The sequence below is a fragment of the Salminus brasiliensis genome, chromosome 24 (genome assembly GCF_030463535.1).
Source record: "Salminus brasiliensis chromosome 24, fSalBra1.hap2, whole genome shotgun sequence".
Lineage (NCBI taxonomy): Eukaryota > Metazoa > Chordata > Actinopteri > Characiformes > Bryconidae > Salminus > Salminus brasiliensis.
Genome location: NC_132901.1, coordinates 2564498 through 2691848, shown reverse-complemented (window position 1 = coordinate 2691848; position 127351 = coordinate 2564498). Strand labels below are relative to the sequence as shown.

The 127351-nt window shown below is 44.9% G+C and overlaps 3 protein-coding genes across 12 annotated transcripts; 1 reads left to right on the top strand and 2 right to left on the bottom strand.

Moving 5' to 3' along the window:
• Positions 1-3260: 3260 nt before the first annotated feature.
• cyp4v2a (cytochrome P450, family 4, subfamily V, member 2a) lies at positions 3261-11953 on the bottom strand. The gene is made up of 11 exons (XM_072669982.1): positions 11761-11953; positions 11239-11351; positions 9339-9424; positions 8986-9176; positions 8561-8630; positions 7972-8098; positions 7046-7219; positions 6639-6741; positions 4976-5110; positions 3688-3867; positions 3261-3551 (listed from the first exon to the last, which is right to left on the bottom strand). Exons 1-11 carry the CDS (start codon positions 11951-11953, stop codon positions 3388-3390), a joined length of 1536 nt encoding a protein of 511 aa, XP_072526083.1. The 3' UTR covers positions 3261-3387.
• Positions 11954-14357: 2404 nt separating this feature from the next.
• Positions 14358-25018, bottom strand: tlr3 (toll-like receptor 3). The gene is made up of 4 exons (XM_072669847.1): positions 22571-25018; positions 19855-20049; positions 15492-17344; positions 14358-15247 (listed from the first exon to the last, which is right to left on the bottom strand). Exons 1-4 carry the CDS (start codon positions 23015-23017, stop codon positions 15019-15021), a joined length of 2724 nt encoding a protein of 907 aa, XP_072525948.1. The 5' UTR covers positions 23018-25018; the 3' UTR covers positions 14358-15018.
• A 17849-nt stretch (positions 25019-42867) lies between these two features.
• On the top strand, positions 42868-123991 carry sorbs2a (sorbin and SH3 domain containing 2a). Of its 10 annotated transcripts, none has more exons than XM_072670664.1 (26): positions 42870-43197; positions 43290-43353; positions 56712-56823; positions 76441-76496; positions 78616-78710; positions 80977-81003; positions 81106-81230; positions 83833-84216; positions 85210-85330; positions 87263-87438; positions 89596-89662; positions 89961-90011; positions 90639-90831; positions 90921-91035; positions 96949-97005; positions 102344-102390; positions 103965-104128; positions 104396-106045; positions 107856-107917; positions 109163-109260; positions 110736-110850; positions 111367-111495; positions 111946-112110; positions 118562-118599; positions 118679-118785; positions 120505-123991. In XM_072670664.1, the coding sequence occupies exons 3-26, from the start codon at positions 56818-56820 to the stop codon at positions 120564-120566; spliced, it is 4110 nt and encodes a 1369-aa protein (XP_072526765.1). In that variant the 5' UTR covers positions 42870-43197; positions 43290-43353; positions 56712-56817; the 3' UTR covers positions 120567-123991. The 10 variants fall into 10 exon arrangements, with proteins under 10 accessions (XP_072526762.1, XP_072526761.1, XP_072526763.1 ...); XM_072670667.1 differs by lacking the exon at positions 83833-84216 and adding an exon at positions 83372-83491; XM_072670661.1 differs by lacking the exons at positions 83833-84216; positions 96949-97005 and adding an exon at positions 82859-83491 and having other exon boundaries at positions 42868-43197; positions 43295-43353.
• Positions 123992-127351: the final 3360 nt, after the last annotated feature.

Below are 127351 nucleotides of genomic sequence, written 5' to 3'. Positions count from 1 at the left end.
TTTTTTTAATGCAGTAGCATTCAGCTACTTTGCTAAGTTGCACCCACTGCTGACCCTGCTGACCGAGCCTAATGCCAGGCCAGGCGTGGGATAGAGGGGTACACGCCCCTCCCCAGCATTAAGCTGTGGAGCTGTGTTTGAGGAGTTGGGGATGATGATGATAAGGTGGGGCGGTGGCAGTGATCATCATCAACCAACATCCTGCCCATGCTAACTAACGCTCGCTCTTGTCGGTGAATGCAATCAAATCCTCGCAGCAATGTTCTGCTCCAAAATCTATTAGCTAGCCTAACTTCTTCCCTGGACAGCAGAGATGAACTGTTTTAATACCCTTCATTTCAGAAAAAACAATGAATGGGGCAAGCGTCCCAATACTTTTGTCCAGACTGTGCATATCTTTACTAGTGTGCTTTGTCTACGGTCTATGGTAGCCGCATTGGCCGGCCTGCTGATTACAGAGGTAGGGGCCTGTTTGTGTAGCCAAACCCACTCAGAGCCCACCTAGAACCCACGAGCCCACCTAGAACCCTTGTGCTCCACCCATCGGCTGCTAATGTCAGATACCTTGTGGTCTTGTGGAATGTTTTGGCGGCGCAAGGAGGGCCTACTCGAGATTAGGCAGGTGGTTCTAATGTTATGGCCAATTTGCAACAAAAAGACCCTCTCCCGGTCACTACACAACTGGCCGTAGTAAGTGTGCTGACCGTAGCGGGTTGGCCTGGCATTCATACTTCCAGGCGTTTCATTGAGGAAGTTCCCAACTGCTTATGAACGAAGTGGCACCAGTGAGGCTCGCCGATGCCCTCCTGTGGCCGGAAGCGCTCACTGCACCCTGTCGGACTCCCTCCCAGCTCCCTCCCAGAGCACCTCATTAGCATTAGCAAGCACGGTCAAATGTTTGTGGACACCCTTTCTAATGAACGCCTTATTCAGGTCACCCGTTGCTGACACAGATGTGCAAATGCACACAAACACAGAGGTCCTGCCAATAGAATAGGTCTCTCTGGTGTGGGCTAGAGGGGTATAAAGCCCCCCCAGCATTGAGTTGAGCTGTGTTCTCTGGTTCTCTGGTCATTGTGGGTCCCCCAGATTGCCCAGTCAACGCTCCCAGGGAAGCTCATGGGTGGAAGGTGGGCTCGGTGGGTTTTTGTGCATGTGTTGTAACTGGGACCCAGTTGGGCTTCTGAATTGGGTCCCGTGGTTACAGGCCACACTAATCTGCAGTGTACAACCCTGATGGAGCCTATGTGTTCTCACTCTGGAGAACCAGATGGGTGGTCTTGCTTTCCTCGTGGCTACCAATTTGTCAGCCGTAATTGGTAACGGTGGCGGATCCAGAGCCTCGGTCAAAGAAGATCAGGGGGAGGGCGCAGGAGGAGAGGTTCTAATTAACAGTGGCCCCTAGTGGGGGTTGAGGGGTTTGGGTTGAGGCGGCATGGCTTTGATCTCTACAGCTTAAAGCGAGAAACTAGCCCAAAATCCCAGGTTTCCCCATTTCCTCAAACGTGGTCAACCAGCCGAGCTCCTTTAGTTTTACGCTGGAGCTAATGCTACGTCTCATTTGAACTGGGATGCTGGATTTTTTGAGCTTCACATAAGAAAATCCCACTGGAAATCCTTCACAAGTGGGATTTCCTACTCGGAAAGTCGTAAAGCCTCACCAACCCAGTGCTTAAAATCCAAGATGGCCGCCCACCGTACAGCAACAGTAGCAGCAGCAGCAGTCTGGATGCGCGAAATACCGCGTAATCCATTGTTATCAACTGGTATCGCTAACAATGCTAACCTGGGACAATGCTAAGAATGCTCAGCGGCCTAATGCACTGCCTCTATAGTATGAATCCCGAGCCGTGCCGCTTTGCCATCAGCAGCCGGAGTCGGAGAGAGCACAACTGGCCGCACTCCGTCCCCTCATCACTTTTTGCATGTAAAAAAAAAAGGGACAATGCTAACAATGCTAGCCTGAGACATAAAAAGTGGGACATGTGAAGAAAAGAAGGAAGTGGAGGACAGAATAGGGAAAGAGCAGAGACGGGGGAAGAGTAGGGTCTGAAGCGAGGACACGGTCATTAGAGAAGAGGAAGAATGAGGGGTGGACGGCGCAAGTGAGCGATTCTGGTGAGAGAGCGAGAGTCAGGCAGAGACAGTGACGGAGGGAGAGAGAGGGAGGAGGAGGAGGAGGAGGAAGAGAACAGATGCCTGAAGTGAAGAGAAAGTCATTAAAAGTGGACTTGGTTTGCTGTGTCACGTTGGCTCCAGAAATAGCCTCCACGTGCCGCCACATGTCTCGTCATTAAGCACGAAGGGGGGGGGGGGGGGGGTGGGTGGCGGGAGATGGACCACCTCCACTTTCTGGGAACGACGAGACAGTCTCTCCACTTCGGTGACACACGGCAAACTATCATGTCTAATCCGACCGGCTCAATCCGGATTTGATCTGCTGAGAAAGTTGGTTCTGCACGTGATAACCTGCCCATGTGGGTTCCACCAACACATCCATGTGGATGCCCACCAGGATGGGTTCTCTATGGATAGGACCCATGTGAGATTAGGGTGGGCTGTAATGATGGGGCCTTTTCCACCCATGTGAGCACCACGAGGGTTCTAGGTTCCATCGTAGAAAACCCTTGATTTCAGAAGATACAATGAATGAGCAGGCGTCCCAATACTTTTGTCCATACAGTGCATACTCCCTTGAGTGGTCTGTATGAAAAATTCTCTGTTCCCACAGATCTTTCCCAGGGTTCCCAGGGTTCCACGTTCTTTTGGGTCTTTCTATGAATCATCACACCTCAATATGATACCCTAGTGGAACCTATGGAAGCTTGATCGTACTGGTCAACCTGACTAACTTTACCTAACTAGTCAACCAGTATGACCAGCTTGACCATCAGCCCCACCAGATCAGCATGGGGTGTTTTCACCTGACCATAGAGGACCTTGTAAAGGTTCTAGATCAGGATTAAGCCTAGTCCACGCCTAACCTTCTGCTCTCGGAGTAGTCCAGGACTAGGCTTCAGTATGGCTACTACAGGCTAATCTAATCTACCCAATCAGTGTGGCCTCTTCAATGTCCATTCAGCCTATTTGGCCACACCCATTTTTTGGCCACACCCATGGTTTGTGGTCTTATCATATTGGAAGTAAAGGCGGTCTGAAGTAGGCTACTGCTGTGGACACTGCTCAGAAGCTAGCTAGCTCTGCTAACATTATTTAGAGCTAGCTCTTCAACATAAACACAAAAGGATCACAACACAAAGTTTGATAAGACAAAGATGTCCCCCCTCCTCCATTGTTTAATGGACAATAAGTGGACAGTAGATGTTTGGTGTACGTTCTCCTGAGCCCTAGTTAACGCTGCTGTGTGTGTGTGTGTGTGTTAGCATGTTAGCGCTTTCTCCTCTGTAGAGTGATCCAGATGCCCTGCTCGGGTCTGAGGACCAGCTCTCCCACAGGCATCAGCTCCTCTCTCCTCTGGCATGCCTCCACATTAAAGTAGCGCAGGACGGAGGCCAGGATCACCTTCTCCTCCATCACAGCGAATCGCTGACCTGAACACATGTGGATGAAACGACAGGAGAAATGAAAGAGGGTGTTTGACAGCAGTGGCTCTACGAGACCAAGAGTCACCAGGCATGATCAGATACATCTGGGGTAAGTGGACGACTGCGTGTGTTCATGTCTGACCGATGCAGTTGCGCAGTCCAGCAGAGAAGGGGATGTAGCAGTAGGGGTGTCTGCCCACACTGTTCTCAGGCAGGAAGCGCTCAGGGCGAAACTCCTCGGGGTCTGGGAAGTAGCGGGGGTCGCGGTGCATGGCATACGGCATTATGATGACGTTAGTGCCTTTAGGCACTTTATAGCCACCTAAACACACACACACACACACACACACACACACGTGAAGCAGTATGTCTTTGCAGTATTCACCAGCAAAATTCTATATACATCTATATTATATGACTATTAATTATTCATTACATTTTTTATAATAAGATTAATACTCATAATACAGTTATAATAAAATAAAAAACATGATACAAGTCATTTTAAAAATTCAACTTTCTAATATCATACTTAATGTATATATGATTGAAATTAACATTCAAATTAATTTCTAGTGTAATTTTTTTTTACATTTGTTTTATCTAAATGTAAGTGTTAATATTTAAATATTTAAATATATTCCATTTTATATCAACATTAAAATTAAAATTAAAGTAATAAACTAAATGTAATTATAATTTTTAAAAACCACCATGTGGAATAAATGTCTAGGATTGTTATGAAATATGTAATACTCAAAGTCAAGTTAGAAACTAAACAAAATAAATAAATAAATGCTAAACAAACTTGGATATATAAATAATGATTGTAATGAGTTTTGTTTGTTAAACATATTAAAAGAAATATAATTCAGTGACTACGTTTTGTCTAGTTTAAATGTTATAATATTGAGCAACTACTATGTTATTATGTAAATAGTAATTATTTGCTTCCTACTTTGCATTATTCAGTTATTATTGTACTGTTACCTACTGTTAGATCCTGTAACTACTATAAATTATTCAGTAACTGTTAGAACTTTGAGTAACTACTATAAATGTAATCAGTATATACACTATAGAATACATATTCATAGTACTATAAATAAATGCACATATAAATGTACACAAATGTACACTGTTATCCTAAAAGTAACATCCAGAGTGTAAGTGGTGATTACGTCTTGTAGTAAATAACTAGACAAGACTGTAAATAATAATATATATAATAGTTTTAGTGCATTTCTTTATATTAAATAAATAAAATAAATACAAAAAACATCTTTTTGTGTAGTTTATGAAATTTTAATACACATTGTGTGAGTTAAATGCGGTACTGCCATTAAAGTAACTCATTGGTATAGAAATGAATATGACACGTGATTTAATACGTTCCTATATATCGTCCCACTGATATGAAGTTTCCTCACCGATGTTTGTGTCTTCACAGATGCTCCGGGCGAAGAACGGAACCGAGGGGAAGAGCCGGAGAGCCTCTTTAATCACACACTCCAGATAGCGCAGCTTCTTCAGATCCTCTGTGTTAATGGGCCTCTCTGACTCTCCTACAACAGGTATGTACTTTTAATTATCCAATAACTACAATAACTTATATTTAACTTATGAACTATTATTATATAACTTATTCACTACTGGACATTATTTATCATTACTGTAGAGCCTTCCAGATAAATATTAGTCAGTAATTACTACATTGTATGAAGTAACTACTATGATTTATGAAAGCAGTTGCTATACATTAATCAACACGTATTCAATTGTTCAGCAACTACTATGCAATTTGTAAAACTACTATTACTATTACATAAGTACTATTAAAATATTTCAATAGTAATATGAATTGACTTACAATAAATTCCTTACTGTTATATAGCTGTTATACATTTCAATAATACTGTAAATTATTCATCACAGTAATTATTAGAAATAATATATTATTTAGTAGCTGTAAATCCTACAACATATTCAGTGAATAGTGTAAATTATTTAGTAAATACTATAAATTATTCAGGATATATTAGCAATTATTATATAATTATATAATTGAGTAACTATTAAATAATTTACCATAACAGTATTAATTACTTCAAATATTCTAATATTTGTTTAATACAAATAATGAATAATATTTATAATATAATCTAATTTATTAATATTAATTGAATAAAAATCAAATATTATAAAATAGTCAGGATATATTATATAGTTACTTATTTACAATTATTTAGTCATTTATTCAGTAACTGTTAGTATTATTAGTAATAGTAATATTGAGTAATTTTCAACAAAACAAATCAACTATTATAAAATAGTCAGGATATATTATATAGTAATTATTCTTTACAATTATTTAGTAGCTTATAGTATTAATAACTACAAAAAAACAACTACAAATTATTGGATAACTTTAGGCTTAAAGAATTCAGTGCGTACTATAAATTATTCAGGAAATACCAACAGTTGTGCAGTAAATACTGTACAATATTCAGGAAAATATGATCAAATATTCAGTAACTGTTAATATTATTAGTAATAGTAATATTGAGTAATTTTGAGTAATTACCACATGTTATTCTATAAATAGCTTTAATAATTTAGTAAATACTATAAATAACTGCTTACATATTATACATTATACAGTAACTGTAATAACAGTAACTACTATAAGAGTAACTACTATAAATAAATCCGTAGATAATATATAATTCAGTGATTACTATATTATATTCAATAAACACTGTTTATTGAACACAACAGTTTATTTAGTAAATACTATAAAATATTCAGAAAATAATCATTTAGTAACTTATAATATTAAGTACTAATCTCTTAAAGTATTCTTCAGCAAGTACTATAAAATTGTTCAGTTATTACTAAATTATTCACTAAATACTATAAAATATTCAGGGTAAGCTATATTCAGCAACTGTTATAACACTGAGTACTCACTGTAAATAATTTAGTAAATAGTATGAATTATTCAGTAAGTACTATCAGTTACCCTGGGACGGGTAGATATGTGCCGAGACTAAATCTGGTTCTAGATCAGCTCTGGTCGGGAGGTTTGCTCACCGAAAACCTCAAACAGCTCCTGCTGAACTTTCCTCTGAGCTTCTGGGTGGGAGCCCAGCAGGTGAATGGCCCAGTTCATAGCGGCGGCGGTTGTGTCGTGTCCCTGCCACAAGGGGGCAACACAAATCCACAGTATATTGACATACAGCATATCCACCTATTCAGCCTACAGTTTAGCTGTTAGCCCCACCCACTCAGTCATAGCCTGGACTGCTTTTTGAATGAGGCACTATATGGAGCAGCCATTCAGAAGAGAGCTAATTTGCATATCTCACTTTTAAAGGTACAATAACCTTACAAACAGGCCACACCCATTTTCCTTGTTATGCTACATTATGCCCATAACAGTCACGGTCATAAGTGTGTATAGCAGCAAGATGTTGACCCTAGGTCAGACGGACCCTGACCTCAAACATGAAGGTGTCCACTTCCTCCCGGATGTCCCGGTGGGTGAGTTTGTTCCCCTCCTCGTCCTGTGCCTTCAGCAGCATGTCCAGGAACGCCCGCCTCTTCCTCATGCCCTGATCCGATTCGCTGTCCGACTCAACGTAGGAGATGTACTCCGCCCGTTCGTAAATCACCTGAGTGGCCGTCCAACAAAATGACAGTCAATGACAACCATTGTAATGCTACACCCACATCCATGACCAGGCCACACCCACTTTCATAGCACCTATTTTAATTGTTGCGCAACACCTACTTCTCTGAAAAGGCTACGCCCACTTTCATTTGTTATGCTACACCCATTAACATGGATAGGTCATTGTTACTCTACACCCACCTCCATAAAAAGGCTACATCCACTTTTATTGTTATGCTACACCCACTTCAATGAATAGGCTGGGCCTGGTTTCATAGTTGCGCTACACCCAAGCTACACCCCTTTTCAATGACACGCCACTTCCACGGATTGGCTACACCTTTTTCCAATTGTTGCGTTATACCTACTTCCATGTAAACTTCCATAAATATGCTACACCCATGCTACATCTATTTCCCTTGTTACATTTCACCCACTTCCATGAATTAGCTACCTAGATTACCACTGTTATTCTACACCCACTCCCTTGCATAGGCTACACCCATTTCCACTGTTATACCACACCCACTTCCATGGATGAGCTACACCCATTTTCAGTGTTACAGCCACATCCACTACCACGGATCGACTGCATCCTTACTAGTGTATCCTTCTTCAATCTACTTTGAGTGTTATGCTACACCCACTTTCACCATTATGCCCCAACCCCCAACCCCCCTCCCCCATACTTCGGACACCAACACCACACCTGCACCACGCTTGTACCCGAGAGGCGGTCTCATCAACACCTACGCTTTCCGTGAAGGAGTGTAGGATCTTGAGGCTGCGGTTGTGCTCCCTGCCCTCCCCGAAGTAGTTGTACACGACGTCTGGCCAGTACCACGGCATCCGCTGGCGCCTGGTGATGATGTCACTCATCCTGGACCAATCAGAGACAGAGAGAATTTCACACTGGCACTGACACTGATAGCTCCACTACATGTTTCTGACCACAGGACCACTACTGTCCAGATGTTACACAGGGGTGGTGGACCATTCTCTGGGTTCTGACACACTGATGAAGGAGGTGTGTAGCTACGACGTAGGTACGAGGTAAGGGTTTCTAATAAAGTGGCCAGGGAACAGGTGGCTTATGAAGAGTTTGGTAATAGCCCTTGTACATTTCGTGGCCAGTGTAGGTTATGCAAGGACAGGGCTGGACAATGCTGCTTCCCAACACCCCTACACACACACACGAATACACATGCGAGCCCCCACTGCCCCACGTCTGCACAGATCGATATTGCAGACTCTGAAGCACTCAGACAAAAGTGTTGGGAACAATTATCCTCCCCCCCCAGCCCCCCACTGTCTGATCTCACTTTGCTGGCGGAACACGTACCGGTACACGCTCTGCACGTACTCCGAGTCGTAGTTGCTCTGGGCGTAGATTTTCTTCCCCATGGCAGTTTCTGGAACACACAGACAGTCAGAGCATCAAAAACGATGTAATGGCCAAAGCTCTAATGGGTCCTGGGGTCATTCCCTCTTTCCCCGGATCTCAGAGGTTCTCCGCAATTTAGACGACTAACCCACCCACCCACTCAATAGGACTCCACCCATCACTTTCAAAGCTCCAGACACTAGGTGCCCTATCTTCCACCCCGTCAACAGGTTATTTCCACACCTATTTCCATCTGCGTGGTTTAAACAGCAGCGCTGCTTGTGAATATATCTACACTGATGGGCGCGGTGGTCTCGAAATGAGGAGTGTTTGGGTCAATATCTGGAGTATTGAGCAGTGCTGTACTGGAAGCGGATACACACCGCAGATGATGTCCAGGGCGCAGAGGGTGATGTGGTTGAAGCAGTTGAAGGGTCCTTTGTCCACCTGCTTCTCCAGCTTCTCGATCAGCACCTCCGCCTGCTCGTTCATCACCTCCAGAAACTCCGTCAGGATGGAGAAATGAAAGGTGGGGGTGAGGAGCTTTCGCCGACGCCTCCATTTGTCACCGGTACTGAGAAAATAAGGGAGCTCGCGAGTTACTTTTATCAAGAATTAATATTATATTATTATTAATATCCAATCCAATCAAAGTTTATTGATCACATACACACAGTCACGGTACAACTAGCACTGTACAACTGTACAACAGTCACTAGTACCAGAATCCTAGTACCTGGTCAGCAGGCCAGTTCCCAGCCATGGGTGCAGGAATTTATAGGCATAAGCTTTATCCATATGAACCGGGTTGTTCAGAACCGTCTGGAAGAGAGGGAGAGTAGATTACACGGTACCTATATCCACCAATGAGTGGCGCTAGCTATGACTGATATATCATATGTTATCACTGGAGTGCCTGAGGTCATCGGTGGTGTGTGTTACGGTCATAAATGTTGCTTAAATGTTGCTGACACATACCGGTACATATTACATGCTTAATAATGACCTGCGCTTGAACTGTTTACACAACTAATGCAGGGTAAAGTTTAGAGGGTCATGTTCTGACATTGGACCTTGCTCTGTGATATCTTAACAGAGGGTTAAATATGATCAATACATTATGCAAGTAAGAGAGAGAGGGAAAAAAAAACACTGGCTTTCAATAATAAACAAATGTGAAGACTTAGAGGTGTAAATCTCTGACCATACTCTTTATTGTTGTATAAAAATTTTTTTTAAGTAACTTCTATTAGAAGTATATTGTTATTTTTAAGGGTTGTAATATAAGTATTTACTTTTATTTCTAGTTACAATGTAATTGGTTACTTTTGCGTAATAAGTAACAAGTTCGTTTTATTGGCAGTAACTTTAGTGTAAGAAGTTACTTTGATTGGTAGTATATTATTTTTAGTAGTATTGGAAGAAATTACTTTAACAATGAAATTAGTTATTTTTATAGAAGTACAGTACTTTTGCAGGTCACATTAAAGGGTAGTAACAAAAACTAATTGTTAAAACTTACTTTAACAATGTAATTAGTTACTTTTGTAATAACTTACATTAAAGAGTTGTATCAAGTTACTTTTATTGGTAGTAACTTTACTGTAGCAAGTATATTACATATTAGAATGTTGTAACAATTTTCACTGGTCATTTCAATCTAACAAGTTACTTCTATTGTTATTTTTAAGGGTTGTAATATTGTAATATTGTAATGTAAGAAGAAGTTACTTTTATTTCTAGTAACAATTTAATTAGTTACCTTTGTAAGTTAGTTTTAGCAGAAACTGTAAGTTACAAGCTACTTTTATTGGTAACATTATAATGGTGGCAACCAGTCACTTGTAATAGTAGTAATGTTGCAATCTTTCAAGTTACTTTTAATTGTAGATATGTTGTAATCTAGTAAGTTACTTATAAGGGGTGTATCACTTTAAAGTTCCTCAATGGCAACAACAACCTGTACCACTAATGTTATTTTTCTTGGCAGTGATATAATTAGTTTTATTTACTTTATTCATATTGTATTTCAAATAAAAACGTAATAATAAGTTGATAGAAATGTACTGGTAATAACTGCATGTATGATATAGGCAGTTCTGTACTGTTATTTATTTATTTTTATTTATTTTATATAGTTTGACTCTAGTTTAGTTTATACACTGAATACACAAATGTGATTGGAAAAACTGTTTACATAGCAATGCAATATAAACAAAACACAATACACCCAGAATATCTAGGAATTTTTAGATTTGTAAAGACGTCAAGAAGTACAACCCAAACAAACCCCAGCTAACATGTGCATGTGGTCCATGTGGGGCTGGTGTGAGTAGCCCAACCGGGAACTGGAGAGTTTTGTCCTTGGGTTCCATGTTGGCCTCAAAAAAGGATGCCCACCAGAGTCCCACTAGGGTCAGTGATGGGACCAGAAGGGGTTAAGTATATGGGCCCTATTTAGGTTGTACACTGCAAATGGGAACACCATGGGGAAACCCAACTGGGTCCCAAAACAAAGTATGTACAAACCCACTCACAGCCCAGGCCCACCTGGAAACCAATCAAGCCCACGTTCCACCTACGTAAGCCCCACACGTAAGCACGTTGGCTGGGAAGTAGTCTATACTTCAGCATACCTCAATAGTTTCTGCATGGTAGAGGATTAGGAACGGCACAGGCCCGATCCACACCTTCAGCAGAGGAGTGTTGCGAAACTCTCGGGCGTACCCGACCATCTGCCGGAAGAAATCTGCAAGGAAGATTTGAAAGCGTTATGATTCAGCTTCACGTATGGAACCAGATCATCTGACTGTAGTTATATAATGTCAATTTTTTTTTTTTTTATGGCAAGAAATGGCAGCCATGGCAATATACACTTCTACTGTTTCCAAGTGTTTACACCACGGGGAATCCAGGATGCTTAGTGCCGAAGCAACAGTTTATCAAAGCTCCTGATTCTTTTGGGTCTTACTGTCCAAACCCCAAGGCCAGCTGATAAGCCTTGACCGATACGAGACCTGTGGTGGCTTGGAGCTTTTGACACATAATTTCCATATAGCAGATTCACTCTTCTAAAACCAAAGGTGCCAACATGCAGTAAACACTGGCCACAAGCATGTAACACAGGCAAACCTGCTGGGTAACCCTCGGCCTCTTACCTCCTGCATTGGACTTCAACTGCAGCGCGTTCCCCAGGAACGGGTACGAGACTCCGATACCTGGGATCGGTTTCAGCTCCTTCCAGCTGTGCAGGTAGTGACTCAGCAGCTGGTAGGTCAGCCAGCTGAGCAGCAGGACACAGGCAGCTGCGCCCACAAAGCCCAGCGTGTAGGCACCCAAAACTACCCCCATCCTTCTGCAGCAATGCAGCAGAACCACAGTGGTGCTTTATTATGACCAAGAAGAATCCCACCTCCTGTGGCAGGATTGGGTCGTAATGTGCCCTCCCGCTGGGATTGGCAACAGCCGACTTCTTGCGCAAGAGGCTGGATAGTATTGGCTTATTTAATCTTTTCCCACGTGGGTCACAGTCCTGGAGACCTGGAGGCCCATGCTGTAGTGTTTTCCTCTGCCTAACACACCCAGCCCTCCTCGGGAAGAGCCGGTTAATGATCATCCGTGTTGGAAGCATGGAAAAGTCAAATATGCAGGGCAGCGGTTATGTAGGATTCTATTGGTCATTCCTAGAATAGGACTTTGGGATTCTATTGGCCATTCCTGCCACAGGACTTTGGGATTCTATTGGCCGTTCCTGCCACAGGAGTTGGGATTCTATTGGCCGTTCCTGCCGCAGGAGTTGGGATTCTATTGGCCGTTCCTGCCGCAGGAGTTGGGATTCTATTGGCCATTCCTGCCACAGGACTTTGGGATTCTATTGGCCCTTCCTAGAATAGGAGTTGGGATTCTATTGGCCATTCCTGCCACAGGACTTTGGGATTCTATTGGCCATTCCTAGAATAGGAGTTGGGATTCTATTGGCCATTCCTGCCAGAGGACTTTGGGATTCTATTGGCCATTCCTAGAATAGGAGTTGGGATTCTATTGGCCATTCCTAGAATAGGAGTTGGGATTCTATTGGCCATTCCTGCCGCAGGACTTTGGGATTCTATTGGCCATTCCTAGAATAGGAGTTGGGATTCTATTGGCCATTCCTAGAATAGGAGTTGGGATTCTATTGGCCATTCCTAGAATAGGAGTTGGGATTCTATTGGTCATTCCTAGAATAGGAGTTGGGATTCTATTGGCCATTCCTGCCGCAGGACTTTGGGATTCTATTGGCCGTTCCTGCCGCAGGAGTTGGAATTCTATTGGCCGTTCCTGCCGCAGGACTTTGGGATTCTATTGGCCGTTCCTGGAATAGGAGTTGGGATTCTATTGGCCATTCCCGTGTGTAGGATGCGAGGAATCAACTATTCTGTTCTAAATAAATGTCAATTGTTGCCAGTTGTTGCTTGGTGAACAACAAGTACCTGCATAGTAACTCTTCGGACAGTTCATGGAACTACTTCAGCAACAGGGTACTCTGTTCCTGATCAGCCATGCAATGAATGGCCTTTGAGTGGGAATATAGAGACAGGACTATACTTTTTTTAATACATTTATTTATATTTCAAGGTTATTTTAACACATTTTTAAAGAGAAAACCAGCAAAAAATGTCCTGGTCTTTGAGATCTGTACCGAGTATTTATTATATAAGGTCTAAATAATTATATAAGCGATGTTTTTTTAAGAACACTTAAGTACAGTAACGAAGTAAAATTACTCAAGTATCTTACCCTTAATTCTTGCTGAGGACCCTAATCCACGTACATCCAAGCATACAGACTAGTTTAGTAAAACAGAACTGGTTTAGGTTTACACTCGATCCCAAAAACCTTCAGTCTCCATTTTTGTTGTTTTTCCACTTTTTGAAATAATGGGAATCTGGTAGTTGGTCTTTCCATTGTATCAGAATGTCATCATGAACAGACCAATAGAAGTGCTCCAAAATTGAACTATAAATATATATATATATATATATATATATATATATATATAGAGAGAGAGAGAGAGAGATTTCTATCCATCTGTTTTTGTAAATATTTATTATTTCCGTCCTCACAGAGACGAAAACGCTTGCATGAGCATGCTAGCCCTTAATTAGGCAATGGGACTAGGCTATGGTACCAGGCTCTGGAGGTCCAGTTTCAAATTACACACTACTCCCTATGTAAGCCAGGAAATTATGGATTGCAAATCTAAACAGAGCATTATTTACTATTTATATATCTGTAATAGAACAGTATTTACATGAATTCATCTGTGGAAATCTGAAATCTAGCACTAGGAGCTTTGTGTAGTTCCCAATATAGGGAGTGAGGAGGTATTTGAGATGTGGTGTGACCAAAAACAGGACGGGAGGCCAAAACAATGTCAACAACCTGAGCTTTAAACCAAATCCAGATATGTGTAGCCTAAAGAGTCGATATGAATGAGTATTAACAATATATATATGTGTGTGTATTTTATGTACATTATAACAAACAGCTCAACTGTTATATAGTCATCCGTACACAAGAAGGCCACTAGATGGCAGTATATTACAACTAAACCAGTCTGGGAAATGGAAACGACTGACTGTGGCATGTGAGACGGCTGCTGCTGATATGCCCAGAGAACCAGCGAGAGTGTTTGAGCATCAGCACATGGAAGTGAAACCTGCTGCAGTAACTCGTACATGCTGCGACATTCAAGCGACATTCAAGCGACACTCCATCACTGTTAGACAATCAAATGCATTTTATTCGGCTTTCGAACGACCAGCATTAATCACACGCAGCCATAATATTCACACCATGGGGCCGTTTTCCTACCGGGCTGGCGCTAATTCTGCTTCGTGAAACCCCTCCCCTCCCTCCCAACTCACAATATGAGAAAAGGGCAAGTGTCTAGAATGCAAACGAGCTTTCACCCCCAAGGCCTTGGTGAAATGGAGAACTGGTCCATTGTGGTGGGTTTCCATAGTTACCTTCCTTAGTTGGACGCAGGACATGCACGCTTTAAGTTCTCCTACTGTACGAAGTTCGGTATCCGTGTCATCAGTGATATAAACCCAAACTGTGGCTGAAAATAATTTGAATATAAGCTCTGAAGCTGTCAAACAAAGGAGGTATCCAGGAGGACGATTCGATTGGCGGTGTAGATGATTCTAAAAGCTTAAAGCTAAAAGCTGTAGAACTTCATGGCGGTAACGTTGCTGTAGCATACTGTAAACATAGCATTCTTGATTGGGGTCATTGGGGACAAGGCAAGGATCCCCCTACACAGGGTGTCAGCCCATCGCAGGGTACTACACAATCACACACTCGGAAATCCGACTTTCCGAATTGCCCACTTCGACGTCGCGTTCTAGCGTTCACGTGCTATCTACCAGGCGTTAGTTGTCCCTGTTGCTGGAGTTTAACGCAAGCTGTAGCTTCTGGTGGAAAGCAGCAATGCGTTCCTTCTGCAGGGGCCAGTGGACGATGCAGCGGGACTTGAGCATGCCTTGGCGTATCAGGAGCGAGCGGCTCAGGCGGTAATCGTTGACGTCCTGCAGGAAAATCAGAACCAAGGAGTCTCGGCTGTCCTCCATTAGCTGGTAGAGTGCGTGGTGGGCTTTAAACCTAGAGAGAGTTTGACAAGTCGTGAACAAGGACAACAGAGCCGGGTCATCCAGGACAACAACATTACTGTGCTAGCTGGAAGGGTGCTTAAGTAATCTGCTAAAGGGAATGCCTGGTTTTGGGGAATCTACAAAGGAGGAAGTGGCTAATGGCTTGTGGTCAAAAGTGATTTGACGTCTTTCACTTCTGCTCTTTCGCTGTAATGGAAAATGTCAAGCGGCGACTGCGGTATTCTTAGACTTACCTTCTGCACCAGGGATCGTTCAGAAGTGCCTCTGTGACGACGAAAATGATTTTCCTAGACCTTCTGATGTTCTCAACAATGGACTCCAAAGTGGACTGGCCTGGCACTGCATCTCGGTCCTCCAAGAAAAAGTGAAAATGTTCCTCCTCCAAAGGGAGCAAGCTTCGTTCCACCCAGGCTTTGTCGTCAGGGGCGTGGATAACATAGGCGTCATGGTCGTACCTGTCCTCGGCCAGGCTTTCATATCTGGAGCCTTTCATACCGAGGGTACGATTCACTACGATGTTCCAGTAGAACTGAATCCTCCAGCCCTGGAAGTGCACCAGGAAAGCTATGGCCATCAGACCCAGGACTAGAGTGCTACTGAGAACGTGCAGGGCCTGGAAGAGAAGCAAGTCCTTACAGGAGTTCGCCTGAAAGTCCAGCACAGAGCGGTTGAAGTATGCTGTTGGAGTATTGCAGATGTAGCTGCCTGTATGCCCAGGGACGCTGGTGTTGGTGGTATTGAGCCACTCGGAGAACCACTGGATGCTTTCGCAGGTGCAGTCGAAGGGGTTGTGCTCCATGTGAAGCTCAGTCAGGTTGGACATCGGGACGCCGAACGTCTCCCGTGGCACGGACGTCAGAAGGTTCTTCTCCATCCGCAGGTAACGCAAGGACTGCAAGTCGTCAAATACGGAGTGGTGCAGGAAGTTCAAGAGGTTCCCGCTGAGGCTGAGCTCGCTCAACTGGAAAAGGCCTCGCAAGGCTGCGAGTGGAATCTCATCCAAGCCGTTATAATCCAACTCCAGAACGGAGAGGTTCCGGGTATCCTTCAAGAACAGCACCGGACCCCCAGGGTTAACGTCCTTCCACAACCTAGCCAGGTTGTTGTGCTGCATTCTCAGCACCCGGAGATGGCGCAGTCCCTCCAGCAAGCCGCTGTTGATGTTTGCAATGTTGTTATTGCTGAGATCCAGCACCGTGAGGTTGGTAAGGGGCCGGAACGGCGAGGGATCCAGGTCTAGAGTGCCGGTCAAGGCACGTCCTAGCGTTAGAACCCTCAAGGTGGGCACATGGATGAAGGATCTGGAGGTCAGGCTGATCTTCTGCTGGTTGGCGGACAAAAAAATTTCCCTCACGCTGTCGAGGCCCTGGAACTCTTCTCCCGTCAGCTCCTGGGAGATGAAATTGTACCTGAGCACCAGCGTGGTAAGGCTGCCAAGTCTTGCGAAAGCTCCAGGGTCAAGCCTGGTGATGGCCATTCTCGTAAGATTGAGCATCTGGAGGAGTGGAGAGTCTTGCAGGGAGGCGAACGTGGCGTTGCTGACGGTCTTCAGCCCCGTTTTGCTGCAACTCAAGTCCAGCGTCCTCAGACATTGAAGCCCAGCAAACATATTCTCAGTGACGTCCCTAAAGGAAGTGTCCCTCATGAAGAGATGTTCTAGCTTGACCAGTGGTTGAAAGGCGAAGTCGTCTATCAGAGGATAGGCTGCCGTCTTGCTTTTAACTAGTGCCTTTTGTAAGTGGAGTTCCCTCAAACTTGTCAGGCCCAAGAAGGTACCTTTGGTCAGGTGCTTTATGTTGTTGTTCTCTAAAGAGAGGGACTCCAGCATGGGAAGCCAGTGGAAGGTGCCCTCAGCGATTTTAGAGATTTTGTTGCTGGAGAGGTCCAGCATGGTGAGGTTAGTGTTGAGCAGGCCTTTGAAGGTGCCGTTCTTGAGCGTGGTTTGCTGAGTGTTGCGGAGGGAGAGGTTTCTTACAGCAGTGGCCGACAGTTCGTCACAGATGTTGGTGAGGAGGGTGTTGAGGTTGCAACCGTCCAACACCAGATCTCGGAGTCCAGGAATGGGCGTGAAGCTGCCACTTTCCACCTGGAAGAGTAAAATTTTAATGAGGAGAGAGATGAGTTGAGGGCTACGGCCGGCTGTGAGACTGTCACAGTGAAACTGTAGTGGGGAAAAAGAAGCGATGCTACCAACATGTCTATATAGCTTTGGACAAAAGTATTGGGACACCTGCTTATTTACTGTTTCTTCTGAAATCAAGGGGATTAGAAGTGTTTATCCTGCTTTTGATGGAGTAACCATCTCTACTGTCCAGGGAAGAAGGCTTCCTACTATCTTTCGGAGGAGCATTGCTGTGAGGATTTGATTGCATTCAGCAACACAAGAGCGTTAGTGAGGTCTGAATGTTGGATGATGATGATGATGATGATTACCACCCCACCTCATCATCCCCAATTCCAAAAGTATTGGATGGAGCACCACCCATCATTCCAGAGAACATAGCTCCACTGCTCAGTCCTGGAGGGGCTTTGTACCTGTACCTGTAGCCCACCGCTGGCCTGCCTGGCATTAGGCATACTTTATAGGTTCTGACATACTGTTGAGCTCATTCAGACTTTGTGTAGATTACACACAGATTCAGTGCCTAGGCAATCATGCAATAATATGGATGATAGCACGATAGCACTGCATCCTCCCATGCTCCATGTACTTGACCTTGTGGACCCCTAAGAGCCCAGTTAACCTCAGAGAAATCTCCCAAACCGTGGCGGCTGTAGCTTAGTGCTGAATTTAACTGTACTGTATATTTAACATTCTCTTTAACCGGGTCACCTGAGCTTCAGCTCTGTTTCTGGACAGAATCTAAGGCTGTGATCAACCTGTTTAGACTGCATCCATAAAGCTTGTGGTTTAGATCAAAGTCTGTGGTGTTCTGATAACTGAGAGTAGCCAGTTCCTCCTCAGCGTGGTGTCCTTATTCCCCATCTGGTGATATTGAGAAATCACCAGTTGCAAATCGTGCTATTTACATGAGCTGGAATGACTCCGCAGTAGGAGAGACATTATAAAGTGTAGTATATTAGAATATGAAAGTCTATAATATGAGGCATAAACACCAGACTCATTCTTAATATGACTGTGAAATGAGGCCTACCCGTTCAGCATCAGGTTCTAGGTACAATTGTGCACAAAGCACAAAGGGTTTACTAAGAATAGAGGCCAAACTTTTGAGGTCATTGTCATTGGTTACAGGTTTAGAGCTTTATTGCAATGGATTATTGGTTTTATAATATAAATACCTTTTAGTTAAATATCATTAAACAATAATAGTATGTTCAAACACACACACACACACACACACCTTTACGAGTAAAGGGTCAAATAAAATGAATCATTAACTATGTGTGACTAGCACTTTCTCTCTCTGCCCCTTTCTGAAGTTTACACAGTGTAACGAACACCATGTGTAATCCAGCAATGTATAAATGAATACAGCAGTTTATTAACCTAATTATTAGTGTTATGCATTACCAACATTTACTAGCTCAGGTACTAACAGGATAGGTGTTAGTATTAGGGGTCTGACCAGCCTATATACAGTTTGTTAGGACAATGCAAAACGTTCTGAATTGACCTTCTATTTAAAATCATAACTAAATTTTAACTAAATTTGAATATATTTTTTAACCCACAAACAAAGGTTAAATTATTTTTTATTGGGGAAAAAATTACTTAAAAAAAATATTTTAATATTTTTTTTTAGCCCACAAAATAACATTAAATTATTTAATTGGAAACAAAAAAAACAAACAATAAATTTAATAAATAATTTATTGGGGGTAAAAAAAAATCAGGACATTGCAAGACAATTGGAATTTTATTTTAAAAATTGTTATTTAATTTTTTTTTTTTTTTTTTTTTTATTTATTTAAGATCACTTTAGTACATGAATTAAAAAAATAAATATATATGAGAAAACTTATTTTAGTTATTGAGTATTTGTGCATGAATTCAAATCAATAATATTATTTGAACATCAAATTATTTACAATAAATATTCAGATACGTCAGCCTGGGAACTTACTTTAAACTTGGTATACTAGGATGTTACTCTGCTTCAGGGACCTGTATTCTAAATTTTATTACATAGAATACTTCCCAGAGATCCGCTTTCAACATTTGTGCAGTATTATGTACCAACTTTTTTTTTATTATATTATTATTTATTTATGATCTTTTTTTTGTCCTTTTTGTCCCTTAATTTGGTATTAACTCACCCGTTCGTAGCTCCACCGCACCAGCTAGCAGATGCCTGTGCTGGCCAACATCGCTTATGAGGGGAGAGAGAGCGCCATCTACCCACCTGGAGAAAGCACGGCCAACTGTGCTCTCTCAGACTCCGGCCGCTGATGGCAAGGCGGCATGGCTGAGGATTCCTTAGAGTGTTTACATGCTATTAAAATAATAATTTCTAGAGATAAGCCCTTTCATACCTCTTCTAGACACACACACACACAGCTGCAACAGCTGCCACAACCCTGTTCCTCATGCCCTCACAGATACTGTTTCGGTGAAGGGCGCAGCTGTGCTCTTACCTTCTTTAGAGACAGGGAGGAAAGCCCCAGCACGCGGAACGACGAGGAGCTGTTGAGGAAAGTGAAGTCGTCCGCCTTTAGAGTTGTGAACTCGTTCCCGGAGAGGATGAGGGTCACCAGGCCGAGCAGCTGAGGGTGGGAGCCCAGGCGAGCGGAGGTCAGCTTGTTACGGGACACGTCCAACCACGTCAAACTCTGGTCAAGAACAGAATCAAACAAAATAATAATAAATGAATGGCTACGCTTTAAATGTGTGGTTTACCACCCTGTTTACCACCCTGTTGTCTTACCTACGAGTAAAATATGCTGATTTTGCTTATGCAGAGGGCTTACAAAAAAAAAAAACAATTAGCCAATAACCAATAAACCAATTTACAACACCGGCGACAGCTCACAGAAGCCACATACGCTATATGGACAAAAGTATTGGGACACCTGCTCATTCATTGTTTCTTGCTTCTTGGGTTGGAGTAACTGTCTCTACTTTCCCGGGAAGAAGATTTCTACTAGATTTTGGAGGAGCTGTAAGGATTGCTGTGAGGATTTGATTGCACTCATCCACAAGAGCATTACTGAGGTCAGGATGTTGGCTGATCACCACCCCACCTCATCATCCCCGACTCTCCAAATCGTCCCAGAAGTATTGGTTGGGCACCACCATCAATTCATAGAACATGGAACGTTTTTCCACTGCTCCACTGCTCAATGCTGGGGGGCTTTAAGCCCCTCTAGGCCTCTACGCCTGACCTGGCATTAGGCAGTATGGTGCCAATAGGTACATGTGTAATTGCTCCAGAGAGTCCTACTCTATTGGCAGTACTTTTCTACATGAACTAGACAAGCTGTGCGTTTGTGCATTTGCACAGGGGTGCAACTTAAAAGTAGCTGAATGCATTCATCACAAGAGGTGTCCACAAACATTTGGACAGTGCGAGGAATAGTCTGGTTATGCTAGTAATCTGCCTATGACTGTCTGAACCAACGACTGTAGAAAACATGGATGCCAGAGACCAGAGGAGGAGCCAGACTCCTTCACCTACTCACTCGGTAGACCCATGCCCTTCTCCCAAACCAAGCAAACGTATCTCAGACCACCTTCATTGAGCTTCCAGTGCAGAAGCAAAGCGGATTCCCCCCCTAGATTCCAGTAAAACAGACAGTGATTTACAACAGTAAAAGTTCAGTGCAGTGGAATGGGCAGAAAGAGCGCCCTGCAGGTCCTGAAGACAACTAAGCTTGTCAATCACTTCGTCCCCAAGAGCAGTCCCGCCTTCTTACACTATAGCAGAGTCAGGGGTTTAAAAAACTGGGCCAATATTAGCAAGGGGAATTAGGAGACGCTGGAGATGGAACTAGGAGGTTTAGAGGAGGAAAATGAGATGATGGGGAAATGGGCATGATACCGCAACCAGCCAGCGGAGGCGCTAGACCTAGTACAGAGAGGAAAACAAGCTACAGGTTTTACCAGTTTTGACTGATTCCTAAACAAACGACCGTCTGCTGTCTTACTGATCTGCATAGATCTGAATCATCGGCCTGACTCGGCCTAACCGGTCTTTATTAATGCGATCAACTCGGCACCACCCTGTGACTCGTGATCCAGTAATGTAGGTCAAAAGTGTCTGTAGGAGCTACAAATAGAGAAGTGTGATGGTTTCAGTCGTTATACCAGGTGTGTGTGTGTGTGTGGGGGGGGGGGGGGGTATGTATATTATATAATGGGATCAAAGACTTATTACGACTTTACGACAAAGCAATATAAACATATTAAATACATACATCTGTGTATCCAAGGTAGTTAAGCTCTGCCCATTCAGACTGAAGTCATTAGTTTTCCAGCCCTGACTGTTTAAATAAGATGTAAACTTGGGCAACAAATTCCAACCTTGGTCCTGGCTGACCATCTTAACCGGTGCTATCCAACCTTGGTCCTGGCTGACCATCTAATCCAGTGCTTTCCTACCTTGGTCCTGGCTGACCATCTAAACCTGAGGTTTCCAGCCTTGGTCCTGGCTGACCATCTAAACCGGTGCTTTCCTACCTTGGTCCTGGCTGACCATCTAAACCGGTGCTATCCAACCTTGGTCCTGGCTGACCATCTAATCCAGTGCTTTCCTACCTTGGTCCTGGCTGACCATCTATACCGGTGCTATCCAACCTTGGTCCTGGCTGACCATCTAATCCAGTGCTTTCCTACCTTGGTCCTGGCTGACCATCTAAACCTGAGGTTTCCAGCCTTGGTCCTGGCTGACCATCTAAACCGGTGCTTTCCTACCTTGGTCCTGGCTGACCATCTAAACCTGAGGTTTCCAGCCTTGGTCCTGGCTGACCATCTAAACCGGTGCTTTCCTACCTTGGTCCTGGCTGACCATCTAAACCTGAGGTTTCCAGCCTTGGTCCTGGCTGACCATCTAAACCGGTGCTTTCCTACCTTGGTCCTGGCTGACCATCTAAACCAGAGGTTTCCAACCTTGGTCCTGACTCACCATTTAAACCAGAGGTTTCCAACCTTGATTTTGGCTGACCATCTAAACCAGAGGTTTCCAACCTTGGTGCTGGCTGACCATCTAAACCAGAGGTTTCCAACCTAGGACCTGGCTGACCATCTAAACCAGAGGTTTCCAACCTAGGACCTGGCTGACCATCTAAACCAGAGGTTTCCAACCTTGGTCCTGGCTGACCATCTAAACCAGTGCTTTTCTACCTTGGGACCTACCTTCACGCTAGAGAAAGGCTCATCGATGAGTCTGAGCCTGTTGTCCGAAAGGTCAAGGTGGGTCAGGCTCGAGCAGTTCGTCAGCTCGCTCATGCTCAGTTTCCGGACCTGGTTGCGCTGGACACTGAGGCGTTGCAGGCGTGGCAGAACATCACACAGCTCCTGTCCCAGCAACTGGATGGAGTTATAGCTGGCGTCCAGGTGCTCCAGACCCGGGTAGCGCCCCAGAGCCACGGGATCCAGAGCGTTCAGCCGATTATGGGACATGTCCAGGATGGTGATGTCGGGAGGCAGGTCCGAGGGTACATCGTTCAGCTTCAGGTGGCTGCAGTCCGCCCTGCCCCGCTCTACTGTGCAGGTGGTTTTGTGGGGGGACGTGTTGTCTGGATGTGGACAGATGGTTCCTAGAAAGAGGAGAAGTGAGAAGGCGGAGCGTCGCAGGGCCATGGTGCTACGTCAGCGACAGGTCAAGGTCAGGGTCAAGGTTCTTGAGAGAGTCCCTCCAATAAGACACTTCCTGGTCTATCGTGTTGTAAACGTTAGGTCCTCATTTGTATGCACATAGGATACTGTTCAGAAAGCACCTTACTCAAAAACAAACAAACAAAAAAGTAAACAAACAAACAAGCAACTGTAAGAGTTCAAAAAGGTCCCCAAAACAGTACCAGCAATTAATAATCTATTGCTTTTATTAATTAATGCTTCAATATTTTTATATTTTTAAATATTATACTGTTCTAAAAAGCACCTTACTAAATAACCAAACAAACAAACAAACAAACACAGTCCTTTAAATCCTTTATCTAGCAATAAACACTAATTTCTAATAAACGTCTATTTAGCTTTCAGTTAAGGTCTCAATATCATAATATGTTTACATTATATTGATCAACAAAGCACCTTACTAAACAAACAAACAAACAAACAAACAAAGCCCTTCAAAAATATATCAATCTAGCAATCAATACTCTTGCCCATTAATAACTGCTCTGCTTTCATTTGTTGTTCTTTTCTGTGACCATTACATTATTTAGTCATCTTAAACAAACAAACAAACAAACAAACAAAGGTGTCAAATGAATAATCTCACTAGCAAACTTTTCTAGTCATAGAAAATGTTACAGCATTATTCTGTTTGAAAAACTGTTTGATGTCCCAATTAATCAATCAATCAATCAATCAATCAAACAAACAAACAAACAAATGAGGTCAAAAAAACCTGTAGCAATTAGCAAATATCCTAGCTCTTTTGCCCTTGTTTGTTGTTCAGGTTTCAATCGCTGTATTGGAGATTATAACACTGTCCAGTAGAGTAAAATAAACAAAAACAAATAAGCAAACAAACAAACAAACAAACCCTTTCAAAGAATAATCTGTCTAGCAAACTTTTCTATTCATATAAAATCAAAAGTTAAAGATCGAATCTATTTTAACCGTATTATACTGTTAAAGCGTCCTAACCAATCAAACAAACAAACAAACAAACAAATTACCTTAAGTCAAAAACTCTTCAAACCCTGTATTAAGATTATATCACTGTCCAGTAGGGCAAATAAAAACAAACAAACAAACAAACAAACTGGTTAAAGTCAAGAAACCTTTAGAAAACATTTAGCAAATAAGCAAATATCCTAGCTTTTCCTCCTTCTTTGCTGATAAGGTTTAAAGCCCTAAATTGAGAGTATGTCACTGTTCAGAAGGGTAAATAACAACAAACAAACAAACAAACAAACAAATTAAAGTCAAGAATCCCTCAGGAAGCCTTTAGCAACTAGCTAATATCCTATCTATTTTGTCCTCATTTGTTGTTCAGGTTTTAAACCCTGTATTGAGATTACAACACTGTCCAGAAGAGTAAATAACAACAAACAAACAAACAAACAAACAAACTGGTTAAAGTCAAGAACCCTTCAGGAAACCCGCCAATCAAACCAGTAAAAAGAACAAACACACTGAAGCATCTGCACATTAACCCACTAATAATCCTCCTAAACTGAAGTAATATTTCACTTCATATTTCTCTTGTTTTTATGAGTTTTTATGATCACGCGCAGAAGCGGCGGTTGAGGCGAGGTCGAGGCGCGCGCTGCAGACGTAAACACGTCAAATAAAAGGTTACGTTTTCCGTTTTTAAGGCGCTCGCTCGAGCCCTCGCGACCAACATCGACAAACCGTGACAGAACTCGTAGTTTATTTCGAGCAAAAAGCCTCGAATAATCGTCGGGAAATCGCGACTCCTGCCTCTCCTGCGGTCGCGCGGTGCTCGCGTGACGTCACCCTCAACGGAGTCGCGCTGAATCCGCCGCGCGCTCTGGGCTCCGTCCAAGATCCCGCTTTTTTTTTTAGGAAGGGAAAAGAAGGAGGGGCCTGGAAAACCTCCGCGAGCGCAGGAGTCGCCTTAGGTGTGCAGGGCTGCAGCAGCGCGCGGGGTGCTTACAGGCATCCTCATCCTTGGTTTTGTGCGCGCGTGCGTGCGTGTGTGTGTGTGTGTGCGTGTGCGTGTGTGTGTGTGTGTGCGTGCGCGCGCGCAGGAAAATCTCAAACCGGTTTCGAGTTCCTTTTCCTTTTTGGCATTTCTCTGTTCCTCCTGGAGCAGGAAATACACTACATTTGACAAAAGTATTGGGACACCAGCTCATTCATTTCTTCTGAAATCAAGGCTATTGCATGGAGCACCACCACTGCTCCACTGCTCAGTGCTGGGGGGCTTTACACTACCCCCCCCCCCCCCCCCCCAGCAGCTCCGGATAGTCCTATTCTTTTGGCAGCCTGGAGCTAGGCAGCATTAGCATAAACATCACCGGTCTGTTTTCCTATTGGTTGAGACCTTGCATCTCATTATCTTCCTCTCTGAATGGGGTTTGACGCCAGTTCAACTGTGCAGCCCAACGTATCACAACACAGCAGCCAGCAGATGGCGCTATAGGACCTCCATAAAAGCCCAGAAAGCAGGACTGGACCCGGGTATCGCCTCAGATCTGACCACAGCTTCCCTTAAGGCCGTGAAATTGGGTTTATTGCCCTAATAAAAGCCACAGGGTAGTGACGTCACAAAAACCGATACATTCGCATATTAGCCTACAGCAGTTTAGCCCCGCCCACTCACACATTTTTTATTTATTTTTTTTTATATTTACAATATTTCTGGAAACTAAAACTCCAAAACAACCTTTTATTATTTTATTATATAATTTTTATTACGTTTTTGTGTCGTCACCCCCTCCTCCCCGAATGAGCAGGTGTCCCAATACTTTTGTCCAGCTAGTGTAGCCAACAGGTTCTACAGTTCTGTCCGTTAGATACTGTGGTTAGGCCTAAACCACAGAAGTTTCTAATACACACACATACACACACACACACACACACCTACACACACACACACACACCTTTCAAGGTCTTGTGTGCTGTCACCTAGCAACCTGCAGCAGGAAGTGAGAGAGGAATGGCACCTGGAGTTTGATGAGTCACTTTCAAACAGCTTGCGGTGGCTTTCACTCTCCGTCTGTGTGTGTGTGTGTGTGTGTAGGTGTGTGTGTGTGTAGGTGTGCGGGGTTGGCTGATGGGTGTTGTTGCTCTCAGCATTTCCTGTGATCTTTCTGAAGTGTTTGACGTCACCCGCGGGACGCTTGAGTTGAGTTACTCAGGCTTTGGACAAAAGTATTGGGACACCTGCTAGGTCATCGTTACCTCTGAAATCAAGGGTGATAAAAAGAGCTGATCCTGTCTCTACTGTCCAGGGAAGAAGGCTAGGCTTTCTACTAGATTATGGAGCAGAGCATTGCTGTGAGGATTTGATTGCACTGATCAGGGACATGAGCTGCGTTAGGGAGGTCAGGATGTCGGATGATGATGATGATGATGATGATGATGATGATCACCACCATCCCACCTCAGCATCCCCAACTCCTTACCCAACTCATCCCAGAAGTACAGGATGGAGCTCCACCACCATCCATCACTCCAGAGAGCACAGCTCTTCCACTGCTCCACAGCTCAATGCTGCTGGGGGGCTTCACACCCCCTCTAGCTCACGTCTGGCCTGGCCTAGGCTTTAGGACCCCTGCAGCTGCCACCTTCCACTGTAGTTATACACACTCTCACACACACTCTCACACACACTCTCACACACTCAGTTACACTCATTTGCATCGTACATCTTATCTCCTGCATCTCTGTGTGTGTGTGTGTGTGTGTGTGTGTGTGTGTGTGAAGCCCTTCCCGCTCTCCCAAGTGCTATTCATTGTTCTCTGGAAGTGGTGGCTATTTCCCCCCGTCACACACTGCCCACTCCCTTGTAACCCAGAGCCCCATTAGCAGGCCAGTGCAGCGTCCACACACACACACACACACACACACACACACACACACTCTGCAGGCCATTTATCACCCCGCCGTGCTGCGCGAGTGTAGGCTGTACGATAGCGCACACAGCGAGAGCCCAGTTTATGCCACAGGGCCATTACTGAGTCTCTATTAGCCGCATTAGCATAGAAATAAAGTGTGTGTGTGTGTGTGTGTGTGTATGGGTATGTGTGTATGGGTATGTGTGTGTGGTTATGACTAGGCATGTACGCTGTTTTGATGTCTGTAGCCTCAGTTCGTCCTTCACAAGTCATGCTAGCTCCTAGCTGAAGGTAGCCTGAACCGCACAACATTAATGCTAATTACCATTACAGCGCTAATCATGCTAATAACACTAGTGAGCACAGTTGAGAGGCTCCCAGTTAGCATGTCTCTTGCTATGCAGTATACTGGTCGGCAGTCTCCCAGTTAGCAGTTGCCCAGTTAGCATGTTTCTTGCCATAGCAGTATACTGGTTGGCAGTCTCCCAGTTAGCATGTCTCTTGCTACGCTGTATCCTTTTTAGCAGTATACTGGTCGTCAGTCTCCCAGTTAGCAGTCTCTTGTTGCACTGTCTCCTGATTAGCAGTATACTGGTCGGCAGTCTCCCAGTTAGCATGTCTCTCGCTACACTGTCTCCAGATTGGCAGTATACTGGTCGGCAGTCTCCCAGTTAGCATGTCTCTCGCTACACTGTCTCCAGATTGGCAGTATACTGGTCGGCAGTCTCCCAGTTAGCATGTCTCTCGCTACACTGTCTCCAGATTGGCAGTATACCGGTCGGCAGTCTCCCAGTTAGCAGTCTCTTGCTACGCTGTCTCCTGATTGGCAGTATACTGGTCGGCAGTCTCCCAGTTAGCAGTCTCTTGCTACGTTGTCTCCAGATTGGCAGTATACTGGTCGGCAGTCTCCCAGTTAGCAGTCTCTTGCTACGTTGTCTCCAGATTGGCAGTATACTGGTCAGCGGCCTCCCAGTTAGCAGTTGCCCAGTTAGCATGTTTCTTGCCATGGCAGTATACTGGTTGGCAGTCTCCCAGTTAGCAGTCTCTTGCTACGCTGTCTCCTGATTGGCAGTATACTGGTCGGCAGTCTCCCAGTTAGCAGTCTCTTGCTACACTGTCTCCAGATTGGCAGTATACTGGTCGGCAGTCTCCCAGTTAGCATGTCTCTTGCTACACTGTCTCCAGATTGGCAGTATACCGGTCGGCAGTCTCCCAGTTAGCAGTCTCTTGCTACGCTGTCTCCTGATTGGCAGTATACTGGTCGGCAGTCTCCCAGTTAGCAGTCTCTTGCTACGCTGTCTCCAGATTGGCAGTATACTGGTCGGCAGTCTCCCAGTTAGCATGTCTCTTGCTACGCTGTCTCCAGATTGGCAGTATACTGGTCGGCAGTCTCCCAGTTAGCATGTCTCTTGCTACGCTGTATCCTTTTTAGCAGTTTACTGGTCGGCAGTCTCCCAGTTAGCAGTCTCTTGCTACACTGTCTCCTTTTTAGCAGTATACTGGTCGGCAGTCTCCCAGTTAGCAGTCTCTTGCTACACTGTCTCCTTTTTAGCAGTATACTGGTCGGCAGTCTCCCAGTTAGCAGTCTCTTGCTACGCTGTCTCCTGATTGGCAGTATACTGGTCGGCAGTCTCCCAGTTAGCAGTCTCTTGCTACGTTGTCTCCAGATTGGCAGTATACTGGTCGGCAGTCTCCCAGTTAGCAGTCTCTTGCTACGTTGTCTCCAGATTGGCAGTATACTGGTCAGCGGCCTCCCAGTTAGCAGTTGCCCAGTTAGCATGTTTCTTGCCATGGCAGTATACTGGTTGGCAGTCTCCCAGTTAGCAGTCTCTTGCTACGCTGTCTCCTGATTGGCAGTATACTGGTCGGCAGTCTCCCAGTTAGCAGTCTCTTGCTACACTGTCTCCAGATTGGCAGTATACTGGTCGGCAGTCTCCCAGTTAGCATGTCTCTCGCTACACTGTCTCCAGATTGGCAGTATACCGGTCGGCAGTCTCCCAGTTAGCAGTCTCTTGCTACACTGTCTCCAGATTGGCAGTATACTGGTCGGCAGTCTCCCAGTTAGCATGTCTCTTGCTACACTGTCTCCAGATTGGCAGTATACCGGTCGGCAGTCTCCCAGTTAGCAGTCTCTTGCTACGCTGTCTCCTGATTGGCAGTATACTGGTCGGCAGTCTCCCAGTTAGCAGTCTCTTGCTACGCTGTCTCCAGATTGGCAGTATACCGGTCGGCAGTCTCCCAGTTAGCATGTCTCTTGCTACGCTGTCTCCAGATTGGCAGTATACTGGTCGGCAGTCTCCCAGTTAGCATGTCTCTTGCTACACTGTCTCCTGATTGGCAGTATACTGGTCGGCAGTCTCCCAGTTAGCAGTCTCTTGCTACGCTGTCTCCTTTTTAGCAGTATACTGGTCGGCAGTCTCCCAGTCTCCTGCACAGAACCGTGACCTTTTTTGAACAGGATGTCCAACATGCTTATATACACTATGTGGACAAAAGTATTGGGACACCTGCTCGTTCATTTCCAGCTTCAGAAATCAAGGCTATTAAAAAGAGCTGATCCTGCGTTTGTTGGAGTAACTGTCTCTACTGTCCAGGGGTGAAGGCCTACGACTAGATTTTGGAGGAACATTGCTGTGAGGATTTGATTGCATCCCAAAGTACTGAATGGAGCACCACCATCATTCTAGAGAACACAGCTCAATGCTGGGGGGCTTTATAAACCTCTAGCATGTCTGGCACTAAGTATGGTGCCAATAGGGTGTCCACAAACATTTTGGTATACAACCAGTCTCTCTCTCTCTCTCTCTCTCTCTCTCTCTGTTTACAGCTCACCCACCAGGAATTCCTCCATGTTTTGTTGTTCCAGTTCCAGTCTGGCATCTCCAGCGGTTTGCTGCGAAGCATTGTGTGGCAATCTGTCCAGTTTCGGCCCTCCGGTCAGCCATGTGAGAAAGAAAACAAAAACAGTCGCTGATCCAGTCGCTCTGAAAACATCTCCACCAGCATCTGTTTCCATTTCCTCCATCATCGGAACTGAAGTACTGGAGCGGCAGACGTAAGAAACAACAGACTACTATATGCGCTGGGTTGACAAAAGTATTGGGACACCTACACACAGATTCCACTTATGGAAGCTTTTATGACCTCATTTTCGAAACCCATAGCCATTAATATGGTTTGGAGCTCTGCAGTTATTAAGTCGGCAGAGCGTTGGAGACTTTTCGGCACTACGCTCTGCAACCTAAGGTGACCTAAGTGATGCTCATGGAGGCCTCACCTCACAACCGCTAATCAAATTAGTCTTGGCACAAAGGGGACTTCCTCAACATTAAGGCAGGTGGTTCTAATGTTATGGCTGATCGTTGTAAATACTATATGCTATATAACCCAAACACAAACCCCCAAACCTCTATATTAATGACCGTTTTTAAATAGGATGTCCAACAAGCTTATACACACTATTTGGACAAAAGTATTGGGACACCTGCTCGTCCATTGTTATAATGGCTATTAAAAAGAGTTGACTCTGCTTTTGTTGGAGTAACTGTCTCAACTGTCCAGGGAGGAAGGCTGTCTGCTAGATATTGGAGCAGCATTGCTGTGAGGATTTGATTGCATTCAGCGACAAGAGTGTGTGAGTGTTAGTGAGGTCAGGATGTTCAAACCAGAGCCAGAGCCAGTGGGTCTTGGAGGGGTTTTCAGTGTCTGGTGTCAGCAGAGAGAGAGCTGTAACTGCGTTAGGCTCTCTGAACACTGCGGGACGAGTGTACAGAATACTACCCTGGAGAGAGAGAGAGAGAGAGAGAGAGCGCGAGAGAGCGAGAGCAGAATACCAGCAGGCCCAAATTCAGATGGATGGAGGAATCAGCACTAGTCCCTAAGCAGCCTAAGGATACTGTAACATACAGTGTACGGGTGGGTGCATGCATGTGAATGTAGCCAAGGCCAAGCTACTGCACCGTATCGTCTGTATGTGTGTGTGTGTGTGTGTGTGTGTGTGTGTGTGTGTGTGCGTGCATAGGCACCAACTAAAGCAAAGGAGGGAAATGCTGATGCCATGGTAGCGATATGGGATGGACCCGGTACCCAGGCTGTGCTAATGCAGCGGTACAGATGTGGGAGAAGTGCTAATGCCATGGTAACGCTGTTGGACAAGCCCGGTGGCCGGGTCATGCGATTGCTATGGTAATGCTGTTGGACGGGGCCGGTAGCCGGGCAGTGCTAATGCCACAGTAGCAATGTTGGACAAGGGCGTGATCCATAGCAACACCATAGCAAACACCTTGGATACCAAAGGAACCACCTAGCAACCACTTAACAGCAACGCCATAGCAACCACCTAGTAACTACTTAGCAACACAATAGAAAGCACCCAGCGAGGAATACCAAGCAAAACCATAGCAAACACTGTGGATACCATTGCAACCAACTAGCAACGCCATAGCAACCACTTAGCAACCACCTAGTAACTACTTAGCAACACCATAGAAAGCACCCAGCAAGCACTACCAAGCAACACCATAGCAAACACTTTGGATACCATTGCAATCAACTAGCAACGCCATAGCAACCACCTAGCAACACCATACTAGCATTCTAACTAGCATTATTAATCGCTGGCCCCAAATGCAGTGAATCAGCCGAGACCTGGGTGGTATCTGATATTCACCTCTTTAGTTCAGAACAGGAGATGCTAGGCTAATATTGCTAACAAACACTGGACCTAGACTGTCACCAATCTCATCTTGGTAGAAATTCTCTTCAACCAATCAAATCAACCGAATCAGGCTGATTAAGTAAGTGTGCCATCAATCACCTGCTGAAAAGGCCATTACCATACAACCCAGCGGCCCAATGGATGTCACTGTATTAGGTATGGACTATAAAGCTGGGATTGTTAGAATTGCAGAGGTCGGGGTTGCGGATAAGTGTGTGTGTGTGTGTGTGTGTGTGTGAGAGAGAGAGAGAGAGAGAGAGAGAGAGAGAGAGAGAGAGAAAGACAGAGAAAACAATGGGTTTTTCCTCATCGGAGGCTGCAGGGGAGGCTGTATGCTGACTCAGCCCCACCCCAAATGCGCACACACACACACACACACACACTTACGAGTGCCCCCCCGGGTGATAGAGCATCAATACCGGAGTAAGATCAGCAGCAGCAGTAGTAGTGCCGGACCACCACACACACACACACACACACACACACACACGCACCAGAGCTGCAGCTTAAACACAACAAGCCACATGACCACAATATCAGGGATGGCAATATTAAAGGGGAAGTTCACCAAGCTGAAATGTCTGCAGAATGACACAGTGAAGGTGTGAACGAAGTGATTCGGAGAGGTTTGGTGTGAAACGCTTCGTTCTGGAGAAACCTACCCACAATTCAGAACTGTTCACAATGGTGGTGAAGGGAACCAGACGTCTGAAAGGTTTTAATGCCTCTCTAAAATGATCTGCCACTATTTTATCACAAGATTACACTCAGCAGGCAAGTGCAGGTTCACTGGTGGGTTGTCATGGCGACCAACTTTTTTTCTTTTTCCATTCACCGCCACTTCTAAAAAAAATCTATGTACGTTTGTCTACAATGAACCATTTCACACCGATGATTCAGTAACTTCTATGAAGGATTCAGTGTGTACTGTAAGAAATTCACTAACTACTGTAAATGATTCAGGATCTGCTGTAAAGAATTCAGTGACTGATATTTATGATTCAGTAACTGTTACATATGATTCAGTAACTGTTATAAAGGATTCAGTAACTCTTACAAAGGATTCAGTGTACACTAGAAGTGATTCAGTATCTGCTATAAATGATTTGGTATCTACTATTATGGTTCAGTAACTGCTACAGATGAGTCAGTAACTGCTATGAATGATTCATTAACTGCTATAAATGGTTCAGTAACTGCTAGAAATGATTCAGTAACTACTATAAATGATTCAATAACTGCTATGAATGATTCCATAACTGCTACAGATGATTCAGTAACTACTAATAATGATTCAGTAACTGCTGTGAATGATTCAGTAACTGCTACAGGTGATTCAGTAACTACTATAAATGAGTCAGGACTGCTATGAATGATTTAGTAACTGCTATAAATAATTCAGCATCCACTAGAAAGGGTTCAGTATCTACTAAAACGTATTTCAATAACTGCTATAAACGGTTCAGTAACTGCTATGAATGATTCAGTAACTGCTATAAATGATTCATTAACTACTATAAATGATTCAGTATCTGCTATAAATGATTCCGTATCTACTATAAATGATTCGGTAACTGCTATGAATAATTCAGCATCCACTAAAAAGTTTTTAAAAAGGATTCACTAACTGCTACAGATGATTCAGTAACTGCTACAGATGATTCAGTAACTACTACAAATGGGTCAGTAACTGCTATGAATGAATCAGCATCTACTAGAATGGAATCAGTAACAACTATAACAGATTCAGTAACTACTAGAAGTGATTCAGTAACTACTAGAAATGATTCATTAACTACTAGAAATGATTCAGTATCTACTAGAAAGGATTCAGCAATTGCTATGAATGGTTCAGTATGTACTAAAACTGATTCAGTAACTGCTAGAAATGATTCAGTAACTGTTATGAATGATTCAGTAACTGCTATAAATGATTCATTAACTACTATAAATGATTCAATAACTACTATAAATGATTCAGTAGCTGCTATAAATTCAGTTTTTAGAAAGGATTCACTAACTGCTACAGATGATTCAGTAACTACTACAAATGAGTCAGTAACTGCTCTGAATGAATTAGCATCTACTAGAATGGAATCAGTAACAAGTATAACAGATTCAGTAGCTACTAGAAATGATTCAGTAACTACTAGAAGTGATTCAGTAACTACTAGAAGCAATTCACTATTATTATAAAGTGTTCAGTAACTGCTCTAAATGATTCAGTATCTACTAGATATGTACTAAAATATGTACTATGTACTAAAACTAGGTATGTACTAAAACTGATTCAGTAACTGCTATGAATGATTCAGTATGTACTAAAACTGATTCAGTAACTGCTATGAATGATTCAGTATGTACTAAAACTGATTCAGTAACTGCTATGAATGACTCAGTAACGTATGTGGTTTGGAGAAATGGAAGGATGGGCTCACGTACAGGCCTTTAGGGTGTAAAGGGTTACTGCGTAATTAAACTGAACTATGAGTCGAGCAGAGCTTCTGAACTTCTCTCCCAACCCAGTAAATCCACACATCCATTTTTAGCATCTGTGTGATCTCACTGTAAGTACAGTCTGAGGGTGAAACGCAGAATTATAGCTGATGTAGACTTTCACCCAAAAGAGCAGGCAGCTTAGCTCTGTTCTATTTGTGTGAACACCATCACACACATTAACACACACACACACAACCACACACACACACACACAACCACACACACACACACAACCACACACACATTAATCCTCTGCAGATTTTCCTCCTGTGTTCTGCTTCAGGTTGGTAATAAAGTAATGGCTCAATTAATCTCCTGAATAGAAATCACAGTGTGGAGTGTGTTACAGGTCAGTGGTGTAACAGTGTGGAGTGTGTGTTAGGGGTCAGTGGTGTTACAGTGTGGAGTGTGTTACAGGTCAGTGGTGTAACAGTGTGGAGTGTGTGTTAGGGGTCAGTGGTGTTACAGTGTGGAGTGTGTTACAGGTCAGTGGTGTAACAGTGTGGAGTGTGTTACAGGTCAGTGGTGTAACAGTGTGGAGTGTGTGTTAGGGGTCAGTGGTGTTACAGTGTGGAGTGTGTTACAGGTCAGTGGTGTAACAGTGTGGAGTGTGTTACAGGTCAGTGGTGTAACAGTGTGGAGTGTGTGTTAGGGGTCAGTGGTGTAACAGTGTGGAGTGTGTGTTAGGGGTCAGTGGTGTAACAGTGTGGAGTGTGTTACAGGTCAGTGGTGTAACAGTGTGGAGTGTGTTGGGGTCAGTGGTGTAACAGTGTGGAGTGTGTTACGGGTCAGTGGTGTAACAGTGTGGAGTGTGTGTTAGGGGTCAGTGGTGTAACAGTGTGGTGTGTGTTACGGGTCAGTGGTGTAACAGTGTGGAGTGTGTTAGGGGTCAGTGGTATAACAGTGTGGAGTGTGTTACGGGTCAGTGGTGTAACAGTGTGGAGTGTGTTGGGGTCAGTGGTGTAACAGTGTGGTGTGTGTTACGGGTCAGTGGTGTAACAGTGTGGAGTCTTATACATGCCTCTCTCTCTCTCTCTCTCTCTCTCTCTCTCTCTCTTTCCCTTCACCTTCTATGGTAGCAGCTGTGTGGACTTCGAACGGCAGCAGCGTCCCGGGATCAATCGCACCACATGATCAGCAGCAGCCGAGCCCAGAGCGGGAGGGAGGCCTGAATGCTTCCTGCAGCCAGAACACAGAGGCCGGTGGGGGGGAGGCAGGAATGCAGCGAATTAACGCAGGAATGCCTTCCCACACATTCCAGGAGAAAAGGAGGAGGGGGGGGGGTGTTTTTCAGGAGTCGATTACGTAACTGCACAGGCTACCAGTGACTCGGACGGCGAGACTAAAGGTCATTAAAGGCAGGAGGAAAGCGTAGGGATTCATCTTTTAAAAAGATTATTTATTAATTTCTCGCATTTATTTGGTGTGTTTTGACTACATTTCCCACAATGCCATGTCCCACATCCCTTCGGCGTGCGGTTTCCCAAGCCGTCCTTTGCAGGTCGCAGGGGGGCGAATAGCAAGTCTTAGCTGTCTCTGTCTAAGCGCTGGCCCCCAGTACGACCTCCCTCTCCCCCCTATCAGTTAGCACGATGCTAAGCAGTGCGAGCGTCTGTTGGCTGCTGGCGTTCCACTGTGCTCTTCTGTCCATTCGGTGTCTGGTGCACTTTCAGTAGGCCTACAGTGGTGTTCCTCACGCTGGTACCGTCCACTGCAAATCAGAACATGATGGGTTCTCTGCTCTAGATCCCGCAGGTGCTGTCGAGCACTATTGTGGGCGAGGCATGGATAGAGCAGTCTGGTCCCGGTAGAGGATTTTCACTGCTGATTTACAGTAGCTGCGCTCCTCTGTCATTACGTAGGCTGTGGACCTCGACTATCTACTGATGGTAGGAGCCTGTCTGCAGTCTAGACTGTGTGTGTGTGTGTGTGTGTGTGTGTGTGTGTGTGTTTTGTCTGTAAAGTGCGTGGGAGAGAGGCAGATTGGTAAGTGCTACTGAGACTTGGCTCTGATATGAGGCTGCTATTGTGAAGAGGTGGGTTTGATGCTGTGAGTGAGGGTTGGCTGGGATGCTGTGTGTGTGTGTGTGTGTGTGTGTGTGTGTGTGTGTGTTTGACTATGACACATTCCTCAACATGAGGCAGGTGAGAACCTTTCAATTCTCATCCTTACATCTCTCTCTCTCTCTCTCTCTCTTTGTCTTAGTATCCCTCTCTCTTTCTGTACTCTACACCCTACCACCACTGACCCCTAACACACTCCACACTGTTAAACCACTGACCCCTAACACACTCCACACTGTTACACCACTGACCTGTAACACACTCCACACTGTTATAACACTGACCTGTAACACACTCCACACTGTTACACCACTGACCTGTAACACACTCCACACTGTTATAATACTGACCTGTAACACACTCCACACTGTTACACCACTGACCTGTAACACACTCCACACTGTTATAACACTGACCTGTAACACACTCCACACTGTTACACCACTGACCTGTAATACACTCCACACTGTTACACCACTGACCTGTAACACACTCCACACTGTTATAACACTGTACTGTAACACACTCCACACTGTTACACCACTGACCCCTAACACACTCCACAATGTTACACCACTGACCCCTAACACACTCCACACTGTTACACCACTGACCCCAACACACTCATCACTGTTACACCACTGACCCCTAACACACACGCCACATTGTTACACCACTGACCTGTAACACACTCCACACTGTTACACCACTGACCTGTAACACACTCCACACTGTTACACCACTGACCTGTAACACACACTTTACATTGTTACACCACTGACCCCAACACGCTCCTCACTGTTACACCACTGACCCCTAACACACACTCCACATTGTTACACCACTGACCTGTAACACACTTCACACACTGTTACACCACTGACCTGTTTTATTGTTACTGCTTCAGATTGAAGTGAACTGAGGGAAGGGAAAACAGAAAGAAGGCGCGAGAGTGGTGAAAGCAGACAGAGCGAGAGAGGAGGCCTGAGACCGATTTAGACATTTGAGGACGGACTTTCCGTAAAAAACAGTCTTCAGACTAAACACTGTAAACAGCCTCGCTGTGATAATATACAGTGTGGTCATGCTTGTGTGTATCATTGTTTCTTACATTAAAAAAAACTAAATGCAATCAAATTCTCACAGCAATGCTCCTAAATCAGGTAGAAAACCTTCTTCTCTGGACAGTAGAGACAGCCACTCCAACAAAAGCAGGATCAGCTCTTTTTAATAACCATGATTTCAGAAGAAACATCGAATGAGCAGGTGTCCCAATACTTTTGTCCAAACAGAATAGAATAAAATATGGCACAGGTAGCAAGAAAACTTAGCATACAAAGATGGGAAAGCTAGCTAGAAGATTCAGCACAGCATGAAAATGTAGCTAACAACAAAATATAGCAAAGCTACATCAAAAGAATATGTTAATGCTAGCTAGAAAATTCAACAAACCTAGCAAGCAAATGTTGCAAAGCTAGCATCAAAATGTAGCAATGGTAGCATCAGAATGTGACATAGCTAGCTTCAAAATGTAGCATACCTAGCAAGCAAAGGTAGCAAAGCAAGGAATTGAAAACATGTTAAAGCTACTTAGAAAATTCAGCAAAATTAGCAAGTAAATGTAGCATAGCTAGCAATCAAAGTCAGCAAAGCAAGCTAGAGAATTCAGCCAATCTAGCATCAATATGTAGCATAGCTAGCCAGCAAAGGCAACATAGCTTGGAATGAAATGTAACAAAGCTAGCAAGAAAACGTGTTAAAGCTAGTTAGAAAATTCAACAAACCTAGCAAGCAAAGGCAGCAAAGCTAGCAAGCAAAAGTAGCAAAGCTAGCATCAAAATGTAGCAATGGTAGCATCAGAATGTGACATAGCTAGCTTCAAAATCTAGCATACCTAGCAAGCAAAGCTAGCAAGCAAAAGTAGCAAAGCTAGCTTCAAAATGTAGCAATGGTAGCATCAGAATGTGACACAGCTAGCTTCAAAATGTAGCATACCTAGCAAGCAAAGGTAGCAAAGCTAGCATCAAAATGTAGCAATGGTAGCATCAGAATGTGACATAGCTAGCTTCAGAATGTAGCATACCTAGCAATCAAAGGTAGCAAAGCTAGAAATTGAAAACGTGTTAAAGCTAGTTAGAAAATTCAGCAAAATTAGCAAGTAAATGTAGCATAGCTAGCAAGCACTCCTGTTCCATATTGGGAAACTGAATCCGGCTTTATCCCTGTTTGGATCTGCACAGCTTTCGCCCTGACACAATAACAAAAGGTGGAAAATGAAATTGGTGACAGTCCAAATGCAGTGTTTGTTAGCAACATTAGCCTAGCATCGCCCATTGTGAACTAAAGAGGCACATGTCTGCTTGTTGCATCTGGCATTAGCGATAAACCATGTCAGTTACAACCAAACGTTCCCTGGATCGGGACTTCCTCAGTTTCCATAGCGCTAATTAGCCGGGTATTAGCTTCCGTTCCATGTTAGCCAAGTTAGCCTCTGATTGTCGCCCAAACTGTCACTTTAGGACGTTGACGGTTCTGTTATCCGCAGGCCTAAATCCGGACTCTGGCTGCAATGAGGAACGATCCCGCTCCGCTTATCTCACCGTCTGCTTTTTTGGGGGGATGCGGAATTGTGACCTCACTGTGGAATGGCCTGTCCGGAATGCTAGGTGGCTAATGCTAGCCAGACGGACACCGATAAGGTCTCTTTGCTTTGTTTGGAGCGCCGAGTGGAGCTTTCCAGAAGGCTTGCGAACGGTAGCCGGAGATAAGGGAGTTATTTTTTTCCATGTTGTGTGAGTGTGTGTGTGTGTGTGTGTGTGTGTGTGTGTGTGTGAGTGAGTGAGTGTGTGTGTGTGTGTGTGTGAGAGAGAGAGAGAGAAATAAGACAGATGGACAGGGGTCGGTTAGCTGTACGGTATTTTTAGGGGTCGTGTGTAAGATAATTAGAGACTTGCGAATGACTTCACCAGTACTGTGACCTGTGACATAGCTAAGAGTGTGTGTGTGTGTGTGTGTGTGTGTGTGTACAGTAGCAAACTGACCTATTAATGGGGATACTGGTCAAAGGTCTCAATCAAGCAGCACAACAATGGCACCTCACTACCACACTGTAACACCACTGACCTGTAACACACTACACACTGTTACACCACTGACCCCTAACACACACTCCACACTGTTACACCACTGACCCCTAACACACTCTCCACACTGTTACACCACTAACCCCTAACACGCACTCCACACTGTTACACCACTGACCCCTAACACACTCCACACTGTTACACCACTGACCCCTAACACGCACTCCACACTGTTACACCACTGACCCCTAACACACTCCACACTGTTACACCACTGACCCCTAACACACACTCCACACTGTTACACCACTGACCCCTAACACGCACTCCACACTGTTACACCACTGACCCCTAACACACTCTCCACACTGTTACACCACTGACCCCTAACACGCACTCCACACTGTTACACCACTGACCTGTAACACACTACACACTGTTACACCACTGACCTGTAACACACTACACACTGTTACACCACTGACCCCTAACACACTCTCCACACTGTTACACCACTGACCTGTAACACACTACACACTGTTACACCACTGACCCCTAACACACTCTCCACACTGTTACACCACTGACCCCTAACACGCACTCCACACTGTAACACCACTGACCTGTAACACACTCCACACTGTTACACCACTGACCCCTAACACGCACTCCACACTGTTACACCACTGACCTGTAACACACTCTCCACACTGTTACACCACTGACCCCTAACACGCACTCCACACTGTTACACCACTGACCTGTAACACAATCCAGACTGATATTTGCTGTTCTACTGTGTGGGTCTGTGTGTGTGTGTGGTGTGTGTGTGTGTGTGTGTGTGTGTGTGTAATGGGGGTGGGGGGTTATATCTAAAAGGTGTTGTGTTCTGTCGTGCTCTGCCCTCTCGAATCCAGGCTCATCACAGCTTTTGTAGAGGTTGTCCATCTTTGGAGGATGAAGGTTACCTCCTCTTCATCCTGCTCCTTCAGCTATCAGAGCCCAGCATACCAGACGTCCAGACCCCCCCACACGTGCGCTGTTCCACTGCAAAGGTCAGCAATCAGTGCTGGGGTTATATTTGGACATCTTTCATCTCTCCTATAGACGGAGGTGGGGCTGATCTGGAGAGGTGGGACGCCACTCCAGTAATGAACAGTGGACAGATCCGGATGGCTAACTGAGTTAGAACCTGGACGTACCTGGACATCTGCAGGCTCCGCCCACTCCGCCCAATGCTAGTTTGCAAGCTCTGCAGAATATTCATGAATATAAGGTTTTATGGGAATTTGCAGAATTTGCTTGTTTTAGCATTGCTAGCACTAATGCTATAAACTATTAGCATATTAGCATATTAGCATAAACGTGGGAGTTTGCTGTATGGTCAAGTCAGCAGTGTCTCTCATTGCTCTCTCATGAACTCAGCAGACCGTGCCGTCTCCTCTCTGCACAAAAACACTTTAAAATTTCATGAGGCAGGGACACCCCCGACTGCAGTTCCCACACACACACACACACACACACACACACACACACACACACACTATACTATGCAGTCAAATATTCCAGGCCCAGTTTTAGAGTGAATAGGAAAAGGAAACAGTACTAGTAGTACAGTGGTGTACAGTAGTAGTAGAACAGTAGTAGTAGTACAGTGGTGTACAGTAGTAATAGTACCGTAGTGTACAGTGGTATATAGTAGTAGTACAGTGGTGTACAGTAGTAATAGTACAGTAGTAGTACAGTAGTAGTAGTACAGTGGTATATAGTAGTAGTACAGTGGTGTACAGTGGTAATAGTACAGTAGTGTACAGTAGTAGTACAGTAGTAGTAGTACAGTGGTGTATAGTAGTAGTACAGTGGTGTACAGTAGTAATAGTACAGTAGTAGTACAGTAGTAGTAGTACAGTGGTGTATAGTAGTAGTACAGTGGTGTACAGTAGTAATAGTACAGTAGTGTACAGTAGTAGTACAGTAGTAGTAGTACAGTAGTGTACAGTGGTATATAGTAGTAGTACAGTGGTGTACAGTAGTAATAGTACAGTAGTGTACAGTAGTAGTACAGTAGTAGTAGTACAGTGGTATATAGTAGTAGTACAGTGGTGTACAGTAGTAATAGTACAGTAGTGTACAGTAGTAGTACAGTAGTAGTAGTACAGTGGTATATAGTAGTAATACAGTGGTGTACAGTAGTAGTACAGTAGTAGTAGTAGTAGTAGTACAGTAGTGTACAGTAGTAGTACATTGGTGTACAGTAGTAGTACAGTAGTGTACAGTAGAGTACAGTAGTAGTACATTGGTGTACAGTGGTAGTACAGTAGTGTACAGTAGTACAGTAGTAGTAGTACAGTAGAGTACAGTAGTAGTACATTGGTGTACAGTGGTAGTACAGTAGTGTACAGTAGTAGTAGTAGTACAGTAGTAGTAGTAGTAGTAGTACAGTAGTAGTAATACAGTAATGTACAGTAGTAGTAGTACAGTAGAGGTAGTACAGTATTAGTAATACAGTAATGTACAGTAGTAGTAGTACAGTAGAGATAGTACAGTGGTATACAGTAGTACAGTAGAGGTAGTACAGTAGTAGTAGTAGTACAGTAGTGTACAGTACAGTACTACAGTACTACAGATCTATAAGAAATCACCCGGCAACCACGTCACTGATGGTCTGGATTCCTCTGCAGTGTGTATTCTCTCTGTATTGAATCAGCAGCAGTGCAGAGGGATTGGCTGTGTGTTATGAGTGGGCTGATTGTAGCCGTCTGCTTTACACCTGCTGAGCTGCAGAGTAGTCTGCGAGTCTGCTGAGGCAGAGTGTGTGTACGGTGTGTGTACGGTGTGTGTACAGTGTGTGTACGGTGTGTGTACGGTGTGTGTACAGTGTGTGTACGGTGTGTGTACGGTGTGTGTACAGTGTGTGTACGGTGTGTGTACGGTGTGTGTAGTGCGACTGGTTCCATATGTGGGTCACCAGGCTACCGCTGAATAATGTATTGGGTGTTGATGCTTCTGGGTCGTTTTGTTGTTTTTGATGAGTGCTTGGGTAATATTTGGATCGTTTGTGGGTCATTATGTGATGACTTTTTGGATGGTGTTTCGGGTCATTTTTGGGCCATGATTCTTTGGTTAATATTAGATATCCTTTGTGAAGTTCAGGAGGTATTTATTGATTGATTATTTGGGTCAGAATCATTTTTTAGGTCATTTCTGATCATTTATTTATCATATATTTTTGATTGTCCTTTGGGGAAGCGTTGGTTCTGTTGTGGGTTTTGGGTCAGAATCCTTTTTAGTTCATTTTTGATATTTTATATTATACAATATAATTTATTTTTGATCATTTTGGGGTAATATTAGGATCAATATTAGGGTATTGGGGTCATATTTGATTGTTTTTGCCATGTTTTGTTTTTTTTTCACATTTTTGATGATTTACATGAAGAAGAGCTTCGTCTCCGCGTGCACGACCTTCCTCCTGCCCTCGTGACCGTGGACCCGTCCACTCCCGCGTTGCTATGGCTACTGCGAATGTCAGCCAGCGGCGCGAGAGCGCGCTGGACTTCAGCTCGCGCTGGACTAAAAAAGCTCGCGCGCATTCCTGGACCGGAGCCGTCACGCGTGCGTGTGACGCCATCGCTTTCCCCTTCTTCTTCTTCCTCCTCCTCTCGCGAGCGAGCGCGCGCTCCATCAGCATCTCAATCGCGCAAAAACAAACGGGGATCTCGCGCCTCCTCCTCCTCCTGCTGCTGCTGCTGCTCGCGCACGGTGACCGCAGCGCTGCATCGAGCGCGAGAGAGAGAGAGAGAGAGAGAGAGAGAGAGAGAGAGGGAGAGGGAGAGAGGGAGAGGTGTTGCTGCTCGCGCAGAGAGCGCGAGAGGGAAATAGCGAGAGCAGCTTTGTAGTCTGCGGCTCGGTCTCGCGCAGGTGAGCGCGGCCTTTCTGATTTCATTAGGCTGTTAGTATTATTTGTATTATTCAGTTTTTTATATATTAATCATTTCTGACGCCACCGGAAGATCAGGAAGATCACGCGAGCGGAGAGCAGCGCGAGAGAAAATCTGCTGGGCGCGCGCGCACACGGTAAGAGCTGGCCGGCAGCGCGAGCTGCTTTCAGTCCCGCTTCAGCTGGAAGGGCTGGAGTGCCGGAGCGAGCGAGCGCGCGCGAGCGAACAGGCTGGTTTATTAGTGTGTTAACGATGCCGTTTCCATGGCGATCATCGCTCGAGCGTTCACACTGTTAGCGGTTCTGATTCGAATTCAAAGCCGGAGCGCAGCTACAGTGAGGGGAGTTACTGTAGAAGTGCTGTGGAGTTGCACAGGAACGCTGTGGCTCACGGGCTGTTCCTGCACCAGCCTGATTGGTGGAGAACACCCACATGCATGCAGGCCGGGACGCTGCTGTAGCTCTGCTGCCCACTGGTCATTTATACTGACCAGAGAGGATTAAGAAGCGGAAACGCCTAGACAGATCCCCAACACACGCAGAGCCGAGTTAACATCGAGCCGGCGGAATAATACTGAATAATTAGCAGCTACAGTGTGGGGTATACAGTACTGAATAATTAGCAGCTACAGTGTTGAGTATACAGTACTGATTAAGTAGCAGCTACAGTGTGGGGTATACAGTACTGAATAATTAGCAGCTACTGTGTTGAGTATACAGTACTGAATAATTAACAGCTACAGTGTTGAGTATACAGTACTGAATAATTAGCAGCTACAGTGTGGGGTATACAGTACGGAATAATTAACAGCTACAGTGTTGAGTATACAGTACTGAATAATTAGCAGCTACAGTGTGGGGTATACAGTACGGAATAATTAGCAGCTACAGTGTTGAGTATACAGTACTGATTAAGTAGCAGCTACAGTGTTGGGTATACAGTACTGAATAATTAGCAGCTACAGTGTTGAGTATACAGTACTGAATAATTAGCAGCTACAGTGTGGGGTATACAGTACTGAATAATTAGCAGCTACAGTGTGGGGTATACAGTACTGAATAATTAGCAGCTACAGTGTTGAGTATACAGTACTGAATAATTAGCAGCTACAGTGTGGGGTATACAGTACTGAATAATTAACAGTTACAATGTGGGGTATACAGTACTGAATAATTAGCAGCTACAGTGTTGGGTATACAGTACTGAGTACTTAGCAGCTACAGTGTGGGGTATGCAGTACTGAATAATGAGCAGCTACAATGTGGGGTATACAGTACTCATTAAGTAGCAGCTACAGTGTGGGGTATACAGTACTGAATAATTAGCAGCTACAGTGTGGGGTATACAGTACTCATTAAGTAGCAGCTACAGTGTGGGGTATACAGTACTGATTAACTAGCAGCTACTGTGTTGAGTATACAGTACTGAATAATTAACAGCTACAGTGTTGAGTATACAGTACTGAATAATTAGCAGCTACAGTGTGGGGTATACAGTACTCATTAAGTAGCAGCTACAGTGTGGGGTATACAGTACTGATTAACTAGCAGCTACAGTGTGGGGTATACAGTACTGAATAATTAGCATCTACAGTGTGGGGTATACAGTACTGAATAATTAGCAGCTACAGTGTGGGGTATACAGTACTGATTAAGTAGCAGCTACAGTGTGGGGTATACAGTACTGATTAACTAGCAGCTACAGTGTTGAGTATACAGTACTGAATAATTAGCAGCTACAGTGTGGGGTATACAGTACTGAATAATTAGCAGCTACAGTGTAGGGTATACAGTACTGAATAATTAGCAGCTACAGTGTGGGGTATACAGTACTGAATAATTAACAGCTACAGTGTGGGGTATACAGTACTGAATAATTAGCAGCTACAGTGTGGGGTATACAGTACTGATTAACTAGCAGCTACAGTGTTGAGTATACAGTACTGAATAATTAACAGCTACAGTGTGGGGTATACAGTACTGAATAATTAGCAGCTACAGTGTGGGGTATACAGTACTGAATAATTAGCAGCTACAGTGTAGGGTATACAGTACTGAATAATTAGCAGCTACAGTGTGGGGTATACAGTACTGATTAACTAGCAGCTACAGTGTTGAGTATACAGTACTGAATAATTAACAGCTACAGTGTGGGGTATACAGTACTGAATAATTAGCAGCTACAGTGTTGGGTATACAGTACTGAATAATTAGCAGCTACAGTGTGGGGTATACAGTACTGAATAATTAGCAGCTACAGTGTGGGGTATACAGTACTGATTAACTAGCAGCTACAGTGTTGAGTATACAGTACTGAATAATTAATAGCTACAGTGTGGGGTATACAGTACTGAATAATTAGCAGCTACAGTGTGGGGTATACAGTACTGAATAATTAGCATCTACAGTGTTGGGTATACAGTACTGAATAATTAGCAGCTACAGTGTGGGGTATACAGTACTGATTAACTAGCAGCTACAGTGTTGAGTATACAGTACTGAATAATTAGCAGCTACAGTGTGGGGTATACAGTACTGATTAACTAGCAGCTACAGTGTTGAGTATACAGTACTGAATAATTAACAGCTACAGTGTGGGGTATACAGTACTGAATAATTAGCAGCTACAGTGTAGGGTATACAGTACTGAATAATTAGCAGCTACGGTGTGGGGTATACAGTACTGAATAATTAGCAGCTACAGTGTGGGGTATACAGTACTGAATAATTAACAGCTACAGTGTGGGGTATACAGTACTGAATAATTAGCAGCTACAGTGTGGGGTATACAGTACTGAATAATTAACAGCTACAGTGTGGGGTATACAGTACTGAATAATTAGCAGCTACGGTGTGGGGTATACAGTACTGAATAATTAGCAGCTACAGTGTGGGGTATACAGTACTGAATAATTAGCAGCTACAGTGTGGGGTATACAGTACTGAATAATTAACAGCTACAGTGTTGGGTATACAGTACTGAATAATTAGCAGCTAATTAAACTCCAGAGGTGTAATCTGAGAATGCAGAAGGTGTGTCAGTTCAGTACTGAATGCGTTAACCCAGCACTGCATGTGCTCATTCAGTACCGTGTAAATTCAGCACTGGGGATTTGGTGTACGGCGGTAACCCTGTTAGATCCTCTAATTAGAATCAGAGCATTGAGTGTTTTGGCAGCATTTTATGATGCGAAATCTGGCTGAGGCTTGTGCACATTCCAGTAATGCGGGTGATTACCGGAAACCCGAATGACCCCCCGAGTGTCCAGTGTGCCAAGATTGAGCCCAGCGGGTCAGCATATTAGCACGAATGGCTCATCTTCACCAAGGCATTAACGAAAGCGATGTGCACCTCCAGTGGAAACCCGATGGACACTGTCGCTATGCTATGCCATTTTACCGTGAGATTTTGGCACCGCTGCGACGGGGTCAAGGCACAAGGCCGAAAGGTCAAGTAGATCAACACACCAGTGCCAGTATCTCACAGTTCAGCACGACCTCAAATGTATTACTGCGATAACATGAGGGTGCTGCCAAGGACGTGGTAGAGAAGCTAACAGCTCTCACTGGCAAACATACCGGAAAAAAGTACACCATGCGTCCAAAAGTTTGTGGACACCCCTTCTAATGAACGCATTCAGCTACTTAAAGTTGCACCCATTGCCAGCGCCAGGCCAGGCGTGAGTTCATCCAACCTCCTGACCTCTAGGCACTGAATGCAGTCAAATCCTCACAGCAATGCTCCTCCAAAATCTAGTCGAAAGCCTTCCTCCCTGGACAGCAGAGACACCCCTTTTTTAATAGCCTTGATTTCAGAAGAAACAATAAAATGAGCAGGTGTCCCAATACTTTTGTCAATATAGTGTATGCCACTGCTCCCAGTGTTACCTTGACAAACTAGGGTTGGCACATCATGGCGATTTGTTTAAAGGCATGCCGCACCCTGCTACAAATTGTAACAGTGAACTGTTGATGGCGGCCAGGCTAAGGCTAGACAAAGCTAATGTGGAAAAGACGATGAGCATTAAAAAGGCCTCTACACTTGCATGGGCTTGATTAGCGAGGAATGCGTTCATCTTTTTTTTACCTTGGCCTGGTTTAGGATGCTTCTAGAAGCCACTGTCCACTGCCTGGTCTGTTGGACGCTGACTAGTTTGCGCTAATTGGAATGGACACATTAGCTAATGCCTCGTGAATTGTGTCAGTGTTGAAGGACGGGCTCCAGAGAGGCCCAGTCGCCTTAGCATAATGGCTACATCAGGTTCCGCTTCTGTCCGCCAAGAACAGAAAGCTGAGGCTGCAGTGGACATAGGCTCACCATATCTGGACACTGGACACATGTCTCATGAACATCCATTTATGCTGAGGGTCATCACACAGATAGCAGGGACAACAGGGTCCAGTCCTCCATGGCATCCTGGTTGGGGTCAGAGTGCCGTTTAAAAAAATTGTTTTTTTTTTTAGCTTGTTAGCTACATGGGCTAAAGTAGGCTACGTTAGCATAGCTAAAAAGACCAGTAGCCATCTCGAAGCCATGTCAATGATTATATGGTGCTAACAGTAAGCCATACAGTGGCAGAAACCTCACGTTTGGTACTGTTAGCTTCCTTACAAAGCTACGAAGCTAATGTCGCTAACTGAGGAGGAAAGTTTTGACCCCACCAGTCGCCACATTCTCGCCTCAAATCGCGTAGAGGTGTTAATTAGCTTACGTGCTTTCTAACCCTGCGTGATTCACTGCTATCTATAAACATGGGCTAAAGTAGGCTATGTTAGCATAGCTAAAAACAGCGGTAGCCATCTTGGAGCCATGGCCATGTTTATAGCTAACATATCTGAAGTATATCTTTATCCTTATTTGGTGCTAACAGTAAGCCATACAGTGCCAGAAACCTCACGTTTGGCGCCATTAGCTTCCTTACGAAGCTACGAAGCTAATGTCGCTAACTGATGAGGAAAGTTTAGACTCCACCAGTCGCCACACTCACGTTCGGCAATCGTCGATAGACTGGCTTATGTGCTTTCTAACCCTGCGTGACTCACTGCTATCTATAAGCATGGGCTAAAGTAGGCTACGTTAGCATAGCAAAAAAGACCAGTAGCCATCTCGAAGCCATGTCAATGATTATATGATGCTAACAGTAAGCCATACAGTGCCAGAAACCTCACGTTTGGCGCCGTTAGCTTCCTTACAAAGCTACGAAGCTAATGTCGCTAACTGAGGAGGAAAGTTTTGACCCCACCAGTCGCCACATTCTCGCCTCAAATCGCGTAGAGGTGTTCATTAGCTTACGTGCTTTCTAACCCTGCGTGACTCATGCTATCTATAAACATGGGCTAAAGTAGGCTACGTTAGCATAGCTAAAAACAGCGGTAGCCATAAACAAGTCCGTTAGATAGGAGTAAACATCTAATCTGAGGTAAACGTGTGGTGATTTGGGTGATTTAGGCAGTTAGCGTAGTGCTAAGTGAGCTACTTGCTAGCAGCGTTAGCCTCGCAAGCTCTTAAGTAAAGCAGCCCGCCAGTGCTTGTGGTTGATGGTTGAGGATGAAGTAATGGGAATGTGGTTTTCCTGGTAGCGCACACACACACACACACACACACACACACACACACACACATGCTAGCTTCCTTTTCCCTGAGATTGGACGGGAACGTGGTCCCAAATAGGACCCCTAATATTAATCATTAGCAGATTCAGACATGTTGCTCATCACTCATTTGCTTGATGATTTAAGGGTCCGGCAACACCTGCTACCCACCCGTTAGCATTTAGCTTAGTCTGTGTGTGTGTGTGTGTGTGTGTGTGTGTGTGTGTGTGTGGACAATAGGCTCTTTCTCTCTGCTGTGGTTCATGGCCATAGAAACAAACTGTGTAAATCTGTTATAGCTGTGTCATCACATCTTTGCGGGCATGCTGGAAGCCACTGTAAGTGTGTGTGTGTGTGTGTGTGTGTGTGAAAGCGCCTCGAATCAATGTCAGCTCGGCTCGAGTTATTTATTTAATTTTAATTTTTCATCTTTCATATTTAATGTGGACTTAATGGCTGCTTGACTGACCGCTTCTACCGTCTACTGAACTGAACTGACTGTCTGCCTGTGTGTGTGTGTGTGTGTGTGTGTGTGTGTGCTGACCAGAATGCGTAAAACCACAAAAACACACACACACACACACATGCCAAAGGATTAGACTCACAAATAACACAACAAACAAATGCAATAAATGGACAAAAGTATTTGGACACCTCGTGCTCGTCCATGGTTTCTTCCGAAATGAGGGGTATTAAAAAAAGAGAGAGAGTTGATCCTCCGTACTAGATCTCGGAGGAGCATTGCTGTGAGGATTTGATTGCAGTCATCTCACCCCCAAGTTATCCCAAAAGTATTGGATGGAGCACCACCCATCGTTCCGGAGAGCACAGTTCTTCCACTGCTCCACAGCTCAATGCTCGGGGGGGGCTTCTTTACGCCCCTCTACTAGCCCACGCCTGGCCTGGCGTTAGACGGCATTGGGGCTGTTAGGTTCCCGTTTGTTGCTCTGCTCCAGGGAGTCCAGATGTGTGCATTTGCACATCTGTGGCAGTAGTGGGTGCAGCTGAAAGGAGCTGAATGCATTCATTAGAAAGGGGTGTCTGCAAACTTTTGGACACATAGTGTAGATGTACATGAAGGAGTGGAGTAATTACTGACGGTAACTCAATAAAAAGGAAATTGTACAGTGATGACCATATTGTCTAACCCTGACACACACACACACACACACACACACACACACACACAAATAAATAAATACACACACAGTTTGATTTATGAGCTGAAATGCTAAACAAAGAATCCCTGGAAACCCACTGTCAGCTGTGTGTGCCTGAGTGTGTGATTGTGTGCATTGAACTCAATACCTAAAGCAAAGGTTGTGTGTGTGTGTGTGTGTGTATGTGTGTGTGTGTGTGTGGGTGGGTGTGTTTTGGCTATTGTCCCAGGTCAGAAAAGAGCTGGGCCTAGCGCTCTTAAATGGGCCAGAACAAACTGCAGATTCATTATATGCTAGCTAAGAGAAGGCAGGATACACACACACACACACACACACACACACACTTACTTAAATCTAGTAGTAGTTTAGTGTAATATTGCATTTTATCAGCATCTTACACCGACCAGAAGACACCATTAAAGACACACACACATGTTTGGTATATATGGTTATTATGATGAATTAACATCGTTAGGTCTGTTTAGTAGTCGTTTTTAATACACAGTTTTTAACGAAATTAAAGTGGATTAAGTAGTTATCTATAGTATCATGATTCAAAGTAGAATATCTGTAGTTATAATTACTTAGTTATTTACTTATTATTTAGTAATAAGTAAATATGCAGTTACGTAGTACTAGAAAATGTAGTACTCTGTATTATAGTAATTGAAAGTGTAGTAATCAATAGTAATCAATACTATAGTTATCAGAGATGTAGTCATCTATAGTATAGTAATCAATACTGTAGTATTTTAAAGTTGAATGGTCTATAGTACATTAGTCAATACTGTAGTATTGACTACTGTACTATACTATAGTACTAATTACTATACTACATTTAGTATAGTAATTAGTACTATAGTAATCAGTTGTATAGTAATTAGTGCTGTAGTAATTAATACTATAGTAATCTATAGTACACCAATCAGTACTATAATAATCTAAAGTACAGTAATCAGTATCAATCAATACAGTACTATAGTAATGAGTGGTGTAGTAATTAATACTATAAAAATCTATAGTACAGTAATCAGTGCTGTAGCACTTAATACTATAGTAATCAGTACTATAGTAGTCTAGTATAGTAATCAGTACTATAGTAATCAGTGCTGTAGCAATTAATGCTATAGTAATCTATAGTACACTAATCAGTACTATAATAATCTATAGTACAGTAATCAGTACTATAGTAATCTATAGTACACTAATCAGTACTATAATGATCTATAGTACAGTAATCAGTGCTGTAGCAGTTAATACTATAGTAATCAGTACTACAGTAATCTATAGTACAGTAATCAGTACTATAGTAATCTATAGTACACTAATCAGTACTATAATGATCTATAGTACAGTAATCAGTGCTGTAGCAGTTAATACTATAGTAATCAGTACTACAGTAATCTATAGTACAGTAATCAGTACTATAGTAATCTATAGTACACTAATCAGTACTATAATAATCTATAGTACAGTAATCAGTGCTGTAGCACTTAATACTATAGTAATCAGTACTATAGTAATCTATAGTATAGTAATCAGTGCTGTAGCACTTCATACTATAGTAATCAGTACTATAGTAATCTATAGTATAGTAATCAATCAGCAATCAGTAATTTAATCAGTGCTGTAGTAATTATAGTACAGTAATTAGTAATATGCTATTGGACATGTAGTGAGTCTTATATGCTCAGTCTACAAATGTATGCCTGTGTGTGTGTGTGTGTGTGTGTGTGTGTGTGTGTGTGTATGTGTGTGTGTTTATACACTGCTGTTGCTTTTAATAACCTGTCACTTACAACGCCAGGGACGTTTAGCTCATATTCACCCTTATAATGGATTGGGTGTTGAGGTCAGTCTGGAGTGACCATGTTGACACGTCCACCCCTGTGTATGTGTATATGTGGGTGTGTGTGTGTTTGTGTGGGTGTGTGTGTATGTAAAAATAGCCTTGAGGTACTTTAATGAGGGGATGCCTAAGCTGTTGTTAAGCCTTATTTGGTTAATTATTATTCCCTTTCAAGCCCACACAGACAGACAGGCAGACAGACACACAGACACACAGACACACAGACAGGCTGACAGACACACAGACAGACAGACACACAGACAGGCTGACAGACACACAGACAGACAGACACACAGACAGGCTGACAGACACACAGACAGACAGACAGACAGACACACAGACAGACACACAGACAGACAGACACAGACAGGCTGACAGACACACAGACAGACAGACACACAGACAGACACACAGACAGACAGACACACAGACAGGCTGACAGACATACAGACAGACAGACACACAGACAGACACACAGACAGACAGACACAGACAGGCTGACAGACACACAGACAGACACACAGACAGACAGACACACAGACAGGCTGACAGACACACAGACAGACAGACAGATGAGCGTGGTGTTGTGATGGACGTGAAGGCTGGCTCTGAAGGGTGTAAAAATACACAGCCTTGGTTTTAGAAGCTGTTATTCTAATATTTGATGATGGACGTGTTCAACAAGAGCTCTGAACCATTCCACAGTCAGTCAAACTGAACCATTTCCTAAAGAATCGCAGTCAGATTCAATTGAATCATGGTGAAATTTGAGATTTCATAATTTACTGAATTTGTTCCTAGTGAACTAACTGTGAGATTTCGTAATGTTTAAAAATAATTTTATAAAGAACTGACTCACATTGAATTGCATTCTAGTAAATTTGATTCATTCCAGGCACTGAATCACTTCACCGATTCAATTATTACATTTTAAATCATGAAATTGAATCATGGCACAATATGAGGCGGTATCATGTACAGAATTGCTTTTTTAATTAATTGAATCAGTGAAATTTGATTCATTTTAGACACTGAATCACTTCCAAAAAGTGAACTGAATTTGAAATCATGAAATTGAATCTTGGTAAAATGTGAGACGTCATCATGATACTGAATGAATTGAATCAAACTGAATCAATGAAAGCATAACGTGAAATTTCATAGTGTTTTCAAATAGTTTCCGAAAGAACTGAATATAATTTAACTGAATCCTATTCAAATTTGATTCATTCAGTTGAATTTAAGTGAATTTTAAATCATGAAATTGAATTATGGGAAAATGTGAGGCGTCATAATGAATTGAATCAAATTGAATCACTGGAAGCATAAAATGGGAAATTTCATAGTGTTTTTAAATGATTTTCTAAATAACTGAATCAAATTAAATTGACTCATCCTGAAATGTTGGTACTGAATCACTTTCAGAAATCAAACTGAATCGGTTGATCAAATGATGAGATTTGAAATTTCATAATGCGCTGGGATAAAATTTCAATTTCAGATTTCATGTTGAATTGAATCGTTTCTTAATGAATCATAAAAGAGTCAGATGGGATGATTTGCTGTATCAGGTGGACGGAACGCTCTCGCTGTCTTACATCATCGCTCTGTGTCACATCAGCCCTCAGCTTGTAGCGATAGCTCAGTCATCCGGCAGCAGTGATGGAGTCCAGCTCCTGACCTTTTCTAATCAGGCATGTTAAGAGCTAGTGTTCATACTGCAGGTCAGCGCTTCTCCAACCGGTCCTCTGGGAACTCCGATATGCAGTGGTCAGTACCCACCAAAAGACAGGGTCATGGGAGCTCAGGGTGCACTGGTGCTCATGGAGGCCCCACCTCACAACCTACATGACTTAAGGATACTACAGGAGGCCTTCAGAGGTCTTAGTGAGGTCAGGATGATGAGGACCCCAACTCATCCCACAAGTACTGAATGGAGCACCACCACCACCACCATCACGCCAGCGTTATCAAGACAGAATGAACCAAAAAGGTCTCCCAACCCAACTCTATACTATACTATACACTAAATTGACAAAAGTATTGGGACACCTGCTCTTTCTTCATTGCTTCTGCTGAAATCAAGGGTATTAAAAAGAGTCGATCCTGCTTTTATTGAAGCGACTGGCTCTACTGTCCAGGGAGGAAGGCTTTCTACTGAAATTCGGAGCATTGCTGTGAGGATTTGATTGCATTCAGCATCAAGAGTTAGCTCGGTGAGGAAGGTCAGGTCAGACGTTGGATGATCTCCTGCCTCACTGCCTCTCAATGACTTCTCTACAGGCACTAGACAAGCCGTTTATGCGTGTGTGTGCATTTGCACATCTCTGTACCTGAAATTATTCATTAGAAAGGGTGTCCACAAACTTTTGGACGTATAGTTTGTGAGCCTTATGCGTGTGAGATTTGACATTTCTCTTGTGAACATGAGATTACTGCGCCTATTTATAGCCCATACATGATGTTACATAATCCTATAGAGTGGCCTGCGGCTGCCAGAGCCATCTGTAGCTCCCTGAGTGACCATGGGGCGCGAGACAGTGGTCATGGCTCTGAGGCGGGTCATTATAGCTTCCACTGGCAGCTCACTTCAGCTCATTTAATTAGACCCCTCAGTGGACTCCGTTATTGACTCCTCTTTGAATCAGGACATTGAATCAATGTGAGGTGTCATAATGTACTGAACTGTTCTCTAATGAACTGAATCAAATTGAATCAATTAAAGGATAAAATGCGAAATTTCATAATGTTTAAAATAATTATAATTCTTAATATTAGTAAAGAACTGAATCCAATTGAATTGAATCATGGTGCAGTTCAAATCAAAAAAAGATTTGAATTAAATTTAATTGAATTTGGTCAAATGTGAGGTGTCATAAATTACTGAATTGTTTTCTAATGAATTGAATCAAACTGACTCAGTTGACAGATAACATTTGAAATTTCATAAAATAATTTAGTCCTAAAGAACTGAATCCAGTTTCATTTATTCATGTTGCAAATTGAATCATTTCAGGTACTGAATCACTTCTAAAAATATGTGAATCAAATTTAACTGAATTTGGAATTGAATTTGGGAGGTGTCATAAATTACTGAATTGTTTTCTAATGAATTGAATCAAGCAGAATCAGTTGACGGATAACATTTGAAATGTCATAAAATAATTTCCTAAAGAACTGATTCAAATTTATTTGAATTATGGTGAAATTTGAATTATTCCAGATCTTAAATCACTTCTAAAAAGAATTGTAATACAATAGAAATGAATTAGATTTTAAACCATGAAATTGATTCATGGTAAAATGTGAGATGTGAGGTCATAATGTACTGAATTGTTTTCTAAAAACAATTGAATAAAATAGAACTAATTGAAATTGAATTGAATCATTTCAGGTACTGAATCACTTCATTATGAACTGAATCAAAATGTATTGAATCATTGTGCAATTTGAATCATTTCAGGTACTGAATCATTTCCAAAAAAACTAATCAAAATTAATTGAATTTGAATTTTAAATCAGGAAATTGAATCATGGTGAAGTTGTCATAATGTACTGAGCCTTTTTAAATGAATTGAATCAAACTGAATCAACTGAAAGATAAAATTAAAAATGTCATGTTTTGAACGGCAATGAATCAAAGTGAACTGAATCATGCTTAAAGTTGGTACTGAATCACTTCCAGAAATCCAGTTGAATCAATTGAATAGTAACATTTGAGATTTCATAATTGGCTATAATAATTTCAGATTTTATGATGAACTGATTTGTTTCCTAATGAATCATAAAAGAATCAGTGCTCATGGCTCTGAGGCGGGTCATTGGAGCTTCCACTGGCTTATCTTCAGCCCGTTTAATTAGACCCCTCAGTGACCCCTCGTTATTGATTCCTCTGAAGGGACTGAGTGTGTGTTGCGCTGGCCGGCCTCATCAGTTCAGTCATGACCTCCTATTTTATCCAGTGAGAGTATGAAAGTATTTTAGTGTGTGTGTGTGTTGTTTTTACAGTAGCCAGTAGCTGATTTATAAGGACAGCTGCTGACTCCTGCTAAATACAGCCTATTACATCACAGAGAATGACAAGACTGGACACACACACTAGCGTAGCATAGGTCTCAAATGTGTGTGTGTGTGTGTGTGTGTGTACATGCACATTTACAAGAACACTGTGTCATCAGTAAAGGCTAAAAGCATGTACGGTGTCGCCACCCGTAACCGATTTTAGAACCGCTGAGTGCTGTAGCAGTGTAGATCGGATGCTAAAACGCTAATGCTAATAAATCAGACCGACAGGCCAAGTCTGTAGGTGAGACGCTAAGCTCTGCTGCTTGGGTTAGCCTTGTTAGCCTTGTTATTAGTGCCCTGACTGAAACAACGAAGTTCAAAACTCGGCATAGTAGAAGCTCCTGGGTGGTGTTGCTGTCTAAGCGCTAGGCCTTTGATTTGGGAGAGGCCACAACCAATCCGTGGCTGGGAGTCCCAGATAGCATGACTAGCCTCACTCTCTCACTTTCTCTCTCTCTCTCAGCATGTTGCTAGCCAAGGAAGGCGCCTTTTAGCTGATAAACAGAATTTAGCAGTTAGCATTCCTTAAAGGCGTACCTTAAAGGTGCTCCTCACTGCTTTGAGCCTGGGAATATTAATAGAGGGCGCTCTGTTAGAACACAGCGGTAAAAACAAAGGATCCGGAACCGGACCAGGCTTCAAATTAGCCGGTACCCGATCCATTGGAATAGCCCTGGATTTGTCCCAATCCCGATCCACCACGGGAATATTTGGCTACACTGGGCAGTGGGTAGGGGCCTTGCTTGGTAGGCCAACCTTTCAGACCTTTCTGAGCTTCTTGAAAGTGAACCTCTCTCTCTCTCTTTCTCTCTCTCTCTCTCTCTCTCAGGAAAGAGAATCTGGATCTGCACTCCCCGACGCCCCGCCTCCGAAAGATTGACAAACGTCCGGCTGATGTTCACCTGGCCTGAACAGAAGATTCCCAGAGAGATTTTATGACGGTAAAACTCCCGACGCCTTTTTTCCACTTCACATCGCTAACGTCGCTAACGTCGCTAATCATGCGGAAACTAGCACTCCTTGCTACTGATCAGCTTTACTCATATTTAATAAGTGATTCAGTGAAACTGCATTAAAAATGTTCGCTAATGTTTGCTGAGGTAATATCTCAAAATATTGACCTGATTTCTCAATAAATTTTATATATATCAAAAATAATGATCAGTTTCCTTAAAATATTAATGTAATTCTTCAAAATTATGACCTGATTTCTTAATATTTTTATATATTTCAAAGTGATGAACTTGTTTTCTCTACATTTTCATTTAATACATCAAAATAATGACCAGTGTTGATGTAATATTTCAAAATACTGACCAGCTTCCACTCTATTTAATAATAAACACTCTCTAAATAATGATAATAATTAATAATAAAGTTTTTAAGTGGTATGTAATATCTCAAAATATCAACCCTTATTTGCGTTTATGTTTATGTTTCTAATTTTTTTTCTCAAAATTCAGACTTTTTACTTTTTTTAATCTCTAAATAATGTCCTGTTTTATTTCATTTGCACTTCTCAGAAATATTACATAAACATTTGAGGAAAGAAACTTAAAGAAAATATAAATTACAAATGAAGTAAGGCGTGTAATTATGAAAGGATGTATTAACAACATTTGTTTTGAATAAATAAATAAATAAATAATCCACTGCTTATATTATTAAATATTCGGACAGAAACCTGTGTCAGCATCAGCTCGCTCTCTCTCTCTATCTGTCTCCATCTCTCTCTCTATCTGTCTCCATCTCTCTCTCTCTCTCTCTTCATCTCTCTCTCCATCTCTCTCTCTATCTCTCTCTCTATCTTTCTCTTTCTCTCTCTCTCTATCTCTCTCTCTCTATCTTCTCTCCCTCTCTCTCTCTCCCTCTTTCTATCCCTCTCTCTCTCTCTTCTTTATTTCTCTCTCTCTCTCTTCTCTTTCTATCCCTCTCTCTCTCTCTTCTTTATTTCTCTCTCTCTCTCTCTTCTCTTTCTATCCCTCTCTCTCTCTCTTCTTTATTTCTCTCTCTCTCTCTTCTCTTTCTATCTCTCTCTCTCTCTCTCCTCTTTATTTCTCTCTCTCTCCCTCTCTCTCTCTCCCTCTCTCTCTCTCTCTCTCCTCTTTATTTCTCTCTCTCTCCCTCTCTCTCTCTCCCTCTCTCTCTCTCTCTCCTCTTTATTTCTCCCTCTATTTCTCTCTCCTCTTTATTTCTCTCTCTATCTCTCTCTCCTCTTTCTCTCTCTCTCTCTCCCTCTCTCTCTCTCTCCATCTCTATCTCTCTCTTCTCTTTATTTCTCTCTCTCTCTCTCTCTCTCTCTCTCTCTCTCTCTCTCCTCTGAGGCCGTTGCAGAAACAGGGTCAGATAAACTGCAGGAATAGAGATTCAGCACTGGGGCCTGCAGAGCCTGCAGAGCACAGAGACCTCAGCCCAAACCCCACCAGAGCCTTTACCTGCAGAACTCCTGAACGCCCTCAGCTCCCCTTGAACCCCCCGAGCCTTATCACACACTCAGTGACACTCGGTGGCTGAGCTGCTCTCTGTGAGCTGTTCCTCCTAAACTCTTCCACTGTTCAATAATAACACCACTCACAGCTGATGGAGGAAGATCTAGGAGGGAAGGTCTAAATTTCTCCAGCTGACTTGTTGTTGTTGGTGCAGTGGTGTCTCCTATTACATACAGAACCACGCTGGAGCTCAGTGAGCTCTTCAGAACCTCCCGTTCTTTCACTGATGTGTGGAAGAAAGCATGATTTTATCAAGGACCTGGATTCACTGGGTAGGAGGAGGTGTGTCCATATACTTTTGTCAACGCTTTGTCATTTTTTTTTCAGTCACCCACCAAATGAATGGTCTGTATAACAGTTCCTCTCACTCGCTCACTCTCTCTATTTCTCTCTCGCCCAATCTCTCGCTTTGTGTGTGTGTGTGTGTGTGTGTGTTTACTGTCTCTCCTCTTCCTCATTCCTGCCTGTTTGTGTCCGTTTTGTTCGGGCTCGGGCACAAAAGGCCTGAAAGGGAACACTGGCACACACAGGGCTTCAGTTTCAATAGCCTGGAAGAATGTGAAACTGCCCCAACACACACACACACACACACACACTCACACACACACGCATGGTCAGTTTCTCACACATGCACACACGCAACCTTTGATTCACAAACACAAGCAGTGATGCATGCTCACACACACCCACACACACACACACAAAATCCTGAGAAGTTTAGAGCTACTGTCGGCGTTGTTGTGCTGTACACTGACTTTGCTAAGCAGCTATTACCAACTGTGACGAAGTCAATCAGTTGTGTTGCTTAGCAACCCCAGCCTTATCCACTGTGTGTCGACACCCCTTTTACTGTGGTGACATCACAGTGTTTACTTTCTGACAATAAAGAAGACTGCGGGTGGGTCAAGGTCCCAGCAGCCCTGGGTTTACTGGGCCTGAAGCACTATTACAGAATGCGGCCCAAAGTGGTCCGACTGTGGCCAGTGCAAACCTAAAGAACCCAAACAGGAGCCCGCATGGACGCTACACAGGCTAGCCCACATTGGGCCTGGACCACTATTACAGAATGTGGCCCAAAGTGGTCCGACTGTGGCCAGTGCAAACCTAAAGAACCCAAACAGAACCCTCATGGACGCTCCATAGGCTAGCCCACACTGGGCCTGGACCACTATTACAGAATGCGGCCCAAAGTGGTCCGACTGTGGCCAGTGCAAACCTAAAGAACCCAAACAGAAGCCACATAGACGCTACATGGGCTAGCCCACATTGGGCCTGGACCACTAATACAGAATGTGGCCCAAAGTGGTCCGACTGTGGCCAGTGCAAACCTAAAGAACCCAAACAGGAGCCCTCATGGACGCTACACAGGCTAGCCCACACTGGGCCTGGACCACTATTACAGAATGTGGCTCATAAATGAAATATGAATGGGTGGGGCTAAACTGCTGGTTTGTGATGTCATGAACATGTCACACCACACAGATATTACAGAACCTCTGTTTCTGGTTGCAGTGTTTTGCCGTATCTCTTTATGAAGTACTAGCGCCCCCTACAGGGAATAGCAGTGCGCCAGTGCAGGCATTTCCATCTCTTTGGACGAAAATAAATAAATAAACGGACGGAGGGAAATGTAGGCTGAGTAGAAGGTCTGACGGACGTCATGCCGTGTTTTGCGTTTGCCGCTTGATTGATGAGTGTGTTACCGACTGCTGCCTTTGAATGTCTGCTTTTCAGAAGGGGGGTTTGGTCGGATCCGAGAGTGAATGAGGGAGCTGTTCGTGGGCCAGGTTTTCCATGGAATGTGTGTGTGTGCCTGTCTGTCTGTCCCTGTGTGAGCGTGAGGGCTACGAGGGAACTCCAGGATTCAAATGAGCCAATTCAAAAGAGCCAAATTACTCCCAATTAGCGCCGCTCGCTAATGAATCTGTTTTAATGAGCTCTGATGAGTGTGTGTGTGAGTGTGTGTGTGAGCTTGAAATACTGGTCTTTGAAGGCAGAACTGGTCGGATTTGACCTCATCGTGGTTGGGATGTCACAACCCCAAAGAGGCCATGAGCTCATTTACATACATACACACACTGTGCCTTTAAGACGGATCTAGGGGTGTATGAAGCCCCCCAGCATTAAGCTGTGGAGCAGTGGAACTACTGTGTTCTCTGGAATGACGATGATGATGATGATGATGGAGCTCCATCCTGTACTTTTGGATGGGAAGACCTCACTAACTTCAGCTCTTGCTCTCGCAGAATGCAATCAAATCCTCACAGCAATGCTCTAGCAAAGTCTTCTTCCCTGGACAGTTACTCCACAATTGGTGTCCCAATACTTTTGTCCATATAGTGTACTGTAGTTCATGTGTATGGATAGCCATACAGTGTCAGAAACCACGTTAGCTAGTTAGCACGTTTATGCAGTTAGCACCATGCTAACTAGCGTACGTAAGCTTTCTAGCCTCTTGCTAGCTACATTAGCCTCGTAGCTAAAGGAGCAACCTTCAGAAATCGGACATGCTCACCAACAAATGCAACGCCCCCCCCCCCCCCCTCCTTCTCCTGGGAGAAGGAGTGTGGGACGTTCCGCAGACGATCATATTAGCTAAAATGCTAAAATGCTAAATGCAGTTTCTTAGTAAGGGGAAGGGATCAGGCTTTGTCGTGCTGAATGTGTCGTAAAGTTGGAGTGCTCTTAGGGCTCGTTATATTACCTAATCCTATTACCCACAATGCAATGTGATGACCAAGCGACATTCGTTTAATTGCCCTGCGGGGATCTGTGATGGGCAGACCACTGACCTCAGGTTTTATAGACCAAGGGAGTGACGCTGGACGCTGAGCAGATTTCTAATAACGGTAAGGTTGAGTCACGGGGTCCTGATGGACCTGGCCACTTTAACAGAAACACCAACCTTGTACTTGCACTCACGGACCAGCTGGGTAGGATGTTTCTAGGTGGTTGCCATGGTATCCCAGGAAAGTTGCTGTAGTGTTGCTAGGTGGTGTTGTGGTATTTTTTAGAGGGTTGCTAAGGTGTTGCCAGGTCAGTTCTATGGTGTTTGCTGGAGTGGTTGCTGAGGTTTTCCAGGTAGTTGTTATGGTAACTGCTATGGAGCAGCTGGTTGCTGTGGTACCTTGAGTGTCTTTGTAGTCATAATACTGTTATCTATGATACAGGTCCTATTACTACACAGTACTTCCACTCACTGGCCACTTTATTAGAAACACCCACCTTGTGCTACTTCCACTCACTGGCCACTTTATTAGAAACACCCACCTTGTGCTACTTCCACTCACTGGCCACTTTATTAGAAACACCCACCTTGTGCTACTTCCACTCACTGGCCACTTTATTAGAAACACCCACCTTGTGCTATTTCCACTCACTGGCCACTTTATTAGAAACCCCCACCTTGTGCTATTTCCACTCACTGGCCACTTTATCAGAAACACCCACCTTGTGCTACTTCCACTCACTGGCCACTTTATTAGAAACACCCACCTTGTGCTACTTCCCCTCACTGGCCACTTTATCAGAAACCCCCACCTTGTGCTATTTCCACTCACTGGCCACTTTATCAGAAACACCCACCTTGTGCTACTTCCACTCACTGGCCACTTTATTAGAAACACCCACCTTGTGCTACTTCCCCTCACTGGCCACTTTATTAGAAACCCCCACCTTGTGCTACTTCCCCTCACTGGCCACTTTATTAGAAACACCTACCTTGTGCTACTTCCACTCACTGGCCACTTTATCAGAAACCCCCACCTTGTGCTATTTCCACTCACTGGCCACTTTATTAGAAACCCCCACCTTGTGCTATTTCCACTCACTGGCCACTTTATCAGAAACACCCACCTTGTGCTACTTCCACTCACTGGCCACTTTATCAGAAACCCCCACCTTGTGCTATTTCCACTCACTGGCCACTTTATTAGAAACACCCCCCTTGTGCTACTTCCACTCACTGGAGGCGTTTCTGATGAAGTGGTCAGTGCGTTTAGTGCCAGTCTATTCTTATTGGCTCGTTATTCCATTAAGCTCAGCAGAATCAGCTGACCCCAGAGCAGCGGTTGACCGCTAAACTGTAAATCTGGCCATAATCCGGGATTTCATCTTTCATTAAGATCCCGTGTTTAGCGTCCGCTCCACGCCACAGCCCTTTTGTTTTGTTTGCTCGGGCCCGGCGGTGGTGTTGCCCGGGGACAGAAGTGCCTGGTTGCAGTTTACTAGAATGTCTGTGGTTAGCGTTGGCAACCAAGGCATAGAGCCGTGTCCAGGACCTCTGGGTAGCCTCAGTGCTCGCAGCATCGCCTCTGACTCTCGCCGAACCCCGGAGGCAGCTCCCTGGCTGATTGAGAAGTATGTGGTCGTGACAAATATGCCTCAAATATGTGGCATAAAAATATCCTGGCTCGGCTTCAGCTGCTACTTTCGGGAGGCGAAACAGATTCTGCCTTTTTTGGACGGGGCTCTCATTTGACACGGAGGGTCTCTGAGATTTGCTGCGTCTGGACTCGGATTTATTTTGGACCCGGTATTGAAATTCTGTCCTTCCCAAGTTTCCGAGCTTGTTTTGCAGTTCGGTCAGTGAAAGTCGAGGGACTGCAGGGTCTGCTTCCCGTTTATTTCGCTGGGAAAGCGATGGCTTGCAGGTCACCTGAACCCAACACAGTCCCTCCAAACTCAAACCACAGGAGCTCAACACAGTTTCCCTCCAACCCTAAAAACCTGAACCCAACACAGAAACTGACTATCCATACACACCTGAACCCGACACAGTCCCTGACTATCTCTAAAAATCTGAACCCAACACAGTCCCTGACTATCTCTAAAAATCTGAACCCAACACAGACCCTGACTATCTCTAAAAACCTGAACCCAACACAGACCCTGACTATCTCTAAAAACCTGAACCCAACACAGACCCTGACTATCTCTAAAAATCTGAACCCAACACAGACGCTGACTATCTCTAAAAACCTGAACCCAACACAGTCCCTGACTATCCATACACACCTGAACCCAACACAGTCCCTGACTATCTCTAAAAATCTGAACCCAACACAGACCCTGACTATCTCTAAAAACCTGAACCCAACACAGACCCTGACTATCTCTAAAAATCTGAACCCAACACAGACCCTGACTATCTCTAAAAACCTGAACCCAACACAGACCCTGACTATCCCTAAAAATCTGAACCCAACACAGACCCTGACTATCTCTAAAAACCTGAACCCAACACAGACCCTGACTATCTCTAAAAACCTGAACCCAACACAGACCCTGACTATCTCTAAAAATCTGAACCCAACACAGACCCTGACTATCTCTAAAAATCTGAACCCAACACAGACCCTGACTATCCCTAAAAACCTGAACCCAACACAGACCCTGACTATCCCTAAAAACCTGAACCCAACACAGAAACTGACTATCCATACACACCTGAACCCGACACAGTCCCTGACTATCTCTAAAAACCTGAACCCAACACAGACCCTGACTATCTCTAAAAACCTGAACCCAACACAGACCCTGACTATCTCTAAAAACCTGAACCCAACACAGACCCTGACTATCTCTAAAAACCTGAACCCAACACAGACCCTGACTATCTCTAAAAACCTGAACCCAACACAGACCCTGACTATCCCTAAACACCCGAACCCAACACAGACCCTGACTATTCCTAAAAACCTGAACCCAACACAGTCCCTGACTATCCCTAAAAACCTGAACCCAACACAGACCCTGACTATCCCTAAACACCCGAACCCAACACAGACCCTGACTATCTCTAAAAACCTGAACCCAACACAGACCCTGACTATCCCTAAACACCCGAACCCAACACAGACCCTGACTATCTCTAAAAACCTGAACCCAACACAGACCCTGACTATCTCTAAAAACCTGAACCCAACACAGACCCTGACTATCTCTAAAAACCTGAACCCAACACAGACCCTGACTATCTCTAAAAATCTGAACCCAACACAGACCCTGACTATCTCTAAAAACCTGAACCCAACACAGACCCTGACTATCTCTAAAAATCTGAACCCAACACAGACCCTGACTATCTCTAAAAATCTGAACCCAACACAGACCCTGACTATCTCTAAAAATCTGAACCCAACACAGTCCCTGACTATCTCTAAAAATCTGAACCCAACACAGACCCTGACTATCTCTAAAAACCTGAACCCAACACAGACCCTGACTATCTCTAAAAATCTGAACCCAACACAGACCCTGACTATCTCTAAAAATCTGAACCCAACACAGTCCCTGACTATCTCTAAAAATCTGAACCCAACACAGACCCTGACTATCTCTAAAAACCTGAACCCAACACAGACCCTGACTATCCCTAAAAATCTGAACCCAACACAGACCCTGACTTTCCCTAAAAACCTGAACCCAACAGAGTTCCTCACTATCCCTAGACACCTAAACCCAACACAGTCCCTCCAAACCCAAACCACAGGAGTTTTCCTCTAACCCTAGACACCTGAACCCACCACAGTCCCTCACTATCCCTAACCACCTACACCTAACAGAGTCCCTCTTCTAACCTGAGACACCTGACCCCAGCACAGTCCCTCACTATCCCTAGACACCTGAACCCAACACAGTCCCTCCAAACCCAAAGCACAGAAGCCCAACACAGTTTCCCTCCAACCCTAAAAACCGGAACCCAACACAGACCCTGACTATCCATACACACCTGAACCCAACACAGTCCCTGACTTTCCCTAAAAACCTGAACCCAACAGAGTTCCTCACTATCCCTAGACACCTAAACCCAACACAGTCCCTCCAAACCCAAACCACAGGAGTTTTCCTCTAACCCTAGACACCTGAACCCACCACAGTCCCTCACTATCCCTAACCACCTACACCTAACAGAGTCCCTCTTCTAACCTGAGACACCTGACCCCAGCACAGTCCCTCACTATCCCTAGACACCTGAACCCAACACAGTCCCTGACTTTCCCTAAAAACCTGAACCCAACACAGACCCTCCAAACCCAAACCACAGGAGCCCAACACTGTTTCCCTCCAACCCTAAAAACCTGAACCCAACACAATCTCTTACTATCCCTAGACACCTGAACCCAACACAGTCCCTCGCTATCCCTAGACACCTGAACCCAACACTGTCCCTTTCAAACCCTGAATACACCTGAAACCTTAATAGGCTTTCGTGAATGTGAACCCAACACAGTCCCTCACTATCCCTAAACACCTACACCTAACAGAGTCCCTCTTCTGACCTGAGACACCTGACCCCAGCACAGTCCCTCACTATCCCTAGACACCTGAACCCTGAACCTACCAAACACAAAATACCTGACTCCAACACAATGTCCCTCAATTTATAACACCTGAACGTAAATCCCAAACATCCCAGCCCAACACAGTCCCTTCCTAACACTAAACCCTAGAGCCCTAATGGCTCCTGGGAACAGGGCTTCTTAATACAGGACTTCCTAAAATATAGATCTATATATATCCTAAATATCTGGAACCTGGATATTATCCGCTGTTCTTCCCTGGCGACTCCTTTAACAGACGAACACAGGCACTCACTCGCTCGCTCGCTCACTCGGCACAGTTGTTGACAGTGTTAGTGAGTGTCTCTCTAACCGGTCCTGACAGGCCTTGACCTTTCACCTTTAGGTCAATGACCACATACAGAGCGGCTTGCTTGTATGAGATGGAATGCGTTGCTTGTGTACCTTGCTTGCCTTATGAATACACTTTATGGACAAAAGTATTGGGACACCTGCTCTTTCACTGTTTCTTGATCCTGCTTTGGTTGGAGTAACTGTCTCTACTGTCCAGGGAGGAAGGCATGGGAGCCTAGCACTGTCCAACCCCGAACCCACAACACCTACACCCAATATGCTCCAACTACCTGATTCTTCTTCAGCCCGAACGTCCTGTCCCTCCCCCAACCCTGCCGAATTCCTTCATCAGAAGGGGTGTCCACAAGTATTTGGACGTACAGTGTAGGGCTCTAACAGTAGTGTGAATGTGTGTTCAGCTATCACGTCCAGAACTCAAGAAGAACAGCTCAACACCAAAGCATGGGAGCCTAGCACTGTCCACTGTCCCTCCCCAACCCTGAGAACACCTACACCCAATATGCTCCACGGCTCAAGCTTTAGCGATCAGGCTTAAAATAAGAGCTGGCCGGACTCAAACCCATTATATTTAGCTGCCGGGTCTCTGTTTCACGTCAGGATGTTGTCGGTTGGCCCTCTGCCGTCCACTACAGCTCCCAGTGAGGAGGCTTTCACCTCTTGGTACTGGACGCAAGCCAGCCGAGCAACCCCCCACCCCCCCTTATACCTCGCAGAAATATGATTCGACGATGGCCAGGCAAAGCTGCCATGAATCCAGAGTCGTTCTTGGAAGCCGCCGGTGAAATATTAGCGTTATTTATGGGCGTACAAAGAATATTCCTGGGCGCTTTCCCTCCGTAGCGCTAGGCTAATAAATCTCTCGACACGTTAGCGAAGCGCCCTGCTAACAGCATGTAATAAAGTGTCCATTTTGTCCAATTAGACTTGTGAGAGTGCATTGAGTAATGCTCTGGACGTGCTGGCTAAATTGTATGTCACTAACAGGGCCCAGGCTAGCTGTTAGCTGCAGTAGGCTAATGCTAATGTTAAAGTAGGAACTAGTGGGAAATGGTTAGCTCAGATGCCGTGACAATCACTTGTGTCCAATGGATCTAATAGCGTAAGGCTAATGAAAGTAATGCTAAATAGCAGACAGTTATAATACGGGAAAATATACAGTGATTAGCATGATTAGCAATATGTATCATTTTGGTAAAAGGGAGCTTGTAACACGAAGCTAATGAAGCTAACAGCAGTAATGCTAAATATCGTTAAAGGTATTAAACAGAGCTAAAAGCTAATGCTAGCTGGTGCTAGCTGATGCCATTTATTGATAAGATTAGCCTCAACTCAAAAGATCCCTAAAATAACATGAAATAATGTGATTTCATTTATAGCATATAGAGCTTATAGCTAATGCTAGCTAGTGCTAGCTAAACATAGCTATTGATGCCATGGAATAACGAGTGTATTAGCGAATTAGCGAGACAATAACACAATGTTTGTAAAGCTAATGAAGCTAATACACTGTCTGTCCAAATGTTTGTGGACACTCCTTCAAATGAATGCATTGCTGACACGTGGGCTAGAGGGGTGTATATAAAGCCCCCCAGCATTGAGGAGCTGTGGAGCAGTGGAGGAACTGTGTTCTCTGGAATGATGGTGGTGGTGGAGCTCCATCCAGTACTTTTGGGATGAGTTGGGGATCATGGGGAGGTGGGATGGTGGTCATCCAACATCCCGACCCCACTCAAGCAGTCGTTGATGAACACAATCAAATCCTCACAGCAATGCTCTGCACCAGAATATAGTTGAAAGCCTTCCTCCCTGGACAGTAGAGACAGTTACTCCAACAAAAGCCGAGTCAACTTTTTTTTTTAATACCCTAGATTTCCAAAGAGAGAACGAATGAGCGGGTGTCCCAATACTTTTGTCCTTTTATCGTAGATTGAAATGCAGTAATGCTAATGGTGTTTGTAGTGTTGTGATACAACACCGTGGTGAAAAGTGATTAAGGGCAGTTGTTACTTTAGCACGATGCTAATGCCGCAAGTGGCGCTAACAGCACAGTTGCTAAATTGTCCGGGAAAGGTAGCGTCCAGCAGTTCCGCTGATTGACCATGCTAACAATGCTAACAGTTCCTAGCCACAGCAAGTGGCATAGGGCAAGTTAATGCAGCCAGGTAGCCCATGCTAATGGGCTAATGCCTACCTGCAAGGTAGAAGCGATGTAGCTACGCTAATGCAGGATCTGGCGCTAATTACTCGCTAATTATCTCGCTAAACATCGGGCCCACGTCTGATTTGTGGGTCGCTGTTCTAGATAGCTGTAGATGTTTCTCCAGCGCCCTGCCTGGTGCATCTGGTAAGGGCTGGTTCTTCTCCAGGGCCACCCGAACCAACGCCCACTCCATAGGAAGGCCAGTGCGGCTTCTGGCTAGCCTGAAACAGCGGTCAGTGCAGGATGTTAGAGACACTGATAATGGCGTCTTCGGTATGTAGGAAAACAAGTTCACACACACACACACACACACACACAAACAAACCCAGGGCTTTACTGGAGCGCTAATTACGGCCTTATGATAAACCGCTGCCACTTTAGGAAGCCATTACAGACCAGTAAAGCACACACACACACACACACACACACACATGTCCCCATGTCCCCATGTCCACACACACTCAGACAGATGTCTACCAAAACAACCTATAATAGCCATCCGGAGCGCGGAATGTCGCACTTCCCGAAAGATTCGGAACGAGCCACTCAGGCCCAAATATTAGCATCCACCATCGTTAGCGTCAGTGCTAATTAGGAGCCGTCTCTCAGTGTTTGACAGGACGAGACAGAACCGTCCCACGAATCTCCGTCTGTCAGGAATGCTGGCAGCCTAGCGGGCTGTTACTCCCTAAATCTGTCCGGGGGTCAGATTCCTCAAGGCGAGTTCTCGAGACCTTTGCTGCAGCCCTGTATAAAAATGATACACACACACACACACACACACACATTCCAGACTGGTCTTCTACTCGTTCAGATGAAGCGGGACGGCTGTTATTGACTGTGAAAATAAATCCTGGTTAAACTGGGACATTCCGGGCCCTGCTCCGAGGCTCCGATCGCTCCCGGCCTCCTCGGTGTCAGACGCAGCGACTCCCAGCTCCCAGCCCCGGACAGCGGTGGGACCGGCCGCAAGGTAAAGGAATTAGGTCAAGGTCACGATATTTTGATCATGGTGGCCCCCCTTGGTGCCACCAAAACAGCCCTGACCCGTCGAGGCACGGACTCCCCAAGACATAGCCAGCGTTAGCTATGGCTCCACACACAAATGAATTAAATATATTATATATAACAGAAATACACACACACACACACACACACTCACTCTGACTGATCTGAAAATCATTTTTAGTAGCTTTGTGTGTGTGTGTGTGTGTGTGTGTTCCTGTTCTCGCAGCTGCTATGTCGCCGCAGGTCTGTACCCTCGAAACGTTATCCCACAATGTCGCCCTTGTTGCCATGACAACCCCTCCTGCCACACCTCCTAAGTGCTAAAATTGCAAATGTGACAAGTGGTGTTTAGTGTGTGTGCACGAGTGTATGTACACACACAAGGTTGACCGTTTATTAGGTACGCCTACTATCTTCTACATCTTGTATCTCCACTCACTGGCCATTTTATCAGAAACACCTTCCATGATTGGTGCACTTTGTGGGCCCCTGTTGGACGTCTGTCTTCAGTCTCTGGTGACTGTTTATTTAAAGTGGTTCCCAGCCCTGGTCCTGGAGGAACCCCCTGCCCAGAGAGTCCTGTTCTATTGGCATGACTTTTCTACAGGGACTACATCAGAATGGGTGTCCACTAACATTTGGACAGGCGTTTCTGGAAAGACCCGCCGTCGGTACCGTACACTTCTCTGAGTTTACCACCCTAACCAGAGCCAGGTGTATGGGAGCCTGCCAGCCCCCACATATGTTGTTGAGGCCTGTGTTGAGGTCGTTGCTGATCGATACAGTGCTAAAGTGTTTTTCCACTCACAGATCCAAACACTCAGAGCTCCCAGCTCTTTATGGCATTAGGGTGAAGTTGGGAAAGAGTTGTTTCTTTGTTGCCTATATTTTTACACTGTATTTGCTGTGTAATGGTAAGAACCTGTGGTGTAATGGCAAGAACCTGCTGTGTAATGGCAAGAACCTGCTGCATAATGGCACAAAATCTACAGTGTAATGGCAAGAACCTGCTAGGCAATGCCACAAACCTGCTGTGTAATGGCAAGAACCTGCTTTATAATGGCAAGAACCTGCTAGGTAAGGGCAAGAACCTACTGTGTAACGACAAGAACCTGCTGTGTAATGGCAAGAACCTGCTGTGTAATAGCAAGAACCTGCTGTGTAATGGCAAGAACCTGCTAGGTAATGGTAAGAACCTGCTGTGTAATGGTAAGAACCTGCTGTGTAATGGCAAGAACCTGCTTTATGATGGCAAGAACCTGCTGTGTAATGGTAAGAACCTGCTGTGTAATGGTAAGAACCTGCTGTGTAATGGCAAGAACCTGCTGTGTAATGGTAAGAACCTGCTGTGTAATGGTAAGAACCTGCTGTGTAATGGCAAGAACCTGCTGTGTAATGGTAAGAACCTGCTGTGTAATGACAAGAACCTGCTAGGAAGTTGCACAAACCTGCAGTGTAATGGCAAGAACCTACTAGGTAATGGCAAGAACCTGCTAGGTAATGGTAAGAACCTGCTGTGTAATGGCAAGAACCTGCTGTGTAATGGTAAGAACCTGCTGTGTAATGACAAGAACCTGCTAGGAAGTTGCACAAACCTGCAGTGTAATGGCAAGAACCTGCTGTGTAATGGCAAGAACCTGCTAGGTAATGGTAAGAACCTGCTGTGTAATGGTAAGAACCTGCTGTGTAATGGCAAGAACCTGCTTTATGATGGCAAGAACCTGCTGTGTAATGGCAAGAACCTGCTAGGTAATGGTAAGAACCTGCTGTGTAATGGTAAGAACCTGCTGTGTAATGGCAAGAACCTGCTGTGTAATGGTAAGAACCTGCTGTGTAATGACAAGAACCTGCTAGGAAGTTGCACAAACCTGCAGTGTAATGGCAAGAACCTACTAGGTAATGGCAAGAACCTGCTTTATGATGGCAAGAACCTGCTGTGCAATGACAAGAACCTGTTGTGTAATGGTAAGAACCTGCTGTGTAATGGTAAGAACCTACTGTGTAATGACAAGAACCTGCTAGGAAGTTGCACAAACCTGCAGTGTAATGGCAAGAACCTACTAGGTAATGGCAAGAACCTGCTTTATGATGGCAAGAACCTGCTGTGCAATGACAAGAACCTGTTGTGTAATGGCAAGAACCTGCTTTATAATGACAAGAACCTGCTGTGTAATGGCAAGAACCTGCTGTGTAATATCAAGAACCAGCTAGTGCTAGTTGGAATATTCCAAATTATGTATTATCCAAAAAACATTGTTTTAGCTATAGGTAAAATGTTTAGGAATCTTACAGTATTTTTTAAACTGTAGTCAGAATTTTTTTTCAGAATATTGCAATATTGTTTAATCTTCAGTTGAAATTTTTATAAAAAGTACAAAAGTAGCAGTTGCCTCATCAGGGACTTAGCCGAGTCCTGAGTATAATTTTCCACTAAATTGAGAATCTTGTTTCAGAATGCTGTATAGTCCATGATTAGACTTAATCTCTGCCCTGGAAACTTTATTAAAATGTTTAAGAATTATGAATTATTGAAATAAATAATTATTGAAATATTAAGAAAATATTTTTGGGAATATCACAGTATTATTTTTTGGGAATTTCCTTTTTGGGAGTATTCTCTGAACTGTAGTTGGAGCTTCTAGGAATATTTAATAAATCTTTAAAATGTTCTTTATTCCTTGAGCTGTAGTCTGTAGATTTTACAGAATACTGCTTCATTCTTGTTTTTTTGTTTGAAACGTTTGGGAATATTCTGATAATCTCTGGGTTTTGAAGTCGCTGGATCAGGAGTGTTCGTAAACGTTACATTGGGTTTCGGTTAAAACGTTCCGGGATATTCCCCAGTTCTTTGAGACTCATCTCTCATTCTCATTATTCCACATTTCCTCTTGAAACAAACATGCCAAGATCCTTCAGCTGGACTTAGGCTTCCGTTTTGCTCTCAGATTTGCACCTGCATCCTCTTGGAGAGGCACGGAATGGGCCTCGCTTTCCTTCGCTAATCTACAGTATTCAGCTCACGATATGTCTGCCGTTGGTTTAACAATTTAGCATGAAAACACACATTCTGGCTGGTTTGAGTGTATGTGTGCGTGTGTGTGTGTGTGTTTCTCTCTCCGAGGGGTACTTCATCAACCCTATTCTCGCTAAGCTGGGTGAATATGAGGCAGTAATTAACGGGAATTACTTGGAGCATGCTCCGGAATTCTCAGCTTGTCATGGTGCCCGGAGTGGCCAGGTGTCCCCCGCTTGTACGCAGGAGTCGAATACACTGCCTCCAGAGTGCCCCCCTTAGAGCAGCAGGCCACGCCACAGTTTTACAGTTTACTGCAGATCAACCCTTTTAACGTCTTTTTAACGTTATTTTTTCCACTGTTTCAGAATAAAAGTTGGATGTCGTATGTTAACGGAGCTTCAAAGCATACCGTTTACTCCCGCCTGTATAAGCTTAGCAACAAGACACCTCCCATTTCTTTTAAAAATCTCGCTTTTGTAACAAAGTGTCACCATTTATCCTACAGCCGTTTAGCCCCACCCATTTCCAATCTCCATTCATCATTTGTTGCTTTTTTTTTTGTTGCATCATTGAGTTGATGCATTGTACATGTTAGTTCATAAGGTGACTACTTTTTTTGTCCGGGAAGCTTAATTACTGTACGTTGATGAATATTCCAATATTTGTTTTTTCATTTTGATTGAAATATTCAGTAATATTTACGCTGTACATATCCAGTATTCCTTCGGCTTTAGTTGGAAATGTCGTTAATATTACATTAATATTTTGCTTAAAATGAATTTGCCTGAATTTTAAAAAGGATTTCTTGAAGCGCTTATGAATAAATCACCAATCTTACCATATTTTCAGGAATAGTGCAATATTGTTTGGTCTTCATTTGAAATTTCTTGGAATATCGCAGCAGTCAATTGACCCGTTTCCTGGTTTCCCACCCTGGTCAGGGACTGAACATAGAACGCAGTATGCTGCAGGACTAGGCCTAATCCCTGTCCTGGAAACTGACCCTTTGTGTTTTGGAGCAATATTCCAATATTTCATCAAAGCTTTTACTGAAAATTTGAGGAATATCACAGTTGTAGTCTGGAATTTTCGGAAGTATACACTGTGAGTTTTCACGAGTGAACTAGTAGACCACTGGCCCAAAGCCGGAATACCCTCAGGGTCTGTATGTATAATGTGTCCTGGAGTTAGGACTGCTGAGCTCGTCTGTTTAATCGCATGTGTTTGGATAAAAAGGCAGAAAAATGACTCTTGATCAGCACTGAGCTCAGGTATTTATGCATGCATATGACCCCTGGGGTCATACTGGAAAAACTGCTGAGAGCAAGAGTGCTGAGGTCGTACTGCAGGTCGGCTTTGCAGTCCCACCTGAACACTGGCTGATTTTATAACTGAAGTATCATTACAATGCAAATATAGCAAATGGCAATCACCGGGGCCCAAGCACTTTACGCCACTATTGAGTCCATAGAGCACAAATGACTGGCAGTGTTTTTAGGCTGGCCTTATTTATAATAAATGTGAGGTTACTTATAAAAAATGAGGTCAGTTGGTGTTTGGTTTTGCTGGTTTGGTTGTACGTGGCCTCCAAGACGTTTTTCAAAATTTGTGCTATAAGTTCACCTAATCTCTGTACAGATAGATGCTGTAGTGAATTATTTATAGGCTGCTATTCTATACTGTATATCTGATGAGTAGGTTGTGGGGTCGATACCTGTGTCTGCTAAGCTGCCACTGTTGGGCCTGTGAACAAGGCATTTAACCCTCTTGGCTCTAAAGGCAACATAATATGGCTGACCCTGTAATTTGACCCTAGCTTTCTAAGCTCTGCTCACAGGGTTGTGGGTTCAATACCCACATATGCTTAGCTGCCACTAGTGGGCCCTTGGGCAAGGCACTTAACCCCCTCTGTACTTGGATTTTAAGGCATTTTTAAACCTTTCTGTTTTACTTCATGTGCTATTACCAGAATTAATTGTAGGCTGCTATTATGTACTCTGATCGCAAGGTTGTGGGTTTGATACCTATGTCTACTTAGCTGCCACCGTTTGGGCCCTTGAGCAAGGTATTTAACTCTCCTGACTCCGAGGGCACCGTAGCATGGCTGACCCTGTGCTTTGTACCTGACCCTGTGCTTTCCAAGCTCTGATCACAGGGTTGTGAGTTCAATACCCACCTAATGCATCTACACTATATGTCCAAATGTTTGTGGACATCCCTCCTAATAATAAACATGAACCTGTTGGCACCATGCTGCCTAATGCCAGGTTAGGTGTGGGCTAGAGGGGTATAAAGCCCCCCACCATTGAGCTGTGGAAGAACTGTGTTGTCTGAAGTGGCGGATGGTTTTCCTTCCAGTCCTTTTGAATAGGATGAGTTAGGGAGTTGGTGGGGTGAAGATCATCAGCCAACACCCTGACCTCACTAACGCAGCTCTTGTCACTGAATGCAGTCAAATCCTCACAGCAATTCTCCTTCAAAATCTAGTAGAAAGCCTAACTTCCTCCCAAGACAGTTACTCCAACAAAAACTCTTTTTTTAATATCCTTGATTTCAGAAAAAGCAATGAATGGGCAGGCGTCCCAATACTTTTGTCCTTATAGTGTAGATCTTAGAGAATTATTTATGGGCTACTATCCTATATTGAAATAAACTTGCAGATGAACTTACGAGAGAATTAGAATGTGTGTGTGTGTGTGTGTGTGTGTGTCTGTGTGTGTGTGTGTGTGTGTGGGAGGGTGATAGTTATAAAATTCACACATACCAAACTCTCGCTGTGTATTTCTGAGAGCAGACCAGCTGGTGTCAGCCAGGGTATCACTGTCGCTCACACCTTCACACACACAGTTACACACATACACACGTGTGTGGTGGTGTCGACGCCAGGGTGGTCCGCTCTGTCTGGGACCTAAGTTCTGTATTACAGCTTCATCCTCACAGCGAATAGCTCCTCAGCACACATCGTCCATGCTTAAAAAAGAGCGGATCACATGTCAGACCGGGCGCTTTGATCATATGAGCCGCCATATGTCATGTAATCGCCATGGTGTCGGTACTGACAGGGCGCTTTCAGCATTTGGTAATATAACCTTGAGGTGTTACTAGGGCTGCATTGGGCTGATCACATGGTTGTGGGTTCAATACCCATATCGGTTTAACTGCCACTTTTGGGCCCTTGAGGAAGGCACTTAATCTTCTCCGCTCCAGGGGCAGATTCTACAATCTTACCCCAGTCTTTCCAGGTCTGATCACATGGTTGTGGGTTCGATACCCACATCTGCTAAGAAGCCACTGTTGGGTCCTTGTGAATAGCAGTTATCTTCTCTGCTCCAACGGCAGACTCTACAATCTTACCACCATTTTTCTAGCTTTGATCACAGGGTTGTGGGTTCAATACCCACGTCCAATGAGCTGCCACTGTTGGGCCCTTGAGTAAGGCACTTAATCTTCTTTGCTATGGGTACACTTTACGATCTTACCCCAGCTTTTCCAGCTCTGATCACAGGGTTGTGGGTTCAATACCAACATCTTCTAAGCTGCCACTGTTAGATCCTTGTTTCAAGGTACTCAACCCTGTCACCCCTAGGGACGCCATAGCATGGTTGACCCTGTACTCCAACCCCAACTTCGAAGCATGGACCATATGGTTGTGGGTTTGATACCCACATCTTCTGAGCTGCCACTGTTAGATCCTTCAGCAAGGCATTCAACCCTGTCAGCCCCAGGGACGCCATAGCATGGTTGACCCTGTACTCTAACCCCAACTTCGAAGCATGGACCATATGGTTGTGGGTTTGATACCCACATCTTCTGAGCTGCCACTGTTAGATCCTTCAGCAAGGCATTCAACCCTGTCAGCCCCAGGGACGCCATAGCATGGTTGACCCTGTACTCTAACCCCAACTTCGAAGCATGGACCATATGGTTGTGGGTTTGATACCCACATCTTCTGAGCTGCCACTGCATTCAACCTTCTCACCCCCCAGAGACGCCATAGCATGGTTGACCCTGTGCTCCAATCCCAGCTTCGAGATCATAAGGTTGTGGGTTCAATACCCACATCTTCTAAGCTGCCAATGTTTTAATCTTAAAGCTTGTTTTTGTGGTTGACAAATGATCAAATTTGCCATTAAGTGTCATGTTTACTTAAATCCACGATTGTGTGTGTGTGTTTGTGTGTGTTGCAGGAAGGTGTATTCCTGTTCAGAGCAGCACTACGAGAAGATCTCCACTATGAACGCAGGTACGACACCCCAGAAACTGCTCCACACTTCTTACAGAATTCATACTGGCTAATTTACCACTGGGAAGGAAAAATCCACAAATTCTATTGTAGGTTTATTGTAGAGTAACTTACTCTTTACAGTGGTGGAGAATGAAACCAGGCGTCGCCATGACTACAGCATCCCTCCAGCCATTCTCTTTCCTATCCAAACCTCTTCTGAGAGTTATACGTATTATTCATGATGGCAAAATAGTGGAATGCCCTGCGTGTATCCCTTTAAAAATTTTAAATGTAAAAAATACACTATTAGTATTGGGACACCAGCTCATAATTTTCTTCTGAAATTAAGGGTATTGATCCTACATTAAGGATATTGATCCAGAAGCATCACTAACAGTTGATTACCCAGCCAACATGCTCATGTGGGGCTCACATGGGTGGCACAAGGGGCTAGGTGGGTTCCAGGTGGGCGTGGGCTCTGGTTAGGGTTTGTACATGTGCTGTGACTGGGACTCGGTTGGGCTTCCCAAAAGGGCTCCATCGTTACAGCCCACCCTAATCACACATGGGTCCCAACTAGGCCTCCTGTGCAGTGTACAACCCAGATGGGGCTCATGCTGAACCCCTCCTGGTCCCATCACTGACTCCGGTGGTCATTATTATCCAATGGATCCCATGGGCAAAACTGTCTGGTTCCCAGTTGGGCTAAAGATGTGTTCAGTATGTATTTCTTAGCGGTTTTAGTGCCAATTTTACTGGCAAACAGCCACCTTTCATGATGAGTGCTTTTAAAGAGCATGAATCCCGCTGTGACGCTCGCCGCCTGCCTGAGCCCAATGCGATTTGCTCTGCTTCGTTCGAAAATGCTCCTTCTTTCATACGAGCGGCGGAGCTGAGGAGCGTCCAGGCCCCGAGGCAATCCGCTACAACAGCCGAGCGCATCCAGCTCAACAGGCCTGTCTGTGTGGCTGTGCTTTGCATGTGTGGATGATTTGTGCTGCTCAAAACAGCTTAAAACAAGCAGGAGACGACAGTTCCTGCACCCTGAGGACACCACACCACACTACACTGAGGTACCTAACAGTGAAGGCTGCTGGGAACCAATCCAGCATGATCTGATTTGCATATAATTAACTAAAACACACAGCAGCTTGCTGAGTGAAGTTGTCTATTAGACAACATATATACATACATGTCAGTGGATATGTTTTTATTTATTGCTCTAATAGGTATTTATGCATTTATACATTTTAGTACCATTATTTATTTTTCATATTATTTTTTTATGCATTTACATTTGTATTAATTATATTCTTTTTTTGTAAAAAAATAATATTATTTATCTTATATTAATGTATCTATATTTATTTTTAAATTTGTTTGTAAGGAAATAATTTATTATTATATGTACAATGTATATTTATATATGTGTGTGTTTAAATTAGTATTTACTTTTTATTATACATTGAATTAATTTATGCAACTTTTTATATTTAGTATAAATACATAAATATATATTTACATGTATCAATCAGTTTAGATAATATATGTTCTTAAATATTTCATTTTAGTTAATTATGTATTTTTAAACTGTTGATAACTGACTGTTGGCTTTGACTAAGGAGTGTTGGTTTTCTGAACTTCAGAAAATTAGGATCATATGTTTATTTAAATTTGTATTTACATTTAATTACTATTACCATTACAATTATTATTATATAATTTTACATCTATTTTATTCTTTTTTAACATTTTGAATATGAGGTTAAATTATATTAATTCATGCTCATTTTATTTATTTTTATGTTATATATATATATGTATTGTTTTCACTTTAATTTAATTTTATTTTATTGAATCAATTTGCTTAATATAACCTATACATTAATTTACAAATAGATTAAATTAAACATTAAAGACTGAAATAAAATAGAATGTATAATAAAATATTATTTATTTACATTTATTTATTTTTAAATGAATTAATTTGCTTTATATTGGATACAGTTGAAATGGCTGTGAATTGACATGCTAATGCTGATGCTAATGCCATGCATGTGCTTTGCTTCTTGTGTATGCTTTGCATGTGTGTGTGTGTGTGTGTGTGTGTGTGCCTATGAAAACACACTCCAGACAGCGGAGGACGGGCTCGCAAGAGTGTGTCGCTGTCTCTGACTCTCTGGCCTATGAAGAGAGTTCAGAGTTACCCCAATCTGTACACGAGTGCTGCAGGTACTAAAGCCAGCATCCACCTAACCCACCCACACACACCTAACCCACCCACCCACACACACACACACTTGCTCACACTCACATAGTTTCATTTGGTCCCAAATAGCATTTCTAGGTCCTACTTCCTCCCATTGACCCTAAATAGCCTCCACTAGTCTGAAGTACCCCCCTTGGTCCCAGATAACGCCACTAGTCCCAAATACACCCATTGGTTTTAAGCTACTGCCATTGGCTCCAAATCTGCCTACAGAGCTACGGATCTTCCATTGGTCTGGAATGTTCTCAAAAGGTCTCAAAAAGGACGTAGTGGTCCGGTGGTCTCAAATACTCCCACTGACCCCCATTTTATCCCTATTGGTGCCAAAGGGCCATCCAGTGGTCTGAAACACTGCTGTTGTTTCTGATGGTTTCCCTTGGACCCAAATAGCCTTTCTAGGTCCTACTTCCTCCCATTGACCCTAAATAGCCTCCACTAGTCTCAAGTACACCCCCCCCCCTGGTTCCAGATAACGCTCACTAGTCCCAAATACACCCATTGGTTCTTGATAGGTCTCAAAAAGGACGTAGTGGTTGCAAATGTTTCAACTTGTCTCAGATATCATCCGGTGGTCTCAAATACTCCCACTGACCCCCATTTTAGCCCCATTGGTGCCAAAGGGCCTGTTTTGGAAGGACACACCTGCATTGGTCCCAAATGTCCTCCAGTGGTCTGAAATACTGCTGTTGTTTCTGATGGTTCTCTTGGACCTAAATAGCATTTCTAGGTCCTACTTCCTCCCATTGACCCTAAATAGCCTCCACTAGTCTCAAGTACCCCCCTTGGTCCCGGATAATGCCCACTAGTCCCAAATACACCCATTGGTTTTTAGTTACTGCCATTGGCTCCAAATCTGCCTACAGAGATACCATTGGTTTGACACCTAGGTAGCTAGCATTCTGATGGTATAACACCTAGGTAGCTAACGTTGTGATGGCATGACACCTAGGTAGCTAGCGTTGTGATGGCATGACACCTAGGTAGCTAGCGTTGTGAAGAAGCTCATGCAGGGGTAGGCCTCTCTTCTGAAGATCTGTGCGTCAGGTGAAACCCAGGCGAAGGCAACCGCGACTTATTTGGTTAGCTAGGCCTCAGTGCCGGCTGTGGACATGTTTAGACGTTATTCAACCGTTGTTTAGACGTCGTTTTGACAGCAGCACTTGTGGATGTCCCCCGAGTGCTGTAGCTTTGCCCCTCATTAGGAGCAAGTGGTCCCACTGGAATGACAGACATGGTGTTAAGTGACTGTAGAGCTGATGAAAGGCACTTACCCTCATTCCCGTCCTCTACGTCCCCCATTTCCTTGCCTTTTTTTTTTTTTTTGTCCTCCTGTGGAACCTTATGTGGCTCAAGACTCTACAAGATTCATGTGTTTTGTGTTTTGTCCTCCTCGCTTGTTTTCTTCTATGGTCACAGTTCTTCGTGTGGTCAGGTTCCTGACCTAGCACACCTGCTAATCAATGCGAAAGGTCGTTTTCTTTGCTTTGACTCCCAGACAAAACACATCACACTAAGTTCGCCCTCTCGTTCCACCTCAGGGGTGGTCCGCACTAGCAAAAACACAAAAGAAGTTAGTGTGACGGGGTGGTAAGTCACACCAAAGGACACAAATCATTACATTTTTGCAAAAAAATCTGATTTTTATTTTGAATAAATGGATACTTATGTAACAGGGACACAAACACACTAAAAAATACAAAATATTTGTTGATATTTTAGACTAAAATGTCATGCTGGTCAGTACGGAATGTACGGACATATATAAATGGCCATTGGAGATGTTCCAAGGACGCTAACGGCACCCATTTGGTAGAATGACTCCCATAGTAGCTGCGTTCCAAAGTCCAGGTAGGCTACATTTCTCGGGCTCTAAGTGAAGGACCCTTCATATACATCCCAGAAATGCAGCCTACAACTGATACATCCTTTCTGGACCTCGGTTACCCACAGTTCTCTGCACTCATACAGTACACTGCAGTTGCGAGAGGCGGGGCCTTTCCGGTGACCTCATCACGCAGCCAGGTTGGACTGGTTAGACATCTAGGCTACTTATAAGGAGGTTTCGTGGGATGGTCCTACTGAGGATCCGTCTGTCCTATCCGTCCTAGGCCTTGGGACGCAGCTACAGATACAATCCCACTGTCATTGAACTTCCCTACCCGCTAGCGTGCTAATGTCGTCCTTCATTCCTCTAACCCATGTTTATTTATATGTGTTCTGTACTTCCAGGTAGTGAAACTCACTCTGCAGACGCCGGTAAGTCTGATCATTAGCTCCTGCTTGTCTTGGACTTTAGGCATCTGAACGCCGTCGATCGCGTCATTTTGCAAATGGGTGTGTTTGCTTGCGTCCATGTAGATGCCTGGCGGTCACGCAGCGTAACTGAGGGATTGAGGAACGGTGATGCGAGCAGCTCGTCTCTGGCAGCGAAGGGCTTCCGCAGCGTCCGACCCAACCTGCAGGACAAGAAGTCCCCTGTCCTGGTAAACTACACCTAGCATACAGTATGCAGTACCTACAATGGAAGGGGGGCTATGTGAGACCTTAAGCCAAACTAGGACTCAGGGTCCTGTTCATGCCTGGTATCAGCGTCCAGCGTGAGTGGTTTGATCACAAGAGGTCAGCGAGTCCTTCATCCCTGACCACCTCTGAGGGTGGTTACAGTGATCGATTATGTTGATCTGCTCCAGAGAGTCCTATTCTATTGGCATCATTTGCACATCTGTGTTAGCAGTGGTCTAAAATAGCTACTTAGGTTGATTAGAAAGGGTGTCCACAAACATTTGGACATGTATAGTGGATGCTAATGCCAAGTGTGAACAGGACCAGTAGTCTGGACAGAAATGGACTATATATATATAAAAATGTAAATAAATGTATAATAAGACACAATATATATATTTATATTTACAATATATATTACAAATTATTCAATTAAATAAGAAATACATATTTTATATCTTTTTTCATTTGTTTATGTAACTTATATTTACTGTAGTATTGTGTTTGACTTGTGTATATTGTGTATATATTTGTTTATATGTATATATATATATATATATATTAGGTTCTACTATACATTTATGAAGAAATGTATAATAACACCTAAAAGTATATATATAATATATATATATATATATATATATAATGAATATTACATATAGATATGTATATATTTTTTAACTTACAAATGTTTTTGTGTTTGACTTATTGTGACTTATGTTGTGTATATATTTGCTTATATATACATATTTATATATAATACTTTATAATATATATATATTTCAGATGTTTATGCTTATTTATATATATTTTATTTTCACTTATTTATGTCATTTATGTGTGACTTATTGCCTATGTTTATGTGTATATAGATTTGCATATTTTAGGAAGTATAAATATATATGCAGTATATATGTGAAAGACATATTTTTGGTCTGTTCTTAGTTCAGACAGTGAAATGAAACTCTGAAGCCGCGGGATGGAACATCTCTCACACCCTCTAAAATGAATCTGGTTTTATTCACAGAGCAGCATTTTAATGGAATTATCATTTATTTAGGAAGAACGTGCCGCACCACTGTTTCCGAAACATCGTAGGGCGTTTTTAACAAGATTACTGTCACTCAGGAAATTCAGGAGAACTACACGTACCGACCGGTAACATCACCAGCAGCCCTGTCATAATACCCCAGAACAACCCCCGAGCTTTGTCGGTGGAGCAGCCGGGTCTCAAGAATTCGGGGAATTCGTACAATGTGACTAAATATAGACCAACGCTCGTACATCTACACGTACTGAGTACTGACGCAACCCCGACCCTAAACCTAACCATAGTAGAACGTTATATTCTCACAGATTTTGCCCGAATTTTTAATGCATTCATTTGGCAAAACAGCGCCCCCCAGTGGATGGGAGCTCCATGTGACTCTTACTCTTGATCATGAAAAAGCTACGAATTTCTTGGGCTACAATTTAGTCATATGTGTACGAATTGTGTGTACGATAATATTACAACACCCTGACCTTCTTTCCTCTTCAGGACAATTTGCCCTACAAGCATCTTTAATGCCTTATGTCTCCTGACTGGCTCCCCATGTGTGTCAATCAGGTCCTGCTCCCGCCCCCTCGGAGAGAGAGCTATCACGTGACCCCTAACCCTCCCTCTTACAGTTCCCTCCCAATGCTGTCTGACCCCTCCCTTGTTGCTTCCAGCTCTTACACCATGAGATCCAGCTCCTCTTCCTCTTACTCCTATTCCAAGACCACCACCAAATCTCCCACAGACCACTCTCCAGAGGCTAACGCTAACGCTAACAGTTTTATCACGCAACTCCTGGAGCGCAAGGTCTCATCACTCAAGCTAGCTGGTGACGAAAACAGATCCAGCTCTCCAAACATTGGTGCTAACATGGCTAATGCTAATGTAACTGATTCTACTAAGCTGAACACAGTTAAGACTACCGTGGCTAACGCTAGCATCACAAACGCTGTAAATCCTGACACCCAGCCTAAGAAGGTGGGGCCAAAAAAGACCCCACCCATAACCCATCCCCCTCCCCCACCACCACGCCGCTATTCCACCTCAGCCACGACTACACACACAGCCTCTCTCTCCATCCAGATAGCACCAAAAGGCTCAGAACCTCAGGCGGGATCCGTACCCCAGTCTGGACCGGGACCCGACGACCAGGACCTGCTGTCGAGCCCCATAGTACCCCCAAGACCATCGGCTGATGTCCTGGTACTGCCGTTATTTAGCATTTTAGCGAATTACCTGATTACCTGTTTCTAATTAACAGACTCCAGCAACCGTCCACTTGCATGATCACATGATCACAAACGGTGGAATACAAGCGACAGGCTAATGCTGTTGATACCCTGAGCAAAGCTCGGTTAACGTCCTTTCTTCTTCCACAGCTTCTGAATTAGCACACTCCTAGCATGGTACAGCCCACCTTTGCCATGAGAAACCATGGTATTCGCCATGGTGTTTCACTTCCTGCCTGCTAGCTTGGCCGTGTGTTTACGCTAATCTCTTCTCTCCCTTGCCTTCACCCCTCCTTACATCGTCGCCTTTGTCAGCGCGACACCTCCCCGCCAAGAAGGGGCGCTGCCTCGGTTTCTGGGCCTCCGTCACCTGACCCATCAGCCCGCCGATCACCCTACGGACGGGCCAGCCAAGACTCGCCTGACTTCCTGTCCGGGCTTCTGCCCAAGGCGCTGTCCCCGACGCCCTATGCCTCCCCGGAACGCTCCGGGCTGATGCAGTCTCCAGTAGCATCGCCGCTAACCGTGTCAGCACTAAGCCACTACTCCTCGTCAACCGCTGTCCTGGAGGAGCTACAGATCTGTGGCTTGGACTCGCCTGCGGCCACGCCTACCCCTTCCCCCACGCTCAGCCACGCCTCTGTCGCCCCTGACGATGGCCCCGCCCTCACTGCCCTGGCAGCGGCTGCAGATGTTAACGTAACTATCACGCAGTCCGCCCCCACCCCCCACCCTCCCCCCGGCCTTCACGTCCCATTCGTCTGAAATCTTCCGGCACGCCACGGCGTCGCTAACACTGTCTGTTCCTACCAGCTTGCGAACACTGTTAGCATGTTTTGCTAAACGCTGCTCTCAAACCTTGCGATGCTAAAGCTGTTTACATGTCGTCTGTGTGTTCTGGACTGTTTGTTGATATCTTGTGCTTCTGAAAAAAGGTCTGTGCGGATTTTGTGCGACCGCTAAACGAGTTCCTGAGATTAGTGTTGACCGTAATAACCCAAACTACCCACTGTGTGTCCACTGCAGGGTTCACGACGTTCTCTTTTCTAGCCGTAACCCGCCGTTTCTTTGTACGCTTCATGTGTTTCAGTGTCCAGATGTGCCGCTTCGTCAAAGCGCTAACACTAAACTAGCGGGTTGCATGTACCAGTGGTTCCCAACCCTTGTCCTGGATTACTCCTTGTTTAGCCTCCTCCCAAAACACTCGATCTAGCTAACCAGCTGAACAACAAGCTCTTCCTGTGTTGGGCGAGGTGCAGGGGGTCCTCCAGGACCAAGGTTGGGAAGGCTACCATGAGGGCCTGAGACTAAAAACAAACTCCACTCCTCCTCAGGCTAATAGAAGACTTTACTTTTTTTGAACAATTGGCTAACGACAGCTTTTTTTAATGACTAGACCACGAGTAAAAATGACTAGCCGTGCAATCCCTAGCACGTCAGATCGCTAACAAGGAATCGCGTGTCCTGTTTCGTTCCCTCGTCTTGTTTTGGAGTGCTTATATTGTGTCCTCATTCTGCTTACGTTTGTCTTTCATATTTGACCGTGGTCTCTTTAGCCTCCTACGCTAACTCTGTAGTCCCACAGCACTCACCATTCATTGACCTGTCTGGTTAAAAGCCATTCATTAAACTGCAAAACCCACAATCCCCGCTCTCTCTTATACGGTATGTGATCTGTCATGCTGTCCACAGGGTCAGATGGCAGTGAACGGAGGTGCTCATTCCCAGAGGTCCTTCTCACCTCCAGCATACCCCCCACCTCCATCGCTCCTAAGCCCAGGAATTGTGCAGATCCAGCAGACTAGACGCTCAGGTGGGTGGCCAGGATCCCCTCCGACCTCCTCCAATCAAAGGAGCTGCTAGTATGTGGAAAACTCTTCCAGGCTAGCATGCTAGTCCGGCGCACTAGCTGTACATTTCCGTGCAAAAGTGGTTGTCATGGTCGATGGTTGATGGTTGAAGGCTCATACTTTCTCATTGATCCGGAGCTGCTCTTCCAGCCTGGCGATAATGGCTGTTTAATGCACGTGTCTTGTTAGCGACAGCGCTATTGGCATCTAGCGGCCCTGTCCTGTCCCGCCCTCGGGATAGGATGCATTTGCACCCATTAAAAGCCAGACTGGAGGGATCGATTCGGAGCACAATGGAGATCCAGTGCTGCTTCACCAGGATGCACCTACACCTCAGTTGTGAACAGTTAGCATATATGCTAACAGCATTAGTTTTGCATTTAGCACAAGATGCTAGCAAATATTTGAATCCAATACTTACAATGCTTAATCTACTTACCTGGATACAATCATTTTCCTCTGACGTCAACAACTACTGTTGACGTTGGCTGAGATGCTAATAGCATTAGCTGGTTTGTGCTGTTAGGGAGCAGAAGATGCCAGAACATATGTGAATCCAATAGCCCAATAGGCCTGTAGACACGTGGGAACTCACTGGTTGGTGGTGGTGGGGTAACAAGCCCTCCATAGTTGCGAGTTTAGCGACATGCTAAGTTCAAGTAACGGAAAGCTAGCAAATCTGGATGGAACACTTGACTCAGTGCTCTCAGATATGGGGCTTTATGCTGTTTTAGCAGAGATGCTAACCTCATTAGCTGGTTTAGTAAACTTTGTCACCTCCGGTACTTACCTCAGATATCCACATCCACAGTTTTTAGCAGCGATGCTAACAGACAACCTTACCTGGACTGTTTATGCTGTGTAAGGCAACACATTTTGCTAAATTAGAGATGCTAGATGCTAATATATAAACCCAGTACTGATTAATCCTGTTACGTGGACGTAACCTCAGACGCCAGAAACTACTGTTTTAGCAGAGATGCTAACCACATTAGCTGGCTCTGTTAGCTCTGTCAGGCAACACAATATGCTAAGTGCAGAATTACCTCAGATACCTACCTCAGATATCCAAACAGGAGAAGCCAGCGGATATTTTAATCCAATAGTGTTTAATCTAGTTACGTCTCAGACGTCAGCAACTGCTGTTTTAGCAAAGATGCTAACCGCATTAGCTGGTTGGCTTATGCTGAGCTGGGCAACACAATATTCTGAGCGCAGTCAGACTTTTTTAATCCAATATTCTGTCATCTAATTACCTCAGATATCCACAACCTTTGTTCTCTTTTTAGCAGAGATGCTAACACGTTGTATCAGGCAGCACTGTATGCTAAATTTGAGATGCTAGCAAATATTTGAATCCAATACTGCCTTGTCTAGTTCCCACGCTTTTGTTTTAGCAGAGAAGCTAACCGCATTAGCTGGTTGGGTATGCTAACTCGCAGATGCTAGTGAATATTTGAATCCAGTAGTTAGTGCTTCCTCCAGTTATCCTACCAGCAGCTGTTCCTGACAGTGATGCTAACAGACAGCGCTAGCCGTTGCGTTTGTGCTGTGTCATGCTGGGCAGCATGCTGAGTCGTTGTTGGCTCGTTTTGCTAAATCAGACTTTCTGCTAATTCCGATGATGTGTGGCTGTAATAGATGTCACTTTTCAATCCGGACATGCCACTCAGTTTGTCCTCGGTTTACCCCCCCGTCACGCTGTCCTGTTTCTATCCTCTCTGTCCTCTCATCACTTTCCCTCCTTTTTTTTTTGTTGTTGTCCCCCGTCACGCTCCCCTTTTCGATTGTTTAGCATTCGGTTTGTCTCTCTCTCTCTCTCTCTCTCTCTCTCTCGCTCTGGATTTGTCGGATTTGTCCCTCAGCGTCTCTCTCTCTTGCTCTCTGTCCCTCAGAAGGCTCAGAGACGTTGGAGAGAGAGTCCGTGGTCTCCGGTCAGACCGTGGTCAGCAGCACTACACCCATCGCTCGTTTTTCCGAGGAAGAGAAGAAAGTTTCGGTGATCAAAGCACCGCACTACGAGGGCATCGGCCCAGTGGACGAATCGGGCATCCCCATCGCCATCCGCACGGTGAGCGGCAGGTCTTTATGCTAATGAATGAAGATTTTGAGGGCGTGTGTTTACTGAGCTAAGACTGGTGACAGTCTAGGGCCAGTGTTTTTTTTAGCAATGCTAGCCTAGCATCTCCTTCCAGACCCCCCAAAAAAGCACATTGGGTTCTGCGTTCTACACGATTGTAGTCATTGCTAGCTCCACCCACTAGCATATTTACTTAAGCTGTTCTTTTAGTGTGACTAGCATTTAGCCAACACATTAGCTCATCATCCTGGGCTAATGGGTGGTTACTTGCGATGTTAGCATGTTTGTTTGAGCTACGACTTCAGTGTGATTATCATTTAGCGTTAGGCAAAGGACATCGCGCTAGGTGAATTGGTGGTTAGCCTACTGCCTTTCGGTCATTGTTCTCCATGGCAACCAGTGATTGATGACAGTTTATGGTTTAGCTAGTTAACCAGCATGATCAACCTGACCAGCTAGTCGTCTAGCTTGCTTAAGCTGCTTTAGTAACATACACCAGCATGACTAGCATGATCAAGCTCAAATGTAACATACACTATGCTAGTCAAGAGCTGGCTAACTTACTACCATAGGGTACGTTTTGGCCTGCACACCCAGGTTCGACCACCCTGGTCACCAAAAAGCACCCAAAATCAGCTGAGCTGGACCTTCAGCTGGGCAGTGTTTTCGTTAGCGATATTAGCTTAGCATCTCCTAATGCAATCCCACCCACTAGCTAGAAGCCCCCATAACATGATGCTAGCAGTGCAGGGTAGGGGGGAGAGGGAGGGCCTCCCTACCTCCCCACAGAGAGCGTGAGGCTAGTTTCTCCTTCGGTTTCCTGGTTACGGATGGCTGTGGCATCACTGGCGATTGTGCCACTAGGTTGTAGCCCAGGGTGTCTCCATACTTACGTCACAGCCATCTCCTGATGTAAAATGAACCCAATCGGAGAGGCGCTTAGTTGTGTTTTTCCAAGCAATGTCGGAATGTTGTCGGATGCTAATTGGGCTGATCCTTTTGAAGAGAGGGAAAGACTCTTCGGAATGGAGGCGCTGATCGTTAGCTGCTCTCGGCTCTCGCTGGCTCTTGATTTGTGCTGCTGTTGTTGTGACATTTGATCCTTTCACTGGAGTGGAATGCTTTTGAGCTGTCAGCAATTCAGGCTGTGTGTGTGTGTGTGTGTGTGTGTGTGTGTGTGTGTGTGTGTGAATTGCTGGACTTTTCTATCTCTTGTCTCAGTTACCATGACGCTTCGTCTTCTCTGTTAGCCAAAAGTCGCTAACATAAAAAAATGCTAATGTCGCCAACAGTGCATGAAAGTGAATAGCCACCATTTGGCAGTATGTAAATGGAATTATGCTAATTGGTCGTTCCTAGCTTCCAGTCTTTGTTAGCGATGTTAGCGTCTAGCGTTTAGCATTATGCAAATGACAATCATGCCAGGCTAATTACATCATACTACAACTGAACGTAATGCCAGCGACAGCACGCCTTGGCTAATGGGTGGTGACTTGCTCCCAGGCATCATTAGCGATGTTAGCATGTTTGATTACCATGTAGCGTCCTTAGGCAAAGGACATTGGTGGTTAGCCTACTAGCTTTCAGTCGTTGTTGTCCATCGCTGCATATTTATCAGCATAACGCTTTACATACAACTAGCGCTGCGCTAGTCCGACATCCTACCAGGCGAATTACGTCATGCTAGCATTTAGCATTTTGGCAAAACATCCTGCTAGGTGGTGATGGTGGTGTTAACTAGCTTTCAGACACTGATAGCCATTACAATTGGGTAGCATTTAGCATTATGCTAAGCTAACTGCAGCTCTCTAGTTCCTAGTCACTGTTGAATTGTCGTGTGTTTTTGGGTTAGCATATTTGGTCGAGCTGTTTCTTTTAGTTGGGGTCATCTGTGTGTGTGTGTGTGTGTGTGTGTGTGTGTATGTGTGTGTGTGTGTTTGGTGGGGGGTGGGGGGTCAATCTGGGATTGAGAGGGCCATATTGACGTGCTTACATCATCATGTCCCGAGGCTAAATTGACATGCTATTGTTTATTAGTCCTGATGCTACCATATAAACACACACCACTGCCATTCAGCGCCTATAGCCGCGTGGGTTCAAATCTCAGTAACGTGTGTGTGTGTGTGTGTGTGTGTGTCTTCTCCACAGACAGTAGACAGGCCTAAGGACTGGTACAAGACCATGTTCAAGCAGATCCATATGGTGCATAAAGCTGGTGGGTTGCTCCTCCTCTTTTCTATTAAGGAATTCTCAGTATCCAATCAGAATCAGCCTTTTAATTCCAGCGTGATTCTTCAGTGTCTTCATTCCCAACCTAACCAATAAAAGCTCTCTTTTTTCATTAGCATAAAAAAATGCTAATGTCGCTAACAGTGAATGAAAGTGAATAGCCCCCAGTTAGCAGTGTGGAGATAGGATCATGCTAATCGGTTGTTCCTTGCTTCCGGTGTTTATTTGTTCGATTAGCATGTAGCTAAATGCTCATTCCAGGCTAATTACATCATGCTTTGCAGACGATGACTATGCAGACACATACAACGCCACCTACGCTATCGTAAACAACGGTAAGTAACGGTAACGGTTATGCTTCATCTCAGTGGCCACTTTATTAGAAACACCCACCTTCTGCTTCATCTCAGTGGCCACTTTATTAGAAACACCCACCTTCTGCTTCATCTCAGTGGCCACTTTATTAGAAACACCCACCTTGTGCTACTTCCCCTCACTGGCCACTTTATTAGAAACACCCACCTTGTGCTACTTCCCCTCACTGGCCACTTTATTAGAAACACCTACCTTGTGCTACTTCCACTCGCTGGCCACTTTATTAGAAACACCCACCTTGTGCTACTTCCCCTCACTGGCCACTTTATTAGAAACACCCACCTTATGCTTCATCTCAGTGGCCACTTTATTAGAAACACCCACCTTATGCTTCATCTCAGTGGCCACTTTATTAGAAACACCTACCTTGTGCTACTTCCCCTCACTGGCCACTTTATTAGAAGCACCCACCTTATGCTTTATCTTAATGGCCACTTTATTAGAAACACCCACCTTATGCTTCATCTCAGTGGCCACTTTATTAGAAACACCCACCTTGTGCTACTTCCACTCACTGGCCACTTTATTAGAAACACCTGTCTTGTGTTTCCACTAAATGATCTGTCCGTGTGACGTTTGTCCCTCAGAAAACTACGACCCCGTCCACGCCCACCCCCCGCCGCGGACGCACACCTACCGGCCGCTCTCCCGGAACACCATGGACCCGCCCCAGCGTGAGCCGAGCCCCGCCCCCATCCCGCCACCGCCGCCGCCCATGCCCTCACTGCTCCAGCTCCGCTCCCGCGACCTGGACCGCGAGAAAGAGCAGCTGCACGACCCGTAAGCCTTCCCTGCCCGACTGCGTATCCGGCGCCGGCCTGTCAGCAGGTCGTCCTCGTGTCTAAACTCGTGTCTCTGATCCACTGCAGGAATGAATGGAGCCCTCCTGACCGCAAAGTGGACACGCGCAAATACCGGGCGGAGCCACGCAGCATCTTCGAGTACGAGCCGGGCAAGTCGTCCATTCTGGAGCAGGAACGGCCGGTGAGTGGTCCGGGGAGTTTGAGCGGATACAGGCTGCTAATGTGGGGAGGGGAAGGAGTCTAGCCATTCACTCTATACAGCACAAGCCAGGGAGCCGTGCCGCTTTGCCATCGGCAGCCGGAGTCGGAGAGAGCACAGTCGGCCGGGTGGGTAGATGGCGCTCTCCCCCCTCATAGCTGGAAAAGAGGCGGAGCCAAGAGCTGGGGGGGGGCGTGGACCAGAGCCTTCTGAGCTCTTGAGGAATCCATATAAAGTGTAAATTGAAGGTACATGTAATTAATTGTGTACTTATTGAATTGTGTCATTACTTAATTACACTTCAGCGGTATCAGGATGGTAAAGGGTTGCCATGACCTGTTTTTCTCTCCGTTCTTCTCTGATGCTGACGTTTCTCCGCCTCCCCCTTTGTTCAGATGCTCGGATGGTCCGACAGCCCGGCCCTTGGGTCTCTTGTGTAATTGTCTGAGCGCTGAAGGTTCTGGAAAGCGGCGCCTGCTTTCTCAGGTTGACATTTAAAAGGGTTTCAGCGCGGCGCTCGCTCTGTCTGAGAGCTTCAGCGCCATGTGATTATAGGGCAGGCTGACTGCTGGTTTCCACGTGTGTGTGTGTGTGTGTGTGTGTGTGTGTGACGCAAGCAGTGATTCCACTGCGTTAAAAAAATAAAAGCCTCAACTCATTTTGAAGCACTGAATCATTTCCCAAAGAATCAATTCAGCGATGGAATACTGTGGCGCACTGAAGCATTTCTGTCAACATAGTGGATGATTCAAATCATTGTGACATTAAGAATCATTCACAGTTTTGAATCATTAAAAAAAGAATTAAACTGAATCAAATTGAATCAGTTCTTAAGGAATAACGGATGAATCAGATCTTTGAGAACTGTTCATAGTTCTGAATTTCCACATTCTGAATTGAACTGTTCCTAAAGAATAGTGGATGATTCCCTTCATTGCAAATCTTTCACAGTCCTGAATCATACAGAATCTAACTGAATCGAATTGTGGCCAAAATTTGAGATTTCATCCCACAGTAATTAACAGTTTTGAAACATATCGTATCAAATCGTGAATCATTTACAATTATGACTCTTATTAAAATAATCAAACTGAATCTAATAGTGACGAAATCTAAGACTGAGGCACTAAATCATTTCCTAAAGAAATGAAGAAATGAACACAGTGAATTCTTAAGGAATAGTGAATGAATCAAATCTATGGGAATCATTCAGTATTCTGAACCATATCAAACCGAAATCAAATCAAATCAAATCATAAGCATGTCAAATCAAAAAGATTGAGAGTCGTAATTAAGTCAAATAATTGTGAATGGTTCACAATTCTGAATTCAATCAAGGTGAATCACATTGTGGTGAAATTTGAGAGATTTGATGATGAACTGAATCGTTTTGTAATTCCAAACATTTTCCAGAAAGTGTGTGTGTGTGTGTGTGTGTGTGTGTGTGTGTGTTTAGAAAGAAAGAAAGTGCAGTATTTCCCCCTCAGCCGTTCTGCAGTCCGCTGAGAGCTGTCTAGGAGCTCCCTCAGCTTTTAGAGTCGCAGTCTGAAACGCTTAGTCAGGAGCTGTTAAAGACTACATTTCCCATGAGGCACTGGGCCTGAAATGTCACAGGCCTAAATCACAGCCCAGCTCAGAGCAACAGAACAGAAACTGAGGCTACTGAGAATGTCCCGAGAGAGAGAGAGAGAGAGAGAGAGAGACATTATAACACACATAATACAGAGAAAATGAGAATATGGATCTTTGCTGCCCTCTTGTGGTCAATATGCTAGAGGTGCAATATGCGTGTGTGTGTGTGTGTGTGTGTGTGTGTGTGTGTGTGTGTGTTATCCATTGTGTTATTCATTGTGTAATCCTTTCCCATACCATGCAGTCCTCTTAACCCCTGCATCCACCTCTCACATCTCTCTCTCTCTCTCTCTCTGTCTCTGTGTCTCTCTGTGTCTCTCGCCCTTCGCTCCAGAGTGTTGAGTGTTCAGCAGATGAGATAGATTTAGAGAACGAGCCTTGGTTTAAGTTCTTTTCTGAGCTGGAGTTTGGTCGGCCGGTAAGTTGGAGTGAGCGAAACCGGAGGCTGCGGGTTCGGCATGCTGTCTCTGGTGTGCTGTAGCAGCTAGAGAAGTGTGTGTGTGTGTGTGTGTGTGTGTGTGTGTGTGTGTGTGTGTTGGAGGGGGTGGGTGGTTTGGTTGTTGAAAGCACCTCAACCCACAAACACTGCGAAAGAATCTGGCTTTTAAGTGAAATGAAAATTTAACCCAATAAAAAATATGTTTAATTAATTAATTAATTAATTAATTAATTAATTAATTAAATAATTAGTGTTTGACTGAAGCTACGAGGCAAATATAGCGAATTTATTATGCTAATGGCTTCACATACCTGCCTTAAACTGAGCTAATTCATTTGTATTAACTTGTTTTTATGATTTTTGACTTTATTACAGGTAAATCTTAAGTCTAAAGGACAAAATTGATACGCTACGTCTATAAAATAGCTAATTCAGTCAAAGTTTTAGTCCGCTACACTCCATTTATCCTTAAAACGAACGTAGAGTTTTAGTTTTAGTCAGTTACAGACCACTTTCCTTTAAAACTGTCTTAAATTCCACCTGGATTAGCCTTCGCTAGCTAAGTTTTAGTCAGTTACAGACCACTTTCCATTAAAACTGTCTTAAATTCCACCTGGATTAGCCTTCGCTAGCTAAGTTTTAGACAGTTATAGACCACTTTCCATTAAAACTGGCTTAAATTCCACCTGGATTAGCCTTCGCTAGCTAAGTTTTAGTCAGTTACAGACCACTTTCCATTAAAACTGTCTTAAATTCCACCTGGATTAGCCTTCGCTAGCTAAGTTTTAGACAGTTATAGACCACTTTCCATTAAAACTGGCTTAAATTCCACCTGGATTAGCCTTTCGCTAGCTAAGTTTTAGTCAGTTACAGACCACTTTCCTTTAAAACTGGCTTAAATTCCACCTGGATTAGCCTTTGCTAGCTAAGTTTTAGACAGTTATAGACCACTTTCCATTAAAACTGTCTTAAATTCCACCTGGATTAGCCTTTCGCTAGCTAAGTTTTAGTTTAGTTCATGCTAACGGCTTCACACACCTGCCGTAAACTGAGGTAATTAATCTTTAATAACTTGTTTTTATGATTTCTGACAATGGCTTCAAATCACAAGACCTTCATTACAGGTAAATCTTAAGTCTAAAGACGAACTGAAACGCTACATCCAGTAAATCGCTAATTCAGCCGAAGTTTTAGTCAGTTGCAGACCACTTTCCTTTAAAACTGACTACAAATTAATCTGCGTTAGCCTTTCGCTAGCTAAGTGTTTTGTCCGCTACAGAACACTTTCCTTTAAAATCAACATGAAAGCTAATCCGCAAAAGTGCTTAAATTTGACATAGATTAGCCTTTCGCTAGCTAGGTTTTAGTTTAGTTCATGCTAACGGCTTCACATTGAGGTAATTAAGCTCTAATAGCTTGTTTTCCTGTAAACATGAATAAAACTACTACTGAACTTGAATAAAACTGACTAATACTTTAGCTGCATTAGCTTTTTGTTAGCTAAATTTTAGTCCACTACCGACCATTTTCCTTTAAAACTAGCATAATAGCTAATCCACAGATGTTTTAGTCTGTTACGGACCACTTTCCTTTAGAACTGGCTTAAATTTCTCCTGCATTAGCCTTTCGCTAGCTAGGTTTTAGTCAGTTCCAGACCATTTTCCTTTAAAACTATCAAGCTAACTTCAGCTGGATTAGCTGTTATGCTACCTGTTTTGGTCAGTTACAGACCACCTTTCTTTAAACTAGCATAATAGCTAAGAGATTATAGTCAGTCATAGACTGTTTTATTTTATACCTGACTAAAACTTTACCTGGATTAGCCTTTCGCTAGCTAAGTTTAAAACTCACTAACATTTCAGCTGCATTAGCCTTTTAGGTTAGGTTAGGTAAATTGGCTACATTTTGTTTAGCTAGCTAAGCTATATGACACTTTCCTTTAAAACTGACTAAAACTTCAGTTGGATTAGCTGTTATGGATTAGCTTTACTAGCATAATAGCTAATCCATCAGAAGTTTCAGCCTAGCATTAGAATTTGGCTTGTTAGCATTTTTGCTACGCTGTGCTTACCGACGCAAACCTTGAAAAAAATTGTTTATGTTTAGGCTACAGGCATAGATAGCCGTGTGTCCTACATAGCGTCAGAAACCACTTACGCAAGTAAGTGAGACGTATGCTAACTGCTTTAGCCTCGTAGCTCCACTTTAAAACGATTCAAAACGACATGTCTCGGCTGATTATTAGCGTAGGTGCGGATAATGCACGCATTTAACAGTCCGATCTTTTAGCAGTGTTTACGTGATGTTTCACAGTTCGGAGATGCAGCTGCAGTAACTGCGCCGAAGCGGCTGCTAACACTGCGTTAGCATTTCCTTTTCGAGCCCTCAAGCTTCAGGCGCAGTTTCTCCAGCTTCTATAGTGGAGCACATGAGGACAGTTTGATTTCGCCTGGTTGTTTTGTCTGCTTCTCACGCGATGACTTGTTTACCGAAGCGAGTAAACAAGAGGACGTCCATCAAAGAGTGGCGTAGGTGACAAACACCGAACCTCAGAGCTGGCCTTGTTTTGTGTGGTGTGGTGAGGTATGAACACGAACACGAATGCATGCTAGGGCCTGACTGATTTACGCACTTTTGCTACGTTGCTAATCGCCCGTGTGAAAAAGTAATTGCCCCCTCAAAAATGGATACCTCGAGGCCTAGACTGCTTCTTTAGAGCATCTCTGTTGATGTCAAGCTCCAAAACATACACTACACATCTTTGCCATTAGCCATTCAGATGTGGATCATTGTCTTTCTGCATAACCCAACTGTGTTTCAGCTTCAGCTCACGGACGGATGAAGGACCAGTCTGCTCAGGGATTAGAGATGTACCGGTCAGTGTTTTTAGGGGCCGATACCAATCAAGGGCAGTGCTGGATGCCACTTCTACAAACTAACAGAGCAGAGGACATCGCTAGTTCCATCTAGTGGTTGAACAAGGAACTGCGGCGTCCTGTGACCGAGGAGCCTTTGATCTGATTGATCTGATTGGCTCTCTAGATCGGCTATTTATGGATATACTGGCCGATCACATATTTGTGTTCATGTTCTGAGGCAGCAAGACATCCCCACACCGTAACACTACCACCACCATGTTTGAATGGTCTACTACTACCTAAAATAGATAGATTGAAAGGCACCTTCATTGTCCAGATATTTGCCCACCGGTCAGACTGGTCTGTCCTTTGAAGATGACCCCTCAGGAGGCTTAGGGATTGTTCAGGTTTGGTGTTTTCTGGCTGTCCTGGAGGGCTAGTCTCCAGTCAGGTTCGGTAGTTGCCCATTTACCTGGCAAAGTGGGTGTGTTTAAGTAGGGCAACCACCAGACTTTGCAGGAGACCGTCCCTCCAGTGCTGGAGTTGTGCATCCCTGCTCTAGAACCCTAAAAATTCAGAACCTAGAACCCTTTTCAGACTGCAGGTTTTACATTTTATTTGGAGCTAGGCGGGCAATTACTTCTCCACTGGATGGCGTAGCCGGTCAGTATTATCGGTCAGGTCCTAACCTGCGCACTCGAGAGCACCCCTATAGTCCACTACCAGCTTTACTGTTGAAAGGCATGTAACAGCACAACTGGACACTTACTGACCTTCACTAGATATTAGCTGCTACATAGCAAGTAAGTGTGTGTGTGTGTGTGTGTGTGTGTGTGTGTGTGTGTGCGCTTGCTTTGTTGTTTCTGTGCTCTAATGCTGTCACTCTCTCCACATGTGTCTTTTCTCCCATGATGCACCTGCCTCTCCACCTCATCTCCACTCCTCCTTCTCCTCCTCCTCTCTTAGCCTCCTAAAAAGAGGCTGGATTACACTCCTGACTGCTCCACGCGCTCACTCACGCAGGTAATGCCAGCCCTCCCTCCTTCATCCATCCGTACAGCCGACTGTCTGTCCCTCCTCTTCCCCTTCTTGTCTCGCCTCGTCTCCTCTCCTTTCGTCTCCTCTAGTCTTTCTTTGTCTCCTCTCTACTTCTCTTCTCTCCTTTTGTCTCTTCTCGTCTCGCCTTATCTCATCTCTTCCCTTATCTCGTCGGTTCTCTCCTTTTTTTTTTGTCTGACCTTCTCTTCTCCTCTCTTTTCTTCTCTGCTTTCATCTCCTCTCTTCTCATGTCGTCTCTTCTCTCTTCTCTTCTCTCCTCCTCTCATTTCCTTTACTTTCGTCTCCTCTCCTCTCTTCTCTCCTCTTGTCTCTTCTTGTCTCGTCCCATTGCGGTTCTTCTCTTCTCTTCTCCTCTCACCTCCTCTACTTTCATCTCCCCTCGTCTCATGTCGTCTCTTCTCTCTGCTCTTCTCTTCTCTCCTCTACTTTTGTCTCGTCTCTTCTCATGTCGTCTCTTCTCTCTTCTCTTCTCCTTTCATCTCCTCTACTTTCATCTCTTCTCCTCTCATCTCCTCTATTTTTGTCTCTTCTCCTCTCATCTCCTCTACTTTCATTTCTTCTCCTCTCATCTCCTCTACTTGAATCTCTTCTCCTCTCATCTCCTCTACTTTCGTCTCGTCTCGTCTGATCTCCTCTACTTTTGTCTCGTCTCCTCTCATCTCCTCTCCTCTCATGTCGTCTCTTCTCTTCTCTTCTCCTCTCATCTCCTCTACTTTCGTCTCGTCTCCTCATCTCCTCTACTTTCGTCTCCTCTCTTCTCATGTCGTCTCTTCTTTCTGCCTCCTCTCTTCTCTCTTCTCCTCTCCTCTCCTCTTGTCTCTTCTCGTCTTGTCTCATTGTGGTTCTTCTCGTCTCGTCTCATCTTGTCTCCTCTCGTCTCTCCTCTCCTCTGTCCTCCACGCTTTGCTTTCTCCTCACACTGTCACCGGCTTTAGTGTGAAGTCTCAGGTCCAGCTCAGAAGCAGCATAGAGAGAAACTGTAGAGCTTTACCTCAAACCTGATCTGCACTGCTGTCTTTAACCAACAGGGGGCACCAGCTGCTAGCATGCGCTCCCGTGTCGCTGTATATCTTTACATGTTCTTTGATGTGGTCACTTAATTACTCCTTCAGCTAGAAGTAGCCCCTCTTTGTCTTGATACTTCTTGTCTTGATGTAGCTAGCATGCTACTCGTTAGCCAGACGATGTAGCTAGCATGCTACTCGTTAGCTACTGTATGTTACTGTATGCTACTGGCTAATGTCGCAGTAGCAATGCTAACACTGTGGAAGCGATGCTGGGGGAGGCTGTTGGCCTGTGGGGGTCACAGTGTATTCTGAGGGGGTCACAGTGTATTCTGAGGGGGTCACAGTGTGTTCTGAGGGGGTCACAGTGTATCCTGAGGGGGTCACAGTGTGTTGTGAGGGGGTCACAGTGTATCCTGAGGGGGTCACAGTGTATCCTGAGGGGGTCACAGTGTGTTGTGAGGGGGTCACAGTGTATCCTGAGGGGGTCACAGTGTATCCTGAGGGGGTCACAGTGTGTTGTGAGGGGGTCACAGTGTATCCTGAGGGGGTCACAGTGTATCCTGAGGGGGTCACAGTGTGTTGTGAGGGGGTCACAGTGTGTTCTGAGGGGGTCACGGTGTGTCCTGAGGGGTCACAGTGTGTTGTGAGGGGGTCACAGTGTGTTCTGAGGGGGTCACGGTGTGTCCTGAGGGGTCACAGTGTGTTGTGAGGGGGTCACAGTGTGTTCTGAGGGGGTCACGGTGTGTCCTGAGGGGTCACAGTGTGTTCTGAAGGGGTCACAGTGTGTTGTGAGGGGGTCACGGTGTATCCTGAGGGGGTCACAGTATGTTGTGAGGGGGTCACGGTGTATCCTGAGGGGTCAAAGTGTGTTCTGAGGGGGTCACAGTGTATCCTGAGGGGGTCACAGTGTGTTCTGAAGGGGTCACAGTGTGTTGTGAGGGGGTCACGGTGTATCCTGAGGGGGTCACAGTATGTTGTGAGGGGGTCACAGTGTGTTGTGAGGGGGTCACAGTGTATCCTGAGGAGGTCACAGTGTGTTCTGGGGGGGTCATGGTGTGTTCTGAGGGGGTCATGGTGTGTCCTGAGGGGTCACAGTGTATTCTGAGGGGGTCACAGTGTGTTGTGAGGGGGTCACAGTGTATCCTGAGGGGGTCACAGTGTGTTCTGAGGGGTCACAGTGTGTTGTGAGGGGGTCACTGTGTGTTCTGAGGGGGTCACAGTGTGTTGTGAGGGGGTCACTGTGTGTTCTGAGGGGGTCACAGTGTGTTGTGAGGGGGTCACAGTGTGTTGTGAGGGGGTCACAGTGTGTTGTGAGGGGGTCACTGTGTGTTCTGAGGGGGTCACAGTGTGTTGTGAGGGGGTCACAGTGTATCCTGAGGGGGTCACAGTGTGTTCTGAGGGGTCACAGTGTGTTGTGAGGGGGTCACTGTGTGTTCTGAGGGGGTCACAGTGTGTTCTGAGGGGGTCACAGTGTGTTCTGAGGGGTCACAGTGTGTTCTGAGGGGGTCACGGTTTGTTCTGAGGGGGTCACGGTTTGTTCTGAGGGGGTCACAGTGTGTTGTGAGGGGGTCACAGTGTATCCTGAGGGGGTCACAGTGTATCCTGAGGGGGTCACGGTTTGTTCTGAGGGGGTCATTTTGTGCTCTGAGGGGGTTGTGGTGTGTTGTGAGGGGGTCACAGTGTGTTCTGAGGGGGTCACAGTGTATTCTGAGGGGTCACAGTGTGTTGTGAGGGGGTCACAGTGTATCCTGAGGGGGTCACGGTTTGTTCTGAGGGGGTCATTTTGTGCTCTGAGGGGGTCACAGCGTTTTCTGAGGGGGTCATGGTGTGTTCTGAGGGGGTCACAGCGTTTTCTGAGGGGGTCATGGTGTGTTCTGAGGGGGTCAAGGTGTGTTCTGAGGGGGTCAAAGCATTTTCTGAGGGGGACACAGTGTATTCTGAGGGGGTCACTGTGTGTTCTGAGGGGGTCACAGTGTATTCTGAGGGGTCACAGTGTGTTGTGAGGGGGTCACGGTGTGTCCTGAGGGGGTTGTGGTGTGTTCTGAGGGGTCACTGTGTGTTCTGAGGGGGTCACTGTGTGTTCTGAGGGGGTCACAGTGTATTCTGAGGGGTCACAGTGTATTCTGAGGGGTCACAGTGTGTTCTGAGGGGTCACTGTGTGTTCTGAGGGGGTCATGGTGTGTTCTGAGGGGTCACTGTGTGTTCTGAGGGGTCACAGTGTGTTGTGAGGGGGTCACGGTGTGTCCTGAGGGGGTTGTGGTGTGTTCTGAGGGGTCACTGTGTGTTCTGAGGGGGTCACTGTGTGTTCTGAGGGGGTCACAGTGTATTCTGAGGGGTCACAGTGTATTCTGAGGGGTCACAGTGTGTTCTGAGGGGTCACTGTGTGTTCTGAGGGGGTCATGGTGTGTTCTGAGGGGGTCACTGTGTGTTCTGAGGGGTCACAGTGTGTTCTGAGGGGTCACTGTGTGTTCTGAGGGGGTCATGGTGTGTTCTGAGGGGTCACTGTGTATTCTGAGGGGTCACAGTGTGTTGTGAGGGGGTCACGGTGTGTCCTGAGGGGGTTGTGGTGTGTTCTGAGGGGTCACTGTGTGTTCTGAGGGGGTCACTGTGTGTTCTGAGGGGGTCACAGTGTATTCTGAGGGGTCACAGTGTATTCTGAGGGGTCACTGTGTGTTCTGAGGGGGTCATGGTGTGTTCTGAGGGGGTCACTGTGTGTTCTGAGGGGTCACAGTGTGTTCTGAGGGGTCACTGTGTGTTCTGAGGGGGTCATGGTGTGTTCTGAGGGGTCACAGTGTGTTCTGAGGGGGTCACTGTGTGTTCTGAGGGGTCACTGTGTGTTCTGAGGGGGTCACTGTGTGTTCTGAGGGGGTCATGGTGTGTTCTGAGGGGGTCACTGTGTGTTCTGAGGGGGTCACTGTGTGTTCTGAGGGGTCACAGTGTGTTCTGAGGGGGTCACTGTGTGTTCTGAGGGGTCACAGTGTGTTCTGAGGGGGTCACTGTGTGTTCTGAGGGGTCACAGTGTGTTCTGAGGGGTCACAGTGTATTCTGAGGGGTCACAGTGTGTTCTGAGGGGTCACAGTGTGTTCTGAGGGGGTCACTGTGTGTTCTGAGGGGTCACTGTGTGTTCTGAGGGGTCACAGTGTATTCTGAGGGGTCACAGTGTATTCTGAGGGGTCACAGTGTGTTCTGAGGGGTCACAGTGTGTTCTGAGGGGGTCACTGTGTGTTCTGAGGGGTCACAGTGTGTTCTGAGGGGGTCACTGTGTGTTCTGAGGGGTCACAGTGTATTCTGAGGGGTCACAGTGTATTCTGAGGGGTCACAGTGTGTTCTGAGGGGTCACTGTGTGTTCTGAGGGGTCACAGTGTGTTCTGAGGGGGTCACGGTGTGTTCTGAGGGGGTCACAGTGTGTTCTGAGGGGGTCATGGTGTTTTCTGAGGGGTCACAGTGTGTTCTGGGGGGGTCACTGTGTGTTCTGAGGGGGTCATGGTGTGTTCTGAGGGGGTCAAAGCATTTTCTGAGGGGGGTCACAGTGTATTCTGAGGGGTCACAGTGTGTTGTGAGGGGGTCACGGTGTGTTCTGAGGGGGTTGTGGTGTGTTCTGAGGGGGTCACTGTGTGTTCTGAGGGGGTCACAGTGTGTTCTGAGGGGGTCATGGTGTTTTCTGAGGGGTCACAGTGTGTTGTGAGGGGGTCATGGTGTGTCCTTTTTTTCTCGACACTGGACGGTGGTCAGCGGGCGGGGCAGTCAGGGTCAGGCCAGGGTTTGTGTTTAACCTCTGTGCTCTCTCCGGAGCAGCACTGCGGTCGTATTGAACGTTGAGCTTTTGTTGTAAGCGTCCCCCATTAGTGCTGATCTCAGTGCAATGCGGATTGACCCGTGGAGCCTGTGTGGGCTGCTGGGTTTCATCCTGAGTGGTTGCAGATCGGTGCTGATTGGTGGAGAATGAAGGAGGAGGGACACATCGTGAAGGACGTCATACACCAGGTTACCACGTGCAGCTTCAACCCATACACACACACACACACACACATACACACTCTTGAGCACAACGACCTGCCATCTTCAGCATCTTGAGTTGCCGTGGTTACCTCAAGACTATACCTCTCTCTTTCTCAAAGCAGGTCAGAGTTCATCGCCGTGGCGATCTGGGATCGGTGGGATCGTCGCGGTTTTGGCAGTGTGTGTGTGTGTGTGTATACGGACGCGGAGGGGGGAAGGTGTCGGAGCGCGGCGCTGCCTCTTTGTTCCCGTGGATTCTCACTCCTCTCTTCCATTGTGTCTTTCTTCTCTTGCAGACGTCCCTCTATCTCCCGCCCGCCGACCGGCCCGAGGGGGCCCCGAGGTGAGTCTCTTCCCCAGCTTTCATCTCGCTGCCGCTCTCCTGCTCTCTCTCTCCGTCTTCTTGTTAGAGGGTCCCGAGGCGTGCTTTTCACCCCCCCCCAGTACAAAACCTGGACGTCCTCCAAACTGCTAGCCGTGCTACAGCACTGAGATGTGCTGATCTGCTCTTGCCGGACGTTCACCACGGCAACACCAGTGGCTGAAATTAGATCTGGGGCAGGAAGTGTTCCCCTGCTCAGTAAAACACTGATATTACAATAATCACTAAAGTGGTGGTGGTTCTCCATCATCTCCAAAGTTCTCCTCTCTCATGGAGTCTAGTGTTATTTAGAGTTCTCCTCAGATCAACACCTGGTTTGGTGGTAAATCAGGGCTTAATGATGGTAAATCAGGTGAGCTGCTGCTGCTGCTGCTGCTGATGGAGGTGAACACATCCTCCACGCTGTGCTGGCTGGACTGGGGGGCGTCCAGGAGAACCCTGGAGGAACCGAGCTCTGTTCTTCAGACTAGCTCACCGACAAGATCTCACTACTTTCTTTCTTCAGAATGAGAAGCTCTTGTTTCTCCTTTTTACTGGATTTATGTTCAGCTGCTTCATCTGCAGCTCTGGAGATCTGGAGCTTCTATTGTAAATACAGGGGTTAGAAGACTAGATTAGGGGTGGGTGTGGGCAACTGGCAACTTTACAGGAGAAGGGAAAAACCTTCTCAGCTTTCAATGGAAGTCAATGGAAAGAGGTTTTATTCCATGCCATTTTGGAGCGTTTCTATTGGTCCGTTCATTGTGAAATCCGGCCATATTATGAAGAGCAACTGTTGGATTCGATTTATGTCAAAAAGTGAAAAATGATAAAGTGTATATATATATATATATATATGATCAGTTTCAGGTGTTTTAGGGAAATCAACATTTCCGTTGTATTTCATAAACCATGGACAACATTTTTTCTTAAATTCCACATAAAAATATTAATATTTGTATTATAATACTTATTTAGAGCATTTATTTATTAGCAGAAATGACAAATGCTCAAAAACAGCTGCTCAAATAATCCTAAAAATATCTAATAATTATAATGTACAGAAGTTATTATTCAGATTTAATCACAGTACTAATATCTGAACTCTGAGAGCATTCAGAAATCACTATGCTGAAATAATAACCTTGACGGCCAATCACAGCTCTCGTGTCTCGGCCAGCTCTCCACTAGTCTCTCACATTGCTGTTGGACTTTATGCCGTTCATAGTCTGCAGATTCAGCGAATGCCTAGGTAGTCAGAACCAGAACCACTGGAATTCTGCAGTTCGTGAGGCCAGTTTCAAAAACACAGCAAGAAATATACCAATTAAATAAACGCAGGGCGACTGAGGTGAGTGGTGAAGATCACCGCCATGGCCAGGCTGGTACCACTGACCACAAACTACTGTTAGTGGTCAGTGGTACCAGCCTGGCCATGGCGGTGATCTTCACCACCCACCTCTGTGATCAGTATAGTGTTTGTATTTACTCCAACTGAGCCTGGAGTTGTTCTGTTGCTGAGCTTTTGCCGTTTTTCTGCATTGTGGGCTTTGCAGTGCGTCCAGCGATTACAGAAAGAGACGAAAGTCCGAGCCTTCTGGGACAGGAAATGAGCAGAATGCCAGTCAGGCCCCAGCACGCCCGCTCGACCCCTCCAGATCCAGTACTCTGAAGAAACCTGCCATCCGTTCCTCTCCTTCATCCCCATCCAGAGCAAAAGGTACCCACACACCCCCATATTATCGAGCGGTCTTCGTAATGGTGGTCTCGAAAAAAATACCAATATACCTGTCCTGACCCGAAGACCCGAGTGTGACCATTGCGTAGAACCTCTATGTTCCAAGATGTGAAGTCATGGCCTCTGTGTTGGTTCTCTGTTCTGACCCTTCATCAGTGTCTTACTAAAACGTTCTCTTTCTTCTCACTGATCTTCTTAACCTGTCCTGTCTCCTCTCTTTTTGAAATGCTGCGATTGCTGCCTCTGCAGCTGGGGGCGCTAGTGAGTCTCTCTCCCCGTCAGTGAGCTCCCCAGGTATGGCATCCTCCCACCTCTCCTCCGACTCCCTCACCCTCTCCACGTCCACCTTGCGCAGCTCCAAGCGCTCCATCTGCTTCAAGAACGGTTGGCAGACGTGCCGGCAAGAGGGTGGGGATACCTGGAGCAGCGTGGAGGAGGAGGAGGAGGTGGCGGCTTCTTCGCCTCGCCTCAAATCCCGCAGCTGCGATGACTTGTTGTCCGACGGGAACGGTGGAAGGCCTGGACGGGCTTCCGGCTCCGTGACCGCCACTCGCTCGGAAAGCGCCGGATCCCTGATCGATGAAGGTGGAAATCAGCTGAATCAGGCGAAGAGTCTTAATTCGTCCCCTAGGGGGCGCCGGCACCATCGGCGCAAGATGGCCCACGATACGCCGGGATTTCTGCAGCTGTACAAGAAGATGCACCACATCGACCGAGAGCAGCTGCTGCCCTCGGAGGTGATCCGCTCCGTCCGGGCCCGCATTCTGGAGCTCGAGCGGCAACAGCAGCAGCAGGGCAGAAACCTCCACGCCTGGCCTCCGTTCGAGGTGCCACAGCACATGGTGCCGAACCGGATCTCGGAATACGAGCAGCTGATCAAGAAGTCCAAGTCCATGCCAGACCTCGGGGAGGACAACACTCCGTCAGGCACCACTACACCAGGGTCCTCTCGGGCCAGCAGCTGCCCTAAGCGGCGCTTCTCAGTGGAGTCTCTCCTGGAGGAGGAAGACCCTCCAGAAAGAAGTCCCCCCGAAGGCCAGCCACGGCCGGGTCCAGAGAACCGCAGCCTGGTGCCGGTGGTCAGACCGAACCAGCACCAGCCGCAGGACTACTCGGACAGTGAGCAAGACGCTTGCGCTTCGGAATTGAGCGACTTCATCCAAATTGAAGGCTCGTCCTTTTGCAGCGAGAGCGACCTGGACCACTGCTCGCTGGCCTCATCGGAGAGCTTCTACGGCTCTGGACACCTTCACCAACACCACCACCACCATCACCACCACCACCACCATGGACACCGACACCATGGCAGCCACCACCACCAGAGTCTTGGCCAGAATCAAGGGTACCATCACCGCCACCTGATCAGCTCCTGCAAGGGCCGCTGCCCGGCATCCTACACGCGCTTCACCACCATGCTGAAGCACGAGCGCGCCCGGCAGGAGAGTCACGCCGCCTTGACCTCTCCACTGGCTCAGCAGTTGGCCAACGATTCGGGCCTTTCCAAGCTGGCCTTCCTGGTCAGCCCTGTGCCTTTCCGCAGAAAGCGGGGTTCCCCACCGACTCAGAGGCGGCACAGCCGCGCCGGCCGCCACAGGTCAAAAACGTCCGTCTACGAGGCTTTAGACGCCGCCCTGCAGGACATCTACGACCACATAAGGGCGGAGAAAGGGCTGGGACCGGCGCGATTGCCGGACGATAGTATTTTGCGGCGGCTCCTGGAGGAGTTGCTCCCGGACGTTCCCGAGAGGAGCTCCTCCTTGCGGGGACGGAAGGAGTACCACTCCTCCTCCTCCTCCTCCCACTTCTACCAGCCTTACCACAGTGCCTCCTACCAGCAGTCCCACCACGCAGACGCCTCCAACAACAACAACCAGCACGCTAACGCAACCTGCTATTCAGGTGCAGCCGTGCTAACTCGCTAACTCTTCCTAGCTCGCTAAGAGCCTTGCTCCTGCCCCCCCTACCCCCTCAGAATCGCCCGTTGTTGCCTGGTCCCATTGTCATTCCCACAAACACCCTGTGCTAGTGTATCTGAAGCGCTGCCTCTTCTCCACTGGTCCATCAGAAGTGTCGCTATGCTAATCGCTAGTGCTACGTTTCGTGGACAAGAGGCAAAGAAAGCTCCATGCACGCTCGTTCTGTTCGGTGAATGCATGTCAAGTCGCCCGGCGCTACGTTTCCATCCACTTTCGAAACAAGTGACGAAACAAGATTTACTTTGTGTACACTGTGTGTCCAAAAGTTTGTGGACACCCCTTCTAGCGAAAGGCATTCAGGTACTAACCTATTGAACCGATTGGCACCATGCTGCCTAATGCCAGGCGTGGCCTAGAGGGGTATAAAGCTGGGGATTGGGGATGATGAGGTGGGGTGGGGTGGGGTGGTGCTCACCATCCATCACGACCTGACCTCACTGACACAGCTCTTGTTGCTGAATGCTATCAAATTCTCGCAGCAATGCTATGCTCCAAAATCTAGTAGAAAGCCTAACTTTCTTCTCTGGACAGTAGAGTCAGTTACTCCAACAAAATATCCTATAAGCAGCAGTGAATGAGCAGGTGTCCCAATACTTTTGTCCATACAGTGTATGATGTGACTTCTGTCCATGTAACCTACTGATGAGGACTGATGTGAACAAACCACTTATCCACTACTTTTTAGCTATATTTGCAACTTTTGGATACATTAAAACATATATGAATATTTAATAATAAATATTTGTCATAATCTTTGGATGGAAGCGTAGCTAGTGCTACGTTGGATATTTATATGTTTCATTTTTTCCGGTGTTTACGTTACGCGCGCAGTGTCCTCCTAAGCTCTTGTTATTTTTTACTTAATATTGTTTTTGTTATTTCATTTCTTTGTTTTTATAGATTAATTATTGTATTATTGATTATTTGTATTTATTTTAACAATGTGAGTAATGTTCTTTTCCCAATTTTCCAGTTGCTTCAGTATCCTCAATATTGTTGTATTTGATTAAAAAACAAAAGGTGAAATTGTAAGGAATTTTAAATCTTTTTTAAAACATTTTTGGAAACAATATATATTTTGTGTGTTTGTTGTGTTTTTGACAAATCTTAATTTTGAACAGCTTTAATTTGATCTAGAGATTAATATAAAAAAATCGAATTCCAAATTATTATATATTTTTAATATTAATACAACAATATTAATTATTATGATCTATATAGATAGATAGACATCTGAAATTCTGAAATAAAAAATATATATATATTTTTTAAAGATTAATAATTATTTAATACCAACAAGATTATTTGAAACCGGGATTTTAAAAAATATATATTTTCATAAAATTTCTAAACATATAAATATTATTATTCAAATTATGAATTATATTCTTGTATTTTTGAACAGATCTTTTGTAGCTAAAATAACATTTTCTTTAATCTGCTGTCAGAAATATGTTGAAGCAATTGGAATTGAAAATGTTTCCTGAGCTTGTGATTTTTTTGTTTTTGTTTATTAGTTTATTTTATTTACATTTTTATTTGAATTTTATAAGTCATTCCTCTTTTCTCTTAAAGCTCAGAACCTAAAATAAACATTTTTGCTTTTGCATTCCTGTGGCTGTTTCCCCCCCCATCAGTGTTTCACTTTTCACCCCCATGACCCTTTCACGTACCTGCAGACATGATGGCCACTGTTTAGGAGTCCACTCACCTTTGACCTTTGTTCTGTGCAGATCAGGGCTCTGATGCTGGTTCTCTCACGCCTCAGAACAGAAGACCTACGCCAGATCGAGAGGTAATGAAACCCTTCAGTGTCTTCAGGGCCTGTAGAACAACACTAACCTCAGGATGTATGATTACACTTATACATTACAGTTGTGTTTATTTATTGAATAATAACTTTATTTATTAAGTAGTAATTATAACATGTTATTAATGAAATAAAAAAAAAGTTTTAGAGACTTTAATTCAACATTTTACATCAAGACATTCTGGTTATTAGCTTTATTATAATAAATGATATAATTATAAATAAGAATAAATATGTTTTATATTATTATTATTACTTATTTCCAACCTTGTACACAGTAATTTATCATAATTTTGGTCTGTATATTAATTTATTATATATATATATATATATATATATATATATATATATATATATATATATATAAATAAAACAATATTCATTATTATCACTATGCCTATTGATTGATATCTATATATAGATCAGCATCTAAAATGTTCTCAAATTAATTTTTTTTTCAAATTGCTTTTTTAAAGATTAAAAATTAATTAATACCAACAACATTATTTGGAACTTGGAAATGAATTTATTCCATGAAAAAAAAAATCTAAATGATTATTTATTATTTTCAGCATAACATTATATTACTATATATTTATTTAATTATTTTTATTAGAACTTCATTTCAAATATATATATATATATATATATATATATATATATATATATATATATGTATATATATATTAGTAACTTAATTCTGGCATATTCATTATTATTTGTTTATTATATTTATTTCATTAGAACTAAATTTAATTAACTGAATGAATTTCATTAGAACCCTAATCTAGATCTATATTTCCACTTGTTTTAATTAAAACTTCTATTTGAAGAGAAAATATATTATTCAATATTATTCTATTCTGAATATTAATTTTATATTTGAACTCATAGATAAACCAGGGGTGTCAAACGTGCGTGCGGCTGTAAATGTACATAATAGGAATATCGCCTCTGTCACGCAAAAACATGAATCTTTATTTTTGACGTTTTCCATTTTTCAACATAAAATGAATCTGGCTGTTATTTTTCATGTCATGTGGTAATGTCCTGATGAACGGACCAATAGAAATGCTCCAAAAATGGCTTGGAATGAAATCTTTTTACATTGACTTCCATTAAAAGTAAAGAAGGTTTTTTCCTTCTCCTGTAAAGTTGATTCATATTGATTCGTTAGCCGTGTGGCGTGGGGCTGGTGGAATGCTGATGGCCTGTCTGAATTTCTCCTAGGTGTCCACTAAGCAGATGACATATCTCATATTGTCTTCTCTCCTCCATCAGAGACAGTCTGCCAGGGCGATTTACGATTTTAAAGCTCAAACCAGCAAGTGAGTACACACCCCGTAACCAACCCGCTGACTCGCATGCTCCACAATCGGGTATGACATCACTCTCATGTGCACGTGTAATACTGCCTGGCGTCGCAGTATGTTTCTATGTTTGCTTCTTGTGAATGCTTGTAAATGTCCCAGAGAACATGCACTGTACTCTTTCACACACACACACACACACACACACACAACGTCTAAGGGGTTAAAGACATATTTGCATGTTGCCCGTTTTCCGATTCAGATATTGGCAATATCCGATACCCATAGAATTGATTTAGGTTGTATTAGGAGGGGTTTAGGTTGTATTAGGAGGGGTTTGGGTTGTATTAGGAGGGGTTTGGGTTGTATTAGGAGGGGTTTAGGTTGTATTGAGAGGGGTTTAGGTTGTATTAGGAGGGGTTTGGGTTGTATTAGGAGGGGTGTGGGTTGTATAAGGAGGGGTTTGGGTTGTATTAGGAGGGGTTTAGGTTGTATTAGGAGGGGTGTGGGTTGTATTAGGAGGGGTTTGGGTTGTATTAGGAGGGGTTTGGGTTGTATTGAGAGGGGTTTAGGTTGTATTGGGTGGGGTTTAGGTTGTATTAGGAGGGGTTTGGGTTGTATTAGGAGGGGTTTGGGTTGTATAAGGAGGCGTTTAGGTTGTATTAGGAGGGGTTTGGGTTGTATAAGGAGGGGTTTGGGTTGTATTAGGAGGGGTTTGAGTTGTATTAGGAGGGGTTTAGGTTGTATTAGGAGGGGTTTGGGTTGTATTAGGAGGGGTTTGGGTTGTATTAGGAGGGGTTTGGGTTGTAATGAGAGGGGTTTGGGTTGTATTAGGAGGGGTTTGGGTTGTATAAGGAGGGGTTTAGGTTGTATTAGGAGGGGTTTGGGTTGTATTAGGAGGGGTTTAGGTTGTATTAGGAGGGGTTTGGGTTGTATTAGGAGGGGTTTAGGTTGTATTAGGAGGGGTTTAGGTTGTATTAGGAGGGGTTTAGGTTGTATTAGGAGGGGTTTGGGTTGTATTAGGAGGGGTTTGGGTTGTATTGAGAGGGGTTTAGGTTATATTAGGAGGGGTTTGGGTTGTATTAGGAGGGGTTTAGGTTGTATTAGGAGGGGTTTGGGTTGTATTGGGTGGGGTTTCGTTTGTATTAGGAGGGGTTTGGGTTGTATTGAGAGGGGTTTGGGTTGTATTAGGAGGGGTTTGGGTTGTATTGGGTGGGGTTTAGGTTGTATTAGGAGGGGTTTAGGTTGTATTGAGAGGGGTTTGGGTTGTGCGGTCAAGACCGATACTGGTCAGTTTATCCCTGTACCAAAACTCTGCTTGGGGAGGGTCAGGAACAACCCAAGAACCAGCAAAGCACAGACCTTGCCATGACCTGCCAGTCAACAGTCAAGCGTCCAAGCCGTCCGAGAAAGAAGCCCCAGAATTGGCTCCAGGTCGTTGACTGTGTATTTGTGTGTGTGTGTGTGTGTGTGTGTGTGTGTGTTTTCTACAGGGAGCTGTCCTTTAAGAAGGGCGATGCCATCAACATCATCAGACAGATTGACAGCAACTGGTACGAGGGAGAGCACAGGGGGCGCGTCGGCATTTTCCCGATCTCTTACGTAGAGGTAAACGTGCACAGCCCGAGTGGCCCAGTTGTGGTGCGACCCACGGTGGTCCCCAGGGGTTTTGGTTGTACTGGGAGGGGTTGAAATGCGCCTCAGACCACCTCCTGAAGTGGTTTGAGAGATCTGGTTTGATGGCCCTCCCTCTCCCCTCACCACTGGGTGAGGTCGTAGCCGTAGTAACAGTGCAGGCACCTATTACCTAAAGCAGCAGAGCTGGTAACTGGTGGCCAGTGTTCTCCTGCAAGCGTGGTTTTATGGGACTTGGAAGAAGCACATGCATCATGTGATGGGGCGGAGTCCTAGCCAGTGGGTGGGACTTGGAAATGACTGAAGGCCCTGATGGTTGGGGCTAAGACTTTTGCACAGTACCCTATGTCCGGAAAACGTGTCCAGTCCGAATAGTTCTGGCTGTGGTTCTGCAGGGAGTTCTGTGAAGAAGGTAGTCAAGTCAGTTCTAATCTCTCTCTCTCTCTCTCTCTCTCTCTCTCTCTCTCTCTTTCTCTCTCTCTCTCTCAGAAGGTAGCGTCTCCCGAGCGGAAGCAGCCAGCTCGCCCCCCTCCCCCGGCGCAGGTGCGAGACATGGGGGAGGCTGTGGCGCGATACAACTTCAACGCGGACACCAACGTGGAGCTGTCACTGAGGAAGGCGAGTCCGCACACGTGCACTATATGTCCAAAAACTTCTGGACACCCCTTCTAATGAGTGCATGGTTCAGCCACTTTAAGTTGCACCTTTTTGCTGAGACGTGCAAATGCACACACACACACATACAGCTGGTCTAGGGCCTGTAGAGAGGTGAGGTGGTGATCATCATCCAACATCGTGGTGACCTGACGTCACTAATGCAGCTCTTGTTGCTGTATGCAGTCAAATCCTCACAGCAATGTTCTATGACAGCAGTATCTAGCAGAAAGTCTTCTTCTCTGGACAGTAGAGACAGTTACTCCAGCAAAAGCAGGATCAGCTCTTTTTAATCCCCTCGATTTCAGAAGAAACAGTGAATGAGCAGGTGTCCCAATACTTTTGTCATATGCCATATATTGATTGTGGCTAATAGCAAATGTGTGTGTGTGTGTGTGTGTGTGTGTGTTACAGGGAGAGAGGGTGATTTTGCTGCGGAAGGTGGATCAGAACTGGTTTGAGGGGAGGATTCCCGGCTCCAGTAAGCAGGGAATATTCCCCGTCTCGTATGTGGACGTCATCAAGGGGTCCCCCTCCAAGAGCCCCAGTCGCCATGGAGACGCACACAGGGGGCAGAAGGTACACACACACACACACACATGCACACACACACGGTGATCTCATACAGTCGATTACCATGAACTGTAATATCTGTTTTTCTACCTCTCTGAAAGCCCTCCCCTTTGCCTCGACCTGGCTCCGCCCCCTGCACTTACCTCCAAGCAGTCACCAGCGAATGGCTGTCCCTCACTCTGGGTGAATCCGCCCCTGCCCATTCTTCCTGTAGCTCTCTAGCCCCGCCCACTCCTCCACCCCTTCCCAACATCCTCGACTGCCCGAGGCCCGGCCCGCCCACTCCCCCGCTACGAAGCTCCACCCCAAATCAGAGCCCTGCACTCAAGCCAGCTCCGGTTACAGTGCCTTTAGCCCCGCCTCTCGCGTGTAGACCCGCCTCTCCAGTTCTTTTCAGCACCACGGACACCACCCAGCCTTTCACGTTAGATAAGACGCTGATCTCAGATCAGACGGTAGAGCTTTACATCACAGAGGCAGACCCGACAGCCGACACACCAGCGAGACAACGCGCGGTACCGGAACCGCTCCACAAGAACCAGCGCGACCCGTACACCAAACTCCTGTCCATGCTTGGAAGTGATCCGCTCTGCCAGGAGGTGCAGAAGGCAGACTGCGGTTCACCATTGGTCAGAAACCAAAACCAGTCCATCACTTTGGCCAATCAGTGGAAAACCCTGATCAGTGAAGCGCTGCCGTCTGATTGGTTAACACTGAAGGAGCCCCTGACCATCAGTCAGCTCAACAAATCAGGAAGCAGAGCGGACACAGAGGAAGAGTACGAGAAACAGAGTGAGAAGCTTCTGTCGGTCATACTGGGTGACCAATCAGAGCCTTCTAGCCCAGTGACAGAGAGCTTGTGGGCGGGCCTACCCGAGTTGTACATACATGAAGAGGGCGATGAGCCAATCAGATCTCCTCGATCCACTTCTATAAACAGGCCATTAAAAGCAGAGGTAGAACCTGCAGTGTGACACCCTCATTTATCTACAGCTACTGCAGCTCTGTCTCTCCACCCATCATCCACCCATATCTCCGTCTATCTATCCCCCCATTACCCATCTATCCATCCATCCACCAATCCATCCATCACCCACCCAACTGTCCATCTATCCATCCACCCATTACCTATCAATCCATCTATCCAACAATCCATCCATCACCCACCCAACTGTCCATCTATCCATCCACCCATTACCTATCTATCCATCCATCCACCAATCCATCCATCACCCACCCAACTGTCCATCTATCCATCCACCCATTACCTATCAATCCATCCATCACCCACCCAACTGTCCATCTATCCATCCACCCATTACCTATCAATCCATCTATCCACCAATCTATCCATCACCCACCCAACTGTCCACCTATCCATCCACCCATTACCTATCAATCCATCTATCCACCAATCTATCCATCACCCACCCAACTGTCCATCTATCCATCCACCCATTACCCATCTATCCATCTATCCACCAATCCATCCATCACCCACCCAACTGTCCATCTATCCATCCACCCATTACCTATCAATCCATCTATCCACCAATCTATCCATCACCCACCCAACTGTCCATCTATCCATCCACCCATTACCTATCAATCCATCTATCCACCAATCCATCCATCACCCACCCAACTGTCCATCTATCCATCCACCCATTACCTATCAATCCATCTATCCACCAATCTATCCATCACCCACCCAACTGTCCATCTATCCATCCACCCATTACCTATCAATCCATCTATCCACCAATCCATCCATCACCCACCTAACTGTCCATCTATCCATCCACCCATTACCTATCTATCCATCCATCCACCAATCCATCCATCACCCACCCAACTGTCCATCTATCCATCCACCCATTACCTATCAATCCATCTATCCACCAATCCATCCATCACCCACCCAACTGTCCATCTATCCATCCACCCATTACCTATCAATCCATCAATCACCCACCCAACTGTCCATCTATCCATCCACCCATTACCTATCAATCCATCCATCACCCACCCAACTGTCCATCTATCCAGCCACCCATTACCTATCAATCCATCAATCACCCACCCAACTGCTTATTCATCCATCCACCCATTATCTATCTATCCATCCACCAATTCATCCATCATCCACCCAACAACATGCATCCTTTCTCCATTCATACGCATCTTCTCAGCTTCTGCTGTTGCATGTTGATCTTCTGTTGAGAGTGTGAGTGGAGCTCTGTTATCTGGTGCTGGTACTGGTGCTGGTGCTGGTGCTGGTACTGGTGCTGGTGCTGGTACTGGTGCTGGTACTGGTGCTGGTGCTGGTGCTGGTACTGGTGCTGGTGCTGGTACTGGTGCTGGTACTGGTGCTGGTGCTGGTGCTGGTGCTGGTACTGGTGTGTTGTAGTGTATGAGCTGGTTAAGAGAGTAATTGCAGCACTGTTCTTCTCCTTCTTAGGTTGATGCCTCTTCTGTTACACACTCCACTGGTTCCTCCTCTACACCACCCCTCATCACTCCATCACCTCTCTCTTCCCTTCCCCCCGCGTCCTTTCTCTCAGACCCCCCCTCCCCTCACACTCCATCATCATCCTCAGCAGCTTCCACGAAGGCCTCAGAGTCATCATCACCTCCCCACTTCTCTCCTCCCACTTCTGCTATCCCTTTGTCACTAGCTCACACTCCTCCATCCTCCCCTTTACCACTCCCCTGTCCTACTCCTACATCTGCATCACCCCTGTCCTCTTCCACGCCTCCATCCGCACCATCAGTCTCCTCTCCCAGTTGCTCTCCTCCCCCTTTTTTCCTCACTTCTCCTCGTTCCTCTCGCCACGTCTCCTTTCCTTCCTCCCACAGTCACTCTACTCCTTTATCCTCTTCCTCTCTCCGCCCACCATCGCCTCCCATTCCCACTCGTCCTCCTTTATATCCCTCCCAGCAGCCCATCCTTCCCTCCATTCCTGCCTCTCCTCCCTCCTCTCCCTCCCCCACCTCAGACCGAGCAGTATCCCCCACAACTCCACCATCCTTCACCTTTGAAGGGACTACATTTCCCACAGTTCCACCTTCCTCCCACTCAGAGCACTCTACATTGCCACACTCAATTCCACAGTCCTCTTACGACCCACCCTCAACACGAACTACATGTCCCACGATTCCACCCTCTTCTCCTTGTACTCAGTCAGCACAAACATTTCCCACAATTTCACCCAACTCTCCCTCAACGCAAACTACATCTCCCACAATTCCATGCTCTTCTCCCAGAGAGGGAACCGCATTTCCCATAATTCCTCTCGCTTCCTCTGCCTCAGAGCAAAATACATTTTCTGCATTTACACTCTCCTCCCCATCAGAGACAACTACACTTCCCACAGTTCAACTGTCCTCTCCATTAGAGAGAACTACATCTCCCACAATTCCACTCTCCTCTCAGACAGCGTCAGAACAAACTACATCTCTCAAAGCTCCAGTCTCTTCTTCCTCAGAGCAAACTACATCTCCCACAATTCCACTATCCTCCTCAGATCAAACTACATCTCCCACAATTCCACTCACCTCCTCAGACCAAACTGCATGTCACATAGTTCCACTCTCCTCCTCATCAGAGCAAACTACATCTCCCATAGTTCCACTCTCCTCCTCCTCCTCCTCAGATCAAACTCCATCTCCCACAGTTCCACTCTCCTCCTCTACTCAGTGCTCACCTCCTGCTGCTCCTCCTCTCTCCCCTCGCTCTCCCCACCGCTCTCCTCATGTTAAGGTACGAGGAGCTGCTCTGTGGAATGAACAGACTTTTGCTTCTTCATGACAACTGGGAACCCATGGACTGCGTTTGAACGTTTGGAGGCGGGGCTTAGTGAGGAAAGGGCGGGGTAGAGCAAAGCCAATCAGATGCTTGTCTGCTTCACACGTCCCCACAACAACCAGTCGCCACACACCATTACGTAATGGGGAGGGGGGGGGGGGGGTTCTCACTGGTTTATCATCAGCTCGTTTAGCCTGTAGGGGGCGCACTAGCCGGGATCAGAACAGCAACTGAGTCATTCTCAGGATGGGGTGCCCTTTGTCACAGCCGCTCAACCCCGTCACATTCAACAGTGTCACAGGGTTGAGGGTCGAGGGCGGGACTTTGATGACATCACTCCCCCTAAAATGATGTCAGAAAGATCCAACCGTGTTCTAAAGTATTGGGACGCCTGTTTATTCATAAGGGTATTAAAAAGAGTACCGTCTCTACTGTGCAGGGAGGAAGGAAGGCGTTGCTGTGAGGATTTGATTGCATTCAGCGAGCTATGACCCGTGTTAGTGAGTGTTTCAGGGACGGTTCTTTGTCCCTCAGCTTGTCCAGAAAAGCATGCGTACAGCGCGTCCTGTAGCGAGACGTTCCCCTTCTCACATAGCGCTGCTTTAAAGAGCACCAGATCCTGAGAATCACGAGGGGTCGTCTGGCAGTCGCAGCTTTCTCCTTCCTCACTGAGCTCTGCAGGGCTTGTCAGTGTGTGTGTGTGTGTGTGTGTGTGTGTGTGTGTGTGTGTGTTAGCATGTGCTGGAGTGGGTTGCTGGAGATCTGGCAAATTAACAAGGAAGCAAGTGTGAAATGAGGTGTGTGTGTGTGTGTGTGCATGCGCCATGTGTGCAATGTGTTGAGGCTGTTTGTTTCAGGTGTGAAATGTGTGAGAATGTGTGTGAGTGTGTGTGTGAGTGTGTGTGTGAGAGTGTGTGTGAGAGTGTGTGTGAGTGTGTGTGTGAGTGTATGTGTGTGTTTTCCAATGTAAGCCAGCAGGTGCAGTGTAAAGTGTGAATGGGGCCCGCCTTCCTGTAAGTTCGTCCAGAAATCTACGCAACACGTTTACGCAATCGGTTTAGCGCCGGAGCTACGAGGCTAATGGAGGCAGCACACATAGCCACCGCAGGCAGACAGAAAGTCCGAGGCAGGCCTCGTTGGCCCAGTTTACCTTTTAAACCATTGCTTTGAGGTTATTTTAGTTGATTAGACAAAAAGGTTCTCAGTCGTATTCCCTGTGCTGGACCAGGTACTAGATATTAAAGGGGCTGTATGCTATTTTTTTTACATTTTTTATATATTTATTTTTTTGCATTTTCCTTTTTTTTTTAAATCTAAAACACACGTATAATGTTTGAATTGTATTTATTTTTAATAAATAAACATTTATTAGTACATGATTATTTTTCAACCTTTTATCTATTTACCTATCTTTACCTATTTACCTTTTATCTATTTACTTATTGCACCTTTAAGGCGAATATTTAAATGAGCTCTGTTTTTTGATTGGGTGAGCCCCGGTATTATAACCCCCCGTAAGTTTATTAGACTGCTGTAGGGACAATCAATTCACAACAGGCTGTTTTGCCAGCTCGGCTTGCAATAATAATAATAATAATAATAATAATTATTATTATTATATTAAAATCATTTAACTTGATGTTTTTTTTTATGATGTTACATTTTAAAATGTTCATAATTTTTGCAAAAATATTTAAAATTTGAACCTTTCTTGAACATTTTAACTATAATTATTATAATAAGACATGAATTTATTTGTTATCGTGCCTTTAATTTTAATATTTGTAAATGAGCTCTGTTCTGTGTTAAACAAATGTGGTTATGGGAACATAATTTAATATTAATATTAAAATTATAATCTGCAAAATCCGCCCATTTTTATAATGTGCTGCATTTGTGATGTCACAAAAGGCGACTGGCTTTTGTATCGGCCTATTCAGCCTAAAGCCCCGCCCATTCCCATTAACGGAGTGTTTCAGCTCAGACTGCCTTTTGAATGAGGCACAATAAAGGGCAGCCAATCAGAATAGAGCTCATTTACATCTAACAAAACAAAAAAAGCATGTTTTTTTACATTGTACATTTTAGGGAATAAAGCAAGAGGAAAAATACCAAGGACATTATGGGATGTGGGCCCTTTAACATGAGATCATGGAGTGAATGTGAGAACAGAGTGAGTGGTCAGTCTTGGTCAGTTGTGTCCACTGTGTTCTTACGGCTGCCCCTGGCTGTGACTCTTGCAGACGCTTTATAAGCAGGACGTGGTGGTTGAGGGCAAGCCTCCCCGCAGCCCCGTCTCCACCAGGAGGCGCTGTATATCCCCCCTGTTTTCCTCCAGTAGAGCGCGCAGGGTAGGACGGTGGTGTGAGGTGTCACTAGCAGTGCAAGCAAGTGCAAGCTGGGAAATGGAGTCCTTTCTAACACCCCCCCTCCCTTATAGTTCTCTGTGCATGGGTAACTTGTAAACATGGTGTCGGTTGTTTCGTCAGTCTACTTACAAAAGGCTGATGCCTGGTGTGACTGTCCATCTGCTCATGGGTTTGGAGTGACCTGCTGTTCTGGACAGGGCTGCAGCGCTGGAGCACTGCTCCTACAGTTCTTCAGCATGATGCTAATGCTGTTGCTCTCTCTCTCTCTCGCTTCCTTCAGAGGATGATGCAGGATTCCCTCCATGGAGCTGGAGAACCGTAAGTGTCTTCGTTGTTAAAATGACATGCCCTGATGTTAAGAGTCTAGAACAAGAACAGTACTTTGGTTCTCATGCAGGTTCCGGGCGGTGTATAACTACGTGCCCCGGAATGAGGACGAGCTGGAGCTGCGAGAAGGAGACGTCATCGAAGTCATGGAGAAATGTGATGATGGCTGGTTTGTAGGTGTGTGACGTCACACTATCACACTGTGAATTAACCACACTTACTGTCCACTTTATAAGAAACACCCACTTTGTGCTTCCACTCACTGGCCACTTTATTAGAATCACCCATCTTGTGCTTCCACTAGCTGGCCACTTTATTAGAAACACCTACCTTGTGCTACTTCCACTCACTGGCCACTTTATTAGAAACACCCACCTTGTGCTACTTCCACTCGCTGGCCACTTTATTAGAAACACCCATCTTGTGCTCAGTAGGTTTATCTGCTCCATAGGGTCCTGTTCTATTGGCAGTACTTCTCTACAGGGACTAGACCAGCCGTGTGTGTGTGTGCATCTGTGCCAGTAGAAAGTAAAGTAGCTTAAAGTAGCTGAATGCATTCATTAGAAGGGGTGTCCACAAACATTTGGACATCTAGTGTTTTGATAAATCCACAGCACTTGCCTGAAGCCTCCCGACCTGTAGCTGGTCAGAAGCTGAGTTTAGGTTTAAGCGCTAGCAGCTGGAGTGTACAACCGGCTGGTGTTTTACTGCTCCAATTAAGGTCAAATTTCCTGTGGCACGCTGCGGCCGGAGTGATGTTAGTAAAGTGCAGAACACTTCCAGAAGGTTCAGCAGAAAGTCCACAGCTGGCTTTCAGCTTGTGGTGTATCAGTAAATGTACATGAGCACAGGGTAAAAGAGTCTGAGTCCGAACACGGCTAGGAACAAAGACAAAAAGGTATATGGACAAGAAACACTTGAGAGTAATGACAAGGGGGTGGGGCTAAAAACTACACAAAATACAAAACAGTAAACATTAAACATGAACAAGAAACAGCTGGGTGAGGCAACAAAGTAGACACAGGTGGGGGTGGGGCTACAAAGAAGCAATAAACAATGAACAAGAATGGACAAGAAGCACATGGGTGTAATGATGAGGGGTGGAGCTGCAGAGTAGACACAGGTTGGCAGCATAATGACACATTTAACATGGACAAAAAATCACTTGGAAGTAATGACAAGGGGATGGGGCTATAGAATAGACACAACTGGGCAGCATAATGAAGGGGTGGGGCCAGGGAGGGGACAAAAAAACACAACAATAAACACTGCACATGGACAAGAAACACTTGAGAGTAATGACAAGGAGGTGTGGCTATGGACTAGACACAATTGGACACATAAGTAATGGACCGAAGCAGGGAGGGGACAAAACACTGAACATGGACAAGAAACACCTGAAAGTAATGACAAGGGGGCGGGCCTATAGACTAGACACAAGTGGACAGCATCATGTAGGGGCGGGACCATGAAGAAGGCAAAAAACAGAATAATAAACATTAAGCAAGAACAAGAAATATGTGGGAGTAATGAGGAGGCTCGGCTAAAGAGTAGTCACAGGTTGGCAGCATAATGAAGGGGCGGGACACACTGAACATGGACAAAAAACACTTGAGCATAATGACAAGGGGGTGTGGCTGTAGACTAGACACAAGTGGACACATAAGAAAGGGACTGAAGCAGGGAGGGGACAAAATACAAGACAATAAACACTGAACATGGACAAGAGATAACTGGGAGTAATGACAAGGGGGCGGAGCTATGGGGTATAAAACCCTCTGTAGAGCTACGTCCTCTGGAGTGATGGAGCTCTACGCAGCACCCGTGGGATGAGCTGGAGACGCATTTGTGATCCAGAGCTTTTCCAGCCCTTATTTCTGTGCTTCCTCTCCGTAGGCACGTCCCGGCGAAGCAAGATGTTCGGAACGTTCCCAGGAAACTACGTTAAACCACTTTAACGAAGATTACGGCACAACCACGGCGACTTCGATGCCTTCCGTACAGGGCCTATGTGGAACCTCAACCCTGAGAGTGTGTGTGTGTGTGTGTGTGCTTTCTTATGCGTGCAAGTGTGTGCGTTTGTGTATTCTCATGCAAAAAATGACTTTAGCTCTCACTAGCCATCTCTACCCAGAATTCCATAGATGATTTTTCCGTCTGATTCCGTCTGAACCTTCAGCTTCCGTCATCAGTTGTAGTCCGGCAGCTCACGGTTGTATCTACAGGCGCCACAATGCTACGCTGTTATTTATTAGCGACAATATTCTCAGATAAGCAATAGTTTCGGGAGATATGGGTAGGAGAGAAGTTCGTAGAGAATTTTGTTCGGTAGGGAAGAACCAAGGAGTGTCCAGAGTCGTTCGGCGTCCAAGAAAGTGCGTCTGTGTGTTTGTGTGTTTGCACGGTTGTAGAGTTAGATTGCTGAAGGACCGTCTCGGCAAAAGTTCGGTTTTAAGTGAAGGAGATACGTTTGCGTAAAAGCAATAAGAAAACCTGTCCTGATCGGACCTCCATTCCCTTATTTTTAATAATAAGGTGGTCATGTGGATGCAACAGGGAATGTGTACTACAGGTGTAAACACAATGAGGGGAAGTATTACTTTCTCGAACATGGGAACATGGTACAAGTATCAAGTTCTCCAGGTCCTCCAGGTCCTCCTCGCTGCTCAGCATATGAGAATACTTTTACGTCCAAATATGGTTTAAAACCCCTGAGAACCTAAATCTGAGTTTCCGCTCTAATACAGTGAATCTGGCTCCTCAGGGCCCTCAGTGTAAACATACTAAACGTACGTCATAGCATACCCCTGACCAATCCCAAGGCTAACATGGCTCCGCCCTCTCTTAGAGTCTAAAACTAAAGCTTGAGCCGTGACTGTGGGCGCAACTGGAGGGCGCAAGAGCTCCGCATGCTCCGTCGTCCTACCAGCAGTGGCTGCAAAGCTTTGCATTTGTGGGTGGAGCAATAATTGGTTTTATAATTCCGCCCACTTCTTTATAATTCAGTGGTTTTAAAATAAGCAAAGTCCGTCAAAGTGGGTTTGGCGAGAAATTGGGGTTCATTGTAAGGATACTGACCAGCTCGGATTTCACAGTGGTGGTGCTAGGAACTACAAGGGTTGCCAGGACTACAACACAAGCATAGACATTCGATTTATCTGAATAATCAGGAAGCTTTAATAAACTGCATCATTAAACTACGACTGCTGACGAGGTTAAACTTGGGCTAGGTTCAGATTTGGGAAGCCGAGGTCGCTGGTTATCACTTGTAGGCCAACATCAGTTACTTCAGTAGAGCCAGTAACATCCAACCAATCGTCTTCCTAGTTGGGTTTTAATAGTTCCTAGTTGGGTTTTTCCTAGTTGGGGTGTATTATTAAAAACACATGTTTTTATATATATTTGAGTATCTGGAATTCCTGCCAACCCAGAAATTGTGAAATAAGACAATCCCGTCAGTTTTTTGTGGGCTATCCAGGTCAGAAAACGGGGTATTCAAAGCGTCGTTCAGATTTGGATCGGCTTCCTACATCACAGATTGTCTCATTGGAATACCGCCCCCCTGTTGGTTCCACATGCTACGGTCTAGTAGGTCCCACATGCTACGTTTTGCAAAGGAAGACTTATAAAAGGCAGCCCAGAGTCCAAATTGATAGGTTGTTTAGGTTGCATTTTTCAGGGTTACTTTGAACTCAAGGTGAAGTAAATGCAATGTAAATGCTAGCTGGTACAAACGGAAGGACAATAGGAAGGACAGTAAACTTTGAAGTAAAGTATAACTGTGCGTAGCTGAGAGGAGTAATTAAAATAGCTTGGGGATGGGGGCGTGTGAACAGTGGGGGCGGAGTCAACTGCAGCTCATTATGATTTACAGAACCAGGCACTCGAATCAGCCGTTCTGAATAGGACTGTTTCAGTCAGGGTGAAAAGGCGGCTGGGGTGCTGGATCCTGGTGGTATTTCGACCGGGGCATGACCCCAGGGAACTGTGTGGGTCAAATATGCCAGTCAATTTAGGGTTTTCCGGCAATCTTTCCATGTCACATGGGAACATAGAACATAAATGGGATCAGTGTTGTAGGCACTGATCAGGAAAACCAATTCCCCAAATCCGACTTTGCTGGACCCGTCATGCTCTGGAGCTGCTGTTAAAATCCAGCTGAAAATGACTGGAATTCCAGACCAACGTCTTATCCATTAAATTAAGCAGGAATTTGGTAAATTCGGAATTCCGAATAAAAGGTATTGGCATTTCGGCCAACGGTTAGCATTTCTCAGTAGATGAACTAGTAGATGAATGATGTTACGTCGAGAATGACCACGAACGAGTATTCTGGGTTTGAAATTTCCACTTGCGCTGGCTTATATGTTGGAAAATCTGGGAATCTGGATGAAAAAGGTGAACGTTTATGGAAAAGAAACATTTGTTTTCCCCTTTTTTTTTCTCGTCACTGGCGCTTAATAACGTGGCTTTAATCACGAAACTCACTTTGTAAAACGACGAGGCACAATATAACAGGCTTCACCTTGTAGTTCGAGGATTGTTTCGTTTTATAAAAGCTTGTTTTTACTTCTATCAACACGTTAAAATTCCGATTCGTTCGTTTCCGTCGTTTTTTTGTTTTTTTTGGGTTTTTTTGTTGAAAGAGTTACAGGAGTTCAGTATTGAGAGTATTTTCTGCACATGGAGTGTGTAGCCTCACTGTGTTAAGCTCATGTATCGGCCATGTTTTCATCTGCTTGTGGTGGGCGAGTGTATGTGTGTGTGTATGAGTGTGAGTGTGTGTTGGATCTACAGATTTAACAGCAATCTTTAAAGCACCTTAAAACACATTAGTTCGGAGTGATTTGAGTTTCTGCACTTTTCTGGTTTGCGTTTGCTTTCAGAAGCTTCACCAGTTTGAACGTTTTGTTTGTTTGTTTGTTTGTTTTTGTATCGTCACGTTTTCCGACTTGCTTTATAAAGCCTGTCTTTGCTCACTCACTCATCGCTTTGGGTTTTTCTTTCTTTTCCATTTCACCATGGCGTTCCATCCATGTGCCAACATTCCCAACATTCCCACGACACATACAAAAACAACAACAACAAGGAACTTTATGCAAAAATTCAGCACCGGACATTCGTTTGGGAGGCGGAACAGCGCATTACCTCAGTGTGGAGCGGAGGTGGGCCGAGATTTTCCGGCTGGAAGTTTCTCTGGACTCTTTTTTTTGCCAACACCCCACCCCACCCATCCCCTCCTCCATTTTATAGACTTTCTTATACACACATATATACACATACATACAGTCCTCTGGTGTGTCTATTCAATGGGCTCTACTCTCTCTTTCTTTCTTTCCGCTCCGTCGTTTAATTCGGTCTCTAATAAATTTCTTCTCAGTGATCGGCCTCTGTCCTCTGGTCTGTCGTAAAGCAAGATCTCCTGGCTTCGTGGGGAACGTCCAATGGATTTACGTCTGCAGAGATGCCGGGCTGTAATCTGCTCGGTTTACAACCTGTCTGGACAAGGAAGTGGATCAGAGAGGGAAAGTAATGCGTCTCCAGTGCTGTTTCCATTTAGAGCCCCTGGTCTTGCTTCATGTGTTCCCTGCCGAAGAACTCAGTTCAACTCAGTTTAAGCTGGGTTTTGATGGTCAAGGTGGTTGAAAAGCTGGTCATCTAAGAAAAAAACAAACATACTACATTTCAATTAACCATTAACCAACAAGCTGGTTAAGATGGTGGTTTCAGATGGTCTAAGTTGGTCTTTGATGGTCAAGTCGGTAAAAAAAAAATCTGGTCATCCAAACAAAAACGTACCTCGCACTGGTAAACAAGCTGGTTATGATGGTGGACCAGCTTCCTTGATGGTTTCAGATGGTCTAAGTTGGTCTTTGTTGGTCAAGGTGGTTGAAAATCTGGTCATTTAAGCAAAAACATAGCCAATACTGGTAAAAAAAAGAAAAAAAAAGATGGTTGACCAGTTCCAGTGATGGTTTCAGATGACCTAAGCGTGTCTTTGATGGTCAAGGCGGTAAAAAAATCTGGTCATCCAAACAAAAACGTACCTCCCATTGGTAAAGAGATAAAGAGATATAAACAAGATGGTTATGATGAAAGACCAGCTTCCTTGATGGTTTCAGATGACCTACACTGGTCTTTGATGGTCAAGGTGGAAATAAAAAAATGGTCATCCAGACAAAAATATACTCTATACTGGTAAACAAGTTGGTTAAGATGGTTGACCAGTTTCAGTGATGGTTTCAGATGACCTAAACTGGTTTTTGATGGTCAATCATCCAAACAAAAATGTACCCTATACTGGTAAACAAGCTGGTTAAGAAGATTGACCAGCTTCTATGATGGTTTCAAACGTTCTGAGCTGGTCTTTGATGGTCATCCAGACAAAAATATCTTCTATACTGGTAAACAAGCTGGTTAAGATGGTGGTCTAAGCTTGTCTTTAATGGTCAAGGTGGTGGAAAAACTGGTCATCCAAATAAAAACGTACCTCACACTGGTGAACAAGCTGGTTAAGATGGTTGACCAGCCTCCCTGATGGTTTCAGATGGTCTAAGCTTGTCTTTAATGGTCAAGGCGGTGGAAAAAAACTGGTCATCTACACAAAAATATACCCTGTACTGGTAAACAAGCTGGTTAAGATGGTGGCCCAGCTTCCCTGATGGAATACCAGGCTGACTGTCTGAGACCAACCATGAAGGCAAGTGAGATAAGTGCCAGGGAAGCTGTGCATGCAAAGGCACGGGCTTCGGCGAGGAACGCGGCCAAAGCCATAGCGATATTTCCGAAGTTTTTTCCGAGATCCAATAATGACCCCTGTTTTGACTGGCCGATCCCCAAAGCGCTTGAGGAAATAAACCAATCAGGCCTGCTGGAATTTGATTAATTATCTTGTCCCTCAGAGTTTCAGGGCTCCACATGGATGAGGCCTTCTGGCAACAAGTAAGGTTCAACCGTTCCGTCCTTTTCTTTTTCCCGCCAACACAGGATGAAAAACAGAGTGTGTGTGCAAAAGAGAGAGGTTAGCATGGATAAGCGAGAAGAGGCCGGAGAGGTGGAGCTCAGACTGGAGGGAAAGAGAGAGAGCAGAAGAATGTGTGTGTGTGTGGAGCTCCACCACTATCCACTGTGTCTCACCAAATAAGGGCAGAAGTGCTTGCTCCGTCCTCCAGGCGCCCTGGGTACACCAGCCTGAGGTCTCTGGTCCCACTTTCCAATGATACATGAGGGCAATGTGGGCCCTCAGACTTGCATCTGCTCTCAGGAGTTCTGAGTATTGCATCTAGTGGGTCCTCCTCTTGCTCGATGAACCCACCACCAACAGCCCCTACTCGAATAGGAAAGTGCCATTTGACTTAGCTTATTAGCCTAAAAGCACTAACGCTTGGTTCTTTGACCAGAAAGGCTCCAAAAAGGCTTAGAGGGTTCCTGAAGAAAAAGCACCACCAGCTAAGACAGGTGCAGTAACCCTGTTCCAACTGGTCTCAGATGGTCTGAGGTGGTCATTGATGGTCAATGACCCTACACTGCTAACCAAGCTGGTCGTCAAGCTGGTCATTCAGGTGGACCAGTGAAACCAGCAGACCGGACTCTAACAAGAGCTAAACCGGGCAACCAGCTTAGGTGACTAGCTAGATGGTGTACCTTGACACAACTTGGACAAAAGTATTGGGACGCCTGCTTAAAAATGTATGGTACTAAAGAGCTGATCCTGCTTTTGTTGGAGCAAAGACTTTCTACTAGCCATCATTCCAGAGAACACAGTGCTGGGGGGCGTTGTACCCCTCTAGCCCACGGCTTCCCTGGCATTAGGCAGCATGGTGCCAATAGGTTCATGTTTATGTATCAGCTCCAGAGAGTCCTATTCTATTGGCAGTACTTCGCTACAGGAACTACACCAGCAGCTGTGTGTCTGTATTTGCACATAATTAAGTACCTGGACGTGTTGTAAACTACTATTTACAGTAGTAGTTGCCTTGGCTTAGCCAGCTAGCTAATACCATGAGCTACAAACAGATCAACAGTCAGTGTAACCCTAACCTTAACTACTAGGTGGCGCTAACGTAAAACCACATCATGCTCTAAAAGTGACCCTAAGTTCACCCCTTCCTTCCTCCTTCCTTCCATCTTGTCCGTTGCAATGAACCCTGCTAGCGCGTGAAGGTAGCATAAGGAGTTAGCGCCTCTGTGGGAAAGTTTACAGTTGATCTTTCGGACGCTCGACCTTCAGCAGCTACTGATCCTTGCGGTCAAAGGTTTAAGGTCCCCCACAGTTCAGCTCAGTTCCATCTAACGAGTGAAGCTTTCCCAACAAACAGAGAGTTATCAACACACATGGCTCTGTTCCTTCCAAAAGACGTAGCCATATTCACAGTGAAGCGTGACGGGGTGGTTGATTTCCCCCTGAAACGGCCGCAGTTCTTTATGCGGGTCGAGTTCCTGACCTAGCACGCATGCTAATCGATTTGAAAGATGGTCTTCCTTGCATTAACAGTGTAAACAGTGTTGTTTTTAGCGTAACGGGGTGGTTGGGTTGAGCTTGACGGACCCTGTCTAACAAGAAAAGGCGACAAATGACCAATAAAAGCACCTCAGAACTGGCCTGGGCTGCTCCAAAGGCTCATATGAGGTCACTTCCTCAGTTTGGTGTCGTTTAAAGCAACAGTACATTAATTAGAGACCAAACAAGTTCACGTGACGGGGTGGTAAGTCAAACTGAGGGACGCTCCTAAATCACTGTAAA

What these genes read in the sequence shown, in the direction of transcription:
- cyp4v2a (XM_072669982.1), bottom strand. Translation starts at nt 11,953, where the DNA reads ATGGGGGTAGTTTTGGGTGCCTACACGCTGGGCTTTGTGGGCGCAGCT. An exon ending in GTTGAAGTCCAATGCAGGAG is followed by an intron (nt 11,352 to 11,760) that starts GTAAGAGGCCGA and finishes TCTTCCTTGCAG; the next exon opens with ATTTCTTCCGGCAGATGGTC. An exon ending in TGGACTGCGCAACTGCATCG is followed by an intron (nt 3,552 to 3,687) that starts GTCAGACATGAA and finishes ACATGTGTTCAG; the next exon opens with GTCAGCGATTCGCTGTGATG.
- sorbs2a (XM_072670659.1), top strand. An exon ending in ACAAGAAGTCCCCTGTCCTG is followed by an intron (nt 81,231 to 82,858) that starts GTAAACTACACC and finishes TGTGTCAATCAG; the next exon opens with GTCCTGCTCCCGCCCCCTCG. An exon ending in TAACGCAACCTGCTATTCAG is followed by an intron (nt 106,046 to 107,855) that starts GTGCAGCCGTGC and finishes TGTTCTGTGCAG; the next exon opens with ATCAGGGCTCTGATGCTGGT.
- tlr3 (XM_072669847.1), bottom strand. Translation starts at nt 23,017, where the DNA reads ATGGCCCTGCGACGCTCCGCCTTCTCACTTCTCCTCTTTCTAGGAACC. An exon ending in AGCCTTTCTCTAGCGTGAAG is followed by an intron (nt 20,050 to 22,570) that starts GTAGGTCCCAAG and finishes GTTCTTGACCAG; the next exon opens with AGTTTGACGTGGTTGGACGT. An exon ending in CCTCCCTGTCTCTAAAGAAG is followed by an intron (nt 17,345 to 19,854) that starts GTAAGAGCACAG and finishes TTACTCTTCCAG; the next exon opens with GTGGAAAGTGGCAGCTTCAC.